The 144,179-nt window shown below is 43.4% G+C and overlaps 3 protein-coding genes and 1 pseudogene across 3 annotated transcripts; 1 reads left to right on the top strand and 3 right to left on the bottom strand.

Moving 5' to 3' along the window:
- Positions 1-51,373: 51,373 nt before the first annotated feature.
- LOC143155623 (tyrosine 3-monooxygenase-like) lies at positions 51,374-84,818 on the bottom strand. Its single transcript, XM_076328593.1, has 12 exons — positions 84,633-84,818; positions 83,538-83,712; positions 79,936-80,024; positions 76,600-76,667; positions 75,352-75,402; positions 71,471-71,616; positions 64,572-64,707; positions 63,857-63,926; positions 62,126-62,182; positions 58,918-59,013; positions 53,155-53,288; positions 51,374-51,533 (listed from the first exon to the last, which is right to left on the bottom strand). The coding sequence occupies exons 1-12, from the start codon at positions 84,816-84,818 to the stop codon at positions 51,374-51,376; spliced, it is 1,368 nt and encodes a 455-aa protein (XP_076184708.1).
- Positions 84,819-90,700: 5,882 nt separating this feature from the next.
- PAH (phenylalanine hydroxylase) lies at positions 90,701-130,586 on the bottom strand. The gene is made up of 13 exons (XM_076339595.1): positions 130,488-130,586; positions 126,182-126,289; positions 115,044-115,227; positions 106,441-106,529; positions 103,044-103,111; positions 100,055-100,251; positions 99,551-99,686; positions 98,174-98,243; positions 96,081-96,137; positions 94,959-95,054; positions 94,494-94,627; positions 91,385-91,500; positions 90,701-90,765 (listed from the first exon to the last, which is right to left on the bottom strand). Exons 1-13 carry the CDS (start codon positions 130,527-130,529, stop codon positions 90,722-90,724), a joined length of 1,341 nt encoding a protein of 446 aa, XP_076195710.1. The 5' UTR covers positions 130,530-130,586; the 3' UTR covers positions 90,701-90,721.
- Positions 130,587-134,263: 3,677 nt separating this feature from the next.
- LOC143155772 (elongation factor 1-beta pseudogene) lies at positions 134,264-134,943 on the bottom strand (annotated as a pseudogene).
- A 7,195-nt stretch (positions 134,944-142,138) lies between these two features.
- ASCL1 (achaete-scute family bHLH transcription factor 1) lies at positions 142,139-143,217 on the top strand. Its single transcript, XM_076328740.1, has 2 exons — positions 142,139-142,814; positions 143,043-143,217. The coding sequence occupies exon 1, from the start codon at positions 142,139-142,141 to the stop codon at positions 142,790-142,792; it is 654 nt and encodes a 217-aa protein (XP_076184855.1). The 3' UTR covers positions 142,793-142,814; positions 143,043-143,217.
- Positions 143,218-144,179: the final 962 nt, after the last annotated feature.

The following is a 144,179-nucleotide window of genomic DNA, read 5'->3' as shown; positions in this document are numbered from 1 at the left end:
ATTATAAAACCCTGCTTTGAAACTTGGACCATGAAAACTTTCTGTTACATGTTGTCAAGGTCATAATTAAATAGAAATTAAAAAGATTATGGCAGCAATTCTGTGGGATTAAAAAACTATTCCATATTGCTGTTTTTCAGCTGGAAGGAAAAGATGGCTTTCTTTTTTCTTTTGAAATGCAAAGGAGTTCAGTTATTCTATTCCTGGAGCATGTTTCTATTGATCTCTTATGATTTGTCTCTAGAAGAAGTCTCTGGATAAAACACTTCTAAATAAAAAATTTGTAGTTTTGGAAAAAATGTACAGTAATGGAGTTTTGAGAACTCCTGCAATGTTTTTGTAAGTGACAGTATTTTGACGAAGGCTAAGGTTCTGTGTTCTGGTCAATAATACAAAATTTTCCAACTCTTTATGGAATGCCAGTCCTGTTTGGGGCAAAGTCCTTCTAATGGGTTACCTGCCTGGGGGAGCACTCAGTAAGGGCTGCTGGAAGAAGTAGGCAAAGGTCTTTGCACCTCCCCTTAACAAGAAGGAAATAGAAAGATCACAACATGCTAGAATATCTGCATGCATTCCCATTCTCTGCTTTGTCTGAGCAAGAAAATGCCTCTTTTTTTGCTTCACTGCTTAACTAGTCTTTCTGAAAACATCTGAAGTTGCTTTTCAGCAGGCATGAGAGGAAGAAAGAACTCAGAGAGAATTGCTTCCTAAGCTCTTGTGCTAGTGGTGAAGGATTGCAGGAGGTGATGAAGGTGGACATGTTTGTGCACAAGTCAGAAGAAGTTAGGGAGATGCTGGCAACAGGATTGTGCAGCAATGACAGATATGGAGGTCAGAGAACTGTGGAGAGTCAAAGATCACAGAAATTTAGAGAAGCATGTGGGATAGAGAACAGCATCACTTTGGAAGCCAGGAGGGTAGGTTAATCACAGAGAGGGGAACAAGTGAATGTGAAGAATAAGATTTCTTGACCCAAGGGCCAAAATCCTGTTTAACCATGGGAGAAACATGAAAGGTGGTTGGCTAAATATTGAATGAATACTTGGAGAAGGTGAGCATATAATGTTGTGAGAGATGCCCTTGATCGGAGCAGAAATTGATGCCACGTGATTTCTGCCAGGTTTCTGGAACAGTCAGGGCAGAAATTGCTGGCAGATGTCCTTGCTCTTAGGTTCTCTACAGACAACTCTTTACAATCCCCAGACCTTTGTGAACCACCTTCAAGGACATCTCTGGCACTGGCCAGAATCCCGGAGAGGTATTAAGGGTGAGGGTAGAAGCACCTGCCGAACAGAGGAGAGAGACCTGGCCAAAGGACTGAAAGACCACTCTGAAGTTAATTGTTGGGGGTTTTTTTATGTATTTTGCATGTTAGAGCACAAGTAAGTGTTAGAGTTGGAGAAGCTTCTCTTTATTTTCTGTGTTTTTTCAAGGACAGTTAGCTGGGGACCCAGCAAGCCTAATTTTTAAGCTCCTTACTAGTTCCAGAGAATTCTCAGACAGACCAGGAAAAACAATTTCCCTGTATTAAGTGCCTGGTGTAATTTTCCTCTTTTTCAACATGGACTTTGTGTTCCTCATGCTGGTAAGCTCTGCTGCTTCTGGTCCAAATCTTTTGGTTGCCTCTAAGGAAAGGCTGGTTGAAGCCTAGACATATGGTAGGGAGTTGGCAGAGAGCACAGCAGATAGCAATGGCTCCAAGGTCTCAAAGGCAGCATGTAGTTGACATATTACACATAAGTATGGAGAAACAGTTCATTTTGGCTGATGTTGGCTAGCTACCACAGGTGTAGTCAAGCCACAGGGGAGAAGTAAAGAAGGCAGAGTGAAGAGGTATAAGGGCAGGTTTTCCTGCCACAGACAGCGATAAGCAAAGAAGCCCACTGATTTTGGTGCCACCTCTGTAGGACTAGGTAAAACCAGCAACACGTATTTGTGATCTGGTAGAAGACCAGACTAATAACAGCATTGTTGACCCCATTCCTGGACTGAACTTCGTTTGGAGGGCAGACTAAGTGTTAGGTTGTGCTTGTTGTCATAAATTATGAAGGAAGGGCTCAAGAAATGCCTTCGTTTGGAGCCTGTCAAAGTAAGTTTTGTGCGTTGCCCTCAGAGCTTACAGATGTACCTATCTTCCTCACAGAGCATGAGCATGAGCCTTGATGGCCAACTTGCTTTATCCACTGGAGACAGTTGCTATTTGATTAAAGCATCCTAAGTTGAGTCAAACTTTTGATATAGGGCAGAGTCGGAGGTTTTGCATGGTGAGGTGCAAATATATCAGAAAAAAAAGGCACTGTCAGTTGTGTAGCAAAGGTTTAGGAGTATCCCTAGGACTACCTGTCAGTGAAAACATGGACTAAACTTGGCTTCATTTAAGGTGCGCTAAAGGCCTGCACTGTGAGGACAGATGGGGCATTTCAGCCAAATACCATAACAAGAGCAGTGTTTGGGAAGACTCTGTTTTATCAGTGTGGATGTGACCAAAGGGTAATTCACGGTGACTGCCAGAATCCCAGTGCTTTCTAAAGGAGTGATTTTAGAGAGGGGAACAGTATATTATTGTGACAAAATACTTGTACTCCCTTATCCAACCGTCTTAGCTCACAATCTATGCACACAAGAGACAAAAATAGGAGGTGTTAGAAATAAAGTGTCTAGCATATGACAAAAAAAGATTGTAATGATTATGGGAAATAAAAGTGAAATATAACTTTATCTGGTTATGAAATTACACAGTGGAAGGTGGGTGACACTAGTAACCTACTGTGTTCAGTGAGCTGTTAATAATGGACAGTTACAGTCTTCTGGAAAAATTTAAGAGGCATGGCTGTAAATCTGGTTCAAGAGGAACACTGAAGATTGGCTAAATGTCACAGAGCCCTAATCTGGCTGGGGTGTTTGGGGATAAGTTGGAGCTAGACTGTGCACAGGTCCAGAAGCCTTGCAGACAAATAGAGATGGCCAGGTTGTCATGGCTAGGGTCTTGGCTCCGGGCACTGACAGGACCAAAACCTCTCTCTTTACTCTCTCTCACAAGTGACTGGGAAAGGGAGGGCTTGAAGTTACGGTTACCTCTCACCTTCCTGCTGCCAGAGTTGCCTGAATATGCTTGCAAAATTATATTGAGACCCAGTAAGACTGTAGCAACCTTCTACCTTCCTAGTGCTACTTCGGTACCGACTGGTCTCTGCTCTCTGTACCCACTCGTCCTTGCCCCCTGCTTGTCTAAGGGAAAGATACTAGTGCTGCATATAAAGTAACTGTATGTTCAAAATAAGAAACCATAGCCTTTTTTAATAATGTACTTTAGGAAGATGAAATACTCATAAAAAGACACACACATTTATTTAAAAATAATGTCTGCCAGGGTGACATTTGCCAGTTTGTGGTACGATGGGGTTATTTTTGAGCATGGAATTTTTCTCCCGGAAATTTAGAACTCTGGATGATTTTTTTGAGAATATTCCACAGATACTCCCAAATGTTGAAGTCTTCTGAAAGTCTGGTTTGGATGTGGGGTGAGAGTGGAGGACATGGGCTTTTCTAAAAAGTATACCCTAAATCAATGGTGAGGAATTATAATTTCCATTCACATCGAAGAAGTCCTTCCTATAACTCCAGTCTTACAGTAGGTTTTGAACAGGCTTATCCTTGCGGACTCTTTCTGATTTACTCTAATGGTAGAAAAACTAGAATGAGGAACAGGTCCTTTAATACGACAGGACACACTTTGCAAGGCCAGCTACAATTTCACATGTCCAAGGTAGGTAGGTAAAGGCCAAATAAATACCTGGAGTAATTACTCAGCAGGGAGGGGCTTGCAGGGAGTGGGGGAAAAATAATTCTGGCAGCAGTCTCAGGTAAGGAAGATACAGGCAACCAAGGCATGATTCTTTTAAGGATCACAGACTATTGCTTTGCAGAGAGGTCATAGTAAATCACTTCCTCCACCAATGCATATAGTGAGATATTAGGGGTAATAAAATTCATCTAAGAATTAAGAGAGTAGCTCAAAATGAGGCTCCAACAGTAGTCTAAAATGATGAACTGAGCCAGAACAAAGTCTAAAGATTGTGAAAATAAGAATTAGAAGGGAGAATCAAGCTGAATGGTCAGTATTTAAAAGCACAGATTCTAGAAAGTGACCTGTGACAAAAATTAAACTCAGGAAATATTTCACACTTCAAGAATGTAGAAGTACACAGCCTGATAAGGTAGGTTAGACTTGAGATTTCTGTAGGAAATTATTGTTTAGAATTATCTTTTCTCACCTCCCTTAAGATTCTGTGTTTGAGTTAATTATTCCTGGCACTTATTGGGAATCTAAGGTCTGGAAGTTCTTTGCTAAAGAGATTTTTCTGGGACAATATTTTGCTACATTGCTATCTTAGTTCCATTTTTGAATGTTCTGCCTGTCATTGTGGTGTTTAAATTCCATATACAAAGTAAAAAATCAATGCAAACGTACTTAGATCACATGGAACTAGTGAATATACATGGAAAATTATGCCTTTATGTAAGCAAAACTGTATTGAAAAAAAACAAACATAATAGTTAAAACGAAAACAAAAATAATACACCTGTAATTGCACTATTTTTTCATGTTGAAAACTTAAAACATTTTAGACATTGCACAGATATGTAGGAAAATACAGTCTTGATTTCACACTGCAATATCTGTAAATGTTTTTTCTCACATGAGTAACTATATTTCAATGTGTAAGACCCCAGTTCTGCAAACACTTCAGTATGCAACTTGGACCATTTTGTTTGGGAGGGGTATCAACCTAAATGAGTTACATATTTGGGGTCAAATTTCCAAAAAGGGGTACAAAAGTTAAAGCTACTCACATATATAATAGGTTCAGTGTAACTGCTCAGATATGGACAGATATTTATGAGTCTAAGAATTTGCAGAAGAGAGTTATTAGATCTGGATCTTATTTTAGATTCTGGTGCAGTTTATTACTTTGTCTGTCCAGAACTAAATGCATGTTTTAGATCTTAGGCCCTAATCTTGCAAATACTTAATGCATGTTTAATTTCACCATATTTGAAAAAGTTTTAAGGTATGTTAATATTAGCAGGATAAGGTTCTCCAGGCAAGGGTGAAAACCTGATTTTCTCATTGAATTCCCATTGGTATCAGCAGAGTCAGGATTTGCACTGGTATCCATGATATATGAGCTTCCATAAACCATAAGGAATACATATATGTTTTTAAGTTTTCTTTGGGGACTTCCAGACCACTTTCCTATAATCTTGTATTTTGCTTCAGACCTTGCTTTCTGGCATATTTCTACTCTAAAACCAAGATGCAAAAAGTTTATAGGAAGTAATAGCTATCTCATTTGTTGTCTGAATGATCATAATAATGGGTCAGTAATCAGAGGAATAGTACTGCATGCTTCTTGCTTTGTAAAGGGGATACATCTGTGAATAACATTTTAGTTGGCACATCCTAACAGACATCCAGATTGCTAATATCCCCAGCTGATTGCAATGCTAGGTCTGAATAAAGAAAATGAAGGCTAGCTATCTCAAGGTATGCTGGGAAGATGGAGCTTCCAGGAGATTTTTAGGAGGATTGTTGTGATTAAATTTGTGATTTTTCTCTAATCTCAGTAATGAAGGAGTTATAACTTTATCACATCTTGAAATGTAGACTCATGGAATAATTCAGGGTGGAAGGGGCTTCCTGCTCAAAGCAGGGCCAGCTCTGAGATCAGACCAGGTTGCTCAGAGCTTTATCCAGCCTGGTCTTGAAAACCTCCAACCTCCTTAGGTCACCTGGTCCATTGCTTGACTGTCCTAATATGGAACACTTCTGTGAGGAAGTAGGAACTGCTGAGCAGGGTTTATGTGCTTTCTTGGGGCATGCAGGGAACAAGAGAAAATGGCTTTCCCAGATGAAAGCTTCAAGAACCAGGGTGAGAAGCTCCCTGGGAGAGCACAGAGGAAAGAGAGGTGAGTCTCAATCTGTTTCTGTGCATCCTGTTTCTAAGGGTGGTGGCAGCTTGGGTGTGGAGCAGCTGTAGTGTGCAATGGATGTAATTATTCTCTGCTGTGGTATATCTGCTTTCTTCAAAATAGTGTTTTGTGATACCAACGGTGCCTGGAGAGTCAATTTCAAAATAGTGCAATTGAAATATCAAATAGTTAACAGAAAGGTCAGTGGCTACTTAGTATTAAAACTGCAAAACTATTCTTATGCAGCAAAGATAATAGGAGCCTGAGTGGCAAAAATCACACTAACATAGTAAAGCTAAATGGACATCACTCAGGTTTTAAAATAGTGGAAAAGAAAGTTGTATGCCATTCTGATAACCAGAAGGTGTTTAGCAGATCTACTGAATGGGACATAAATAGTCCTAAAAATGTGTGAGTAATTTAATGGTGAGAAATGTACTAAGGATGTAACACAATAACAGTACAGATCCCAGTTTTCTGCCAAAACATACATGCAGTGCAAACAATCCTTTCAGTGCCTTGTGGAAGAAAGTAAAAGGGTTAGCAGAATTAGAATGTGCTGAATGAAGTCAGATGCCAGCTGACTGAAGTGATGGTATGGCCACCATAAACATGTATGGAAGGAGGCAAAGCTATCAAGTTACCTCTTAGCCTGTGAGAAGAGCTGAGAAGGCCAAACCTAGATTTTGCTGTTGTTGTTGTTATTTTATTCTTTAACTTTTTTATTTTTCTCCAGCCTATGGTTTTGGCATCTTGAGTTAGAATCTTCTCCTTGGGCAGATAAGTCCAAGTGCTTTCATTGCAGGATTCCACTGATACGTAAGATGTACCAAAATCTCTTTGACTGGAAATAAAGATTGATGATGAGCTTATTTGGGACAGAAATTATTATATGTTATAAAAATCTATGTAATGCATGCCAAGCAAAAAAAGCCTTAAATTGAGTGAGAACTAATATCCAATTAGGATGAGTAAGACTGGTTATTTAGGAAACCTACTATGATTTGTGCGTCGTGACAAAGGAATTTGACGGAATGTGAGTAAGGTAATTGGACAAGTGGAAAGACTTCAAAAGAAAAAGGCCACCCAGAGATTCACAGACTCATTACTGTTTCTAAGCAAACCTATTCCCTGATTTATCATAAATATTCCACCTAACATATTGCTAGGGGACAATAGCGAATGCTGCTGAGGAGCTGAAACTAATTTTTCTCAGTTTAACGAAGAGTCCAAGTTGATACAAGTTTATGTGGATTAGAGACTACCCTTCTAAAAGAAGACAATCTGGGGGCATATCTTTTCAACACACAGATTTAACTGCAATAGAACTATACCCAGATTGGGAAATACAACTGCTGGTTATTGGATTGACTTATGAGTGGTTTCACGAATATGTTTGTAAATCACTTGAGGTAAAAACAGACCATGTACCACAGGAATCTATATGATAGAAACTACTCTACAAATAGCCCTTTTAGCCTCAGAAAGTGTCCATGAAATTGAAAAAAACCTTCAATTTGAAATCCTGGTTTGAAAAGGGCATGATTAGAATATCCATGATTAGGAGAGGAAACATGAAGTGGTCTATGAGGGCTCTTTTCAGGGAGATCCTTGCCTAAGAATAGATTTTTGCAAAGGTGTGGGAAGCGTAATGGAACATGCTGAGATCGGGAGGGCGTCACTAGGTAGTGTCAAAATGTCCCTGCGCTGACTGTTGGAGAAGTGCTAATGGAATTTTAAATAATCTTTTCTGCTCCTTAGGTCTCATAATGTGCAGCTTTCTTTACTCCAAGGACCTGAGTACATTATCAGGGTTTAAGCATTAACATGTTTCTAAGAAAAGGAATGCTGGAAAACAAACAAGAAGTCGAAACAATAGGAAGATCTTGCTCGCTTTTGTCTGAGTTTGATTCATAATTTGTATGTATTTATTTTATTTTTTAAATGAAAAAGGTCTTGTTTAAATTTAAATTGCTCTATGTTACATTTCATAAAGCAATTGTTTATAAATTTGTAGTATAACCCCCCCTTCCCCTGCATACAGGATTCCAAATGAATTAATAACTGATTTTGTTCTGCAGTCCATAAATTTCTACTCTTTTCAGCCAACCTCTTTTGAATATTTGCATGGGTTAGCAGAAATAGTTCAGTTATGAGAATATATTCTGGAGAGTTTAACAAATTTATTCACATGGAGCACTATTGCAAAACATATCATACATCTCACTGTACAAAGATGATGTTAGAGACTTAGGGGCAGAAGAACAAAAGTTTTAGTGCCAGAATGTAATGGGTTTCTTGACCCAAAGGTGGTTAACTGTGGTTAGCCAAAAGAACTATACATCAAGAATGACAAATAGGGCAGAAAACTTACTCCAAGAATGTACAATAGTTACCATTAGTGTGTCTGAGAATATTTCAAGCAAAGCATGGGACTTCTGTTGAGGGAATAAGTTGATGATCTTAACAATGCCCTTTCTTATAAGTACTCATAATGGTGAATGTTCTCAGAAGAGAACATCAGGAGTCACTGGCTTTCTGTTTCTTGAGAACAAATGTAAAGAAGCCAATGCAGCCATTAAAAATGGAAAGCCACAGGAACAGTAAGTATGAACCTCCAGCAGTGCTTCCACTTTCAGAGTTGGTTAGGCAGCCCTGTGAGCTTCAGCATGCATAGTGACACTGTGATGGTAAACCATGGAGGATCAGAGGTGATTATTGCTAACAGAGATCCAAAAGGCATCAGTACAGTCTGCTTATGGGTGTGGGGAATTCTGAGAGTTTATCCTGTCTTGTCTTCTATAGATATTGATTTGTGTTTTACTAATTGCTTGAATTCATCTGTGGCAGTTGTTGGGCTTGGTTGAAACATTTGCTTTTCTTATCTAATTTTCCAAGATTAAAAAATATCTGGAGGGCAAGGGGATATAATTTAGCTACTAAATCCAGTGATTGGGTCTTTTATGACCCAACCCATATCCTATGGCTAATGCCAGGAAATACCAGCACTCCTTTGTGTTACATTACAATGTCTAATATGCTGAAAGAATATTGCCTTTCATTAAATAAAACAATCTTTCAGCAGCTCCTCAAATAAGTCATATAACCAGTAATTTTTTGTTCCGCAGTAAAGGCTGAGATACTCACTTTGCAGTTCAGAATCGTCGCCCAGCTTCTAAGCCACAACAGTAGGGCTCTTTTAATGGGTAATCTATTGTTGCTCCAATATTACTGGTGCCCACTGGCAGAGGACTACCGGTGTCATGTAACCATAAGTATTCGTGTGAATGAACTCTAAGTTGTTAGTAGTTCCTCTGGCACATCACACCCCTTTTCAATGAAGCAATGTACCTATTTGGAAAAAAACCCACCAGTTTTAACTCTTCAGTGGTGTTCTGCCTGTGCCGCTCCTCAGATTCAAATAACTTTGCCTAGAAATATTTTCAAATATTGTTCAAGATATATTAGGACATAATTATGCTCATATCACGTATTCCTGCATTATTGATCAGTATTTTTAATGTTATGAGACAGCTGCAGACTTTTCCAATAAACTTGTTCTTTAAAGTGTATCTATGTGGTCTACTACAGAACACTGAACTTTCATTCTTTTTGCATGTGTATACGTTCATCCTTGCTGAAAACCTTTAATATTAAATAAAGTGTAAACCCAACATTCTAGTAAAGAACAATAGTAATTATATTCCTAGAAAATAAGAAAGTTCAGAAGGTATTTTCTGCCTGTAAATAAAAATGACAGAAGCAGTTTCTCCCTTGCAGACATGGGAAAGAAAAGTAATTTCAGGTCCTGATGGATTCAGAAAGATTTACGTGTAGTAATTTAACTTTATCAACGATGTAGCTGTATCTGTAACAACTGTAATGCTGAAAACAGTGTCTTTAACAGGGACAATAAACTTTCTGAGGGAAGGTTAATTTAGTTTTCAGATAAATGGGAAAACAGTATACTCTATAATTAAACTAAATTGTTGCATGCTACAGCAACATAGATTTCAGCCTTCAGTTACCAATGGAAATTTTCTTATCCCAGTTAAGAAATAAAGGTAAACCAAAACACTTCTTATTTGTCTGCCAATTCTGAGATTTTAGGAAAACAGTGAAAATTCTGCATGCAGTTTAAGAGATGAAGGATATAAGCTATTTTGGCAGCTGGTGAGATAAACCGGATGGACAGTATTTTGTAAGTACTGCTGTATCAGGTCAGACAAAATCTATCTGCCCCAGTCTTCTGTCTCTGCCTGATGGCACGTACTTAGGGAAAGAATATAAAAAGGTAGCCAACAGACAGATACTTCCACTGGTATAACTCCCTGAGATAGAAGCTTACAAGACCAGACACTGCATCTCTGTATTTAATGGCATTTGATTTATTTGTCTCTTATAAAAATATATCAAAACATTTTATGAGCTCATGTATGCAACTATTTTTTGCAAATCCTGCAGCAAGGAGTTCCATAGTTAAATTACACCTTTTTTAATTAAAATACTTTTTTTCATTTACTTCAGTTACTTAATGTTCTATTTTGATGACCCTCGCTTTTTTTATTATGAACAGTGACAATCGTGCCTTTATAGAAGGTCTTACATGTCTTTAGCTCTCATTTGTCTCTTTTTCAAGGCTGAAGAGCTCTAGACTGATTTCTCCTCAAACATAGGCTACCCCATGCTTTCGATCCTTCTTGTCATCCTTTTTTGTACTGTTTCTCGTTCTGGCACATTCTTTTTGAGAAGTCACTAGAACCACTTACGTGGTGGCTTCATGATGTTTTCTGTTTTGGTTTTGAGAGCAGATGCTTGGGGAAGTACATTAGAGAAGGTTATAATACAGAATCACTCTATTCTCCCAGTGCCTAGAGTTTAGTTAGTAGCAGAATAGCTCTTTTGTCAGTTAGAAATGTCTACAGCAAAGACTAACCCCAATTCTCTTACCTGGTTTACTGCGTGGGCCTGCATTTTTCAGGGCAAAAATGATTGGGTAGAGAAAGGAAGAAAGGATCAGGAACTCCTTAATTTAGAGAGAAGCAGCAGTGTGAAACTCTGGTTTAAGAAACACAGTCTGGATTAGAATTGTAGAAGTTGTTACTTTTTTTTTAAAAAAAAACCTAGTTACTTGGGGCTGGAGGGGGGAGGTTCAGTGGTTGAACCCAAAATAAATAAGTACTTGCGGTCAGCCCAAAATCAGTTTTTTCTGTGAATCGAAACAAATAGTCATTGCCAGTAGGAATGTTCAAACCCATATGGAGAAAATGCAGTTTCTAGGGTCTAATCTCAACAGCAGAGGTTCTCAACAAATATTCACCTTTTGCACCATATGCTTTCATGACCCATTGTAACCCCGCATCCTGTTGCTGTGAATAGGAATAAAGGCTTTCCTATACATGTTTTCATTTTTCCTGTTTCTGAAAGAAATGAGACGTTGTTTAACAGCAAATCTAATTTGGATGTGATTATTACTGTTGAGAGAATAAGTGCTGGCTGGCTGGGTAGGGAGCCAAGAAAGGTTTCTAGCCACAAGCAAAGAAAACAGCAAGATGGGACTGAGCAACTCCATGCCCTTGCCAAAAGGGTAACACCAAGTTTGAGGGAAGGTCTCTTTCACAGGCATAAAGAAAAGACCTTTGCATATTGGGTACTGGAGTATGCCACTGATTAATTACAGTCCCAAAAGACCTGTAAGCAAGTGGGAAGAGACCATAAGCATCTGGCATTTGTAATGAGAAGATAGTCGGGAAAGGCACAGGACTGTTGTTATTTCTTTAAACTTTTGTGTATCTGCAAAAGAAACAGGGGTTTGTAATTTTTTTTCTGAGGGAGAAGACTCGGATGCTTTGCTCCATTCACTAGTACCATCTTGGGTGTGGGTGTAACACAGTGGGAAGTAACTGGGAAGAAGGGCTGAGCCACTGTGTTTCCTCCACCCCCACTGGTATTACAACTCTATCCAACTCTGGGCAAAAATATCCTAGTATGGGAAAAGTAAATAACCATACAATAACTGTGTGTTGGGGGTGGGGGGAGGTGGTGGGGAAGAGAGTGAGGAAATCAGGATATATGTTTACCTTCCCCCCGCCCCATCCTGGTAGACGACCACATCTGCAAGAACAGCGAGCAAACTGTAAGATCTTAGGCCCTGATAAGCAAGATATTTAACTCCACCCTGAAATTCCTCAGATTGCACACAGTCCCCAAACTCCCAGGTTCCCTGGAAATTTTCTTTGGCAAAATTGTTAATGACAGGGGAGAACAAGTGCAAGACAAAGTGAATGTAACAGAAGACTGCCAAAAATCAGTGTCCAGTGTATGCAGTTAGAAGGTTGTATAACCTGGATGTTTCCAAAAGTTATGTTTCACTTTAAATACAGTGGGCTTGCTCTGAGTCAGTTATAATCTCTTCTGTATTGCTTACATCTCCATTGTATGCTTGTATCACTACAGTTGCAAAGAAACTACAGTTTGTGCTAAGCCAGTAGCTGTTGCTCTACACGCCTGGAGTAGTAGCATGACTGAGAACTATCCCCCAGTTAAGTTGAAATGGAGCGTGTTCAGTAGCTCACTACACTACCGTGTTACTTATGAAAATAGAAAGCATTACTTACAACAAAAATTGTGATTGCCTATACACATCCATTAACTTATAAAGGTTATGAAGAACTCGCCATTGAAATTATTTAAATAGTTCGGTTGGAAATATTTTTCCGTTAGAAAATTCAGCCAGAAGTGAAAACTGGATGTATTTTTTAATTTTTTTTTTTTAAAGAAAACACTAAAAAATCCCCCACAGAAAGCAAGTATCCTTGAAAAAGTTGTTGTTTTTTTCTTGCCAAATCCCCAATTTTCTATCGCATAGTTTCAACAAAAATTTTTCAGACAGCCCAAAAAGCAAGAAAGATCAAATGAAATCTGTGAAGTGCTCTTAAAATTGAGAGGAGGGGTAAAATCCTACAAAGAAAAAAATGTTAAGCTGTTTGGACCACAAAGGAATATTTGGGGAGTGTACTGAGACTTGTCTATGTCTTGTTGATTTGCCCTGAAACTGCTAAACAGCTAATGAAGCAAAAGTTCAACTCGAACAGTTTAATCTAGAGCTGACTGAAAAAATACTTGGAGCAAAACATTTCAATATAAAATGGCTTTTTTCCAAAACCAGAACTTTCAGGAAAAGCTTTCAGTTTCTTCTTAATTTCCATTTTTTGTTGGAACCAAATATTTTGGTCTTCTATTCCTCTCCTTTTTTTTTTTTCCTTCCTCCCTGCACCCTACTTTCTTTTGCCACTGAATACAATGTAAAGACTAATGTCTAGGGACTATTCACCCCCAAAATTTTCTTTAAGGCTTTTTTTTTTTCATTTGTGACCTTCCGAATCCTTCTCAACTTTGGAAATGTTGGGGGCTAACAAAAGGGGGAAAAATATATATTTATTTGTAACCCTGCAACTTTTTCAAAGTAGAGAAAGTTTTGAAAAGTTGCAGAACAGCAGATTTTCTGCTGAATAAAATTAATGATGTTCACAGAAAAAGAACGGGCTCAAAAACAGAAATTTAATTTAAAATTTGACAAAAACCTCATACTTCAAGCCACATATGAAATAGCAATATAAATATCTTCTGCAAAAATGTTTTTTCCAGAGGCATGGATTTCAGTGCCAGGAAGGACCATCAGATTATCCAGTTTTCCTGTAGATTGCAGGCCATAACATGTCACCAGTTATTCCTGTTTGAGCTTAGCAACTGTGCCCAATTAACATGAGATTTCTGGGATTGCTAGTGGACCTCAATTTTGTTCATAAGCTTTCCAAGGTTGGCAGGCACTGTTGACCACCACTCAAAACTTGCCTATAATCTTGCCATTGGCCAGCAAAGACTGGAGAGCTATAGGCATGCTATATATTTCCCTCAAATCTTACAATGCATTCACAGTAATGGCTGAATTTCAGTCTAGACGTGCCTGGGCTTCTTCAGAAACACCTAGCTTTGATACCAGGATTTGTGGCTGCAAAACAAATCCAAGGACCTGGATAAATGCTTAGGCATTTGGTCTGCACTGAACTCCAGCCTGCTGCTGATAAACTCCTGCCTGAGGCACCTCAGGTCTTTCTGTACTGCCGTTCTTACTGCTGCACAGAGATATCTTTAGACATGAGCTTAAATATTTTACTGACTCTAGGCCTTAGTTAATGTAAAATATCAGTCAAAGGAGTAATTGTGATTCTGGGAAAACAGTAAACTGGCATAATCTATTGTCTGAATGCAAATGAAACATGGATGCTAATAGCAAGGTCACACTGATTGAAACATCTGAAGTGGAACCCCAAAGAAGGACAGCAAATTACCCCTGGAGCTTCTTGAGTGAAAGTCAGGTGTCAGGCTGTGAATGTGCCAGGCTCTCACTGAAGTCTCACTACAAATTTCAAGGTTTGCCAAGTTTTCTGACCTGCCAGCTGGCAAGCAAAAACCGCATGGCACCATTGCCATGGTCCCACAACAATGAAACCCACTGACATTAATGAAAGTACTCTCTTCCGCTTCCCTTGGCTATGAACTACTTTGGTGTTCACCATTACTGTTGTTTTTATTTGAGAGTGGATAGTGGAAAGTCTGGGAGAAGAGTCAAGGGGCACAGAGACAACAGACAATGGAATAGGGCTATGGTCATGAAACAAACAGGAAAGATTTTTGCGGTATCCTGAATTTTAAAGAATGGGTGCAGGAAAAGTATGTCAAGAGAAGGCAACAAGTAACTGTAAGACTAGGAAGAAGTCCAAGAATGATTCTAGATTTTTAACAATATATGACCAAGATTAAAGGCTAAAGGAAGAAAACAATTCAAAGGAATAAGAGAGTCAAACAGAAGAGCTTTTTGTAGTTGTGAGGAAGGAGGAAAAATATGTAGGACAGGAGAATTCAAAGTAGAGAAACATAACATAGGAAAGAAAAGTAATGATTTCAGAAATGTGTGTCAAAGTTGATTCAGAAATAATAGCTTTGAGTAGGTGTGAAGGGAAGAAAAAAGATCACAGAGGAAGTGGCAGGGGATACAGAAAACACATGGGGATGAGAAGAGAGTCAGGAGCTCAGAGGAATATAACAAAGAATTGTGAGGAGGAATATTTTGGGGTAAAAGGCAGACTGATGTAGGCATGCAAAGAAGCCATTCTTTTTTTTTTTTTTTCCTCTCTTATTTTTTCTCTGCTGTTTGTTTATATCCCACTGAGGACAGTGGGATCTTTCTATCTCTGTCAATGCTGTTGAACCTCTAGCTTTGCTGGTTTGATAGCCATACCCATCACTGTGGGATTTGGTATGCAGAAACTAGAAGAATATGACTGTACACACTGTCAACCATGCGTGCTTAGCTAACAGCACAGGAATCAAGCCTAGACTGACTCTAGCAAATTAAGCAATGCCAGGGAATGTTCCTGAGAGCTGAAGACCACTTTTCCCTATTAAATTGTTAGCATGGATGCTGGCAACACTCTGACCCAGGTCAGATAGCACTCTTCTAGACAATTCCCAAGTATGGCTCGGGAGTTAGTACATGCCAAGGGCAGTTCCCAGTAGGCAGTTTGGATGCACTCGCCCCAGTTTGGCGGGTAAGGGAAGTGAATGGGATTGAGGCAGCCTGTTCTGTGCCAGATGTGCTGTGGGCCAGGGAACATTCCTTAGCACATTTAGTTTACTAGCATGGATGCAGCCAAAGAGTGCATTGTTTCCTCTCTTTGAAAGAGAGGATGCAGTTACTCCTTAGCTTAGAACAAGGTCAGCTTCCTTTAGATAGGAAAAGGTAAAGAGTTAGAAAGCTGCTGGAAGAACAGCCCCAAGTCTCTGAAGGGGAAAAGGCAAGATACATACAGAACAGCAGAAGCACCTCCAGGCAATGGAAGAATGGAGGACTGAAATTAGAAGTGCTTTATAAATCTTGGGGGTGGGGGAGTGGGGAACTAAACTGAAGACAGAGCTGTATCTAGATGTGCTGAAACCATTGCCTGCCATGCTGAAAAGTATTAGTGCTGCCTTTGTACAGGTGATAACATATGGGGTCTTGTCCATGCCCACGCTCATAAGCACTAGGGCAGAATATCATACATGGAAGTAGGCAGTGTTACTTGTTTAGCATCTTCTCTAATGGCTATGCTCATAAAAGTACATGTAGTGAATTGTGGTCCAGTAGGAAGGACGCGCAGTCTAGAAGCAACATGAATCTAGTACAAAATGTGCAAATGCTGAACCTGCAAATTGCCAGATGATCTCATGGAGAGACCTGGAGGTTAGGTACAGTTAGACCTGGAAGTAAGTACACAGCTTTCAGGTTTCTCTTCAACTCCTGTTAGCATTAGTTAATGTCCACGTGTTGAAGATGAAAGATGCTTTATAAACTTATAATTAATGCATTAAAAAATATTTTGTTTTACTGGCTTATGTCATTTGTGCCTTTGTGCCTAGATCCAACCAGTCAGCTGAAATAAAATATTGAGTACAAACAACTTTTAATGTGAATACTGTGTCAATGAATACAGCCTTCTGTTGTGCCAGAAGTGTTGCTCTTCTGTGTTAGCAAGCAGGTTATACAGGAAGATTCTGCACTTTTGCTGGACATTGGAGAGTTTAACAATGGAGCGCAGTGCTGTGATCTTGTCAAGTGAAATCCTCTGGAATTGTATTCTCCATCTGTTTCCATTCAGGTCAAGTGCACATGCTTCTCATTTATTAGTCTGTCATCCGCATGACAGGAACACCTAGAGGCCCCACCTGAGATCAGTTCCTGCCAATCCTAGATACTGTACAGAGACTCATGCTACGACACAGCCCTTAACTCAGAGAGTTTATATCCAAATGGCTATGACAAAAAAAAGGATGAAGTAAAATGGCTTCAGGTGGAAGATCAAGAGCTACAATGCAAGCAGATTAAGATGAAATCCTGTTTTGTCATTCATTTCCATGTGACCTGGATTTCTTCCCTGGCTGACTTGTCCAAAACTACAGGGGAAGTCTGCATCAGAGACAGGAATTGAACTCTGAGTCCCTGTCCAGTGACATCACCCTTCCTGCCAAAGGGGTAGGATGGTTTAGATGCGCTCCATGCATGGCACGCTCAACAAAATTAATGGAAGTTGTACACGTCGAGGGCCTACAGGCTTGGGCCATTCGTCCCTTGTACATCCTTCCCCTTCACTTCTTGGTAGAACCTCTGAGTTCTGACTGTGAGAGATGAGTAAACTCAGCAGGTTCGCAAAGAAGGCACATATGAACCTTTTGCAGCCTGAGTGTGAGCCTAGGGTTGGAGGGAATCCAAAACCTCAAAAGGAAATTCAGCTGAAATGACCAAGTTTTTGCCTGGTTTGGGGTCAAAACCTAGTGAAAACAACACTTCAGATGGTTTCTATATAAGAAAAAATATGAAGCCACCCAGGTTTATAGAAAACCACCTCAAATTTTCTTACTGTGCAGCCAGGTTCGGAAAGAAGGTATGGAAAATTGAGTAACACTGCTCAAGTTCCAGGTTGATGGCAAAGGTTCAAAATATTTTAAACCTGCTCCACTCCAGGTTCATTTCACTTCTAAAGCTTGGCATAAATCCAGCAGCTACCTAAAATGGTATAGTACCAAGATACTTACCAGACATTTGTAGTCTCCTCTACCAAACCATTTGCTAAGCTTTTTTTTTTTTTTTTTGGCATTTACATTTAAAACTCCTTCCTCAGGGACTAGCGTTGATCTTGTTAGAAAACTCATGACTTCCAGTGTTCCTTGGAATTTTATTCTCAAGGATTTTAATTCCAGACAGGTCCACCCCAGCAAAGGAGATAAAATACTAAGGTCTAAATTAAATGTAGTCCAAGAGTTCCCCTTAATGACAGGCCACCAGCCTGTGCCTGTAAAAAGACAAGGCTGTAGAAATGCAACAAACCAGTTATTTTGGTAGAGTTAAAGCTCATCAAGTCTTGTTCCTGCAACAGTTGACAGCTGCCAGCTTCAGCTTCAGTATTCTACAAGGCCCTTATTTTCTTGGTGAAATGTGAGACAATAATCCTTCCTGTGGACTAAAAATGTGTTTGCTGAAACTTCATGCTGTTAGATAAAGATCTGCAAACAATGATATATCGGCCATTTAAGCACAGCAACAGCCCTGGGAAAGAACAAACTTACCTCTTAAGAGAAAAGGGTCCTGGTTCCAATCTCACTGAGAATATGTGCATTACTTTCTTCATAGAATGTGAGCACTCTGCTTAAGGCCAAACTAGATAGTCACTAGCTTGTAATTAAGTCAAGTGAAAAAAATCGCTATGATTTCTATAAAGTCTTTCTTCTTGGGAAACTCTACTAACGGTGGCACTTTAAGGAAGCATTTGAAAAAGTAAGAATTTGAATTCACTAAATGTGATTAAAAGCTCTTTTCTGAATGAAAAGTTGCATGCACAGACATACTTGAAGAATTCTGGGTAGAAGTTCTAGTACCTCTGGTTCCTGTGCTGCCTGTTATCCATAACGAGCTAAGAAAAGCTACTTGTCATGACATTTGAGCAATGTTCTCATCACAAATGTGAATCAGGATAGTATCTTTAGTCCAGGAATAAAACACAAAAGCAGATAACACGGAGATGAAAAGTAACTTCTGCATAAGGCTACACATTAGTTACTCTGTGTGTGTATTTTTAGTAGTCTTCTGGTCTTTAGTCTTCTCTGAACAAAGAACAAGGTTTTCCTAGGAAAATCAACATTGTTTTTTCAGTTTTACTGAATTTTAAGCCTGCTGAAGTTAGCAGTAGTAGTCACATTATATGAATACCATTCCTTCTGCTAGTTTCTTTTATAATGATGGGAAACAAAATTAAGATGGAGGAGAAAGAAATGAGGAGGATATAAATTGCAAGTGAACTAGGTGACACCTAAACCATGAAAGAAGAGGGCCCATCTTAGATTGTTTTACTTACATTTGTATTGTGTTTGCTGTCAGATGATACAGTAGCTGGTAGGATACAGATGACCTAGGGAATTAGCTGCATGTAGATCCTACAAATATTACAAAGGAGGAATTTTGTCCAATCTATGAGAGTGATAAGTGCTTTGATAAGAAAACTTCTGATTTCATTTCAGTGCTACCATCTGGTGGGCAAAATGCAGACAGCAAAAATCCCATTGCTATAACACTGGAACATTCTGATACAGTGAGTTTTTGTTTTATTTTGTGAAGGAAACATAAGATATTATTAAAACAACTTGAACATCTGGTTTGGGGATAAAGTCATTTTGCAGTGTTGCTGCCAAGCCTCAGGGCCAAGCGCAAAGAGAACAACCTTCCCTTCCAGCCTCTCCATAATGCATAACACCAAACTGTAAAATTTCAAGTCCAACACAAATGAAGAACAAAATATACTGGAGCTATAGCTATACACATCTAGAGAAATTCACCTGATAGCTTGAAAGCCAGGGAACTGTATGAGACTAAAGCTGCAGAATTTTAAAAGCCAACAGCAGGGAAGGGGAATTATGTTTATTTTAGTATGGGTAAGTTAAAGACAAAGTTACATCAGGCATTCTGAGGAAAAGAAGTGGAAAGGAAAATCACTAGGAAATCTTTGTAATTAGTTATTGAAAGGCTCTGCTAAGATGCTGTAATGAAGAGCAGTGCTGTTTTCTTTGGTACACTTAGAACTTACAATGTGAAGGTGGAAACAAGGGTCAGATCCGATCTTCTCCAACTACTGCCTGAACTTTTGGGATCTGGAAGAAAAGGGACTAATTGTTCCAATTTTGTATTACTTACTTTCAAATGAATCTGGCCCCAAACCTCAAGCATTTATGCAAACTTCTTGCCTGTTAAAATGTACATAACTGTCATAACCACATGACCTTAAGTTTTACAAAACCTTGGGAGAGATTTTACTGAAAACAGTTCTTCAGAGTTGAAGTTCTGGTGTCATTAACCATAGTGTGGCCGAGATTTTACCCCTGGCTTTCTTCATCTTTCCTATACTGTCATTTTCTCAGATGTAAATAAGAACTAGCCACTGATGTTTCAAATGCTTCCAGTCCCTACTCGACTGCTCTCTTTGGCCATCTGCCTGCACCCAATAATGAACTGTCTTTTAAAATGTGATTGAAGTTGTATTATACCATCTGGGATCACTGTGACTTTTAACCTGGCATAAATCTATGAAATTGAAACCCAGCTTAGCAAAACTTAATCAATAATGTTTTTTTGGAGCAGGTGTGAATACACCATTACTGGTCTCCAAGACTGATACATTAAATCCTTTGATTTAACTCGTCAGACTTCATATAATAATCTTCTGTGTTTAAGTGCTGATATTGGTATTTCTTGAGTCTTGGGTAATGTAAATCTACTACTCCAGAAGGTCAGCCAGTAGGTGACTTAATGTCTCTAAGAACTTCCACTAATGAGTACAACAGTAATTCACGATAATTTCAACCTTGGTAATAAGGTTCACAGAGATCTGGTCAAGCATTCCAAAACTCCAGCTTCATCAGGAAATTTGTACTGTGGTTGAACGAGAATAAATAACCATTTTCTGAGATTTGTCTCATATATTGCTCTTCTGAGTTCCTGCCAGCCTGTCAACTAGGACAAATATCCATTCTTCCAGTATAGATTAAAGCAACTTCTATTTTTCCTACTACAATCTTGGCCCTTGACTTGCAAGTGATAGTGATCAGACGCAAGAAAGACTGAGATGAGTTACTGTGTTATACGTAAAGAAATGGAAACCATTTTTCGACTCTTGATAAAATATGTTCCTGAGGTTTCTGAGGTTTGAACCCCTCCACACATTTTATGTTGAAAAGGTGAACAAATATTAGAAATTCTCAGATTTTAATGCCAGAAGAGCAGAAAGAACAACTGCTGTTCATTTAATCTGATTTCCTACAGCAAGTATGTCAAGGGCATATGAAAGTTTGGGGTGTGTTTTGGTTTGCCTTTTTTTGGTTTGTTTTGTTTTTTCGTAATGCAAGTGTATTATCATTATTTGTGGAAAGATCTCTTTTTGCAGTACCCCAGAAATTCAGAGATTGCTCCTATTAAGACCTTCTATACATAGGAAATGACACATGCTGGCTTAGAGATGCTGCCTCTCCCATATACAGTGTTCTGTATTTTTTGAGAGGCAATACTGATTGGAACAACTTTTGCCAAATCCTGAGCTCGAAAGGACCTTGGCGTCTACCTGGGAGTTTGATACTGTGTGCTTTCCCTGGGCTTAAACGGTTAACTAGGCATCTCTTATCAGAGACAAGCTACTGGGCTAGACAGCTTATCTGAGCCTGTACAGGTGTTCTTGTGTTTCTTAGCATGCTTATGTGAGACCCAGTTACCTAGGAAGCAGTATTTTGCTTTCCTTTATGGCAAAAGCACTTCAAAACCCCTGAGCCCAAAAGAAGAGCTGATGCAATCCAGTATGTCATGGTCCTCCCACTGTGGGAAGCACGGCTGCCTGTCTCCCTGGACTGAGCCCTCAGAGGAATCTGGGGGTCGGGAGCAGCTGCCTCACGCCAGAGGCCGTATCCTGACTCCATGGTACTGGTTCTTGGTTCCAGCTGAATTCAAAGTTTACCACATGCCTTAACTCCCATAGGGATGGAGTCTTCTCTGTGTGAGAGGCAAATGATTTTGGCTCCCCCTTATACTATGAACTATGCTGAATTCATATCTTTCCCCCTTCATTTCAAGCCCTTCCTGTATAACACCAGCCATAAATTATTCCCTAGGAATTCCCTTATTTAACATATTTCTTCTTTTTGATTGCTATGGTATCTTTTAGAAGGAGATCCAGTTCTAATTTGAAGACTTGATCTGATAAATTTTTCTTCCCCTCCACAACATTCAGTGACCCTACTACATATGTGTGTATGCATTTATTTATTCCTTGGCTTTGAGCTAGGATAGTACGTGGCCAGAAGAAGAAGGGAGAAGCTGTAAATAACATGCCCAAAAGAAAAGGATGAAAAAAAACCTGTAAGGATTCCTTACTCAGGTTTTAGTGCCTTTTGAAGAAAAATTGGTTTTGACATTTTTCACAATTTTTGGCTTGCTCTTCGTGGTAGTTTACAATAACCGTTTTGAGGTAAGTATTCCTTATAGAGCAGGACTGGAAACAACATCTCTGTGTCAGGATAAGGTGCTGGTAGTACTGTAGGAACTATATTGCCTTGAGATGATCCAGGAGATCTGCTAGGTTTTCCCTTTCATCATGCCATTTTTTCTGATGACCCATACAGATGGATACATGAAAGTTGTCTTGGGCTCTGGTCTTCCATAGGCAGCATGATTGTCACCATTGGAATGACCAGCTATTCGACCTGATGATCATTTTCTTCGTCACAGACCACAGTAATATCAGTCTTGCTGCTAGTATCCGTGTCATTAAGCATACTCACAGATATTCCAAAAATAAGCAAATAAAGTTGCTTGCTTCCTCCACAGGGGGTCCAAGTTGATTTTTAAACCGAGACTAGCAAAGATGGAGTCCTGCAAAGACTGTATATTTTTTGATATATCTAGCAATACTAGATTTGAGAGAGGCAATTTCCTGTATTTAATGTTTTAGCATGCTGAATGGTGAAGTAATGACTATTTTCAATAACAGTGATTTTTTTTTTTCCAGTGGAAGCTCATTCCCTTTTCATACAGCAGCTGCTTCCTACAGGACGACTTTAAGGCTGCACACATTACAAAGAGGTATTAAAAGCAACAATGGCTGGATGTGCTTTAAGGATGTCAGAAGAGAACCCTACTGGTCCTCAAAGTGCCTGGGACGTGTGGCATGGGATCAGAAGGTGCAGAATGGTACTCTGATTGGATCCAAAGCTGCCAAAGTCCATGTACCCTGGGCTTTTGTTATTAATCTGTGCATTAGCAATACTTTCACATATATTCTTCTAATTCTCCAGGCTTGTCTGGTTGTCGGGTTCCTTCCGCCAGATTTTTCAGCCTGTCTTCTGGAGCCCTTCTCTGGGGGATCGCTCCCACCTCCTTTATGTCAGAACGGATATCAAGGCACTTACTTCAGTCAGCCAGCAGAGTTTATACAACGTTTCCCAGCAGGCTTCACTTTGGATAACAAGGCAGGTTGTCTCTGGCAAGGACTAGTGGCTTGTGATACAGTCCTTTTAAAAAAACTATGGTAAATTAGGGTTTACAGTGATACTGGCTATGGAGAATTTGATTTCTGTGGTGCTGTTAATAAGAGTTTTTTCTCCTTCAACTTTTTGTCTCTTAACAATAGTATCCATTTATTTTATGAACTTATGAATGCTCTTATGATCCTTTTGTGGCCAGCAATGATGTCTGGCACTAGAATATTTGATTATGGCCAGCAGAAAAGAAAGTGAAAATGTAACCTCCCTATAGAAATTGTAAAGATTTCAGGGGAGAAGCTGTATTGAATATACAGGTTACAGGAGAACCTTCCTGTGTAACTGGCTGGCTTCCCAGGCTTTTGCTATTGGTGCCGTATATAATAAATGGCACTATATCACCATTTACCTTCTTTATGCTGATTTTTTTGAACAGTACCACAGCATAATGAGTGAAATTCTTGGATTCCTGCACTAGCTTTTTCAAGACCCAGTAGACTCTAGTGAAATTCTTTCTTTTTTTTTTCTGTAGCATCAAGCTGTAGACACAAGCATTTCACCAGACCTATGGAACACATTCTAACAACTTTATTGAGTTTGCCATTACACTTCAACTCCATAGATGAGAGAAAAAGGGGCATTTTTTGAAGTACTGTGTCCACTAATCCCAGTCTTGAGGCAGAACTGGTTACAACTGTTGACATTTTCAAATGTGGGGTTCCCCAGAGTCTAAGAGTTGCTCCCTGTCCTGCTATCTGTGGTAGGATGAGGCAAACGTGAGAGTTTCATGCTCATTTCATTAGAACGTCATTCCCATGAGTCCAAAACTGTCACTGGTATACAGGATGAGTATATTCCTATGAAAGTAGGTGAATATGTTTGCATGTTGTCAGTAGGAACTAAACCATGACATTTTACACACTTCTAGCTAGATCTCCTTTTACAGTAAGAGAAAAAGCTCAAGTGTTTGATTCATGGGAAAGGTAACAGTCTGGGGCAAATCTTAAAAGAGTGCACTAAGATTAAGCTAATCCTGCACTTTGGGAGACTTAAAAGCTTATCTTCACTGATCAAATCTTCCTGATAATGATCCCATCTTTTCTAACTTATTTAGAAGATGCAGATAATTCCAGTGAAATCGGATGGTCTCCTTGCCTTCTTAACCATGTATGCAGGAACAGGGCCTTGTGCATTAAAATCCAGTTGAAACACAGAAGGTTACATTATGTAAAGGACTAAAGAAGAGCAAATGATATCATGCCCCCCCCGAAAAAAGTTATTTACATGGACCTCTCGAAAAAGTTTTCACTCAAGGATCCTGAGAGAGAACATTTCCATGTGTTGTATTAATACGGGCTTCTATTAAGACTAGTAATTACACAGAAACCTCCTGGCACTGTACTTGCAATTACACATACCCTTCCCTGTGCCTCTCTATTTTGAAACCAGTTAAAGTCTGAATCAGAGACAGAACCATTGACTTTCTTTAAATGTCAAGACAATAGTTTGATTATTTATTTTTCACTAGTAATTTATTCAGAATGGTGGAAATCTCATTTTTTCTTTGGAAGTTCCTAATCTGGAATAAAAAGAAGGAATTATGTAGTGTTATGTATGATCTTGTATATTTGGCAGAGTTTTTCCTCAGTTGCAGCACCATTCTTTGCTCCATAGGTAGTGTGTGGCCTAAATGAAGCCTTCAAATCAGAGCCCTTACAGAAGATGAACTTCTGATCTATGCTTCATGCCTCAGGCCAATCTCTTTTAGAAGGCTTAATTAAAAATAAATGGAGTGGCTAAAAGCTGCTTCTGACTTCACTGGACTTGGGATCAGGATGATGAGTATATAATATTTCCAGCGTAAATCCTTGTATATACCTATGTTTTAACTGTGTTTGTAGATATAGTGTCTTCGTTTGTAACATAGGAATACTCAACAAGTTGCAGACATCGGTAACACAGACAGTAGACAAAACTACAAGCAGGCAACTAAACTAAAAAAAAAGAACCATAGACAATACATTTCCATAAAGGCAAGATAAAGTTCAAAGAGAAAGCTAGACTCAGACATTCAGTTATAAGAGAGATTTATGACTGTACTGGAGAAATATTTAAATATGACAGTTCCCATGTTTATGAGCAAAATAGCAAGTTCCCATGCAGATAAATAAAATGCATTTCAATATTCTTACGCTAGTCTCTGTTTATATGAGTTTATGCCAGAATTCAGACTAACGATAAGGACTTGCTACTGCAAATAACTAAAGATTGATCCAGATGTTGGTGTTGGTTCTTAGGGGAGTAGAAAGCAGATGTATTGAAAGCAGTGAAGCTGCTGTTGATGGTTTCTTATCTTTAGTATTACATTTTGTAATGTGTGGTAGGGATGAAAGCAGTGCACAGAATGGATGAATGATATTTCAATAGTTGGTATAGAGCAGTTAGTAGAAAACAAACTTGTAGTGGATGGTGGATAATCTTAAAGCATACAACCTATCTTCAGTGCTTATGTAGGATTCTATATCTTTATTAAAAACCTGATTCTCCTTATGTCTTTTTTGTTCTTATAGGGGAAAACATAGTGGCTTTGCTGTTAAGACTTGCTTTTTTACCGTATCTGCCAAAAAAAAAATGTTGTTTTGCTTTGTAAACCTAAATGTCTTGTTACAGAATGGGATGGAATGTGTCCCATTTGACTCTACTATGGGTTACAGGATAGCGTAGGGCAAAAACTGTTCACTCCTAGTGCACAGAAGGACAGCTACTGTTCACAGAGTGTAATTTCCTGGGAACCATGGAAGCTGGGGGCACCATTCAGTCCGATAACCAGTTTGTGCTGCTGGATCAGATTTGCATGGGAGAAACAGCAATAGCATCTAGAGGAGACCATGAAGGACAGAGAGTAGGGAATGCAGGGAGAGGAGCACCAAAGCTCCACTCATTCTTCCAAAAGATTGAAACCTTCTAGTTTCCAGCCTAAATTTAGTCCTAGCCAATTTACAACCACTGACACTGTTATTGTCTTTTGATTTTCAAATTTCTTCTCTGCATCTACTTTTATATCTTCTCTTATGTCTGCTGAACTTACAATCATTGGGACATCCGGCAGCCTTTGTTTTGCTAGACTGAACAACCCATTGGTTTAGGTCCTCTTCTATGAGGCAGGCTCTGATCAGCTGTGTGGCCATTCTCTGTACCTGCTTCATTTTCAAGACATCTTTGTTGCACATGGGTGGTCAGAATTGTATTGTATTCATAATGGAGGCTTGCCAAAGCTTTTTGCAATGACATTAACATTTCTCTTTCTTTAGCAAGACATGCTAGAGTCGTAGATGTCATCTTCTTTGTGGCTGCATCTCATTAATGACTAATCATCAACCCTTTCCCTCTTCTCCTATCCTGTTAGAGCTGTCCTAATAAAATCTGTAGCTGTGCACTGTAACTAATAAGATGGATTTTGTTGCAAGGCTATGCTTGGATATTGCCATAAAAGTTTCAAATGAGAAGTTCCTTCTGTTTGCATTTTTCAGGCAGAATTCACTGCTCACTGACCTCAGTAGCCAAAAGATTATTTTAATAGGTGTGGTATTTATGGGTAAAGAGTCAAACAAGTGAGTTTGGTTTTGTGGTTGTTTTTTACCCCTTTTTCATCCTTTCCTGTGATTATGACAAAAGATCCAGGGAGTAAGATGAGTAGAGTCAGCCTATGCCAGATGGTCCCACTTCCACTTGATTTGGAGAGCAGAAAGGATTCACTGGCTGAGTAGCAGGACCACATTATGTAGGTGATCTACATCTTCCTCACAACCACTTGACTCAGTGACCAGCAAACTACAGAATGCTCTGGTGGCAGGTCCTCACCTAGTGCCATGGTGCCACTTAGCAACTATGCACATGGCCACAGCTGGTGCCTGCTCAGCCCTGCCTGCCTTCCCTCACACTTACCTGCAGGAGCTCCTGGGCCAGCAGCATTGTTTTTGAACAGGCATCAGTGCTGTTCTTAAGGAATACACAAAAACTCACAGGCATTGTGGAATAGAAAAGCAGAACTGCAGTAGGGGTCTCCTCATTCTCTCACTAGCACACACCTTGATGTCCCCTGCTATCCCAAATCACCATGTTCTCCCTAATGGACCCCAACGCCCATCTCTCAATTTTACAGCTCCAGAATGCCTATGCAACTGCAGAGATCATAGAATCATAGAATGGTTTGGATTGGAAGGGACCTTTAAAGGTCATCAAGTCCAACCCCCTGATGTGGACCATGTGTTTTTTCATGTCACCTCTGGGAAATACGTTTAAATCAGTCTGTTGTTCTGTATGTTGCAGTCATGATCATCAACGTAAGCCGGAGTTTGGGACATTTGAGTAATTGCTACAAACTTTTACTGATAGTTCCATTAAAATGGCTCCACCAGTATCTGGTTCCTGGTTGATATAATGCCCTGAGACTGTTTCCCTATATTTGCAGGGAAGAATATATAGAAGAATACAGTAGGCCAGAATATATAACAGTCCACTAAGCCAGCCCTGAGGATAGCAGAGGACCGGCAACAACAGCACTTACTTCCCCCTGCCTTTGCCTAACTTTTCACTGGTTAGAGGATTTTAAGAAGCCTGGATAATCCTCTGCCCCTACTTCCAGTGTTAGGAGCTTAAAATCCAGACAAAATAAGCCCTAGTTAATGTCCTCAGAATGGATTAGGTGGAATCCATTAGGAATTAATTAGGAATAGAGTTTATCTCTTCAGAGCCTATTGATATATTAATGCTGCTACTATTACTACTATAAACACCAATAATAAATATCACAGCTTATACAGTATCTGAAGGACACCTAAGGCTGATATAAAATATCATGTATATTTTGGATAACACAATTCAATATTTAATCTACTGCATGCCCACTTTCCTTGGGCTTTTGTTGTTGAGGTTGGTTATCTTGTCACTGTAGCCCAAGTTGTTCTTCAAGGCATGATTCTCTGCCTTCCTCTCAAGATTAATTTGTTTTGCTTCCCAGCCTTTTTTTCCTGTGGGTAGAAAATTCAGCCATCAGCAACAGCTGACTCTTTTGCGTTTAAGACATAGGACTCTCTTTTGTGGTAAGACCACTGTGTTTGTGCAAAAGTAGCTTTACTGCTATGCTCGCACCCCCATGATCCTAGAGCATTTGATCAAGTCCCTCAGTGGTTTCTCTGTCACCGGAAGGTCCCTGTATTACACTGCTTGTAGCCCCCAAAGGGCTGTTTCTCTAGCTGAGGAACAAGAGTATAAGGTCTTTCCAGCTACAGTGTCATTATCTCACTACCCTACCCAAGGCAGGGAGGTGAGCGGAGTGCTACAATATTCCCAAATTGCCATCCTCTATATTAGAGAAATCTTCCCAAAAGCTGTGAAACCAGGTGTGAGGCATGTTTATGTCACTGGCCTGCTGCACCGTAGTCTTGACGGAGTTGGCAGGCTGGCCTGGACCGTAAGTGTATTCTGAGAGGCAGGCAATTCAGAAACTCAGGAGCCACTTCTCTGTGTGCTGGCCACAATTCCTGCTTCCCCTGCCAATATGCTTATGGTTTGGCATTTGTAGACACACCACAGCTGTCCAGTTGATAAACTGACACACTCTGGGTGGCCTTCATCTCTTGAGATTTTACAACTGCTGTTTGCTCCACCAGACATGAATTGAAGTCTTCCAAACTCTCCCACAGAGACTTTCCTGGTACTCTGGTGTCAAGTTCAGAACAAGAATCCAGAGCAGACATTTTATTCCTAATAACACTTGTTTTCCTACGCTGCTGCTCTCCTTCAGCTAACTGGTGCCTGTGATGAACACACACTTCTGTTCACTAGTTCATCCTGCTCAGCAGTAGTCAGGAGTTATTTACAGTACCCTCCAATCCAGTAGCCCTCTTTCCCTGAAGGAAAAAGGACTGTGTATGCTCTACAGTCAAACTCAGGATTACAGATCAAATGTATTGCTGTGCATGTACATTTATATGATCCTTGGGTCTCTTCCTGGTGTTTCCTGCATGCTTGTTGTCCAGGTTAAAGAAACAACTATCACTCACTTATGTACAGTAAAACAACACTGAAAAATGCAATGTCCCTAGCAGAGATCTCAAGAAATACAACTGCTGGGCTGTCTGCATTTAAGGTAAATTCTGTAGTAGCTTATAGTGACTGGTATGTATCTCGGATCTCTCGTGCAATTCTTGCTTTACTCACACATTACTCCTGGAATATGTAGCTACTTCACCTAGTAGAAAAGGAGAAAAAAAAATTAACACCCATAGGAGGTGATGTTTCAAGCACAAGGAACTGAAACAGTTTCAGTTTTTAGTGGCCACCATCAAAATCTTGTCAGTATTGTTCTTTTCTAGCTCCCACATCACGGCATTCAGGTAACAGTGAAAATAGATTTACAGATAACTCTAATTTCATGCCAAATTGATGCCATAGTAAAGCAACGGTTGGATTGCAGACAGAAGAAGAGGTACTCATTTCCGTTTGCTTCTGCAGTAGATTCATTGAAATGTGTTAGCTCAGCTGTGTGCATATATGCTGATGTAATCAAGCCAGGTGCATGCACAGGATTTTCTAACAGGAGGTGGAGATGAGTCTGGATCGCGTAAAGAGGAGATGGAGAGCTGTGCAGGATGTTTAAAGGTCACAAGGATGCTTAACATTTTGTACCAGACACGTGAGGAGGGAAAATAGCACAGGGGCACAGAGTCGTTAATACATTGAATGGCAAGAAGGGTACGAGTTAGGCATTTAAAGGTCCAGAGTCCCACATCATGTATGGTGCAAGGGAGAGGGGAGGGGACTCTGCCCCTTTGTGAGTTTAGATAGAAAAGGTTAGGGAACCTGGGCTACTTATAGGAAAGGCAGGGAATGGAGTAAGGATTAGCTAGGGAACATTTTATAATGCCACTTGAACCCAACCAGGCTTTTTAGTAGGCAAATGTTTGCTTCCAGCAAAACAGACCCAGAAACAGCTCTCGTAAAAGGTATAAGGTTTTTTTCAGTCAGCCAAATATTGCATTCTAGTTCAGTCTGTCATTTTTCAAGGGAATGTGTTTTTCCTTTGCCTTCTCAGGAGCAGAGAGAGATATGGGACAAGGATGTACAGGAGGACACGCGGATAAACAAGGCTGAGCTTGTAGAGAAAGTTCTCCAGCTTGGTTCTTGCCACCAGAGACTTGTATACCATTAAATTTCCTAGATAGCCTCTCAGATCGTATAAGTGAAAAAGACATTACATAAACTGCCAGCATTTTTCTCTTTTTCACTTTGAGAACCACCCTTGTGGGACAGTTGTAAGGAATTTAGTAGGGTTGGCTCTAATAAATTTCTGCAGATAGTACTCTAAAAATACAGACAGAAGAGGAAGCAATGCTCTTTTTTTCTGGTTTTGTTTTTAAACAGTTATAGAATTCTACAAAAGGGATACAATTCTTTTAAAAGTTTTATAGGATACTGCGGGAAACCTTTCCATTTTCATTGCAGTCTATTACACTTTCAGGATAGAGGAGGTGCCGTTACGTATTTTCAGTGGAAGTGGGTATGTGCTTTCATACCACCAAAAACTAGTTGGATTATGTGCTTAATCCCCAAACTTCCTGTGACAGGCTGCTTCAGTTCTGCATTCTTAACAACAGTCCACCACTTTGACAGGGACTGTTATTCTACCCCTAAAAGAAATGACATATTGCTGCAGCCCCAGGAAGCCTGCTTGTCCAACTACAAGTTCACTGATAGAGTATTTGAACGAGGAAGTAAGTCGTGTGCCTCCATGCTGGTCATCAAGAGTGGCCATCACAAATGAATATCACCTTTGACCACCCCAAGCAATAACTCCCTATGTTCACCCTTTCTTCTAGATCACAGCTGCAGTGTCTTAATATTGATATCTCATGAATGGCTTCAGTTCGGATCCCAATGGCAATAGTCTGGGATAGAAGAAATCCTGTTTTTCTAGTTTCAGTAAAAGTTTCATGACTCATGAATACTTGCATGAAATCCAAATCCAGTTAATTTTGTTTCCAGGTTATATGGAGGTCTGAGATCAGTTTCTCCCAAAGAAGTGGAGTTTGACATACCAAGTAATGGTCATGAAAAGCACCACTCTCATTTGTTTCGACCTAGAACCTGCCACACTAGTGCCTGCCACTGACTTCTATGGAGGATGTGGGGCAATGCGTGGCCTCCCACAGAGCTCTGCCACCAGGTCATATAGGAAATCCCTATCTTATCTATCCCACATCAGCTCTCTCTCTTGTTCCCCCATGGGGTTGCTCAAAATCAACTGAATTATGCAATGAAAGCTGACCGAGGTCTCCATTGGTAAATCCAGTATTACAGGCCTTTGCATAATAATTCCAGGACCAGTCTTTCTCTCCATCTTCCAAGAAATTTGATAGCTAAAGATTATGACACCTTTGCAGAGTCACTTTTCCAGATCAGTGACCATTCCCTATGAAGGTTTCATCCGTCACAGAATGTTTACAGTAACTTCAGAAACAATTTCTTCTGTCCCTTTTTACCTACACCAGTTTGGTATTAGCAATGTTGCTTCCAAGGTCAAATCTATACCAGCATTCGCTTTCATGAGAATCACTACTAACCTCTTAAACAAATGCCCTCATAAATGACAATCTTTGTCAAAGGCATTTGGAGGAGAACAGTACCACAGACACATACACACACACTCTGCAGCTGGGAAAAAAAGGCTCTTCTCGGCACTCTTCTTCATGCATGTTTTTTGTAGCCAAAAACTAGAGTGGGAAAGGAGAAGATAACATCTGAGTTGGGATGACCAAAGTACATAGAGAGAACAATTTAGTCTCTTAAAACAATGCAAGAAGTTAGATTCCAGTAGTAATTCAAGTGAAGGCAGGGGGTTGGGCCACATCCAAACATCTATGCAGTCCCAGTGACCCAAGCTATCACATGCGATATACCTCACTTCTTTATTTGCTTGATTATTCTGAATGACTACAAGGGCACTTGATGTGATAAAATGTGGACAATGTCCTGAGTTCAGCTGGAGAGAGTTAGGGTATTATCTTTCTGGAGCTTCTCCCTGCAGTAATGATGATACCCGTTTTGGGGTTAATTTTCTGTTGAATAAGCATGTCAGGTTTTAAGGCATTGGTCCAGACTGTAAACAAGTCAGTCTCTTTGGAGCCTGCTTTGGCAGCTTAGCTGAGGTTACTATTTGTATTAAAATATTTGCTAACCTATTCTTCATAAAGCCAGGTATGTTTCTGTGAAAAGGAGAGGCAATGTTGACATCTGTCCTCTTGCCAGCAGCAGCAATCACGTTACCTTGTTATCTCAGCTAGCCCTCCCCCATGCTGATGCACTAAATAAGGGACTGCTGAAATTCTGGCCAGGGGCTGATTACATTTCTGCTCCACACACAACTCTGAGTATCTGTGCAAAAGGCAGAAGCAGCTCAGTCCCATCGTTCCAGTGGCACCGAGATCAGAAGAAACCTTACTGCTGAGAGAAATCAGTGACAGAAAGCTCTGGAATGTAAATTTTACATGAGGTAGAGATTTTTCACATGTGGCTGACTAGCAATTTAAAGCACTAAGGAGAGTTCAAGAGGGAGTTAAGTGGTCCACATAGATATACAGATACTAGAATAATTTGGATGCATTTAGGATGCAGGATAGACAAAGAATTCATCTCGTCCCCAAGCTGTTTGGAGCTGTGACTACATTTTGGTTCTCAGCTTGTACAGGGTTTTCTATAGCAAGACTAGCCCCAGCTATAATAGATCACTGTAATAGCTCTGTTCACATTACGAGGTTGGGGAGAGGAAAGCAAAAAATCTAAATAATGTGAGACCACCACAATGACTTCAATTGTTTTTATAGGTTACCCATAAAACTGTGGGCACTTTTCAGGCATAGAAAAAGGCATAGACTTGGACTTAGATCTTATAGCCCAAGGCTCTAGCTCAGCGCGTGCTCCTTGCACTTTCAAAACTCCCATTGACTGCAGTAGTAGATCTAGGATAAAATGCAGGAACTTCAGGGTTATTATTTATGCCCCAAGATTAAATGAGGTGTTTGCAAGAAGAAAAAGGACTGGCTTCTGGGGGACAGAAGGTTGCTGTCCCTTTTGTATAAATGTGCAATCTGAAGGCATAGGAGGTTTTATCTGGTTGGGGTTTTTTGCCTTTTGAGCCTTCCATTTGCCATTGGGTAGAGTAGTTAGTGATAACTTTACTTTGCTTAGACTTCCTGTTCTCCATTTCTTTGCATTTGATATACAGTTCGAAGTCTGATGAAGAAATATTAGAAATAATCAATGTTGTACCCACAAACAAGGAGTTAAATCAGGCACACTGTTGTCTGATTTTTAAATGATGGGACATTTACACCTATAAGGCAGAGAATTTTTTCTTTGAAATAGGTAAGAATTTTCAAAGCACCTGGGACTGGCCTCATCCTGCTCCCACCAAAGTAAAAGGTTAATGCTTCCACTCACTTCCATAGGAGCAAAGGTAGATAAATGATGAGCACATTTGGGAGCGTTCCCTGTCGAGCAATTAGAGCTAAGCAAGCTGCTGGCCAGATCCTGAAGTGATTTATCAACTAATGAAAATTGACATGCATTCACTTTACTCAGTGTAGCTGAATCAACTTATATCTGACCCCCTATTCTGGGAATTCCTAGTGACAGTATTGATATAGCTGTGATGGGCTAAGTATACAGGTAAAATCAGTTTTGTGGGAAGAGGTGATATGTTTGTCACTCCAGCCTATATTGTTGGAAAATCAGACAACCTTCAGGGCATATAAAACCCTTTTTCCATTTCATACCTGAATATTGGCCCATATTTCTGAAGGCATGCTTTTTTTTTTCGAAATGGTATTTGTTGGACTGATGGGAGATACTATCTTTCTCTGTAAACTTAGATAAGGAGATTTCTTCAAGACATGACTGCCTGTTGCAGCTCTTCCTCAGGTATCTGTCTAGCACAAGGCAGCCTCTTTTTTTTCACTCACTATTCCCTGCTGTTAATTTCTGCCCTTTTTCTTCTCTTCTTCCCACTTCTGCCCTTTCCCATCCATTATGGTTCCCTTCTTGTAATCATCATGCTGAACTCCTATTTAACTTTTTCCCTTATTTGGTGGTATGGATGGGCTTGCTCCACAAAAGACAAAGCAATCCACAGTATCTTTATTATTGTGTTTTGACATTTTTTGATTCTCATGTAATTATAGGCTGAGTTACTTTGATATGGACCTGATCCAACATCTGAGTATTTTATTGGTTTGCATACTGTCAGTGTTAAAAATTACTTTTTTCTTTTAAAGTGACAAACTTCCCTTATTTTTTCCATCTTGTTTTCATTAGCCTTTCTTGACGGTAGGTCAGGTTAGGTGCTTTGCCATCTCTGCTGCTTCTGTCATCTCCTAATGTCAAAACTGACTTTTACAGAGGCTGTTGTTCTTATCTTTGAGCTTTCAGAGCAATGTTTGTATGTGGGGTAGATTTTTTTTCTCTGTCTTCTCTGCTGTCTCTGCTTCTTGTCTTTTTGGTTTGTCTTTGGCTTTTGTCTTTCTGTTTTTTTGGCTCGGCTGTTCAGTAGCAGAGGCAAAGTTATTGTTAGCTCTGGCTGAGAGAAAATACAAGATGGAGAGATGCTTCTTTCTTCACAGTTTAGTTTGATGCAAGATCTTTCATTATGAGCCTGATTTTGAGTCCCACCCTGACTTTTTCAAGCTGAAATTAATCCACCTGAAATTGCACAGGCAAACTTCTATGTCAGACTACAATTTTTCAGGAAAACTTGACTGATATTAGGCAAAACATTTGGGAGATAGGAAGATACTTTTAAAAGTGGGGTGATCTCACTTTTTGGATAATATCCTAATGTTTATTTTAAAGAAATGTCATGACTCAAAACTATCTTGACCGAGAAACTCCAAATTTGGGTTACTTTGTTGTCCCTGGCAAGCATAGGTGCTTTGGACTCAGTTTGGAAGGTATAGGGGTGGGTTATAATTTAGATATTAGTAACAACAATGTCTACATACATTAGAAACACGTCGGTTTTCTGAATACCACATTGTTGCTTGTGCATTGTTTAGAAACCACATACCAACAGCCTTTGTGCTCTTTGAGCAGTATGCAGTACTATACACTCTTTAGGAAGCACATAGCCAAAGGCTACCAGATGCCTGAACAGTTGCTATTATATCCATCAAGCAGGATGTAAGAAGCACTCAGTTTGAAGCATCTTCTGATCTCCACAGGAGTTTCTACAGAGTCTGTCAACTTCATGGGCATTCTCAGGACTGTGCTGGCTGAGAAGACCCCTCAGTGCCTCTCTGGGCATATCCCAAAAGTGAAGTCTCTCACTCAATGCACCCTGCTCCTAGCCTACTGCTTGATTGTGAGTAGCTCCCTGCATTAACTATGGCTTTTAGGGAAGCATTTACATGTTTCTCTTAAGCTCAGAATGCTGAAATGTGGAAGTTCCCTAATCTAGAATTAAGTCCAAGGAAAAAGCAGTAGTTAAGAGGGCAGATGGGGATGTGGAAGTGCTTGTGGATAAAAGGGTAATCCTGAAATAATGTCATTACCTGAACTCCTCAGTTACTGGCAAATAAACATATGGAAAGTACAGAATTAGGGTAAACTGCTTCTAAACATCTTGATAGAGAAAATGACTTCGTTATGCCTGAATCTATATTCAAAGGCAGAACTTGGTCTGCCATGTAAGCTCTGCACAGCCTCTAAACATGCTGGTCCGTAATTCCTGGAGTCCTAACTGTTTTTGGGGGTGTTCTGCTCTTAATCAAAACTGATGTAGGTCAGGCAAGTGCTTTATTAACTGGTATTAATATGGCATATACCAGGACATCTTAAGAGTGAGCTTTGGGTGAGCTTTGATTCCACTGAAACATCAAGGCAGTAGACTTGGCCTCTGGCTGCAGATGAGTGCTGGCAGGGAGAGTCTGGTCATGGGAGTGGGGAATTCAGCAGAGGCTGCAAAACTCTCCCAAGATGGCCAAAGTAGCCCTTACTAAGCTCCTTGCTGGCACAGTGAGACAGCTACTAGTGCGGAAGCAAGGCAACTTAGGTTAGGTAAGTTTACATTACAAAACCATTCTGTCTGCCATGTAAAGAACTGCTGAAATATTTTGAAATTCTTCTAATTCTTTATTCACAATGAGTCTGGGATACCACCTAGTAAAACTATAGTCCAGACTTAGTCAGAGTTTAAATACTTACAGTAATTAAATCAAACTAGTGAAATCAAATCCACTTCCAAAAAAGGAGACCAACGCACCTCCAAGATACCACTTTGAATGCTTCTCTTTTGAACATCCCAGTTGTCATGGGGAAAGTAGTGAAACATGGATACGAAATGCTGTTTCTGAAATCCTCTGCAGAGCAGTGAACTGATGTGGAAAGTAAGTCGTCTTGTTGTGAAATGCATGTGTTTTGCTATTTTGGACCCAAGACCTCTGTTCCACTCTGGAGGAATGAGAAACAAATTTATTAGACTAATGAAATGGGCAATGGGTACCTCTTCAGTAGAGACCTTGTATACTCTGGTGATTAGATTTGGGATAAGTTGTCCAGGCAAAAGGTAAATGAAGCTAATAAATTTAAGTACATCTTCTGAGAAGCACTAACTACCTTTTACATTTGGGAGGGTGAATTTTTTGACAGGTTAGGATTTTCTAGAACACAGAATATATCCTTCCTCCAAAATCAGTCTCAACTGTGTTTACTGTCTCTTTCAAGCAACATCAGAAACACTTTGGGGATAAAGGATCATTTTCTAGAGAATACTTTGGTAAGACGAGGGGTCTCTAGCCAAATATGACAATAGTCAACATAGTTCCTTGTGTACTTCACAGCTAAGAAATCTTATTGGAAGTTCAAAGGATTGGATTAAATTCCTCTTGGATTTCCTGTGATAATCTCAGTTGGATCATCTGCTCTTACATGTTAGAGCTCAACAACGTCTGACTCTGTTAAGGAAAAATGACATTTATTAGACACAACTTTCCTTTACAAACCTCCCTCATCTGGCTTGGACAACACGTGTTAAAGGACTGTCTTGCAGCTAATGAGAATTTTGTATAGAGAACCAAAAAATAATATCAGATGGGAAAGAATGAACTGCATTAGCCCTTTACCTTAAAAAAAAACATGGTCATTTTGGACGTGGTTTCTCTCTCTCCATATGTTAGAGTCCATTTAATGTATACTGCAATTTCAGATTTTGTTACCAAAGGTTAAATTCATCCTGCTTTGCATTGCTGCAGGACCTGGTTTGAAACACTCATACATTATCCAAATTCTTTACCAACATGCTTAGGAGTAGTTGCACAGAATGATCATTTTCAGCACCTGTGTGCCAGTCTGAAGGTCCAAAAGGAGGCCCATGAAAAGTAATTTGGTGAAACTAAGGGTCAGAGTCCTTGGTATAGACTTGTATTTCAGGAGATGCGGTTTGTGGGTATTGAAAGATAGAATCAATCAAACCAATCAAATGGACCAATACTCCTTTTGGGCAGAGGAGTTATTCTTTGCATTTGCTCTTCATATCTTTATTGGCATCCCCCATTAGCTATTTTTTCAAGGGCATCTATACCTTGGGAAGGATGCTTTTACGTTTGTTGTGTGAAAATCTAAGTAGGCAAGTACTAAAAGTTTAGCTAATAGAGATCATCCTAGCCCCACTGATATTAAATTTACTCAGCTAAGCATCTGTTGTGGTCTATGTGAAGTCACTGGAAGTTTCGCTGTTGACTTTAGAGGACCAGATTTCACCCACTCTTTTAAATATTTAAACAACTATATTTAGGAATTGTGACCTTGGTGAGTGCTTTGAATACACCTGATAAAGGAAATAAGTTTGTAATGTGTTGTACTATGTGGTGAGAATGCATATATTGTTATTTTGTTTGGTTTAGTCTATTTTTATAGAGTACTTGAGGAGAAATCCATAAATTTGAGTAGTTTAGTCTACTAGTTAAGCAAGTATAGTGATCTCTTTTGGGCCAGAGCTTCTTGTTTCCTCTATTTCTAATGCAGAAGTTCTCCAGTAAAGATTTACCTATATGACAGAGGCAAGGTTGCTAATTCTGTCTATTAGCAGATGTGGATTTTGCTTGAGCAAGGTTAAGTGCCTGATAGTGATCTATCTTATAACTCAAACACAAGTATGGAAGAAAGTTTGTGCTGGCTTCCCTGAAAGAATGCCTTTGCTGATTTTTATAGGCTTCATCCAAAACCCAGTAAGAGAACTCTTCAGTGCCATTAGAGTCAGAAGCATTTCCAAGAAAAAGGAAAATTTGAAAATCTGCATTTTCAGCAGTGACTATTCCTTATTCCTCAGTTTCAAAGTTCACAAGCAGAGAATTCAAAGGAAAATTTGGAAAGAAATACAAATGAAAAGGGGCCCCAGTTTCAGGTTGTTGGTACTTTCTGCTTTTCAGACTCCTCTTTTGAAGTGTCTCCAGTCAGGCATTTGACTCGCTAGTCATTTTAGAACTCTCAGGCTCATTCTTTTCTTTTTTTCCTCATCTTTTTCTCTTTTTCTCTTCTCTTTTCTATTAAGGTCAAATCCTGCTTCTCCTGATGCCAATAATAAAACTCCCATTGATTTCAACATGAGCAGGAAATATGCAGTTTGCTATTTACCACAACCACCACAATGAATCTCTGGGAAGAATTCATTTATATTCATTCCAACGATGCCATGAAAAATGGGCTCTTGCTATTTTATCACATCCAAACTGTTGCTCTAACTCTAACATCCTAGCTGTTGCTAACAAGTCAGTGATGATTTGTAAACCAACAATTTATGGTAACCACATTCCATCCCCATTATGATGTGTGGTTTGGAAATGGAAAAGTAATCAAGACCTCCTGTTAAGAGACTTTATTTCAGTTGAATGTTTCTGTAAATAAAAGCATTTTGAAAGGATCATTGCTATATGTTTCTAACTCCAAATTGTTCATTTGATCTAGGCCCCATCTATGCCCCAAATTCCTGCCAGGCTCTGTCTGTCAGGAGCGTGAGATCCCCAACGGTGGCATGAGCATACTGGCAAAACTGCTTCCATCAATATAAGTGTTTTCACTCAACTGGATAGTTTAACTAGACTGGAACAGCAGTTCCATTTCTTGGAGACAGCTATGTCCATTCCTTGGAATACTTCATAATACTTTATCAGCACACTATAAGGGTACTCTGACATAAATAAAGGCCTCCTACTACAGTTACAGTAACAAATGAAGAATTATAGTCAGATCCATGGTATGTACTAATGCCCTTGGGAACTAAGAGCCTGAGTAGTTTGTGCAACACTTTGTCTTGTTTGTAAGGATTGTGGGCAGTCACTATGACACTAAGGAGGACTTTCCAGCACTTTGATGGGAGACCACCTAGAATTACTGGTGAATAGACTCAAACAAGGGAATTTTGTTCCAGCACTAGGTTCTGGTACCAACTACGTTGAAAACCTTCTTTTGATCTCTTTGACACTAATACATTCTGTCCTTTCAACCCTGTGTAAGAAGCCTAGCAGCCTGGGTTTGAGGTTAGAGCCACTTTGTTTGGTAACCTGCTAAAGGAGATATCAAATTATGCAGTCTAGAGAATGCCTTAGTTAATCAGCACTAACTATGATGTAATATGAAGATAGAGACCACACTAATTAGGAGATAAAGCTCTCTTCCTACCCCTTCCTCTCCAGCAAAAATCACTACTTGATTAGTTTACGTATCCCAGGATTGAGTACGAGTCACTGGGGGTAGGATGTCAGCTCAAAGGGTTTATATGAATGCTCTGATTTTCTGTTGAACAGAAGACTAACTACTAAAAATCACTCTCAAACTGACTTTTATTTTGTGACCTAAGAGTATGAAGAGGTTTTGAGCATGTATGAATCCTCATGAGGTGTTCATTAACTTGGCTATATTGTAATAACAGTATGAAAAATTAACAAATATTTCACTATTAAGTAACTTTCTAAGTAGTGATCTCCATAACATTAATGTGAAATACATATTTTAAAGGACATTTTACCTCACTTAGTACAACAGACTGAAAAATAAGACACAAATCCTGGCAAGAGAGCTAATTCACCATGGGGAACTACAGCCACAGGTCCATGATAAAAAGTGTTCATGGGCTTAACTCCAGTTTAATGTATTCCTTCACACTCCTGACCCTCTGCTGCAAGCACAATGTCTTCTCATTAGTGGCAGCACAACCATTCATGAGCCTGTGTTGTGACCTAGACCTCTGAAATTTGGTTGGAAAAAAGCAGTATGTGTAAGGGAAAGAATAATAATGTCGAAGTAGTTTCCTGATCTGTCATAGTCATGCTGTCAGGTGTGGCGGGCAGCAATGAGCAGTGGAAAGTGGGAGCAGGTTGTAGGTGGGACTGTCTGAAGCTAGCAGTCATGTTGCCAAAGGCAAAACTATAACCTAAACCGGCTTTAGAAAAGAGCCTAAATATTTCACTAAAGAGATGACCAACATATGGTCCTACAAGCTGCTAGATATGGGTTCTGGTGGGCCTTGAAAGGACAAGTTCTACCATGCTACAATTTGCAGCCAGAGAGCCTCTCAAGTGTGGGCTTAGGGGCTACTGCAGCCCAGCCATTTTCATCACCCTTGAGCAGCATTTGATAATATCTGGCCTCACCAGTTCTGGAAACAAGTTAAAATCTCAAAGCTGGGCTACATGGTTTTATCCCTACCACTCATTCTTTCCAAATAGCCCTTTTGGGCATGGAATAGATTTCTGTATCTCTTCTTTATTTTCACAAATATTTACTATCCCGGTGTATGTGTCTTTGGCCTAATATATCACGCTGTTCTTTAATTAGAAAGTTAACAAAAGGAAGAAGATTGTCAACATTCGTCCAGTAGTAGGAGTCTGTCAGGTTAACTGGGCAAAAGTTAAGCGAGCCACCATGTTTACATTAATGCTAATGCTGCGCTACCACCTTGTGGACAAAAGGTAAATAGCACTGAGCGGTTCGACACTCAGCTGTCCATATTGAAGTAAACACAGCACTGGTTGGGAAGGTGACTGTGGGTAGTCTAGCTGACAAGGACAATATAGTCCTAATCCTCCAGACTGAGCCAGTTCAGGATCTGGGCAGCCAACAGAAGCCAAACAGCTTGTGAAAATCTGCTGGAGCTCTGAAGTTTGATAGCAGGTGAAGGGTATCCTGCAAAGGGATATGACAGTCTGATTCTCCTCTAGGATGTAGAGAGAAGCAAGTAGGAATGAAATCATGTTCCTATGATACTAGAGTACCAATGCTTTTATATAGACAACTCCTCTGATCTGCCTGCTCTCAACCGCAATCCTCAGAGCTACTTGCAGCTTCCTTGTCTGTCTTCTACCTGCTAGCTCAACTGACAAGTCCTTTGGTAGTGTATTACCTTGGAGTCCCAACTCCTCCATGGTCTTCTCTCCACATGCTGGGATTACAGCAGCTCTCTTGCATTTCAATGCTGTGTTTTTGGGAAGAATAAAAATCAGAACACCACCTAAAAGTTCAGTTACTGAATATGTTATTAATAAGAATATTATTGGTAGCCTCTTCATCCCATTAGGATGAAGTGCTCTGTGGCACTTAACAGATTCCAAGAGAAAAAGGTGTATTCAAAACCTTATCTTCCTTTTCCCTAAAACTGAAAGAATCCCCCTGCAGGTCTGCATGATCAGGAGGAGGTGTACTGTCTGATGTGCCTTCTCACACATGAACTACAGAGGGATTTGAAAAACAACTGTTAATCAGACATCTTAGTTACATGCCAAAGATGATTGGCGTGGTCTGATTTGGGTCTTACATGGCTGAAGGCAAAAGCTTTTGGGAGGACTGAGCCTCCTGTTAGTCAATAGGCTAGAGATCCAGATTTATACTGATGCCAAATTCTCTCTGTGGTCTGATGTTACACAAAATCAAACTGAGGCTTTCCACATCCAGAGAACATGTCCAAAAAACCCAGTTTATTTGATATTACAGAACAAGCCTTCCTCAATTGCTCTTCTATTAGAGTAGTTTTCTTTGCGTGGTAAATTAGGTGTCCACTGGAGCAAGCACATGAAGTTGGGTCTCTAACATGACTACAGATTCCCGTAATGGTAGGCAGTAGAATTCTTTCTGCTTTCCTTCCGTCTCACCTCCCCCATTCTCTACATTTTCCTAAGACAATTTGAGCGTTTTTTCCAGGATCGCCTCTTTCAAGCTCAAGAATGGTCCATCCTGACATGCAGAAAGCCAAGGAAAGACAGCAGGAGGCCTGCATGGATGAAACAAGGAGCTCCAGACAAACCTCGAACATAAAAAAAAACCAAAACATGCAAGAGGTGGAATTAGTTTCAGATCTCCCATAAGGAATATAGACACATTATATCATGCAGGGATGAGGTTAGGAAAACCAAAGCCCAGCTGGAGTTGAATCTGGTGAGGGATGTAAAGGGCAACAGGAAAGGCTTCTACAAGTATATCTGCAGCAAAAAACTGGGGGAAATGTAGGCATGCTGCTGCATGGGGTCATCAAAAAGGCTGAGGAACTCACTGACTTCTTGCCTGGAGAAATAGGACAACAGGAATCTCAGGAAACTCAGCAAAGTGCAAAATCTTGCACCTGAGGATGATTAGCCCCATGCACCAGGGCAGGCTGAGGGGGATCCACAAGCTGAAAAGCAGCTTGGCAGAAAAGGCCTGCTGGCCTGGGGGTACTGGTGAACAACAAGTTGACTATAAGCCAAGAATCTGCCCTTGAGGCAAAGATGGCCAACAGCATCCTGGGCTGCATTAGGAAGACTGTTGCAGGTAAATGGAGGAAGGTGATCCTTCCTTTCTGCTCATCACTGGTGAAACCACATCTGGAGTGCTGCAGCCAGTGCTGGGCTCCCCAGTATAAGGACATGGACATATTGGGGCAAGTCTAATGAAGGACCATGAAGATGATTTACAGATTGGAGCATGTGACATACAGGGAGATGCTGAGAGAGCTGGGACTGTTCAGCATGGGAAAGAGAAGGCTCAGTGGGATCTTATCAATGTGTATAAATACCTGATGGGGAGAGTAAAGAAGGTAGAGACAGACCCTTCTCAGCAGTATCCTGTGAAAGGATAAGAGGCAATGGGCACAAATTCAAATACAGGAAATTCCATTTAAATATAAAAAGCCTTTTTTACTGTGAGAGTGGTCAAACACTAGAACAGGTTGCCCAGAGAGCTTGTGGAGTCTCTGTCCTTGGAGATGTTCAAAGCCTGACTGGACACAATACTGAGCAACCTGCTCTAGTTGATCCTGCTCTGAGCAGGGTGTTGGACTAGACAATTTCCAGAGGTCCCTTCCAGCCTCTGTGATTCTGTTCAGTAACATATTATTCCAGACACGGTTCTGACAGGAGCAATGCTCCTGTGTACAGCTTCTTGTTCCCTTTTTGGCAGAGAGAGGAAAAACATTTCTATCTTTTGATTCTGCTCTCAGGATAACATTCAGCCCACAGGTATTGTGGGACACGGGTAAGTCCTCGTACTCTCTTCAGCACTTTTCCCTGCCCTACTTCTCCTGTTGCCCAAAGAAACTTATTGAAGCATCACAGCTCCCTTCTGGCCCCAGCTTCTGTCTTACAAGGAGATGGGGAAAACCAAAGTATATATATTATTTTTTGGTGTGGCAGAAGCACAGGATAAGCTTAGGGCATGAGGGGCAGTAAATGCACTGCAGGTGCTCTTCCACTCCAGCTCTATAGAAGAGTGGTCCTTTAATTCAGGATTAGATCCTTCACCCCTTGCTCTGCCTCAAGCACAGCAAAATTGCTACACAGGACTATCATGAATCTAGGAATCTCTCCCGTTTATGCTCACCTGCTGTCCTTTTGCTCCTCTTTTCCACTGACCAATACTGTGAAATAGCAGACATGCCATGGAGAAATGGGTTGTGTACCAAAGACCTTAATCTTACAGACGTATTAATTTCATCTACCGAGATCTTGCTAGTGAAAGATTTTCATGTCATGCAGAAAATAACAACTTCTTTACTGAGGGTGGAAGTCTGGTAATGTGACAAATGCTGAATCTGTTTCTCTGGAGAGAAATTGCTAGCAGAAGACTGTGATGGTGTTGTAGGAGGAATTCGGAGCAAAACAGTTCTTGCTGGGTTTTGTTGGTGCCCTCGGCTATGAGAGTACATTCTTCTTCACTTCTCTGAATTGGGTTCCTTATGTAAAAAAATATTTCTTCTTGCTCCATGTTTCCTAAATTACATAATTTACCTTACTCTGTCTTGCACACAAATATAAACAGGATTCCATAATCTCAAAACTGATCTATTAGAAAGTACAAAACCTGAAATTCCTTTCCTGAATTCTCAGGCAACATAGTGGGCTATGTAGCATAGCCTAAGATAGCTCTTCTGAAACTGGTGGTGTAATACCATTTTACATCAGCTTAGGATGCAGAGCTAAGCCATCAGTGGGAATTATACTGTGCCCAACAGTCCTCTGTAATAACTTCAGTTTCTTCAGCTGTTAGTCAGCACCTAAAGGCTTTAGTAAACTGCTAGAATGCGAAGAACAATTTGCAGAAATTACTCAGGAAAGTTGTTGTACAGCCCATCTTTGCCATTTAAGTAGTAAGAGTGAGGTGTTCTCTAGTTTTCTGCATAATGACATCATTGTTTCTTTGCTTCATGTTTTCAGTCTGGTTCCTGGACAAATAGAGATGTCAAGGCAATAGGAAAGTCAATTTTCTGCACCCAAATTTCTTTTTTTATCTATCTTTAACTCCATTTAACCAAGTAAGATAGCAGTGCAGAAACTAATGATGTATCACAAAGTACTGAGAAAATGTGCTGGAATGTTTGGCCACAACCCAAACAGGCAATATCCTCATAAAGCCATTACCACATTAGTGATGGGGTGGAATTATTACCAAACTGTATGCACTTGATAGCACTATTGGATGATACATTTGTAATAGAAAGCCCATTCTGGTAACCTTTGACTTGTTTCCTGCCCAGGGATAAAAATTGGTAATTGGAAGAAAGTTACAACAAGCAACAGTGCCTAGCAAGTTTCATTTACGAAACTCCTTCCTCCTCAAGCTCCCTGCAGCTAACACAATGTTTCATAATGGGGGCTAAAATTCAGATTCGGTTACAAAGCCTGCCTTTGTAGGACATTAGAGACATAAGAATTGAGTGAAATAATTTTGTTTACTCAGATTTAAACAAAGAAATATGAACTAATGCAAGAGTCAGAACCAAATTGAAATGTCTGAAGTACAAGACTTAAACACTGTACAAAATTCATATCATCATCCAACACACATTCCATTTCTAACCCATCAGTTTTGGGATTCATTCAGGAAATACTTAAAAACAGGCCTTTTTTTCTTTTTTTACGGGTTCTATTGAGAATGTTTCTAACACTCTTTTACAAAACATAATGATGATCATCTGTGTCATCTTGTGAGATGTTTTTGAAAGACAGCATTTGTTAATTAACAAATTAATAGATATTTTCCTTCTATGAGTTCATTATAATTGTCTATTTATGTCAGAGTATTTGAAGTGTGCCAGTCTACCACTTCAAGGAATATTTCTATAATACTGATAGTTGGGGTTTTTTTTCTCTGTCAGTAAATATAAGAGGAAAGTACTAAATGCTGCACAGTGATATGACTGTAAATGGATCCTTTATTTTTACTTCCACATTTTAGCTATTAGCCTGCTCAACAGAAATTTTGCTGTTGGTTCAGAGTCTGTAAGTGGGATCAGTCAAACTGGCTTCACTAAAGTCAACAGTGTATCCTGCTTTATTGCACGCCATGCTCAAACTCCACAACTTCAGCGACAGCTGAAATAGGGCACATAATTGTAAATGGTATCCAAAATTGTTACAAAGCAGCCAGTTCAGATACTGAACTTCCAAACTGGAGGATTTTTCTAGTTACTGTACCTGACAGGTGTTATGTGCTATGTTTTATATTTAGTAGTTTATGTTTAACTCTATCATGGGTAATTTTGTGAAAGACGTACCTTGAAGACTAACACTACTGGTTGTGGATGGGGGTAGAGATTTGGTTTGGATACATCAAGCGGTAGCTGTCATCTCTTTTACCCAAATGTAACCATTTTGCCAGGTCTTAATTGCCTTCAGCAAGGGCCAGGTTTAAGTTTCAGAGAGTCCATTTGTTGCTCAAGTTCCACCCAAAACCCTGGGAAAACAATATTGAACTTCCTCATGTTCAGTGACCTAATTTTCCCCATTTGCAAACACAAGTCAAAAGGATCAATAAATAACATTTTAAATAAATGGAAAAAAGAAAACTCTTGACAAAATAGTTGAGCAGGGTAGAAGACAGCACCTAGCATGCAGCTATAGCAATAACAATTTTACAGTTTTCTGCTGGAGGGGCAGAGCTTGGCCAGCTGCTCGCTTTCCCCTCCTAAGGTAGCCTTCGCTCAAAATATAGGACTTTTGTGTCTTGCAGGGCAGCAAGACCAGGCCTTGGCCTGGTCAGCTTCAGCTTTCCCACGCCATGTAAAATCTCTTTCCCAAAGACCCCCTTTCTACTTTCTAACCTTTGTACCCCATGCTGAAAGTAAATGCCTTTATCTAAGGCTAACACTCCTCAGGCACAGTTAAAAAGTCTTAACTGACCGCGAGTCCTCTACACTTCTACAGGTACAAACTTTCCTCCTTCATGCTAAAAAGCTGCCTTTCAAACAGAAATGTTTCTCAAATATAATGAAACAGCATATGCAAAACAAATATGTTTTAGGCCTATCTACCGGTCCTTTCCATTCCTTGTCCCTTTGCTCTGCCAGTTGTCAGCCAGACTCCTTTTCTAGTCTGACTTTCTTTCCCCTGAGGAATTCTTGTGGTGGGAGAGAGTGCCAGAGATTTGCTTTCACTTTGGGCCTCAGCCACCAGCATTACCCAAAGTTAATGTATATTTAATACGATACAGCCAGTAACCCTTTCTGCCAACCTCTGATCATGCGCCAGCTGAAGAATGCTGCAAAGTAATGTCCTCTAACTAAATCTCAAAGCCCACGTATAAACTCCTGATTAGTGGTGGGTGAGATTACTAGGGATGTATGTATATACCCCTCTGTTTCTTTGCCAGCTGGAATTTCTCCATGCTGTAAGATATCTACAGAAGCAGGCTCTAGAGAACCTTCTGTTTTTGCAGTATGTGCATAAGGCAAAGCTACCGGAGGGTTTTTCCTGGTAGCTTCATTTCCTGCCTCAGGCAATCATGTAACATTTCTGTGTGTGGTTAATTGATGGTCATGATTTACTGGGTATGTTATGGCATTTCAGTGGTGGGTGTAAGGTGATCTTCATGTGTGTAGTTGTACATGGAACAATTTAATGTTTTAGGTTTCTTCAGTAATACACTATCATTTCCATGGAAGTTTGGGGTTTTTTTGTTTGCTTCTTCCTTCATGGATCAGGAGAGAGAAGGAGGACTGAGTGTAATGAAGTCTCCTTTCTTGGAAGGTCTTTTTTTTTTCCTTTTTTCTTTTTCCTTTCTTCTTTTTCCTTTCCTCTGGTATTTCTTTAATTGGTTAAGTAATGTTTACATTCACCAGGTAGTATAAAGGTTGAAATGTTAAGGGAATGAGAGGGAAGTGATTGAGAAGGCCTTTCTGAGAATGACAGCTCTGCCTTGTAATACAATACTATTTCTCATGGGAGTGGGTGGGAGGCCTGCCTAAATTTCCTCTTCCTGTCCTGCCAAATTCCCCAAATTGCATAACTCTCTATTCTCCTTACACAGTGGTACCCTTGGCATCCCTAGTAAATCTGCAGGGAAGCAGTGAAGCAGCTGGAGGCTTGAAGGTGGACCAAAATTGGTAGGGGACAGACTTGGTTAGCCAAAAAACAAAACAAACCCAAACCCACGAACTGAATTTACTAACTCTCCCATGTATAACAGAACAACACAATACAGATTTAATAACATATACTATTTTGTTCTAAATGCACTCCATCTAGGAAAAATAAGTTTATCGGGATAAGCAAAGGACCCATGGGGAGTTCATCAGTTCAGTTTCAAGTCACAAGATGTGTTTTACTTGGCTTTGGAGCCTTCTTGTGCAAGATTAATGTGAAACTGCTGAAATGCAAACTGACAAAAAGACATATTTTTACTGGTTGGTGCTTTTTCCTCTGTGCCGTTATTTTCATCAGGAGGCCCCATCACTGCCTTCCCCATCACCCCTGCCTTAGACTGACAGGAGTATGAGGTACTTCTTGGCTTCTGGAAATGAAAGAATGAATATTGGAAGAGCAGCATGACCAGTGTACCTTGTAAGGATGTAACCCTGAAGGCTTTTGCTTTGTCACTACACTGAATCAGAAGGGAAGAAATTGGACCTCCTTAGAGGGGAGTGTCAAACATGGCTATTCTGGGGTAGGTTTCGCCTGAGTAAGGAGGGAGAGATTTGCCTCCTTTGGAAAAATGTTTATGCTTCTTAAAAGTTCAAGTAGCCAAATTCATTACTTTTGAAGCTTTGCTAAGCTTCACTGGAGCCTACCCTAGCCGTGTATGCTGGCTGTCTGTCATTAAGACAATAAAAAAGCACTTACACCCGCAGAGGTTTTGATAATCCTGCTCTTATTGTCTATGTACAGCACCTTAAATAGGCTCAGTACTCTCGCTGGGATTGCTCGAGAGATCAGGTACTACTCAACGTGTGTAAGGGTGGGAGAATCTGGCTCCAAATGGTTTCTTTTTCTCTCCTTGCTACAGGAACTGGAAAAGACAAGGGTGTGTGGGCGGGCCTGGAGTCCCTCCAAGGAAAGTGTGAGGCCTTGGGCAAAACAAATCCATCAGGTCTCTCATTTCTTCCAAATATAGGTCTGTTCTGAGCAATAGCCAAACTCAAGTTTAAACTCCACATTCAACCGTTTCAGAGGGAATACATGAAAAAGACCCTATGGCCTACAGAGTCCATCTATAGAAAATATTTTGATAGCTCTTCCGCTCTGGCATTATCTTCCACTTAAAAAGAAAGAAAAAGAAAACACACAAAACTGGAGCACATGGTTCAATTTTCACTGTAAAACAACTGATTGATGAAAATAATACTTTTGAAAACAATCTGTTGTGAGCTATCAAGCATTTTTGCCTATGCACCAATTGGCAGGAAGTAGACAGATAAATTATTACAATATGTAACAAAGCAAATTGCTCTGAAGAGAAATGGTATTTGTGTGTGTGTGTATGAGCAGCATAAGTAGAATTAAATCCATAAAAGTATGCTGAAAGATCATCCTCCATCGCAGCAGAAATATACTGGAAGCAAAGGAACTCACTTCAGCTCTGTCCCGGTCTGAATCTCTAGCAAAACAGGGTTTATGATATGCAAGTGTTCTCCTGGAGTAGAATAGAAGAATCCTGGACTTAAATGAAAAAAAAGAAAGAACTTGGGATGTTCCTGCTGTTGAGAGGAAGGAGTCTCAGAGCCATTTTTGCCAAGATACTTCCAAATTTTTCAGGCATCACCACATTTTAATAAAATGGAGCAGTTGCAGCAGCTCCCCAGATCTTGAATACTCCATTACTGCCCATGGGAAAATTTTCTGAAGTGCTTATAGACATGAAGATTTAAGAGACAAAATCCCATTAACTTTCAATAAGACAGTTTCTTTAGAGCCTGGCACATGGACAAATTACAGTGAGATAAGCTCTGTATGAAGTAACAGCATGTGAATTGCTCTGTTGTGACTTTCTGTGTGCATGCTCGTATCCCACAGTGACCAGTTAAGGCAGAGATGATGACTCCTTTTCCATCAAGAGCCAAACCACCTCACATTTACCTCAGAGTTCAGACCATGTACACTGACAGTTACTGGATAGCAGTGGACAAGCTTGCTGTCTGCCACGTGCTAAATATACTTTTGAAAAAATAAGTAGAGCTTCTAAGCTGCGCAGGATAAATCTGCCTTGACATTTGTGGATCACTGTCACCCAGCTTGAGCCATGAGATCCACACTGCCCCTGCCTATGCCATACCTGTAACCTGCATCGACCCCGTCTGTTTGCACTGCTGCTAAGAGGAGAGGGAATCCTTCTAGGCATGACCCTCGTCTTCCTTTCCTGAACTAGTCTGTACTTGTGGATGGTAGAGGAAGGAAGGGGACACGAAGAGCATGAAAGTCTGGAAAAGGCAATTATGGGATTGATTCTGGGAAATGCGACCTGCAGACTGTAGATAAATTTCAGACACATCTCAGAGAGCAACTGGACAGGGAGGCAAGATGAGTTGGAGCACATATCTGATATTGTTTCCATAGCAAGGCTATATGGCTGCTAGTAGTTGATCTTAGGTTTTCCACTAGATGTTCCATAGATTTGGCCTTTTGGTTATTACTACAATCATTGTGACATCAATAAGAAACAAAGATTTTTGAAGGTCTCCAGGAGTATCCGAATCCCATGAAGAAACAATGGGATTCTATTTCTTAAAGGCTTCTTTGAAAATCCTTCCTTACACCCAAATTTCTATCCCAGAATCCAAATTTCCCTTTCAAATTAAGCATCTTTGTATGTGACAGAGCCAGAGTATCATGGGCCTATTGTTTTCTGCCTTTTTTTAGCCAAGGGACAAATATTCTGTGATCTCAAATATGACAGGAAATTATTTTGCCATATTTGGAGGCTACTGAATGAGATGAGTGTCTAAAAAATAAATAGTGAGCAGAAGTAAAGGGTTCCTCTTACAAACTCTTGCATTGCACATTGTAAGGGAACCATTCATAGTTTGTGAGCACAATAGCTGGTAGTAATTGCTAGCAGAAATGAGCTAGCTGCAAGGACTGCTAACTGTAGGCAGCTAGCCAACCTAAAAGATTGTGATCATGTCATTTAAGCAGCAAGTGAAAGACTGTGTGGCTGAAGAGTTACTGGGCTATTTTGTGACAGATAACCTGAAAAGGTGGCAGGTGAATAAAAAACTCGTAAGAGTCCGATAGTAACAGATAAATACACTCCAAACAGCTGTAGCTCATATCACCTACCAAAAATTGGAGTAATTTGGTCTTGTTTGTCATTGAAACATAGTCAATAGGAACTCCTTAATGTTACTAAGTCAGCAGCCTAAATTACAGTGAAAAGATTAGCTTGACAGAGCTGTTTTGTGGGTTAAAGATTTTGCATGCAACTACAACTTCATCACTAAATCTTCAAGTGCTGGAATCGTCTACAAGTATCTCAGTGCCAGGTGAGATGTACTGCTGTAGTTTTAAGAGAGGTTTTCAAGGGCCAAGCAGAGGTTTTTCAGTTCCTCTTTCATTTGATGGAGTGCCCTCTTGACTTTCTGAGGTGTGTTCATAACCTCTATGTTGCTGGTGAATGGGTCATAGTGCAGAGAAAAAGGCTTCTTGATCTTCATCGCGTAGTTTCTGTGGGGGAAGAAGACAGAGCTGCTATTTCAGAAGCCATTTCTCTAAGTGTAAAACCTACATACTGCATTTCTCAGTATGTAGGCATGGACTACTATTCCTCAGCATGTGGGCTATGGAGCAGAGGCTGCTGTGACACCTCCTCACTGTTACTCGTTAACGTTGTCTGGTGCAGTACATCCTCCCCACGGCTGAACTACTTGCAGCCCAAAAGATCTGCAGTGCCTGCTTTTCAGCATGGCTGGCTCAGACCCGTCTGTGCTCTTACAGCTCTACATTAACACAATTCAGAGTTATTACAACCACAAGCTGAGGAATGCAGGAACACAGCATGTCTGCCGCCTTCACTTCCAAGAAATAACCTGGAGTAGCTCTTTCTGAGTAAAATTCTAAAACCCTGTCGATACTAGGCATCCTGGGCTATTTTGCTGTCTCTATTAAAAGAAAAAACATGATTGCTTGCCATTTTCGACAATGTTTCCATTAAGTACATGCTGGTAGGAACCCCCTGTACTGATGTTGCCTTATGTTTTCCGTTCTGACAGATTCCTGTGCCTTTGGTTATTTTGAGCAGCTTTGGCTGTGCAACTATCTTGAAAAAATGTATGAAAAAGCTTCAAGTCTGAGAACGGTGTATTCCTTGTCCTTGTAAGTTCTTTTCAGGTTTGCCTGAGTCAAATGCTCTTGAAAGTCCTCTCTCTTCCACCAGTGAGTTCTCAGCCACGTTTTTACACGCATTAATAATTTAATGTGAACCTTCAAATTTAAAATGAGGGGCCTAATTTGCCATTGCTATAACCCCAGCAGACAGTGCTTCTGGGGAAGAGGTGGCAGGAGTAGGGAAAAAGTCTGGCCCAGGTTCTCTTCCTCTAATAAATTCCTCATTTCAGCTCCTACAAGTTCCCCAGTAGCTCCACAGCCAGCCTCCTGCCTCCAGCCAGAATTGGTCATGTTGTTCTAACTGTTGGAGATGAAGGCCAGAATTTAAACCCTGCTTACTTTAAAAAAAAAAATTGTTTAAAAATCCTTACTGCATTACATAACACAGTCAAAGAAATGCATTTAGAAACACCTCAAGCTAATTTGAAATAATGTTACTTAGGTTGCAGTCAGCTACTTTGTAGAAATTAGATTGCCTGTGAATGCTGATTCTGCATTCTTGTACAGATATAATCAGAAGAGAAAGGCAATCTTGTTTTTAAGCCCCCTGCTGATCCATGTTAATTCCTGAGTCTGTTATAAAATTTCCGTTTGACCTTGGGTAAATCAGTTCTTCACGACCTCCTATTTGTACGGACTAGCACATAGGCGCCCCAACTGTGGGATTGCGCTCTACTCTCATTATTCAGTTACAGCATTTACTTCAGAAGTTGCTAAAATGAGGCATTGCTAAGATGAAGCATGGGACAGGGCATAACAATATATAGTTATGATTTTCTATGAAGCTTTTCTGAGATAAACAATCTCATGTTTAAATTTGTTGTAAAAAAGCCACTGTGCAGATGAAGTGTGCAGTGAGATAGCCTGCCATGGTTATTGCAGTAGTGGTAGATGTATTTGAGATTAGGATTCAAGCCGGTGTGCCCCCCTCAATGAAAATACCCACAAACACTTTACTTACTGAAGCTTGGCCTTGGCATCTTCCAAATTTTCTACTATGAAATAGACAGGCTGGAAAGCTTGATCCTGATAGGGGTGAACTGCAGCCATTTCTGGATCAAAAGGCTTGTACTCTGGCTCGTTTGATAAAGCATACTTTGTAATGGGAACAACACAGGTTAGAGCAGGTGAATGAACATAGCAAGAATTAATGCCTACTGGGCTGTGAAATGCTCTTTGTGGAATAGTTAAAGGTAATATCAAGTTCTGTTCTTTCACAGGTGAAAGCTGCTTTTCATAATTAGCAGTTAATAAACCATAAATAATTTTTAAAAATAAGAAAAAAAAAAAGATCTATTTCCTGTATTACAGTGATGTACGATTGGGTACCATAACCACGTTCTCAGACAGGAAGGGGAAAGTTTATGCCACCCCCCAAAACCTGAATATCTAGAAGAAAAAATAATATCATGCTGCTTTTTTCAACTTGTATCATAGAAGATTCACGGTCCTGTGCAACACTACTTCAAAGTCCCCAGCCCATGTCAAAAATCTCACATTTCCTGCTGCACTGAAGAACAGACAGAATGCTCCTGGTATTTTCTGCACAGCTCCCATGCCAGTTAAGCAGCCTAAAAGCTTCCCTGAAACCCAAGATATAAATATGCACTATACTCTGTGTGTGCGTGTTTGTGTTTTGAGCCTGCAGAGGTTCTTCTGTATGTTCTTCTCAGGTTCTTCTACATTGTCCCCTCAGGCAGACAGGAGGATTATGAAAGCCACTTATGTCCACACTGCAGTCCATAGGCACATCTATCATTTGTTTACACATACTGGGGATACCTTTAAACCAGCCAACAGCAGAGCTGGTGACAGTGTGATTGCGTAGGTATTGGTGTTGGTTGTTTAGTACCTGCACAGGCTCCTGGGAAGGCAGCACAGCTCAGGCTTAAAGTGAGTTCCTGCACAGTTTGTCTGCCCCTGACACCCAAGTGAAACAGTTTAAAGCTAGCTCAGCTCCAGTGACATTTGAACTGCACCGTAGATGTGCCTAAAAGCTGGTTTGGCCTCCAATTGGCCACGTCGGTGAGTGCCGAGTTTCCTTGGTGAAGCGTCCTGAGTAAAAACAAAAAGGAAAAAGGCAACTCATCCCAGTCAATGTTGAGACCTTTCTTTCTACCTTCAGCCTGGACAGGGGGGCCCATCCACTGAGGGACCGTCTTTTAGTACCCACCCCTTCTTTGAGATCTGCCTGTTTGTCTTTCTCTCTTCTTCCCCAGTCTTCAGAGGCTCCCTTCACTATTTTATGATCCAAATGCCAACTCCCATGGTACTTGTAAATAACTGGTAAGAGTGGGTGACACTGCACAAGACTTTCAGCTCAATCTGCTGACTAGAAAAATTCAGACAGTTCCCTTAAGCACATTTTTAGATATTTCACTGAACTGAGCCTGAACTCTCCATCACTGGAGGCTTGCCTTAACCAGTAGGCCAATTTGCTGCAGAACTGGTGCAGAAATTAATACAGGGCTTTTTTGAAGGAGGGGAAAAAAAAAAGTACAAGAATATAAAATGCTAAAAGATGGTGTTTTTCCTGTTCTTCATTTGCAGTGTGTAATTGAAGAATAAACCTTGGAGAGCACTCATACAACCTAAGATGGATGGTATACATAAACATGAGGCTGCTCTTATAATCTTAGAAGCTCTGGGGACCAACGGGAAAAGATTTCAGAAACTCAAAACCTGACAGGGGTCCCGCTATGCTGTCAGTGTTGAAGCCGAACTGAAATCCCATTGATTTCAGTGGAAGTTCAGCTTGAAACCGGATGGCCTTAAAGGCCTCTACGAGTTAAGTACTTGTTGTGCTGCAAGAAAAGCATATGTAGCACTGAGTGCTGCCAGAAGTGTGGTATGAGCCATAAGATTTTACAGTATGTAGGACACAGTCCAGCTGAGTGTTAACAGGAGAAGCATTTTGGATAATGTAGAACAGCTGACAATATAGTGAAATAAACAGTGCAATACCGAGAGCTGTTGGGGAGGAATTCTTACAGTTCAGAGGAGGCAAGGTTGGCCAGCAGTCAGACCCATTACAACTGTTCAGTTTAGACTTGGGTATGGTTATCCTGTCCCTTCCGATACCTAGCTGCTGTCACTAAATGATTTGTTAGGTAACATGGATTCAAGTGCACATCTCATGCAGAGGGCGTCTAGCTCTACCTCTCATCCTCTGCCTTTCTCCCAAGTTATGCCCTGAGTTTGGGCAGGATCAGCTCACCCACAGAAAACAACTACCTGAAGCTGAGTTCAAACTGGTCAGAGTGGGTGCTGTGGAGAAGAGGAAAACATTTTGAAGATTTCATAGTCAGGATGTGGTTCCCTGGGTTACAGTCACACACCCACAGACAGTCAGTCCAGGCTGCAGTTCAGGGATGTTCCCAGGCTCCTTGTTGATGCTAAGTTCTCATATAACATTAGCTGGATGTACTATTGCTCACCCTCTCCAGCTGGTTAGATGTTATCTCCTTGTAGCCAACCACCTAGCCTTAGTAACTCATGCCTTTATTGCTTCCTCAGTGACCAAATCATCCTGCTATTCCTGATTAAGAAGCCTTCAGTGATGAGGAAACCCCTCCTTTGCGCAGGTTGCTGCAGCATGCCTCCTCCATCACATGAGCTGCAGTGAGTCTGCCTGTGCCAAATATGCTGATCAGTTAAATGATATGGAATTGAGTTTGGGGCCTCCATGCACACGCCCACGTCTGGGCCCATACTGAGAAGACTGGCAGATAATTATCGGGATAGACAATGGCTTTCTCCCAAGCAGTAGCAAAACTTATCTAGAGCTTTCTCAAGAGCCAGTCTAAGACTGCAAAATGAGTTTTGCAAGAAACTGAAGGCTGTCATGACCCTCACTATCTTCCAATCTTCATCTTCTCTAACGAAACTGCCTAGCCACTGCAGTATTTCTAGAAAAATCCCTTCTATGAAATAGATATTGCACTACACATATTTCCTCTCTTCAGCTGTAAAAGAAACAGTTGGTATACATTTTCAAGTTGCTAGCAGGTGCTTAGGCATAGGACCTCAGCACTTTACTCACACTGCCACTGTCTATACTGAAGTTAGACTCAGATGCTTATGCAGACTGGAATGATTAAATGGAAATGTTTCTGTGTTTCAGTTTTGTTCCAAATAAAAATCTGAGAGATTAATCCGTCAGCCATAAAAGGAAACTTCAGCACTTAAGGCCATGGATATAATTAATTTGTGTACAAGAAGTTTCAGATGCTCAAGGTGAAGTGCACAGAACCCACTAAGCTGCTGTCCCAAAAGCTGCATTGTGATGAACTTGCAGAGCTCACGTAGGGATTGTACAGGGCACATAGCAGCATGGCTGGTGAACTACTTGCCCATCTTCAGACTGTCTTAAGTGTTACATGCAAGATGGACACACTTTTGGAAGGAGGGTAATCTTTCTTCATTACCTATTGAATATAAATGCTTTCACATCTGCATGTAATTTCAGTAAAATGATGGATGAAGACCTAGGTGGACCCAGCTGTATTAAAAGTTTATCCAGCAACATTACCCCACAACTACTGATGATAAAAGTAATTACAAGAATCTACCATTTACCAACTCAAGGAAAGTTACTGCTTCCATTGTCAACCTTAGTGGTAGGGAATCTGAGATGCAGTTATATTTTTTTGTTATATAGCACAGTTTTGTGAACAAGCAGTTCTTGCCTACTACTTTAATCAAAAGCAGAAGAGCTTGTTGGTGTCTGGTGAAGAAAAGGGTAGAAAGAGAGGAAAGAGAGCACCAGTCTGGTTCACTCAACTCCAGCCACCAAAAGTGAGCATTTCTGATATGACTTTTACCTTCATCTGTGTCAAAATTAAACAGAAAAAGGAGGTAACATCAAATTAAACAGAAAAAGGAGGTAACATCAAATTAAACAGAAAAAGGAGGTAACATCATGCGATAGATTCTGTGGTGCATATTACTATGAAAGCTACGTAGGTATCGGAGACAAGATTACCCCTGCCCTTTAGTACCCTGTTTAACATGTAAATGCATTAGATTTAAAACTATAAAGTATTCAGGCAGGCAGAGTAGAATAACTGTTGCCTTGAACTGTGCTTTGACATTGGACCTTTTTGGTTTTACCAGGTAAATAAAAGCAAGCCTAGGTTTCCTGTGTGTTGGCTGTGAATATAGCAAGTACTGAAGGATTCCCAGAAAAACAGTAACTTCAGCCTTATCCTAGAACAGATAGACACATAAATAGACATGTAACCCAAAAGCATTGCACTGAAGCCTAATTTGTAGGGGAGCTCATTGATCTGCTGTTTCAAAACAATACGTTTCACTGTTCTACAGATGAGTGCTGCGATAGTGCTAGCACACTTCGGCTCATGTTCATGAGCAGTCAGGCACAAGATCAGGTTGTTATGTAGAAAGGAAGGCATGTTTATTTCTCTAGAGGGCTAATGAGCATGCAGATCTCTCAGCTTATCAAGAGAGAAAGCTCTGCAAATCATATACCACAGTTTGCTCACAAAAGCCTCCAAATTGCAAGTGTTGGGAGAAAACCAATGCTGAACTCAGCAGGTGGTAAAATGAAGGTTGATGTCTGGGAGGGTTCCCCTTTCTATATGTTAGCTCTGTTGGGACTCCTATTATAAATGGCTTGAGATATGTTAACATGTTGTTTCTTCCTTCTGTCAATTGACTGGGAAGTGGGCTGACCTGTATACCATTAGGAGAATTTTGTAATATGTTTATTGTCATAACAATCCAACTATCTCCAGTTATGGGAGTCCAAGCTGTGCTAATCCAGCCACGTTCTATGTGAATGTATCATGTAGCTGGCTGTTAGGCTGTTGTGTCTATGTGTTAAGCTTAAAATACATCTCCCATGAAGAAATTGATTTCTGGTTTATAAAAATGCTTGAAAAGAGTGCTTTTTATCTTCCTCTGCTTCTTACTCATTCCAAAACATCATGCATGGCCTGAAGCAATTGAGACCTACTGATACCAGTTTAGGGCTTTTACACTTAGAAACTGATTATCTGCTTCAGTGCTCTGTGAAAATGATGAGAAATTAATATCTCCCCTATCAACTGTTTGTCCAAAGGAGGGGAAACCCATAAGCTTTCTGTAAAGGTGTACAGTCCCTCTTTCCACAGTTAATCTGTCCAGGCAGGTCAGTATCAAACCTGTGTACACAGATTTTCATCTACATAAAACTCGAGCTGGGAGTAGTTTTGAAATGTATTTAGGAATGTAAAATACTAAAGCATTTTCTTTTTGTCAGTCTGTTTACAGTTTCTTCGCACTTTATTTGGTCCAGTCAGTCAGTGCCTTTCTGATTCATATGCACATGAATGTCAATGGCATGGACGAAGCAGCAGTTCGTAATAGGCATAATATTGCCCTCTAGTGAGTAATTCAGAAAGGTACATGAGTTTTCTGTTCATCAACCATATTACTAGTGGCCAGGAGCAGTAAGAAGCTAATACTTTATAGGATGGTTGATTTCGTTGCATTTCATCTCTTTAGGTGGAAGACAGGTACAATCCTACAGTAGTTTTTCCCCTACTCAGTAGCTTCTGGGAAGGGAGAATAAATTTCTTTGCAAAAGAAAAAACAGTATCTTAAATCATATTGTTTTATGTGAGGAACCAATATTTTGCTTTTACCAGAGAGTTCAGAAAGCTGGATTATAGAAATCTTTCAATACCATACATTTGACACATACCATACATTTGACACATACCATAAGCTCCCCATAAGACGAAAGCAGACCTGCCCCGTAAGCTTTGATCGATCCATTTTGCTTGCAGAGACCAAACTCCACAGTGAACCAATAAAGCTGGTAATAAGAACAGCTTGTGAAAAACAGTCTCAACAGGCAGTTCATTTTTAAGCTTTTCATTTTTCCTTAATTTCCTTTTATCCTTATTCCTTAATGTCTTTGTGTCTTCAAATTTTATAGTTGTATATTTTAAGAAATTTTTTTTGTCTCAACATATATAACACAAATTATAACATATATTTTTTCAAAATTTGCCATCCTTCCCATTCTCACTCCCCAAAAAATAGAAAAAAAAAATTGCTAATGATAATTACATGGGTAAATAAAGTCATAAAGTCCTATCCCCTTCTTTCTTTGGAAGATGTTACAAATTACCCCGCAACCCCTTAGCCCTGAGCTTCATTGTAGTCAGTGGAAGCTGACAGATTTCAACCCATGGTCCCCAGAAGGACAGGTAGACCCCCACAGAGGGTTCAAGACCCTAGGAAAGGTACTTGAAAGGACAGTTTCGCTCCTCCTTTGTCTGTGTGATAGCATTCAGAAGAATTGAAGAATGACTTATCCCTTAGCAGCAATGTACCCTTTACGATTATGCCAATTACATCTTTATCATGCTCCAGTAGAAAATAAAGAAACATCTGGGCTTTTCTTGCAATAAAGCATGCTTAGGACCCTACTTCCTTTACCTGCTGGACAATAGTGGGATAAAAGCAACTCTTGGCTCTGCCAACCTGTTAGCCCTTCCCTTATTATAGCATCTAAGGAAAAGGACAGTGGAGGACCAATTCTGGACACAGTCTGACCCCTGAGCAGCTGGATAGGTGTTGTGCAAAAGAAAAACATGGAAAACACGAGGCATTTCAAGAATATGGCTTTGTGTCACAAGTCTTCAAGGTTCCTTTAGGGACACATAGCTCTTTGCTGCCTCATACACAGGGCTGGACCTTGGCTTCAGTTTAGCCATAAGTATTGCACTCTCAGCACCCTTCTTAAAGAACTGCAGGCAGTTTGTAAAATAATGTGAAACCCTATGTTATTCTGTCTGTTCTGCCTCATTCTTTCTTTCTCTTTCTTTCTCCCACTCTCTTTCACATGTCTTATAATTTTGATGACTTGGTTTTAGCCTGCAAATTTACCACTAAAGAAACAGCATGCCAGGATCTTTCTTTCTGCAGAATCCTGAGCTGCTTTCTCTACAGTTCAGCTAATAATTCTGCATTCTTATTGTGTTAATAATCTTGATTCTTATTATTTCACAGTGAAAAGTCTTTCGAGTATCTCCTCATTTTGCAGAAGGTCTTTTTGACTGGAGAATGAGACATGGGAGGAGGAGGAATTCTTTTTCGTGTTTCCTTAGATATCCTGTATTTGGCTTTTAGTTAGTGAGGTTCTTTCGGCTCTCACTGTTTTAACAGGGTACAAGACACAGTAGTAATGGCACTCTGTGGACAACATGGACACTGGCAATTTCCCATCTCTTGTGCATGGATCTACCTGCTTAGAGCAGTCCAGGGACTGAATCAAACAATGGCATTTTAAAGTTTGTCTTACAAATGTTATAGATCATAGCAGCAAGCAAAGTTGAGATTCTTTAAATAAACTTTTAGTTAGCTTAAATGCTGTCATATCATCTAAGGTAGTTACCTACATTCTCTTTATAATGAACAGAGGATGGCAGGGGCTTCCAGGGAAAAAAAAGAATTTATGTTAGACATCTATGTCAGGATAGCGAATACATTACAGGTTCTTCTTTATCTTCGCTTTCTAGTGAAGGAACCCAAACAATAATCCTAGATTAGATGTCTAACTTTTAAACAGTTGAAGATCGAGTTGTTAATCCCAAATATGTTTACTGTTCAGAATACTTGAATGGTGCTTACAAAATTGTGTTCTCACAGATCCTGAACTGCAGGTAGCCCTTTCAAAAAGGTGACCTTATTCTACCTCCCCAAACCATAGATGATACTATGACAATTTCAGATATGAGACCCATCATTCTTCAAACCTTAACCCAATCTCTAATCTAGTCCTAGCCAGTCCAGGGTCAGGGAGGGGTGCTTGCAGAGGAATGCTATGTAAGCCACTGGCCTTCACCCAGTCACCAAGACCTGGGTAATGATGCAAAATGGCTCTCTGGGACCTATAATTCTTTTAACGCTAGCAAAGGCATGGATCTTAATCTTACTAGCCTCTAGACCCAGAGAGGGGAAATTGCAGAGGAAATGTGGACGTGTCACTGCCTCTTCCCACATAGTCCCCTCACATCACCAGCCCAGGACCTGGATGATGCTACAAAAAATTCAGCACTGGCACCTTTTGCTCTCCGAACTCTAAAAATACTGCTACTTACCTAGTCCTGACCCAAGGATGGATATGTGCAGATAGATTTTATTTAGGTGAGCCATAATCTCCTTCACACAGTGCCTCATTCCACTTCACCATGAGTGGGGCTATGGGCTGGGTGAGGAATTTCAGGAGTGACAGTCTCCTCCCATCCACCCCCTTTCCTGAATGAGCCTCACCCAGCTGGGTGAGGGTAAGGCTCCTCTCCTCCCCTGAAAAAATCATCAACACTGGGAAATGGCTGTCATTATCAGAAAAGAAATCATCTGGCCTCCAGTCCACTTTCAGAACAAGTTAAGATGGCAGCAAGGTGCTGCATGAGTTGTTCTGGCAGATGTATACAGCCTAGTGACTTAGAACTGAATGACAGTACCTGCTCTCAAATTGCTTTTAAGTGCTCACCTATTTTGTGAGATTGATGAATACAGGGTGAATCAAATTCTGATGATTCCCTACACCTTGTGTAGGAGAAAATGCAGGAATCACATTGGGTATCCAGTCTATTAGGCAAATCTGGAAAGCGAGTTGCAACCCTCCTGTGGCTGAAATTGTAGAAACTCTGCTTCAGCAATATAATCTTATAGAAGTAAACAGTATAAGCATTTCCTCAGGTGGAATCACATGCTTCTGGGCTCTCCCAGAGGGACTCCAGCCCCTGCTCCAGCACCTCCCTAACCTGTGGATGAGGAGAAGAGACAATCCTGCTAATGGTCCCATTTTTGTAGCTAATCTGAGACACTGGAGAAGAGCCTTCCCTGCACAGTAAGGGATATGCAGTGAATCGTTTGGGTTTTTCCTCCGATGTTAAACTGCCATCTGTACTTACTGTGGCCAGTTTCTCAATCTCCGCTTCAGATGATCCAAGAGAAGCCAGTCCAATATCCTAAAGCAAGTAAGCAAGCAGGCAGTGTTACACTAGTGTGATTATTCAGCCCAAGGGAGAGAAAGAGGGGAAGGGGGAGGACCGCATTATTTCTAGCATGAATAGCATGAACTATTCATTGTTTTTGTCACCCAAAATGACCTTCCACGGCTTCCAGGATGCCTACTTCTGCCTGGCCCCCAGCTACATACCACTGGGAGCCACATTAGATGAGTGTTTAATCCTCAGCATTCTCTGTGTAAAGTTAACTATCTCTTGCCTTAATGCTGGAGTATCCCTGGCAGAGATTTATAGGGAGGCATGAGAAGGAAGGACAGCAAGGTGGGTTTTATCTTTGCCATTACCTTTCTGTCTCTCTTTCTGACAGCCCTTATGAGTGGGTCAGATCCGTGCAGGGAGGATTCTGTTTACTCTCATCTGTGCTGCCTGTTAATTGTTATTCTCACAATAGGAATCTGTAGATGTCTCTTCTTAGTTATCCCAGGAGCCATATCATGCAGCAAACAAACAAAATTAGGGCATTTTCACCATTCATTGTCTCATGTTGAATGGAACAAAAAAGAATTTTCATGGGGTGAATTTCAAATGTGAAAATACTTTGTGAAAAAAAACAGTGAAATGCGAAAATTCATTTAAGGTGATCCCATGTTGTATAGTCTGTGTTATAGATGGGAAAAGAGGAAAGCTGAAAGTTTTGAAATGGCTATAATCTCACTATTTCTAATGTGTCTTCAGTTCTGGTATTGAACTGAACTGAAGAGTTTTCTTCCAGAATAAATTATAGACCACTAGGATATTTTAAGTACTACTCATCTGAATCTGATAATAACCGATATTTATGACCAAAATGGAAACTGGCATGTATCCAAGTCAATACAACTGGGAACCACATTATATGAGGTGAATTGGCTTTCTTTTTAAGATATTCTGACAGGGACCTACATCATGTAACCCCTCTGCTCTTATTGCCAGTTTCCACTCTGGCAGCTGATTGATAAGCCTAGAATACGAGTTGTCTTCTTTCCTCTGCTATGGTTTTGAGGCACATTCATAGTTCTGAAGTCTTTAATTATACGAGGTCATTGAGTTCGCTTGGTCTGACATTGACTGCTCATACTAAATAGCCCCTTATTGTACAAAGAAGCCCTGTTTGCTTTTTGGAGCCTCCTCACTAGTGTGAGCAATGCTGTCAGAATCTGGTGAGCTGTAAAAGGAAAAACAACTCCAATGAATGACATGGTGATGGACACAATTAAAGTATCATGTGAGATAAAAATGTACGTCCAGAGACAGAACCAGCCTGGGGGCTCGATGGCTGTTGCTGGTTAGGTTCATGTGGTGTAGGACAGGAAGACAGGGGAACAGCGTAGTCAGTACAACTCAAACACGCAGCACCGCAGAGGCTCCACTGGCATCCTTCTGCAGACTGACACGGCCCTCCCACAGACAAGTCCCACAAGCACTGCCTGCCCTTCCTTTTACACAATGTCCACAGGGAGTAGTGCTACCACTCCCTTGGAGTAAATGCTAGCCCACCACCCCTGGAGGTTGCGACTCAGGCACAATCAAGTCTTAAAATAGCGTTTCAAGCACAGTGAGCTACATGCCTTTGAGGCACGTCTGGCCTGCTATCCACAGCAGTTGGCTAAACAGCCAGCAGAACAAACTTCTTACCTGTGAGAACTGGGCAAACTCCTTGTCAGCTAGCATGGGAACATGACCCAACAACTCATGGCAGCAGTCTCTGGAAAACAAGTGACCTTCATGTTTAATAAAGGTTTCTTTTCCTACCCTACATGAACTTCCCATGAAGGACTTTAGCCGATAGACCCCCAAAGGGAGCTAGTGTGAGGGCTGCTCCGCAGTAGCTGCCTGCATACCTGGCCTGGCTCTGCAGGGAGCATGACAGAGCATTCCCTTCTGCCATGGGGAACCAGCTGCCCTGCACTACCTTGGCTATTGTCTCACTTGGGATGGCACGGGCATTAGTCTCCTATGTCACAACATCTTTGAAAGGCCCGTGTTTTGTCCCAGCATGCAACAAAAGTGTCTGTGTGAACTTGTAATTTCTCATGAAATGTAATTGCTGTTGTCTGGCCAGCACTTACTGGGAGAGTTTCACAGCAGGGAATCAAACCCCAGCAGATGGTAACTGAAGGCAGGATGAAAAGATTAAACCAGATATTCTCCATTCTTTTGCTTCCCCAGACAACTTTGCAAGAGAGACAGAGACCCACACCCTCTCATGCATGACTTCCCCTTCTAACTCTCCAGCTACCAGTTTCTCAAATTGTTTCATTCTGTGGACTACTGGATAGAGCTCCAGAGCCATTCCCAAGGGAATCATCCCCAACACATTCAGAAGGACAGGATTGTGCATCAAACTTACGGCTCTGGGGAATGCATAGGAGACGAGAAATGCCTTATATACTGTGTGCTCTGGAAGACACGAAATGCCAGGCTGGCAAGGAAGTCACGAGCAGACAGCAATCCTGCAGCTGGTCTCAACTGGAAACCTGTTCTTTCTGCAAAGGGAATTGAGACTGAATTTAGGAGTTTCTAGGGTTAACTACATGGCACACTTACTTCAGGTAAGCAGTTTCAGAGGGCCTTCGTGCTCTGCTGCAGTAGTTCCCTCCACCTAAGCATGGTAGAAACATCCTGACTTATCATTATCGATTTGTCCCTGTACTGTTATGGGTCCAATTACTGCAACATTAAATCACTTAATCATCCAACCCACATGTATTCACACAGCAATGATGTGAGTTACGGAAGTACTGCCTACCCCAGTTTACATTTTTAGCACATTTACACACATTTTTCTACTATGACCCACATGTCAGTGATGTATCTAAGGTCACGTATCATCCTTATGATCAAGCAGGAGACAGAACCTGCATTTTCAGTCCCGGCTAGTTTATTAATTCTTAGATTCACTCTCATTTCCTCTACAGTATATGTAAAAAACAAACAGGAGATTGACAAGGGACACACCCCATCCCTACTCTTGCCTGAGAGCACCTGACTCTTCCCTGCTGCTAGGTTACTGTTTAGCCTCCTTCTGCAGAGTTTCTTATTCCCTGCACTGAAACCCCTGGTAGCTTGCACTGTTGAAGACAGAATTAGGTGGACCGTGGGTCTGATCCAGTCTGGGCAATTCTTCTGTTCCTCAATGGGCCTAGTTCAACATACCCCAGAGGTAGAATTGGAGTATACTGTTCAACTTCATTTCCATTTGTCAGTGCATGCTCCACATATATAAAGTAGCTCAGCACTGGCAAAACTTGCTATCAATTTTACCTTTCTGCCTGGACTTCATTAGAATGGGAACACACAGGAGAAAGAGCAAACAGGTCCTAGTCAGAGATAAGGGTGCTGGAATTTGGCCCTTAACCATTTAACATCAGAGTTTCCATCAGTGCTCTCACCTATTTTTCCCCTCTGTTTTTTTTTTCACCATTATGTTTGTCTAGAACTAACTACACAGCCTCCCAGTGATGTGATCGTAGATGTTTTGCTTTGCATGTGTCCATAGAACAGGACAGAAGAATGCAATACTTTTGCGCTGTGACTTCAGCTTGTGCTATCAGTGTTACCGCAGGACACCCTGCGTTACTATGAAAGGTCTATGAGAGACAACTAACAAAATAACCAGTCCTATGGTCAGCAGACTACATAATCTGCATTTCCCTGGGAAACATGTTGGTGGTCTGCAAAGCTAAGAAAATTGAAAATTACTGCTTTAAAAGAGAGCCAACGATAATCTTTTTGAAGTCCTATATTCAAAATCTGTGTTGCATTCTCAGCTCCCATAAATGACATTTCATCTTCTTTAAAGCATAAAACTACATTTTTTAAAAAATCAGAAATGGTTTTATTCTCCCTTCTCTATCCATATTCTATTGTGTCATGAAGCCTGGAACCTAATTTATTTTATGTAAACAAACAAAAAAAATCCCACCCAGAAACCAAGCCATTTACAAGATTTGTTTTGGTTTGGTTTTTAATGTTTCTTCCAGCATTTCTTGTCTTGCTCTGTCTGGCTATTAGCACTTTTCTCATTAAAAAGAAAAAAAAAAAAGAGAGACAGGAAGAGAAGAAAAGGGAAAAAAAGGCTTCACTGGAAGAATTAGAAGTGACAAAGCATCTGAAGCTATACAGGACAAAAAAAGAGTGGACAGCTTCTACCTGACAGTGTGAGGGACTAGGTGGTTAGCATTTGCCATGGTTATCTTCTACTGCTCTGCTGAATTCAAAGGTAATAGGTACAGAACTGCCTAAAAGCTGAACAACAGCAAATAAACCAGCAAAAGCATCAGAGTTAACCAGGAAATTGGAAATGGTTGTAAAGCACTGTTCTCCCCACCCCCCAGTTAAGAAAGCAGGGTGTGTGGGGGAATAGACACACCATCAGCTATGTCTCCTTAGGCATTAGCCAGGAGCTGGCACAGAAGGGTACTCTCTTGCTGCTGATGCCATACTAAGCCAATCCAGAGGAATGTGAAAAGCTCAGAATCTCGTCATCTTTGGGCTAAATTCTGAGTCTGAGTGAAGTGAAAACTGCACCAGCTGAAAAATATATCAGACGAACACCAAGCCCTAAGTAACTCAGTTTTGGAAGGACTATGAAAAAGTCTGGGGAAATTTATATTGCTTTAGCATCCATGTTGAAGGAGCAGGAGGGAAAATGAAAATTACAGCTTATGTTCCCTGAGATGTCCTTTTAAATATAGGCCAGTGAATCAGACAGTCTGCTGATGAAACAGACTTGGCCAGTTGCCTTGAAAAGCCATAGGAAAAAGTTGTCTGCTGAAGGTAATATCTGCAAAATCTGAACTTCTATTTCATTACTGCACAATAAAACCAGCAATCAGTAGATAATTGGGGGTGTGGCTGATTGGACCTGCTGCCCAAATAGCTCTCAAATCAAAATGAGTTGAAGAGAAGGTCTTGAGCAGTTGACCTAAAGTGATCTGTAAGGCTTAATTCTTGGCCTAAAAAGCTCATGTATACAGGCCTGTGTGTTGTAGTGTGAGCTTGCTTGAGTTCACTGGCTGTAATTTCTTCCAGCTGTGGAGGACAATGAATGCCTAAATCCAAACATCTTTCCTAGAAAGAAAGACGTGCCTGGGTTTATCTAGTTAACCCTTTAGAAAAATGCCATGTTACATGGTCACATGGTTAACCATTTAAATTCCCTTTAAGTAATTATGAAATACTTATGATGTAGAGTTCATTTCTGTTCAAACCAGCCTCACTGGCAGACCAGGTAACACTAGACAGATCTTGGAGTTCAACTTGTATTGAAGTCAAAAGGAATTGCTTGCTTGAGTTCACAGATACTGCTGACTAAAAGAGAAGATGGAAGTTTATCTGGCTGTGTGGGCTGGTTAAAACATGATCACTTTCTCTCCAGGATATCCCTCTCTCTCTCTGCATCCCTATAGTTTATTATATTCAAAGCTGCCCCAGGGGAGGTTTAGACTGGAAGCTTTTCTTTACCAAGAGTGTGGTCAAACACTGGAACAGGCTTCCTTGAGAGGTGGTTGATGCCCCAAGCCTGTCAGAGTTTAAGAGGCATTTGGACAATGCCCTTAACAACATGTTTTAACTTTTGGTCAGACCTGAATTGGTCGGACAGTTGGACTAGATGATCGTTGTAGGTCCCTTCCAACTGAAATAGTTCTATTCTATCCTATCCTATCCTAACCTTCTACATAACGTCTTATCATCACATATGCTGAAGAATGGTCCAGTCCTTAGAGGCAGTATTTAGCAAAGATATATGCTGGGATTTATGTCCTAAATGGGAGAGTGGGACAGTTCAGGGCTCACCCAGAGCTAACCAGTGACAGGAGGAACTGCACTATGCATCTCCACATAGACTGTAGTTGAAATACATCCACTGTATGCCAAGGAATTTTGGGAGACACATCACAGCCTACAGTTTGGTTAAGGTTTGGTTGGTTGAGCACTGCACGCCTGTAACACAGGAAAGAGCCTAAGCACACAGTTGATTGACGAGTTGTAAGGAGCAAAAATTCTGGCCTTGCTGACGCTGGTGGTAAAAGCCACCCAAATTAGTAATCATAGAATCATAGAATCATAGAATCATTGAGGTTGGAAAAGACCTCTAAGATCATCGAGTCCAACCGTCGACCCAACACCACCATGTCCACTAAACCATGTCCCTAAGTGCCTCATCTACTCGTCTTTTAAATACTTCCAGGGATGGGGACTCCACCACTTCCCTGGGCAGCCTGTTCCAATGTTTCACCACTCTTCCAGTAAAGAAATTTTTCCTTACATCCAATCTAAACCTCCCCTGGCGCAACTTGAGGCCATTTCCTCTCGTCCTGTCACTAGTTACTTGGGAGAAGAGACCAACACCCACCTCGCTACAACCTCCTTTCAGGTAGTTGTAGAGAGCGATGAGGTCTCCCCTCAGCCTCCTTTTCTCCAGGCTAAACAACCCCAGTTCCCTCAGCCCCTCCTCATAAGACTTGTTCTCCAGACCCCTCACCAGCCTCGTTGCCCTTCTCTGGACACGCTCCAGCACCTCAACGTCCTTCTTGTAGTGAGGGGCCCAAAACTGAACACAGTATTCGAGGTGCGGCCTCACCAGTGCCAAGTACAGGGGCACGATCACTTCCCTACTCCTGCTGGCCACACTATTTCTGATCCAGGCCAGGATGCCATTGGCCTTCTTGGCCGCCTGGGCACACTGCCGGCTCATGGTCAGCCAGCTGTCGACCAGCACCCCCAGGTCCTTTTCTGCTGGGCAGCTTTCCAGCCACTCTTCCCCAAGCCTGTAGCGCTGCATGGGGTTGTTGTGGCCGAAGTGCAGGACCCGGCACTTGACCTTGTTGAACCTCATACAATTGGCCTCAGCCCATCGATCCAGCCTGTCCAGGTCCCTCTGCAGAGCCTTCCTACCCTCGAGCAGGTCAACGCTCCCACCCAACTTGGTGTCGTCTGCAAACTTACTGAGGGTGCACTCAATCTCCTCATCCAGATCATTGATAAAGATATTAAACAAGACCGGCCCCAAAACTGAGCCCTGGGGAACACCGCTCATGACCGGCCGCCAACTGGATTTGACTCCATTCACCAAAAATGGTGAATGGAAAAATCAGAACTCCTTATAAATCATACCCCTCACCCAGTGGCTGCTTGGCATGAGGCTGTCTTTAACACAGATTTTACAGACCTTGCAGATGCTTCTGACTTAGACTGAGTTCATTACAAAGGGACCTTGCAATAATGTCACTTATGCTGTTCTAGAAAGTATTCTGCATAGTGAAATGACCTTATTAGAGGGAATCATTGAGATAAGTAAGATATCAGTCCAAAGCCCCATATAATGGGACTAAAATAGCTTACTCACTCTTAATTGTGTCTAGCTGTAAACACAGTTCTTTTGAACAAACTTTGTTTCATCTATGCATAATCTTTTACAAAGCCTGTAGACTAAACTACTTCAGGTTTTATCTACAGTTTAAGGAGGGTAGGACCAGTGCTCCCGAGAGCCATTCTTTTCATTTTCCTTAGACACCCATTCCAGGATGGAATAAAACACCTCTGAAGTGCCTGATTCTCATTCCCAGTCAGAACAGTTTGGACAATCAGCTTACACTAGACACCCCGTGTTTATAGTAGGTGAGTTGAAACTCACTGTGAACATCTTCCCAACCGTTACTAGCAGAATTTTCAGAATGACTATTTTTACTGCATTTTTTTTTTACTTAGGACAATTTGTACGGCATAGAGAAAATTTAGAATCAGAGCCTACAAAAGAAGTGAGTAGGCCTGGACTCCAGGCAATCAAATCCTGTCAACCAACATGAGCAATGCAAATAGTATTATGACAAGATATTCTTACATTATCCCAAATTCTCCCACTTTGAAATCACCTGATTCGCTTAAAGAATATTCATATCTGTGGTAATCAAATCAGCATCACATGATTTCTGGAGCTCCCTGCTGTCAGATAGTGGAAATGAGATGAGTTCAACTACTTCATGAGAAAAAATATTTATCAGCCCAGTTACTGTAGGAGGGAAGTGAGATGAATAGTTGAATAGAAGGGAAAATATATGAGAAAATACATAATGCATACACAGAAATTTCCTACAGCTGGATGTGATGGTGCTGGTATGCTCATGAGGGATGCTTTTCATATGCCAACCTTCCATTCCCTTACACTAAAGGTGCAATAAAAACTTTGTCATCGAACAGCTTAATCTTCCCTAAAAATGGCAATGTCTTGAAAACCTCTTCAGCAACAGAAAGCTCATTCAAGCTTACTGACATCACCTACTGATATGTGGAGTAGGTCACTTGATTCCCTGAATATTGTATTTAAATTGAATTTATTTAAAGCTAAGCCATACTTTTTATTATTTATTTCAGCATAGTGATCAGCTGTCCTCCACTCTTTAGCACATCTTCTTGTCACTGAGAAGGAGCAAGGAAGCTTTAAAGGCTGCCTTTCTTTAGTCATTCTTGATAATGGTAGAAAATCAGCTGGTTGACACAAAGCACCTGGCCTTGGGAATCTATGCAGCCTGTGGCCTCAAAAATAATGCAGGCTCCCTTCCTCTCCTGCCCTTTGCTAGTCAACCCCCAGCTAACAGCAGGTAGGTCAGCCTAGCAATTTTATGTGTCCTTCCGAGGCCACAGCTTCATGCATTTACAGACTAACACCACAGCCTTTCTGCTCTGTCAGCCACGTGGTAGGTACCAAAGAGTTTAGTGTGGCAAGTGGGGCCACGGAGACAGAAAGAAGCAGTGTTGTTACAAGGCAGCTGCTGACAGACTAGCAGGACCTCCTGGAAATCCTCTCTTCTAGCACACGTTGCCATCTTGTCTCATGCATCAGAAAAAAGTGGACTTCAGAGGTATGTACCTGTACTTGTGTTTGGGTCTTAATAGCAGCATAGCTATAGAAGCATAAAATACAGCCAAACACATAGAAAGCCTGTGTGTGGAAGTCATGCTGAGCAGTGTGCTGCTATGGTTGTACTGCTGTTAGTACTGGAATTAGCTGGTTAGTGCTACACCAACTGCAGCCATTCACAGAGCAAACACAAACTTACTTACAGCTTGGTCCCTAGATATGCCTGGTATTAATGTCCTGTGCTACAGCTCATCTTGCATGAGGGAACTCTACAGCTAATCAGCTCTGGTCGCCAGCTTGGGTCCTACGAGATGGTTTGTGTGTGTATGTGGTGTACATATGTATCCAGGAAAACCTAGAATAAACCATGGTTCATAATGACTGGCCTTTTAAAAATCTGGAGACGTCCTGAAGTTGAGGTATGTTATCCTCTTGGTAGCCACAGTATTTCTCCAGCTGCTGGAAAGCATCCAGGTACTGTGTACAGGCATGAGTAGGGTAAAGGCTGCTCAGTTTCCTGTAGACTTCTCTCCTGAAAAGCAAAAGCCATATAGCATGACCCACCTCAATAAAGCAGTACTTCTCTGCCCTATCTACAGATCCACAGAGAGGCATAAACCCCCAGCATATGCAATGGTCTAAAAATCTGAACTTGGGACACTTGGTGCTTGGAAGCTGATGCCTGGGTGGATGTAGCAAAGCATAAGGGTTTTTTGTTTCACTTTTCCTTCAGAAGGTGGGTTCTGTTCAGCAAATCTGTTTTATCCCTTCCTACACCCTCCTTTAATGTAACAGGACTTAATTCTGATTCAAAAGTGCTTCTTGCTTAGGTATAAGGGTGTTGGAAGTTCCAGGGAAATCCCAGGGAGAAAGCTGAGGCTGTGGCCCTCTCTATGCTATGCAGTTTAGGGATGGAATGAATCAGGTATTCCCTCCCTCTCTATGTGGGGGTACAACTTGAAAAGCCGGTCCCTCCATCTCCATGCTGAAGCCCAGCCTATATTTGACTTTCACAAACCTCTTCCTAAAAAAGCACATTTTCTGATACTGAAGAGTAACATCTGGACAGGCAAAGAGGTTCATACTTTTGCAGTTCAAAATCCCTGGCATGGGCTATGTATTTGAAAGACATGCCAACTTCTTGAAGCATTTAGCCCATTATACAAAAAGAGACCAGCTGAAGAAAAATATATATAACCAGATTTGGGCACAGGCTTCAAGCTTCTCCCAAACTTGATGGTGCTTGGATTTAGAGCTGTGGTTTGGAATATATTTAGCTGTTGCAAAATAAACAAGTAGTAATAGGATGGCAAAGAACCTTATAGAAATGGTTATTTTTGTTCAGACATGGCCCTAGGGTGTTAACAATTTTATAAACATTGTTTTATGAAAATTGAGATCATTCTTGGAAATGCTGGCTACGGAAAATGACCTTTTGTTGTTTTTGTATTGTATTTTTTTTGTGATGCTATTGTTGCTATGGAGGTGATAGCCAGTCCCTGGTAATGGCTCTCTTCATTTGTACGAATGTCTTACACAGTGTGGGAGTAATGAACCAGGATGACGGGGGTGGAGGAAAACCTTAGGAGGAAAAAAAATTAGAAGAACAGAGGGAAACAGTGGCTGCTGTCACTATTGCAAAAGCCGCAGGAGACTGGGCCATTTCCATAGAAGAATTAGGAAAAAATGAGGAGGACTAGAGTTCAAGTGTTGCCCTGGCTTATTTCCCCACAGAATACTACTGACTTCAGTGGGATTGCATAGGATCTGAACCAGTACACAGTTCATCCCCAGACTGGAGTCTAGAGAGGTCAGGCTTGTTTACAGTTCTGCACATATGGTCTCTTTTACCAAAGCATCATTCTACTGTGTGTCCAAACATTGACTACCACAGAAACACAGGCAGTCTCAGAGACTAGTGATGAATTATCCAAAGCTAAGTGTCCTCCTCTTTAAGTACCTCTAAAGCAATCATCTAAGTTCACTCCAAAGTCAATAAAGTAACAGATACTTCCAGACAACAGTTTAGCTTGCCCTAATGTAGTGTCTCAAATAGGTGTAACACCTCACCGTATGGAGGTGCTATCACTCAAAGGACCATTAAGGTGCTACTTGATGGTACTTCAGTCCAGAGATGAAAAGAGAAACTGCTGAAAGTGTGGGCTATGAAATACTCTAGAAAGGAGCCTCATAACGAAGGATGAAGCCAGCCACTTGAAAGACTTTAAAGACAATGACCTTATTTTACATAAATTTCCTTATTCTTTTAGGAAGAAGTGGCACTATTCAGCTTTATTATGAAGATGTGACAGGTGCATCACATAATTTTGTCCTAGATTCTCCCTTTTTCTTGTATAGCTTTTACCCATAAGACGTCTTTTATGACTACTTAGTTTCAGGGCCTTCCAAGAAGCCTGCTTGAAAACAGAAATTCAGATCATCTGTACCCTCTGTTTTCTGAATGTCATATTTCTTCACTTGATTAGTTTTCATTTTTATAATCATGTTGCTACAAACTGAAGGCATCCAACAACTCTTCAGAGTGAACACCAAGGGAATTTATTCTGTGCTACAAATTTCCCGTTCAATTGCAATGTGCTCAATTAAGTTGTGCTGTAATGTAGCTGATCTCAAGGCACAGCCCAGGGAGCTGTGATAACCATTGGGAAGTCTAATTTTGGAAACAGATTTACATAACAAGACAACCTGGGTTGCTGGGGCTGGCTGCTGTTTGGGGAAATAGGCAGATACTACTTTAAAGGCCTATTCCGTTACCACAGTGGGACTAATTCTAGGTGGAGAAGGGCTGGAATGACGGAGGTTGGCAACAAAAGGGAAAAACAGGAAAGAACACAAAATTAAATTTTCTTAAATATGACGTTCCCACACACCATCCCATGCCAAGATTGTTGGCTGGTGGTAGCAATCATGAGCATGACACCGACCATCAATCTTCGACAACTGAAAGATGTTGTAAAAACCTATTTGAGCTTAATAAAAATGTGACCGCCTGGATGAGTTGGATGCAAGGTTTCTATGTGATTGTGGGCAACACCCCTCAAGCTTTCTATGGCACAGTAGATTTTATTTAAAATAAAATAATCACTGAAAAAGATGGGATGGCCCTGTGGTTGAGGTTCTGGCATGAGACATCTAGTGTATGGATTTAATTCCTGGCATTGACATAAACTTTGTGTATAATTTTTGGCAAATCACTTAAGCTCTAGCTTTTTTCAGTTCCAGTTATAAAATGTGGTCATCATTCTTCCTTTCTCCCACCTTTAGGCTGCCTTTCAATTTAAATTGTAATTTTTTCTGAACAAAGACTCTCTTTTATTATGTGCACTTGTGGCACCTTGCACAATCCTGGGACTCTGCTCTTAGTTGGGACATTTGGACATATTCATGTTTGTATTATCACACAAATGTGTAATTATTGCTGCTTACTGAGATTTGTTAAAGTTAGTGGGAGAAAGTGGAAACAGGTATATGAAATAAGAACTCTGTTGTCTTTCAAATCTGCAACATACTTCACATAACATCTGCAAACATACTTTGAATTGAATTAATTTTGGTTGGTTGGTTGGTTTGGTTGGTTTTTTGGTTGTTGTTTTTTGAGTGGCAAATCTTCAGGAGAAACAAAGCCCCAGTGAAGAAATTCTGCACCCATGTAAAAGTAACTTGCCATCATTTCATATGACATCAAAGGCCTTTTTACAGTGTAAATAATGTATCCTGGAAGGGCACTCCAAAATTTCTTTTACCTTCAGTTCGAGAGAATGATACCTATTCATGTTAACAGCAATGAATGCTTGCAGGAGAGCACACAAGGCTGGTCTGTCCTATGAACATTGGATTAGCCACATCCTTTGAGTGAATTTGCATCCTGCGAGTGGGCATTTTCTCCCGGCAACAGATTCGGAAAGGAGATATTTCTGTCACCACCATAGCTATGGTTAATTAGAGTTCAGTTAGAAGAAATTATACTATAGGCTCCAGGTGTTTTCTGGCTTCTGATATCTTGATGTGATTGGCAGGCAGGGAGATGGTCAGGGAAATGCATTTTGCTCTAGAAAGTGAATAGTTAAGGCCAGCCCTGAGAATGGGTTTCTGCAAAACAAATGGCCAAAAGGCGACACTTAACCAAGGAATAAAATTTGAGATGGATAAATATGGTTTTAAAATGTGATAAATGTCTCACATTGCCAGTCTTTCCTGGGACTGCAGTGGCATGGCCCAGAAGTCGGAGTATAAGTAATGAACTCACCAAGTTGCAGTCTCCTGCGCTGTGTACTCAATGAGAGGCAAAGGGTCTCCTCTGTAATGAAGAGAGGAAACAATGCATGCGTCTAAAGCATGTTTCAAGTTCAGTTTCCAAGTATTATTTTCTTTGCCTGCACCATGAATATTTGCTGTAATGAAGATAGAAATGGCAAAATAGTATATAATTAACAACTTCCTTGTCTTGGTAGGATCTAATGTGTGCATTTTCTGTCTGTTCCGGTGTGGGGAGGAAACAGAGGGATATGGTGAGAAAGGGAGCCATGTTCTGCTTCATAGAAGAAAAAAGAGGCCTTCAGGCTTACCCTTACCTCTGCTGAAGGCAATCTAGCAACCGAAATGCAGTGTGTGCCTGCAGGGTCCATCCCTGGAGGATGTGATTAGCACAGTATCATCAGAGAAGAGGATTCATGAACTCACCAGCAGAGAGCTGCTCAGGCATACACTGTGTAGCTATCACTAACTTCTCTGATGGGCGGTCTTCTCTCCTCTTCCTCGCTCTCACTTCTTCAGTAGCTCTGAGTCAGTTCAGTGTGTGCTTTTATGCCATTTTGTGCTGCACTAGCTGTGATATATGGTGGTGGTGAGAAAACTGCACTCAAATGGAAGTGTCTCAAGACGTGGGAGATTTCACCAGTTCTTGGATACCATGAGGCTGATAGTCCACAACCAGTTCTACCTATACATCTGATTGACTCTGTCAGACAGCAGTGTGATTCTGGTGAAGTTTTACACGTAAAGGCAGAAATATTTTCCATCACCCACACACGACCTGAGAGGTTTTTAGGTAGCTAATGTACATAGCTAGAGACATTTTATCAAACAAATAACAAAAATTGTAAATTGCTTTTCTTTGTCAAAAATATGTTCCTAAACACTGTTCCTTATAGTTCCTTGAAAAAGATTAGCCTCAGCTCAGGAGCTAGTCCTAAAAGGAACTGCAAAATTGAAATGAAAGAGTCATATTGAGAAATCACCTCTGCTAAGGCAAAATACAGCGCTGAAGGAGATGTGAATGCAATCCTAAGATTTTTGTATTAAGGTATATTTGCTGTGTTGTGGGAAAAGTCTATTTCATACGGAGTGAAAGCTTCTGTGGCTGAATTCTGTCTTCTAAAACATAGCCCCATTGATACATTGACAAAAGATTAAGTCTCTAGTATTTCTTGCACACGAAGATGTCTGAAAGCGCATGTGGACTGCTGAAGTCTCTCTTCAGCAGCCTTGTACTTACGCTCTGTAATTAAAGGCAAGGTCAGCAAAGAATGCCCTCCGCTTCTTATACTCCAGGTCGGTGTATCCCTGAGTTGGAAAATAATTCAGGAAAAAAGTTTTACATTAAGAGAGGTTTGTGGGCGTAAATAAATTTGCTAACAGAAGCATTCAGAAAATCTAGGCCTCAAATAGGTTGTTTTCATTGAGGCAATGAACCTTGAGCCTTATGAACAGGGTAAGCCAAAGTCTGCAATCAATTACATCCGTGACATTTTGATGAAAATTTGGGGCCTGTGACCAGAAAAGAAGGTAACATGGCTTGGTGGGAAGGTTTTGGAGTTGTTCATAAACACTACATCACAGACCATTACACTTACAGTCAAATTTAAATGCAAATCACATTAAAAATGGAATTGAAATAGGGGTATCACTTCTGTTGGGGAAGAGCCGAATCGCCAAATCATTTCTTTCCTGTACTAAGCACGAAGGTTGCAATATAGGACTGTGATGGACATGATGGTACCAAGCCTACTACCACCTTGCCAGAGAAAGTACACTGCACCTGCACAATACCCTGCACTTTGGGCGAAGAAGGGGTCCTCACTGGCTAGAAATCATTAGAGCTGCCACTGAATCTGTAGAAAGTACAGCCTTTCAGCTCAGTCCCCCCTTGCCCGTTTATTACCATGTTATGATAAAGGCAGATTCAGTGGTATCTGTTTAAAGGGGCAGTTTACATATTAAATACTGGAGTTTTCTTTTTGCCCCTCTGGCGTTTACTAGAAGTTGAGCTTCAAGCAGGCTTCTCCAGCTATTAAATACGAATAGAGATGTGGAATCAAATTCCTTTGAATTTTACATCATTCATAATAGGAATAAAATCTGAAATCTGGCACTGTGTTACTAATATAACTCATAAAGCAGCGTTGATCAGCATCACTGTACAAATATTTATTATTCTAAAATATTCATAATTTACTGGAACCACTTTGCATATTACAAGCCAAATTTCTCCCTTAGGTTTATTCACATAATTTTCAGTGTAGCAATAATACCAGTAATACTGCAGTTAATGAGTATTGTGTGCGTGAATCTGAGGAAAGAACTGGATCTCGAGAGCATGTCTATTTTTATCATGTGTCATGGATAATATGTTCATTCAGATGCCACCCTTGCTTGTCAGTAGCTGTAACAATTCCATGCAAAACACGTGGAGAAGCCATCAGGCCAGATGGCTAGCATTGATGCTGTGACCTCTCAGCTTTGTCCCTGCTGATCCCAGGGCTCTGTACCCATTCTCTGAGCAGCAGGAGCCCCCCTGGGGGACCGCTACAGACAGTTTCAGGGTGCCCCAGAGATTGGTGTCACAGTGTCATCAGTTTGCTTTTCTAGCCATTAAAGAAAACAGTAAAGAACAAAGTGAAGCTGTTGAGATGGACAGCCCAAATTGCCTATTTGGTAGTAAATGTATATGCAAAATCTCTGCTGAGCCACCTGTACATCAGCATATTTGGTACTTTCCTCCAACCTGTCCATTTTTGAGCCATGCTTAGCAGCACAGTAAATGAGCCCACATTGTGCTCCCTCCTGCCACAGACAAATGATTTTCAGTGCCTGAGCTAACTTGTTTCAAGCTAGTTTAGGTATTTCTACATTGCACTGCATTCTGCAGTGTAGATTTATCCCCACTCAATACTTCTGTAACTCTGCACTGTTGGTGCTTTCTCTCATACCTCCTATTTGGCAAAGTAGGAGGGGAGCTTGGTCCAATTGAAAGAATTCCCAATGTGCATTCATTTATCTCATGAGAAACAGCCTCAGAACTAGTTCAGGAAAATGACAAATACTTGGATTGTTTCTATCAGAAAGATGTGAGGAAGAATGAAAGATGTCCTGGTTAAGGAGGATATGAAGCTCTCCTAAAGCATTATAGTTTAATAAGTGATTCTCAAAAATAGAAGATAGACTCGGAAGGGTTTTTTTGTAGCACACAGAAGTGTACATAGCTAACAACATTACCATTGTGTAGGTTAATAAAAGGGTCTAAATAGAATTCAGACATTTAGAAAAGGGAATGACAATATCTTGTAGATTCTGTTGACATCCATCTAAATCTTCCTTGCATTTTTCAGGGCAAAGTTTGTACTTTTTTTCCTCTTCATGCATCACTTCTATGTGATGTTTGGCAGAACACTTCACAACAAGTCTGTGACCTACCTTGTCAATCAGCAAATGGCCCTTTGGAGTCCCTTATTTGTCTGTACCTAACTCATATCTCATTTGTACTAAAGTTGGAAAACTTTGATGAGAAACAAGTGTTTGTTTGTTCCCAGTAGTTTGCTTTACTATTATCATCTCTAGAGCGGGACTCTACAGTGCATTTTCTTCTTCTTTCTCTTAGAGTTTCTGCTTATGGCTAAGAGTACACACACAAACTGTTATGAGTAAAGCCCTTTTTGCAGCCCACTCATAACCAAGACCTACTGCCTGAATCCAAGGGAAAGCCCGTCACAAACATTCTAACAATATTTTGCAGAGTAGCATCAATAAGTACTGCCAAAATCCTGGCTCCAAAGACCTTGTGAAAAGTCAGATGTAAATTAGGATTATAATCTTCCAACTTGCTTCCTCCTTAAACTTTAGATGCTTACCTCAGCTGAAATCACTAGACCTTTTGAGCTCCTCCAGTCACATTTAAATCTCCGTTCAGGTATTACATCCATTAATCAATGCTGCCATGTATTTATCTTATTTTCTGTCTAGGCGATTTTTGCAAGTTTAAGCATAATACTCCCCTCTGTGGGATCTGAGGATCTGGTATTTATTAGTGACTAGCTCTTTGCTGCTTGTCCTCATTACCATCCTCTGTACATCTGCACTTGAACGAGATTCCTGGCATATGCAAAATTAAAAATGCAGATATGGACTATCTGAAAGGTCAAAACATAGAAAACACAAAAAGCAGAAGGCTGGGGAACTTGACTGTTACGTGGACCAGCTAGTACAAAGTGGACATGCTTCAAATATATCAGGGGTGAAATAATCAACAAGAGGTTTTTTTAAACTAAACAATGAAATGTAAACTCATGCTAAAGAATATGTTGAATAGAAATTACTTCGGCATGTGTCTGATGTTAATCATATGTACCTTGATTAATCAGGACCCATAAGCTTTTCTCATTATTAAGTTATTCATTCTGTACTCCTTACTTCCACTGAAGATCAGCCTTTATCTGATCCTTCATTTTTTCTGTCCTTTCATGAGTATTTCTTTACTCCTGAAATTTTCCTTACAAAAAATTCACTACAGAGAGTTTCTTTTTTAAAATTGAAATAACAGTGAGGTCAAACTTACAGGGTGACCATGGTCCAAACTGGGATCATACTTAGTGATCAGATGGTGACACTTGTCCAGATCTTGGATTTTTCTAGGGAACCAGGGCACTGGAGAGAAAGCAGCAAGAATTAAATGAGATAGGATCAAATAATTTTTAAAAGACACAGAAAATAAAAGTTGTGCTGAAGATTACAAGCTTTCTTTTCATCAATATCTAAGAATATTCATATCTACGTGTCACCATATGTCAGTAGTTGAATTGACCAAACTGGCAGACTGGATGAAAAATGATCTGAAACTAACTTGCAATGATAATCTCTCAGTTGTAATTAGTAGAAATAATTTTTAAAGGCAAAATCATTTCCTTTTAGGCCAAATGAGATGTTCTGTTTGACAAAGCACAACAAATTTATTTCTACAGTTTGGATTTAAGAAAATATTTTGAACATGTCTAAAAAGTAGTCTTAAATTTTCATACCTTTAAAAGTGAAAACAACATTTTAAAAGGAAAACATGAAATTTCTAGAAACAAAACAGGCCAAGAAGTATCTTGACTTCAAGTTTTTTCCTTCTGGCTCTTTTTTTTTTTTTTTTCAGCAAAATTATTCTAGCATTAGCTGAATTTCCAAACAGTTTCCTTCCCCTGAAGTGGGGAATTTTTCTAGTGACTAAAATAAAACTAAAGTATGCTCATTTTAATTTAAGTGCTAGCATTTATAACCAATGAATTTTAAAAATACTGAAATAAGACAATGCTGATACTGCTTTCCGAGGTCAGACTGATGCTGTTATCAGACTTAGTGTGTTACAGCTCAGAAAAGGTCCGTTTGGGGTCACCTTAATCTCATACTTGACGAGAGACCAGGCATCTCTTTACTGAATTGTAAATTTAGCTTTAGCCCTGTTATATTATATCCAGGCACAGCCAGTTCACAAAGGTACAAGGCTACAAATACACACCAACGTTGGGAAATTCCAGTTCTTTCATGCAGTTATGGCCAATCCTGTGACAAAAAGGAAGAAACACTAGTCTCACAGATGTCTTACATCACCCCAGAATTTTTTTGCTGAGCCTTTGTCTTTGGCTGTACCAATGGTTCTGCATGCAAGATGCCTGTCCTGCCGTCTGTGGCCATATCTCCTCAAAACCTGTACCTGATCATAAGTCCTCCAGTGTATGTCCGCATACACATCTTGCCTACCCCTTGCTGAGTCCTGGGAGAGAGCAAGACAGGCTAAAGGAGAGGGGAAAAAGGACCATGGTAGAACCCTTGGCCTGGTCACCGAAATGGATGCAGCCAGTAAAACAGGGATAGTGCTGATGGATGCCAGTTTGGCTGCATCTGTCTCTGCTTCATGGAAGCAGAGATAACCACTGCTTTTCTCAACTGAGTACCAAATTAATTTGGGTTAAAGCCACTATGGGCAGAACATTGTCTCACCACTGTCCTTCAGCAAACTGCCTGGGAAGACCTGTCTGGCTCACCTAAAAACTACGAAGACAATAATAAAAAGTCCATGTGGGAAAAAAAAATAGATTAATCCAGGAGCTGGAACCTCAGGCGATGGGGGTAGCCAGAACGTACATATTTGTATCTTCCCAGTAAAATAATTGCTGACCAGTAAGCATGCTTATACAACTTAGATATCTCCTAGTTACCAATATGCTCTCACAGGCATCTGCAAACCCCACTAGAAAGTGAAGCTGCAGCTAGCCTCTTTCAATAAGATGCACCGCCACTTTCAATAAGATAATATTGAAAAACAGTAACAATAAAAAACAATATCAGTAAAATGAGCCACTAGCCAATCTTAGACCTAGGGGCTAGCTGAGCTGAAAGTCCTCTGACACATTAGCACCCCTGAATTCACCTCAATAGGACCAAAAACACAAAGAGCTTTAAGGTCAAAACCTCAAAATCCCCAGTTCTTGCTGGTGCCCACACCTAAGGTGTCTCTGTGGGCCACAAATACCAACTCTCTGACCCTTTCATGTTGAAATCAAATTAACTGCTTAGGGCACTACTGAATTCTGGGGTCTGAAACACCCAGAAAAGACTCTACAAACTAAGGAGTGCTGTGTGTAAGTCTGAGGTAACTTAGAAACAGAAAGACTCTGGCCATTTGCATGCCAAGTATATTAATTCTAGCATCATTTCATCCAAAATAAGCCTGATTACTTTTATGATTGCTGTTCAAAACCATAAGAAAAAGGAAACTGTAAAGAAAATTATGTCCCTAATATTCCTCTGCTTTAACCATAAACACACCCTCTTTTTAACAGTCCCTTGTTTTTATTGTAGATCCTAGTCCCAGCACACCTGAAACTAACTGCTACTTCTGAGCACAAAGCTCTCAACTCCCAAGGGAATCCTAAAGAAATGCTTCTTCAGCTCCAAAACTCTCTTTGGCGCTCCAGTTTCCCTGATGACAGTGATACCCTTTTGGTATCCCCTCAGTCCCTGAGAACAGCTCGGTATGGACTGCCTCTCATCACTAGCCTGAAGGTGAATTGCAAGCAACACCCAAAGGTGCCCAAACAGGACTGTATTAGCTAAAAGGGCCCTGGAGATTTCTGCCTGGCCTTGTCAAGGGTGGGAAAACTCATGGCAATTCTGTATTCAGAGAACTCAACTTATGAGCTGGACCTTCAGCCTTCTCATCTATCGGGGCACCTCTGGCATCCTCAGGATTGTATTAAAGGTCTCTAACAGCTTGTTGTACTCACCAATCTCCTACCTGCCTGTAAACAGGAAAAATACTGGTCTACCTCTGGCAAACTCACTTTCCGTCCTAATGACTGGTAGACACGGTGACTCAAATACAGCACAGGCAGTGGAGTAGCCACTTGCAGCACTTTGCCAGGTGAAATACTGTTCCTAAAGTGCAACCTCTGAAGCTGCACAACCTCCAAACAAGCTTTTCAGGTGCCTGGGAAAATGCCTGATGCTCTGTTACTCCATATTTGGCTGTGGGTCTGTTCTCTACAAAAAGCTCATCCCCTGGTTCCCCCAGCCTGCCCTGCAGGCTTTCTGCTGACCCTCTCTCCCTCTTGCACTCTGGAAGCTTCTTCGAGCTAGTTGCATTTAGCTCTTTTCAGTGAAGGAGCAATCAACCTACAGACAATACTACTGGACCCAGACGGCAGTGGACACCATAAACAGACAGCTGCGGCTTCTTTTAACAAAACTGACAGAATAAACTACAAGCAAATGAAACATTCAGACCCTCTGTCATATCATTGCGTTCCCATCAAGTGTCTGTGCTCACCTCGGAGCAGTCAGTTCTCCACACAGCTCTCAGGTCTCAGCCCACGATGTTCCTATCATTAAGGAGTTTCCAGTTTCTCCTCAGCTTCTTGTTTTGCTGTTCTATCCTTCTCATCTCCCTTTTTGCTGGAACACTTTTCTCACCTCAGTTCCACTGGCTATGACAAAGTGCCTCCCTTTCCACACCAATGAGAATGGTCCCAATTCAGGGAAAACAGTCATGCAGTGAAGAAAAATGAATGCATGCTTAGCTGCTTTCCAGACTAATCAAATTACTATTATGAAGCTAATGCTAAAAAAGTTACTCCAAAAAGAAACAAAACAGCACTAACAGATGCATATGTTTCTTACCTTTGTCTTCTCTGCTAGTTTTCACATCCTCTGCTACTCTCTTTAAGGAGGTGATAAGGATACTAACATCAGCACTGTGAACTTCACATTCAACAAAAATGTCAAGATCATCAGCAGAGTTCTTGGGCTTTTTGGCTCGTCTGGTTTCAAAGTGATGGATCTGAGTTTCAAACATCTGCAAGAGCCAGAGTTCATATGATGAAGCTTCTCCAAAGACTGAAAATCCAGGTAAGTCTAGATACACTTCTACAACGTCTTTAAAAGGTGACTAAAACAGGTCTTAACAAGAAGTGCGTGTTAAGCAATGAATCCTAATAATGCCCAGTTTAACAGGAGCTAAAATACAGGCAGAGCTAAAGATTAAACACTGTAGAATTAGGTAGAGAGAGATGGAGATGAAAGATGAGATACTGTTGAATGTAGCATTTCATCTGTGCAGATATAACAAATGAGTGGCTGGGTAACTCTTAAGACCCTGGGAGAATGAAAGCAGATCTATTGATGTATAATAACAACATAATCATTAAATAATTACAAACGATTAAAAATAAGTAACAAATATAATACTTTTCTTTTGAGTTATTCATTTTCACAGATGAGAGTGAGCACCTGGTAGGGATACTTCAAGTGCCCAGAATATATAATGCCTGTATGGTTTACAGCTCTTGTATTCTCTGTAACTCCTGCCAAATATGCAGAGAAAATTCATTGGCTTCTAACATCCCCACAATCTGAGTGCTTGAAATGCTAGCCTGTTGTTTAGTCATGGCTAGCCACCACAACTGCTAGAAAGAAATAATAGACTGGTATCTGCTCTAAACAGCCTTTACATAAAATAGTGATTCCTCTAAATGACTGTGTCCAGCTGCTCCCTCCCTGCAGAACACTCTCCTCCTTGACCTGGAGAGACCAGCCAACCTTTCTGAGCAGCTGCAGCAAAACAGGGACAATGACAAAGGGGGAAGGTAGGTGGAGGCATAAGTCAGGCAGGGAGCAGGAGAAGGGTGAGACAGGGGAGATGCAAAGTGGGAGAGGTGAAGGCAATAGGGACAGAAGAGAGTGCTCAGTGGAGGAAAGGAATGGTGAGGTCTGTACCTCAAAGACTTTGGCTGCCTTAGGGAGCTCAGTCTTCCTCAGGTTGCAGAGGGTGAGGGTCAGGATGAGAGTGGCTCTGCCATCCTCCCTGTTGGAGTCCAGGCTGCCTTGCCTGTTCAATGACTCTATGCCACGCATCTCCTTCTCCTTGCTGGCCTCTTCCTTTTGGCCTGAGATCCCCACCATGTCAGTCTTCATTGGGAGACAGGGGAGTGGATTGCAGTTGCCAGATGTTGAGTGGAAACTGCCTGAGGATGTGAGTGCTTCTACCAGAGCAATGGCCAGGAGATGCGGTGGGACTGGAGATGCAGTGCGTATATGTGGGTGGTGAGATCAGAGCTGCCAGACAGCAGCGAAGCAAGCTGGTTGCTACTATGTTAGGTGTAGGGACATTTATATTGGCCATGCCAGACACATCAAGGGAAACCACCTGCGTAGGATATGCGCAAGAGCCCAAAATAGCCCTCCTCCTCTGGGTAACTTCAAAGCGCAACCCTCCTGCTCTGTTTGAAGGTGTCTGCAAGCCATTCAACCCTGGAGATGGGCTCCTTTGTGGAGAGGCAATTAGCCTGAGCCCCATTTTACATCTCCCACTCTGGACTGACCTGCACAATGTCTCAGACTGCCCTTCCTCCCCACCCTCTCTTACCTCACTGAGGCCCTCTCTGAATTGACCATGACCCTGGGGAACCAAAGGGGCTCTTCCCCCAAACCCTAGCCCAATCCAAGTGGTGTCCCCTCTGCACAGACACAACTGTGGGAGTGCCAGAGAGACCTGAGCCAGAGCCAAAGTTCATTGCCTACTTCTGAGCTTTTCCTGCCCACAAGATCTGACCTGTTCTACCCTAGCCCTACAAGAGCTGAGTGTTGCCTCCAGGCTAAGTTCCTCTGTTGGAACTTGTTTCTGTCATTATTTTATCTCCAGCAAAGTAGACTCTCAAAAAGCCCAGGGTCACATCTTTCTCACAGGTGGCAGGGCAAGCTGGGGAGGGATTCAGCTCTGCTCCTGCCAGAGCATGGCATCCCTTGACATCCACAAGCATGTTTCTGGGTATGAGCACCCATATCTTCATACCCCAAGTTACAGTGTGCTGGAACCCCTGTGAAAGCCATCTTGCAGGCCCACAGAGAAGACCACCTCTCTGTCCTCCCTTTGCAGATGCAGCCATTTCTGATGTGCCCCTTAGCTGATCCTGGCTGAGTCACACACCCCGGTGCTGTATTGCTCTTGCCTCCTCCCTGGCCAAGGAAGATAAAGACAGTGCAACCTGATTTTGTTCTCCAGAGACCATGACAGCACCGTGTTTCCCCTCGGCCCAAGACAGAGCACTGGGAAGGTCTCGATTTCCCCATCTATTGCCTGGCTGAAGCAGAAAACCCAAGGTGAATTTTGGAGCACCATGCCCAGGAGGCAGGTCTCAGCGTCCTGAGGAACATCGGCCCATCCAGACCTCGGGCAGTGCGGGCTTTGCAGAGTGTGGCAAGTGCCAGCCCGGGAAGAGGTGTCTCCCCCGGCCGTGCCCCGCCCGGGCCCGGGCCCGGGCGCCGCGGGACCCGGCGCCGCCCGCGGGCAGGGCAGGCCAGGCCGCTGTCCGCGGTGCTGAAGCCGGCCCGGCTCCGGGCTGCGGCACCCTCTCTCTCCGCGGGCTGCCCCGGGCCCCCCACCCCCGGCCCGGCTCATGTCCCAGGGGGCTCCGGGAGGGCAAGGGGGCACTTCAGAGGCGGCTGAATTGCAGCTGCAAACTGAACGGGGCGGAGGGAGAAGAAGTGGGCTTTAAAGGGGAAAAAGCCTCTTCGCACTCCCGCGTTCTCCCAGCAGTGGTGGCAAGGCTGGGCACAGGAGAACAAGCTGACTGTCTGAGTCCAAACTGGGCCTTCCCCATGAAGGGTGGGTGCATGCATCCCCACATCCAGGCCATAGGCATGGCACGAACAACAAATGGCACAAGGTCTTCTACTCCAGCTACATGTGGACATGTAGGTGAAAGCCCTAGGGCTCAAGATGCATGTTTAGGGCACTGGTCACAAATACTGGCAGAGCAAGAACATCAGGCTCCTATGGCTGTCTTTGTGCTCTAGTATCAGAGTCCCATCTCTATATGTTTGTACAGCACTAATCGTGGTTCTGCGTATGAATTGAGGTTTCTCTATAGAGCCAGACTGGACTCATCAGCCAGTGTGACAGTTGAAGCAGCATAGGCAAAGCTTACAGCACAGCTTTGCAGCCCACTGAAAAACCAGTACAGAGAGCCCTGGCTCTCCAGGTGGTGAAATGTCCTTGCCCAGCCAGTGGACACTCCAATACCACCTTGAATCCATGCTTGGGGCAGGCCTAGGAAGGCCTCACCCATGGTGTCATGGTGTAAGTTAGTTCTGCTGAGACATCCCAGAGTCCTACTTTCAGCACTTTTGGGCACCTCTAGGAGCACAGGAGGAGAGGTCTCAGACTGGGTGCTGCAGTTTAAAGGGCTATGCAAGGGCTGGAGCACAGTGTGTCGTCCTTTCCTACGGGGACAGGCAGCTTCTCCCTGCAGAAGGTGGGGATCTCCCACCCCAAGAGTAGGCTCACCCCCTCTCATGCAGCCCCTGAGGTGGGTGCTTTAAAAGACCATGGCTGATCGCCACAAACAACCTGCCCATTTTTGATCTGTTCCCATTGCAAATATCTCCACCCTGTATGAGCACAGTGCTATTCATTTGAGACGGATGTGGCATTAATATTTCTGTTTATTTAGGTTAGTTTAAATGGTTACATTTGAGCATGAAAAAAGTCTTCTTTGCCAACTGCCAGAAAGGTTTGAAACAGTGAAGAGACAGGCTTTAAAAGAATGCACTTCTGTGGGGTCCTCTTGTGCTTAATCCCTCTTTCAATAATTTCTGGATCCTTTGGGGAATAAAACATCCCAACTCCAAGGCTGCTGTCAATCTAGGCATCTTAAGACACCCAGAGGAGACCACCTCTCTGTGCAACCTCTGCTGACAACTCCCCCCTCCATCACCATCACTGACCTTGGCCAAGGTGACTGCAAAGGAAGAAGGCCTCATGAGAGGAGCTGCTTTGGTCACCTGAAACAGAGCTGGAGATGGGGACACCAAAAAATGTGATCATAGTGGGATAGAAAAGAGGAAGGTTACTTAAAAGAGTAGCTTGGGATAGGTTAGTCAGAGTAGCATACAAAGATGTACAGAGTATGCAAAGGTAGAGCAATCAAGGCTTTCCTGTACATTTGCAGGTAATTACACACATCAAGAGATTATTTTTTTTAATATCAGTTTCATGATCTTGTCCGGGTGAGTGATACTCAACCAGTGCAAGACAGCCTTTTTTGAGTTGGAACCCACTTCAAATGGGCATTCCTCCCTACCTTGGTATTTAATTCTGATCGACCTGCGTGGTTACCTTACAAAGAGGAGTTACACTGGCCAGATAACTGGCCAGTTTGTTACACAACTTTAATTTTCTTTAGCATGAAAATAAGAAGCCACCCATTAAGAAGTACTATTTAAAATACAACTTATTTGTATTATTTAAAGCACATATCCAAAAGCTAATTTGTTCTGCAAAAAAATCTACTTTCAGTATATTTCCTCTGCTTTTAAAATACCAAGCATTTAACTTTTTCTCTTCTCTCAGTCTTGCTGAACAGGTATGTTATGCTGCCTTGGCTGGAGTTATTGCTCAATTAAACCTGCATTAAGGGACACAGAATCAGACGTGTGGCATCAATATTCTTTAACCATTCCACTCGCACATAAAAGACAACCATGAATCCTGGGTTCTCAATATCACTATAGATTCACTGCTGCTGTCTCTCATAACAACAGCCAGAAGCAGAGGAGCTTGGAAAGCTGTCTGAGGATTAGTTTGAAAGACTTCACCCTTGAGATGAAATTGTCTCTTCATGGTACACAGTTACCTCCTGAGTTCTATTATATTAAGAGAGAAAAATATGGGCTACTTTCACACTGAAAATACATGCCAAGCGGGACTGAAAGATCTACACAGACATTGTCATGAGAAAAAAAGGCAGAAAAAAGATACAGAGATAAAAAAGCTTACTTCAAAGCACCAAAATGATACCATTTTGCATAAGTATATGTCTATTGAAAAGGGTTCCAGCTGGTATGCTTAGATTAATGTTATTACCCACCATAAATATAATGGAAACAGCTGTACTTTCTATCTTCCTAAAGGATGATGCCTACATTAAAGCTCCATTGATTTTCAAACTATAAATACAAGAGTAGTACAATAGTAGGTATGAGACTTGTGGACTTTCAAATCCCTCTCCATCTTTGGATCTTCTAACAGAAATGTGACTCCTGAATCATGTTAGTATCATGATGCAGAATTGTTTCACGCTTGAAATACTGTTCTGCTTTGCTTTGCTCCATTCTGTTCCAATATACAAGGGCTGATCTTCCTCCTTCAACTAGGGAGCAACAGGCAGGCATTATACAATGTGGACCAGTCCAGGAGGGCATTTAGCTGCTTTGCGTGAAAGTTATTGGAAAAAATACAGAAACAGCTTTCTGAACAGCCAAGCTCTTCTCTCTCCATGGCTCAGCCATTGAGTTAAGCTGGATTCACCCTTGCTTCCATTTGCTGCCTCAGTCGAGCTATACTCCAGGAAGAATAAAACTGCTTTAACCAAAAAAGGGAGATTAAAGCTCAAGTGGGAGAAGGAATGAGACTCCAAAAAGTATCATGACTTAGGAGTTGTCTTGAAAGATATCATGTTTGGGTTTGAATGCACTCAGACTGGGACACAGCTAACTCAGGTCTTCCATAGCTTTGGTGGGGCCTCTAGCCACAGATACAGTGAGTTAGGAGTTGGAAGGCTCTGATGTCTTCAACAGCATTGTAAGAACCACTTCTCCTCCATTTCCAAGGTGCTGGTATCCACCTCCTGGACTGTGAGTCCAGAAAGTTAGGAGACACCTTGTAGCAGCGCTCAATAAAGCACTCTCAGAGAAGGACGCACACAACACAAGGTAGCCTTCACATGTCAGCCTTCCACAGTGAGTAGCTGATTATGTCTATTAAGAGAGGTCTCCCCTTTCTCTAAGCTGGCTGGTCATAAATCAGCTCTGAATCCATGATGTTACACAACATTATAGCCAGCACAGCTCTGAGACTGGACTAATAAGGCCTTGATGCCCTGTTAAAACATCTGCATGGTTTCTTGCTTGCACGAAGTATTGACAAGCTGACCTCACATCCAACTGCAAAAAGCCATGCAGACTTGCCTTTAGGTAACTGTGCTCTGAAGGGGCTTTTTCATGGGTACTGTATTGAGGCACAGACTCCATGCTCTGGATAGGCAGTCTCAGTGCCTTGCCTAGGGACTCCACTCTGCAAACCAATGACACATCACAGCATACAGCGTTCTTGGCTTACACAAACCTTTTTGGGATCGGTGCTTATGCAAATACAGTATGTTTATACATGGTGATAAATCTTTGTTAATGAGGCTGCAGCATGCTTGCTGTTTTTTCTGCTAGCATCTGTGCTTTGGATCAATGGCAACATCACATTTTTAGGAAAAAAAAAATATTTCAGAATAGAGGTGCTTGTGTGTAAAAGTAGAGGTACAGAGGGCCAAGCAGTATATGTATACCCCCTGAAAAGTGTACAGTTTGGGACTCCATGGGAACCTTGCACAAATGTGAGGGACTGAGGGGAGAATGTGAGAGAAAGCAAGGTGGATTAGTCTGTTAGTCATTACGACCCTGTCTCTGGGCCCAGGGTGGTAATGCAACCTCACAGCTGCAGCAGACTATAGCTCTGCATGGTGGAGATCTCCTTCTGCTAACCTTTGGCACAAGAGATACGAAAGCTTTTCTCAGATTCCCAAAACTAAGGTGATTTTTTGCATTAGTGAGAAAAAATGGATTAGTGTCTGAAGGCCAAAAGAGTCAAGGGTCACCTGTAGGTGTCTCTCCGCTAATCTATAGTAATTAAGATATATAACATAAGCATTCATGCAATACACAGGAAGATAATAGACTGAGACTAGATGAAGACTGGTATTTGCACATGGCAGCTTCTAGTCAGTAGCCAGCGATTAGCAAGTTACAGCGAATCTTTATTTTATCTTCTGGAGGGCATTGCAAAGGATCCCCATCTCACCTGCAAAGGAAAGAATCAGAGCAGTTAATCCTACAACTAGCCCATTTCTAACACTCCTGTGTATGTTTATCCTTTATATCCATTCCCTGAAAGAATAAGGCAAAAAAAAAAAGCTGCATTGGACATATTTATTGGGGTCTTACTGGAGTAAGGTTTGCAGAGTCAGCCCTTTGCCTTCATCAGCCATATAAGGATGGCTCACAGTATCAGGGGTGCTGGCTTTTAGCAGGCTAGCCAATGTTAGGGGGAAAACGTATCAGGAAAAAGGCTAGAATGGCAAAAGGAAATGTGATTAAAGCCAAGCTTTTCCTTTTCTTCCTTAGTGAGAACAGCTAGAGCCACACATCAGAATCCATCACAAGGCCCTCTGGCCTTTCCTAGCAGGTGCTACCTCCACTAAAACTGGATATTTCAGATGTAACAAACGACAGTCAAGTGGAAATGCTATTTTGAAGCTTGAAGAGTTAGGAAGCAATTTTTGCACCAGAAAGGAGATATGTGCTGCTTGAACTTGGTCAGGCTCAGAGCATTAAATGCAACCAGATGAAATCTGCTTTGTGGTTGCTATTTCTGATCCAAGTTTTGAGGAATTCAAGGTAACAAATCTGTAGTTCCTTACTATTGATAGTGTCGGCTAAGTTCTTCAGCTGCTTTGCATTGTCCAAGACTTCAATCCTCTGGGTGTAGGGATTGTACCGGACAGAGAAAGGACGAGGGATCGTTTGAGCAAATTTCCTGAGGCAAAAATACAAAAACACACATACAAACTTGAAAAGCTCCTTTTTTCAGTAACTCACTCTTTTCTTAGTGTGTGCATTTGATGAGGGGAATAAGAAAATCTGTGAGAGGAAATAACTGAAATTCCTGCCGAGTGATCTGAGACCTACAGTATTCTGTAACACGCTTGAATCTGCATTTGTCCTTACCACCTTTGCTTTTTTCCAAACAGGACTAACTATGCTATCTGCATGACAACACTGCTCCTGGTATAGGCCAACTATGTAGCTATCAGGATTTGCCAAACTTGAAAACCTCATTTTCCTTTCAGTAATGCAAAATATAGGAATCCTGATCCAAGTCTGCAATTTCAGGGAAAGTAAGGTCAAGTAGTATGCCACCCTGGCATACTTAGGAGCAAGCAGAGTGCTAACTTCTGGCATGGTCGGTAATGGCTTCCAGGTCATTGCAAAGATAGGAGATAGTCAATGGAGTGAAGCAGGATTCTTGCCACCCCTTATTTGCAGCCTTCCCTTCTGCAAAATATGGCAGAAACATTAAGATTTTGGTATCTTGGGAGAACATTAATTTGCATAACCACAGAACTGTGGAAAGGAGGACTCTGAATCGGATGAGATGGTCAGAGCTATTGTTCCAGGCTCCTTGTAGACCCCAGCAGGATACTGGCTTATATATCTGCTTCTGATTACTGAAGTTATTGCTGAAAGAGGAAGGAAAGCATGCAGGAGTTGATTATGGAGCCCCACTAGACAGACTGTGACTCAGCATGGTAAATCCCATATGCCCAGAACAGTGGAATATGCTAGATGCCACCTCCACACTGCTCCTTCAGTTTAGTCCTACTTATTATCAGCTAAGGTCATTGTCTCAAATAGAGTTCAGTGTGAGCAGGCCACAAGGTATGACAGTGGAAAAAAATTGTGTTGGTTAGGATGAAAGTGTTTAGTGGCATCAGTCCATTTTTTCTAAGGGGAGAGATCCACATTAGAAGACAGTCTTCCTAAATCTCAGCTGAAGGTAAGATACTAATTAGAAGATGAATGCTTTGAGCTGCAATATTTTAGGTTAGCCTCAGAATACTTTTTCAAGGAGGCTTTCTATTACACCCAAACACACATGTCCAGGTGCAAGCCACCAACACAGGCACTGGACCAACCCCCAGACCTCTATTTCAATTTAAGCAGTTTTCCAATTTGGTCACTGAAATAATTAAAAGAAGCTCCCAGATGGTTTTTATAGAGTAAGGCAGCATCTTCCATTTTCTCAAGGAACTTGCTACTGAGTTAGAGAAGCATACAGAGAAGATAGGAATGTGTGCAGGATATTAATAGCACAAACCAGAATAGAAGGCCATCTTTCTCAGGTATTACCCCAGAGAAAAGGGCAGAAGGAGAGGCTTCAGGCTTGTGATGGCTGAGGAAGCAGCAGGGGAGGTAGCTAGGAAGACTTTGGAGCTGGGGAGCCTGGGGCAGCAAAGTATCTTGCATCTAGGTATGTGTTTATCTGTGAATGGGAGAGAGAGAGAAAGAGAGAAGACACTGCAGGTCTGGGACAAGTCCCTGTGTGGCATCTCCAAGTGAAAAATTTGTTGACTGTGAGCCAAGGCTATCCCCCAGTGGCTTGACTGACATCCAGAAATATGGTGGTGGTTTTTTTAAACAGAAATAGAAATATTGCTGTGAGGTGGAACCCGAGCTGAACACCAAACACAGTCTGAGCGTTCCTGTTTCAAGAACCAGAACTGAACCTGGACTATTATTTCAAAGTCTTGTTGAACTGGAACTGAATCTCTATTTCAGTCACAGATGACTGAAAGATTTACTGTGTAGCCCTGTAGTCTTGTAAACACACTGCTGGTAACAAGCTGGAGGCTCTATATTAAGCTTACCACACAGGCCTCAGGATTGGGTTTATTAGGCTCGCTTGCAGTTTTGTTTAGCTGTAACAGCAATTGTCTAATGACCTTACAGCTATTACCTAATTTGTTTTAGTCTTGCTTAATTCTGAATAACTGTGTGCTACAATGTCTATCATTAATAATTTTTATATAGGCAGGAATAGCAAGTAGTTATGCTGTAGAGAGTGAACTAAGTCTGACCCTAAAGTAATGATGCAGCATAAAGGAGTACCAGCATGGGCTGATAACAGAGGCTTTAAAGGTGCGAGCATAGAATGATGCTGGTTGTCCCTGGGCTATCAACAACTCCCCACTGGTCAGTTATTCATAGTAAAGCAAACTTAGGAGCTGAGGAAAAAAAAACAGTTTTAGAGGAAACAAAAGGGACCAAGAAAAAAACATTTAACAAATTTTAAAGTCAGAAGTAACATAGATTTGCAGACCAATGTACAAAGAGCAAGATGTAAAGCATGTTAGAAAACATAAAAATGGCCCTGAGGAAACCTTGGGCTGAGGAGGAAGAAAAGCAGCATTAACGCCATCCACCTCCTCACAAAAGAGAGGAAGAAGCTCCATTCATTAACATCACAGCCCTGCTCTGAAGACCTCAAGATGCTGATTACTTGACAACTCCACCCCCCACCACCAGACTGAAACTGTTGACTTAAGACATAAAAGAATGTGTAAGGGTGAGCATAACTTCAGAGGAAAAGGAGTAGATACTAGGTGATTTTTTGTACAAAAACTTATAACTATAGTATTGTTAAAGAGACTTGTTTTGTATTAATTAGCTAGCTTTGTCCCTAAGTATTAGTATCATTGCAGTTGGACTAATAATAATTTTTTGTTGCATTTTGGTTATACAGATGAAACTCTTAATTAGACTAAACACAAATTCCTGGCTTCATGTATAAGGTATGTTCCCCTTGACAAGATTTTGAGTGTAACAACTGCTTAGTCTCTTTAAGCATTGCACAACTTTTTCTAATGCCTCTGAAAACATTACTGTCAACCCAAGACTTGTTATGGCAATGGGATCCATCGTATTGGCAGTGGACAAGAAAATGGATCTTATACGGAATGACTGCATTACCTTAGCTTTTCTTTTGCATCTTGAAAACTTTCAGCAACGTAGTAGACAGGCTGGAACTCAGTAACAGGGTACTTCTGCACAGCAGTCTTCTCCAGGAGAAGAGGCTGAATCTCAGGCTTACTTGATAAACAATACTATGAGCAAAAGGATAAGAAATTTATTTCAGTTAAAAAGTGCTTGAATTTGCTGTGAAAGAAAGATAGAGCTACTGAATGCCACCCAGTTTCAGACAGGAAAGAGTTGCTCCTGTGGAATACAATGACAATGTCACTTACTAGGAAAGAAGCAGGTATGAGTCCCCTGTGTATGTATACACTGACACATTTATTAGAGCTCTTCAATGAAGTAGATATTTCGTGCTACTTCTGTGCACAAAGTATGAAGCAAAATAAGGATCTGAAGACATTCAGAAGAGAAATTTGAGCGATTATAAACATCTTCGAAATGTTGTTTTATAGAACGCACCTGCAGCTCCCCAAATGAAGACAGCAGCCCTGCGCCATATGCCTTGAGTGAATCGCCTTCCTTACATAGTCCAAACTCCACTGTAAACCAATAAACCTAGCAAGAAAATTAGACAGAAACATATGATTCCTTGATCAAAAAGAGCAGGCACACATCATTGATTTGAATACAATTGGAGTTTACATTTCTATTTAAAATGTTGCCATGTGTCAAATATCAACTGTATAAATACAGTAAATGTCCCCACAAACTGAAATTCTTCACCTGGAAAGGGCACAGTGCTAGACTCAATGTGCCTCCGAATCAGCTCAGTTCCCTGACACACACAGTTGTCTTTTACTACGTTTACATTTGTCAGCAGAGCAGAGACAATGAAACTATAGCAATAAAATTTCATTTTGCCCGGCCAACTCAGTTAAAGTTTGAACTTTAGTTGATAGAAGTTTGTGTCCTGTTTCATATAGAGGGCTGCATCTAGCTGCAGCAGCAAAAGAGGGAATGGGCTGTTAGTGCAATATTGAAGGAAGATGATGTGTGGCCTAGCTTGACTTCTTGGTCTGTCATTTTGAAGGGATACCTGCTCTGGCTCAGAAGAACTACCTCATCTATCAGAAACAGCAAAGATGGTGCAATGCTTTGCCCAGGTGAGTTGGCACTGGGGACACTAATCTCACAGGCATATCCTTTTTTTTATTTGAAGTTTGCAATTCTGGGTCTCAGTAGTCTCAGAGTAGGATTCAGGTGAGCCACACTGACTGCAGAGGACATTATCTGCCTGGCAGGATGGAAGAGAAGGGACACTCACAGGTAGAACAACTACTGAAGCTGCCTCCTGAAATTTCCTGTGGGGATGTAGTAACACATAATGTCTTCTTGCCCAATATGTTTGTGCTGGAGGAAATCTTGTCTGGGCTTCTGTGTTTAATCACAACTGTCACTTTGAATAAGGGGTGCCAAAGTTATTTTCCTTTAATGCAACTGTTTCAGGGTGGGGTTTTCCAATCATGGACTTCACTCTGTTCCCATTCAACTCTATGGGAGTTCTATCAGTGACTTCAGTGGCAGCAGAATTAAGACAACACAGTATGCTTTGGAAAACTGAGCCCTCATTTATTAAATTACCGTAGCAAGTTTCTCGATGAAATCATCCGGAGCTCCCAGAGATGCCAGTCCAATTTCCTGTAACAATAAACCATTATTCTTCAAGCTGTTTATTGCAAACATTCTTCCTGTCTCGTCTTATGTAATTTCTCACATTTGAAATGTTACCATTGCTTACTACCACACACAAATGTTTACAGGACATGTTCCTATCATGAAACATCAGTTTTAAACCAGAAATCTCTCCAGAAATGAACAAAGGGTCCTGTCCAAATGTCATTTACAAGGCATGATCCTTTGTGCCTGGTACAAAGCCCACTGAGGTCAAATAAAATTTTCCTCTTGCTTTGACAGGCTTTTGATCAATCTACAATGCACACCTAAGAGAATGATACGGTCAAAAGGAGATAAATCAGTCACACCCACACACCTTAAATATTTCTCTTTGTTTTGATGGGCCCTGATTGCAGTTTTCCTGGAGCCTTGAATGACTGATTTTTTCTGAATGGCAGGGCACAATTTGGAAGAGCTTATTTGTACCTTAGGAGCTAATGGAGACTTTCCTGGGAGGCATGCAATAGCTGGATCCAGAAGACAGCCACACAAGATGGTATATAACCAGGTACCTTTCTTGGTTTGCTCCAGTGAGGACTGCGCAATGCAAAATCAGAACCCCACACACCCACACACCAAAAGCATGGGAGCAGCCATCACCATGTCAAATCCTAATAAGCCAAGGTGCAGTAGAGCTTATCTTGAAGGAAACCCCAGTTCTGGGAAAGAGCGGAGCATGAGGGCAATACTAAGTGCTTACTAACAACATCAAGTCGACTTTTGTCTTGTGAGCAGGATGTTACATCAAGTCCATTTTCCCCTCCTTCCTTCCTTCCTTCCACCCTTCCACCCTTCCACCCTTCTGTCTTCTGTCCTTCTCTCCATCCTTCTTTGTCTCTTTTTTTCTCTTCTTGTCTTTCCTTTTCCTTCCTTCCTTCCTTCCTTCCTTCCTTCCTTCCTTCCTTTCCTCCCTTCCACCCTTCCACCCTTCCACCCTTCCACCCTTCTTTCTTTCTTTCCTTCCTTCCACCCTTCTACCCTTCCACCCTTCCACCCTTCCACCCTTCTTTCTTTCTTTTTTCTCTTTCCTTCTCTTTCCTTCTTTCTTTCTTTTTTCTCTTTCCTTCTCTTTCTTTCTTTCTCTTTCTTTCTTTCTTTCTTTCTTTTTCTTTCTTTCTTTCTTTCTTTCTTTCTCTTTCTTTCTTTCTCTTTCTTTCTTTCTCTTTCTTTCTTTCTTTCTTTCTCTTTCTTTCTTTCTTTTTCTCTTTTCTTTATTTCTTTATTTCTTTATTTCTTTATTTCTATTTATTTATTTATTTATTTATCTTTCTTTCTCTCTTTCTCTCTTTCTCTCTTTCTCTCTTTCTTTCTCCTTTCCTTCCTTCCTTCCTTCCTTCCTTCCTTCCTTCCTTCCTTCCTCCATCCCTCCCTCCCTCCCTCCCTCCCTCCCTTCCTTCCTTCCTTCCTTCCTTCCTTCCTTCCTTCCTCTCTCTGTCTGACATTCTCTCTTCCTGTCTTTTCATGTTTTCTGGTAAGATGCAGCCAAAAGTTTACTCCTTCACTGAGGTTTGGCTTCTTTTCCAGAGACATTAACACTACCAAAGAGAAAGCTCCTCTCCTGCCTTCTCCCATGCTTGCAGCTGGGACAGTTCCCCACTTCACTCAGCCTCCTCTGTGGCTTCAATAGAAAACAAACAAAAAAAATCTTCACTTTCCCTAACATTTGGACTGCAGGGTGGGGCAATAATTCATCTGACTCATGAGCCATTTAACTTTGCTCAGAAGGATCAACAGCTACAAAAAGGTTTTGGATGATGGCTTCGCAAAGGGTTTGCCTGTAAAAAAGCAACTCACACAGGACAGACGTTTGGAGTTTGGGTGTATGAGTTCACCTAAGTGATTTGTGTCAAGATTTCAAGCAATAAATAAATCAGCCTTGGCCACTCTTAAACAATATGCTAATAAACACCCCACCCCTCATAGCTCTTGGTTCATCCTCTGAATTACCTAATCTCTGGTGTGTTCAATTATAAAAATAGTAAAACCACTGAGCAACTTACCTGGGAAAACTGAGCAAAACTGGGATCAGCAAAAAGAGGCACATGTCCTAGCAGCTCATGGCAAATATCACTGCAGGAAAACATGACATCTGAATAACTTTAATTTAGGAAAAGCCCATCATTGCTGGATGAATGCCCTAGAGTCAGCACATAGTCAGGAGTGCCATGCATTTGATCCTACCAGCAAATAATGCTCAAGACTCACGGGAAAACATTTTGCTCTAAAATTATTCTTGTGGTGGAAAGGCTTGCACACTCCAGGGTTTTCAGTGCTTTTATCATCATACATCCTCAGAGGAAGGATGACACATTCGTTTTTCCTTATGGAAGAAAACCATCCATTCAACTGCTCACCCAGCTCAGGAAAGCCCAGAAAGAAATCACCCCACCAAAGGGAACACGGACTTTTCAGTCTCGAGGACAAGAAACCTCTTTAGATGAAGCTCAGGCTACTAAGACAATTCACCATGGTGTCAATATGCACCTCAAGAGCTCAACTCCAGTCCATGTTCAGGCCCACAGCCTCCCACTGAGAGGTGAAAGCTCACCCTTCCTCAGGTAGGACTATTTTCATCACAAGTTGAAGTTGACAGCTGGACAGTCATGTTTGGGGAAGAACTCACCTAGAGACTGCTAGATTTTTCAAAGACAGAGAAGTCATTTGGTGAGATGGAAAGGGGAGAGGGATAAGATGGTCCCAGGAGGGCAAGGTCTGTGGAAGATATTTCAGCCTGGCTTTGTACACAATGAGAATGGGGTGAGGAGAAGCAGGGAGGAAATCAGAAGAATGAGGGATAGAAAAATGGAAGGGAAAAGGAAGCTGTGTGAAGAAGTAGGAAGCAAAGAAACAGTAAGGGAGAGGAGTAAGAATTGCAACAATATGAAGCGGAGGAAGAAAACTGTTTTGAAAACAGCAAGTGGAAAAGGACAATGGACAGGAACAGAGAGAAATATTACAACATAAAACTGAAAAAGAGAAGGGATCAATGATCTGGGCTTCCTCTATTTTGCTGCCAGAAGCTTGCTTGCAACATGTTGAGTCATTCCTGCACTAGATTTCACACCACTGTTTGGGTGCTAATAGCTAAGCTAAATGCCTTTGTACACTGCTCTCTTGCCTCCCAGCCACCACACAAGTATGCCTTCAGTAGCAAAACTGTCTGATCAGTCCCATAAGAACTTGCAGAAGAGGATGCAGCTTGTTAAAAAGACTAGAAATCTTCCAAAAATGTTTTCAGAAGAGAGTAGTCACTTGGCCACTCTCCCTTAGCTCTGTTCCCAGGAGTGCCCCAGAGTCCCACATGGTTATTATCAGTTGGGCTGACCCCGCTGTTAGTCTGCTGCAACTTCACACACTTTCTGTGCCAAAGTACTTACGGCTCTGGTGTGTACATGGGTTTGGACGCATGGCGAATATACTGTGTAGAGTGAAATACTCGGAACGCCAGCCCAGCCAAGAAATCCCGAGAGGAGAGCAACCCTGCAACAGGACGCAGGCGAAATCCAGTGCAGGCTGAAGGGACAAAATATGGCATCTTAAAAACAGCCAGTGTGCTTGATTTATCCTTATCCAGACTCCTCACAGTGGAAAAAGTTTGTTAATTGTTTTCTTTGCTCTCCTTATGTTAAACAGAGTTTAGTTGTGAAAGAGCAGGGGATTTTCTACCCATGTGTACCACCATCACAGTATCTGAGCATCTGTACCATCGTACCCCTGGAAGTTTTAGAGAGGGACCTGGGACACAGGCTAAGTGATGTGCCCAAGCACCACAGGGAGCCTGTGATAAAGCAGGGACTGCTTTTCCATCTCTGGAAGCACCACCCCCACTGACAGCTGTGGCCTTTCATTTGATTTGGTTCTTTTATATGCTTCAAACTTACTCTGCAAGAATTTTGAAATATCTTCAAGCTGGGGAATGTTGTCCTCCCGGTAGCCACAGTACTTCTCCAGCAGTGGGAACACATGGTTGTGTTCATAACAAGCATGAGTTGGATAGAGACTCTTCAACTCCCTGAAGACAGTGCCCCATGTTTTCTTTTCTTCTTCCGTGTAGGTGACTCGAGGAATAGGTTGGCCACTGGAAAGAAAATGGATACCCTCCATAGGAGCGACAGAGAAAATGTCCTATGTCACCAGCATCATACTCAGGAGCTTTACATGGACTGGCCAGGAGCTGCTGGTGCAGGAGGGGAGATGCCTTTGGTCTGACATGTAGGTGCAAAAGGAGCCTCACCTGCCGCTAGGCACAGACTAGGAAGGAGTCTACTGACCTCAGCTGAGACACTGGCCTTTAGACAACTCCTTGCACTATTGTGGTAAAAATAAATTAGTGTTTATTTGTCTTATCAAGATGTTCTCCTAAAAATATTTGCTGGTTGTTAGTTTCAATTTATTTGCATTTCTAGATATGGAGCAGCTGTTGTATTTCTTGCTCTAACACACATTACATTAATTGTTTTGGTTACAACAGGAAAATCATCAGCTCCAGAAAACTCTCTTTCTTGGAGGGGCAGAGAAATTCTGATCTGTGCTTTATGCTGTAACAGATGCAGACTCTAGCCAGTTTGACTTTTTGTAATTGTAATGAGTAATTTTGAGTCAAATCCCACCCTCAGGCCTGTTGAAGCTAGCACGAATTAGACAATCACAAGCAATGTAGTTTGGCCTCCTGTGAATAGTCAATTCCTTCAAAATAATGATAGGGCCATAGGTGAATCCAGCAGCTTTGAAAAATCAAAGGGTTTTAAGTAACTTAATAGGGTTAACATCACTGCTGGAATAATGCTGGAGCTTTCCAAGCCCCAGAGACCCATTGTTAAACTCTTGATGACATCCCACCATCTCCCACTCCCTCATTTTTTCCTTGAGCCTCAGGGCAGCTCCTCTGGAGCACCATCATTTTCTGTCTCTCTGTATCAGCCCTCCTTGATCTGTGGAGCTTTAAACATCATGTTGAATTATGAGGATTGCTGGGGAATTGTTGTTCCTACAGCACTCCTAAGTAATCCTCAGTCACCTTCCAGGGCTATAGGGGGAAGCTATGGCTTTAAAACCTTTCAAATTTCAATTAAAAAGTTTCAGGCATCAACAGGGCCAGAAGCAAAGGAAGGCAGAGGGAAAAGGCAAGCTAAAAGCAAAGAAAAGAGAAGTCAGGGAGATTAAGCATTCAACAAAAATGACCGGTAAATGTATCGAGAGAGAAGGCAAAAGAGCAAAGGCAAAGGAGAGAGGCAAACAACAGGAGGAAAGAGAACAAAACAGGTGCAAGAGAAGGGACACAGAAGAGGATGAAATTGATAGCAGGAAGAAGAGTACAAGACAAACAACCATAGACCCACCTCACCTTTGTAGCTGACTTCACAAACTAAGCACATTTGCCTTTTCAGATACTTCCCATGAAGACTGATAACTTTGGTTGTCCCTCTCCTCCTGCCCAGTTCTCTGCATCTCTGTCCCGCTATGCTGGAGACACCCCTTCAACCTCTCCTCCCCACTGTAGACCCTGAAAGGCACGTTTGCCAGGTGTAGCACCCAGAGCAAGGGCATCACAGATCCATCTGGGCCTTCCTGAATCAATGCCCAAAGTCACAAAAATCACGTGCCTTCTTTCCACAAGCCCCAGAAGCCCAGACGTGGGCTTTCACAACCTGCTTATTGCTCTGTTTGTGAAAGACCTTATTGGAAAGTCCAAGAACTTCACATAGAAGGTGCTTTTGGGACATAGCTCCAGGTCTGTATAGGCTCTGTTTCCGATGTGTCTGAGGATCTGGATAAAAGACTAAATATTAGTTAATTACATTTTGGGATATAATGGTTTCATCTTTCTAAGATGGTTTCAGTTTGAGTCTTGGGGGTAGGGGGTGGTTAACATGTTCTTTGTTTTATTTTTATGTAGGATTTGATGAAAGCCTGCAAACTAGAGACCAGAATTTGCTATCCATTATCCAGGAAAGGTAAATCTTCTGTGGGATACCTATAAATGGGCATTAGATCCATCCACATCTGGCCACAAAGTCTTATCCAAATTTTCTAGCTATAAACTGGGGTCCTGACTTTTTTCACTTTCCATCAATCAGTCCAATTTTGTCTCTCATTTTGTGATTAGATTATTAGCTCTTTGGCTCAGGGACTATCTTTTCATTGCAGTCCTGTGCAAAGTGGAGCCCTAAATGTACAACATATGTTACTTTATCCTTTGCAATCACAATTTTTACCAGTCTCAGCAAGAATCAGGCCCAGTAGTACTGATGTAAATGTGTGAGTGGCTCTGGGAATTGAATTTTATCTCCTCCAGATTTGATCACTGAAAGCAATCAAGCAAGCCTGTTCTAACTGAATTTATCATCTCTATTCATTTATTTTTCTTGGGAAATGAGAGCCCAAATTGCTGATTGCAGCTGGGTCAGACATGATAAAAGTAGAGTATCAGGCGCTGGATTAGCATCAGAACCATAAGTTATTCATTATTTTAATAGTGTATGCAGCTCCTGCTTTAATGTAAATGATAGGCACTCCTCCCCCAGCCCTGGTTTAATGGGGAGAATACCAGAAGCGGCTTTATTCAATGCTCAGGTCTTTGTAGTAGCAATGGAGTCTGCTGCTCAATTAGACAACAAAGCCGGGGAAGAGGGGTGTTGTGGGGAAAGAAGGGAGGCGACATTCTCTTCTGAACATGTGCCTGGAACAATTTACTTTTGTTTTACTGCGATCTGGGGATAAATGCACGAACAGGAAGATTTAAACACATAGCAGAGAAAAGCCAACAGCAGCAGGACGCTTGTGGAAAAACAGGGATTGCCAGCAGGGTGAGAGCCCTAGGAGAGGGCAGGAGATGTGGGCTTGCTTTCTGCCCATGCACTGAGCACTCACTGTCTGTAGTTGTAGGCGATATCCGCAAACTCCTTCCTCCGGGCCCGGTACACAGGATCTTTGAACCCCTAAAGAGAAAGAGCAATGGTCAGTCCTCGCGTAAGTGCAGGCGGTGAACAGCCTTCCTCTCACCGAGCACCTTTGGGCACAGCTGGTGCAGTCCAAGAAGTGCAGAAGCTGTCTTCATCCTGCCTGGCTCCGCTGCACCCTGCTGGCACAGGGCACTGCTCCTTCCCCGTCTGCAGGGCCACCAGAGCAACCATTCAGCCACACCCTCCCAGCACCTCTCGCCCCCCAAATCCTTTCATTTTCTCATTTCCACTTGCTACAAAAAAGGGAAACATGCTCCTTTACAGTGCCAGTAAGGTGCTCCCACAAGAGCAATACACCTCATTAACGGCACTCAGATAACTATGTCTTTCTGGTTTCTCAGGAAGCTTGTTGCAGTTCTTAGCAGAGCTGGGCTGGTCTAGAGGAGCAGAGTTAAACTGCATTAGAAACACACTCATCAACTCAGTCAGACTTTTTAGGCAGATTTTCAGCATGAACCACATATAAAGGTGCTCATTTTCAAACTGTTAGAAGAACAGTAGGCACTTAGCAGGCAAAAAAGCCCTATTTGCACTACAAATTCAACCATTTGAAGGGATTTAATTACTACAGAGAATGTCTAATAGACCTTGTGGCTTGGAGCTTGACTTTTGCAGCTAATTACCAATAAAACCAGGGATAAGAAACATCATAGAATCATAGAATAGTTTGGGTTGGAAGGGACCTCTAAAGGTCATCTAGTCCAACCCTCCTGCCGTGGACAGGGACATCTTCAACTAGATCAGGTTGCTCAGAGCCCCGTCCAGCCTGACCTTGAATGTTTCCAGGGAGGGGGCAGCCACCACCTCTCTGGGCAACCTGTGCCAGTGCTTCACCACCCTCAGCGTAAAAAATTTCTTCCTTATAGCTAGTCTAAATCTACCCCCTTTAGTTTAAAGCCATTCCCCCTTGTCCTGTCACAACAAGCCCTGCTAAAAAGTTGGCCGCCATCTTTTTTATAAGCCCCCTTTAAGTACTGATAGGCTGCAAGAAGGTCTCCCTGAAGCCTTCTCTTCTCTAGGCTGAACAACCCCAACTCTCTCAGCCTTTCTTCATAGGAGAGGTGTTCCATCCCCCTGAGCATTTTCATAGCCCTCCTCTGGACCCACTCCAACAGGCCCGTGTCTTTCTTATGCTGAGGGCTCCAGAGCTGGACACAGTCCTCCAGGTGGGGTCTCACCAGAGCAGAGCAGAGAGGCAGAATCACCTCCCTCAACCTGCTGGCCACGCTTCTTTGGATGCAGCCCAGGATACGATTGGCCTTCTGGGCTGCGAGCGCACATTGCTGGCTCGTGTCCAGCTTTTCATCCACCAGTACCCCCAAGTCCTTCTCGGCAGGGCTGCTCTCAATCCCTTCATCCTCCAGCCTGTACTGGTACTGGGGGTTGCCCCGACCCAGGCGCAGGACCTTGCACTTGGCCTTGTTAAACCTCATGAGGTTCACACGGGCCCACTTCTGGAGCTTGTCCAGGTCCCTCTGGATGGCATCACGTCCCTCAGGCGTGTCAACCGCACCACTCAGCTTGGTGTCATCTGCAAACTTGCTGAGGGTGTACTCGATCCCGCTGTCTATGTCATTGATGAAGATATTAAACAGTACTGGTCCCAATACGGACCCCTGTGGGACACCACTCATCGCCAGTCTCCATCTGGACATTGAGCCATTGACCACTACCCTCTGGATGCGACCATCTAACCAATTCCTCACCCACTGGACAGTCCACCCATCAAATCCATACCTCCCCAGTTTAGGGAGAAGGATGTTGTGGGGGACCGTGTCCAAGGCCTTACAGAGGTCCAGATAGATGACATCTGTAGCTATAATCTCTAAATCTTCATCTAGGATAACCATTCTCCTATCCCAGCGTGCCTGCTATTTAGACTAAAAGTTCCTCAGGGCTAGGAGTGTCTTCACCACCTAAAGTGGAGAAATGTCCGTCCAAGCTAGGACATAGTTCTGCAGGGCAAATAGCAACAACTCACTGGGCGCTGTGTCAGTTCATGACTGCATCTCTTAGTGGTGCATGGCACAGCTGGACTGAGGGGCCACGAAACACAACCAAGTACAGGAGAGAGCTGAAGTGGAGTGCAGATCTAAGAGTGTGAGTAAAAAAGAAGCAGCCAATGGCCTAAAAAATGCGCTGTCCAAGATTAACCACCTGGCATAGAGGTATTTGTGATTAAATCCCATATCACTTAACTACTAAAAACACAGGCTCCTTTAATTTCTCTTTTTCTGCACTCTATGTACTGTCACACCTATTTATCCCAGCAGCTGGGTTTTCTTTTTAAGGCATAAACTGCTCACTAATTCTAGGAAATGGAGCAGAGATGCTTCATTCCTTTTAATATCTTTTTTTTTTTGGTTTCCTTTTTCAAATACAGTCTTGGTCTATTCCCGCATGACACACAAGGGGGCCATTGACTCAGTATCTCCTTTCATTCTGCCTTTCATATGACCACACTGAACATCATGAATCATTGTACATGATACATAACACATCTCGAATTAAGCAATAGGTAGTGAATGACTAATCACCCCATCTCAATTAAACTAATAGCAGCAATTTTTGTTGCGCTGCGTGTAATTTATTTATAATCACCCTATCTCAATTAAACTAATAGCAGCAATTTCTGTTGCACTGCATGGAACTCAGTGTGTTTTGACAAATAAGTTGTTGTTTGCTTGGAAAGGGAATAGAAGCAGAAAGCATTCTTGTATCTGGAAGAGGTGAAAAACCGCTGAATACAATTTTTTTTATCAGCTAAGCCAATGAACAAAACTTTCTGACTCTACCATTTAAACGACAAACTTTTTGAAACAGTGACTTTTGTTCTGTCTCACCATACAAGAATCATGTCAGATTTAACAACCACATAACAAGGTACTAAGCTCAATTGTGTGTATCTGATCAAGGATGAAAAAAACCAGTCTTCTTATCTCTGGGCTATGACATGCTGCTTCTGAAGTTTTTGTTGCTAGTGATTCACAAAATGAGTCTGAAGTCACCATATGAGAGCCACCTGGGAAAACCAGAGGTGTCCCTGTGGTGGCTCTGTGCTCTGATGACCTCTATGACTTTTAAGGTCTCCTGGTATTTGCTCAAATTAAAGCAACCTTTGGTCTGATTTATTTCATACTAGGGACTGGGCTGATTCTAACACTAGAAATGTCGTACCTTTCTTGTCCTAAACCATGTGAGACTTAGTCTACTAGATTTGTCTTAAGGCAGAGCAAATGTAAATGAGAGAAACACCTGTCCCAATAACTAGAAACATGTTAAAAAAATAAAGCTCTTTTTCTTACAGGATGGTCGGCATCCAATTCTGCTCCATAGCTTAGGATCTGATTGGCAAACCTGTCCAGCTCCTGGATACTTCTTGGGAACCATGGCACTGCAAAACAGAAAAGAAATAGAGACTGCTATGATCCTTTGTTACTTGGTTTGGGGCCTTCTTTTGGTCTTTCCATCTTTTCATCATAAATATAAAGAAACATACGCAAGGGGCTAAATTCTTTGGGCAGCAATGGTCTTTCCCTGTAGTAGGAGGCAAGAGCAAACCCTGCAAGTTGTCTTGAATTTGTGGCTGGTTTACACTGTTGGAAGAATACAGAGCATCAGGAATGTCTAGCCCTTGGCGCAGAGCTGGCTTGTAATGTTTATGATTTTCTGTTTATTATTCTGTTTCTTGGCTTACCAAAATGTAGGAATTTTTCCAGAGTATCCTTACTATCACAGGAGCTAGAACCAGCCATTTCAAAGGAACAGCAAGAAACCCCACAGCAAGAAGGATACCCTCTGAAGGATTTGACCCTCTGAAAATCTCTTTATAAGACCTACCTGGTGGCCTCACTTAAGCTAGGATGCTGAAATAAAATGATAAATGGCACCCTAATACCTCAGACTAGCATTGCATTACTGCAGTCATTATACAATAATGCATTCATCTAATTAACATTCTGGGCCTTGTTCTCTATTGCCTTGTAACTCACATACTATACACACTGCCTGTGGCGCAGCCAGGGTATGAAATGGGACCACACTGACTACACAGCATGTAATGCCCATGTGGCCCTCCCTTTACAGAAGGACATAAGGTGCAGGGCAAGGAAGAATCACAGGGCTTTCCAGGTGCAATGTGTTCAGACAGGGGAAAGCAGAAGGCAAGGGTCTTCATGGCAATTGCACTATGAGGAGAGGCTCCCTGCAGCTCATGAGGTACATGGAGCAGTCACCCCAGGTCAGACCTACTTCCTGGTGCCTACTTCCCACTGCCAGTGATCCAGGCAGTCCCCTGCCACGTGTCCCCTCGCCAGCAAGAGGTCTGGCACACACGTGCAAAGGCTGTACCAGGCTGCAGCCCCCTCTTCCATCACCTCCAGAAGGATCTGGCTGCATACCAAGCAAGGGACCTCCTTGCCAGCCACCACTGGGCCTGGCCATCCCAGCCCTCTGAAACATTGAGACAGGGAAGCTCAATGGAGGGATTGCAGGGATTGTGGGCCCATTCCTCTCCCTTGTCCTGTCATCATTTCGGGAAGCACATCTGTAGGTACCACCACTAGGTACCACTGGCAGCTGGGCACATCCTGGGAGCTGCCAGTGCTGCTGGGTTCGGCTTGTTTGGCTTTCCCTTCTGTTGCCCCATTCTTACATTTTTGGCCCTTTGACCCTAGCTGCCTGCCTCTTTTCTTTTTCCCTTCCCTTCTGCCTGAGTCAGAGGCTACAGCCATGCCTGAATTTGAAAGCCTGTGATGAACTTCTCACAAATACAACTAATTGCTCTTTGAACCCATGTACACATCTGTCTCCAGGAAATTCTTCAGCACTGAGCTCTATCATTTCTTTACATGTGATATGAAAAATTACTTGCTTTTGTTTTAAACTTGATTATTTCATTTGATGTTAATTAGTTCCTGCATACAAACATCATTTGTCATTATTCACCTTCTCCAGACCGCCTAGGATTTTATAGCTCCCTGTCAGATCCTCCATCTACCATCTGTCATCCTGGCTGAGACTTTGCCTGTGTATTTCAGGCACAGAAACCATGGGCTATCTTCGAGCACTCACATCACTTCTCTCTGCACCACTTCCAGTTCTACCATGTTTTTTCTGAGGAAAGTGCACAAGACCTCCATCTAAGGATGTACCCCATGCTCAGGCCCTGCAATCATGTCCTATATGCTCCCCACACTGAGTACAAGTCAGCTCCATGGACTCCAAGGCTAGTATCACCCAAAAGTCTGCTGGTCCAAGCCCAGGGCCTCTGACCAGTCTCTCTATCAATAAAATGTTGCAGTTCATTTAGTGACTTTCTTGCACGAATGGGTGTCCCTTGCTCAGTCAGTGCTTGTAAAACAGCTCATTCCCCTGTGTGGCTCTCTGCTCAGCTGGGAGCACTGCCACTCAGCCATACCTCCCCATTTGATTTTGGGTTTTGTGCCAAGTGAACCTGATCCCCAGCCGGCAGCTGCTGCATGAGCTCCCTGCAGTGCCTCGCTGATGGGGTTCATCCCAGACCTGGATGGACCACCGAGGGGATAAGAGGATCACTCTGTTTCCAGGACTATTCAGCCTTGCTTTCTGCTGAGCCTAACAACATGGAGGGCACTTGTGGGACTGGGTTTCTGCGAGGCACCTGCGCAGAGGGGCCAGTGCAACAACAGCAGATTTACAGGGCACACTTTGGGTGACCGCGGCTCAGCCCCATGCAGAGTGCTCGCTCCCCCTGACCTGCTGTCCCACGACCAGCCTGGCTCCATCCAACGCTCCCGCTGGGAGCCCTCAGATTTGTTTCAGGCAGGCCAGGGAAAGCAGGCAGCTGGTGGCTGCCAGCCGGAGGACGTCCCAGGCTGCCCGGGCTCCCCGGGCTGCAGAGACCCGGCCCGGCGGCTCCACGGTGCTCCCGGCTGTGCCTCCCCTTCTCCTGCCCAGCAGAAGTGGGTTTTGGTCCCCCGCTTTCCGAGCTGCACACCCTTCTGCTTTGCCCTAAAAAACAGACCTGAACAAGTCACTAGATGGCAGCAGCAGTCCCAGGAAGATCTTCCCAAAATGACTTTATTTGCTGGGTGTACCGCTAGCTCTCTAGTTTCTCCAGAAACACTCTCTCACCTTGCTGTTAGCAACCTTCCTGCGCCTCCAGCCCCTTGAGTTAAACCGGTCAGAGAGGGTGAGTAGAAAAAGGTGTGTTTGAGTCCTAGAGAGGAGTCACTACTCACACCGTGTGAAGGGTGAGCACACCCAGCCATCCCTCCCCTATTCTCTATGTGGGCAGCCGGGCACCAGGTTTATCTCCTAGCTCTGCCACTGAGCTTTGTGTGATGGTGGGGGAATCGCTCCACCGTTTTGTGTTTCAGACTCCCCACTATCAGGCTGAGGTGAGGCACACTAATAAACGTTTTGGGATTAGGCACTGGAAAAAAAGCTGTCCGGCAGCCCCACAGCAAAGAATTTGTCAGTGTTAGAGTGAATAACCGCTATTCTCAGGGACTCACCATGACCTGAAAGGTCCGGGCTGTGCAGACAGACTGGTGGGGGCTGAAGTCTGCAGTGGATTTCAGCAGCGATGTCTGTAGGGTTTTGCTGCCCTGAATCAGAAAGGTCTAGGTGGGCAGGGTTTGAATCATTGCAACTCCAAGAAGGGATAAAATGGATACCGAATAGTGACTTACTTTCATTAAACACATTTTATTCTCAAGATCCCCTACTTTTTGCAGAGCTCATGATAAACTCTGGGACAGACTGACCCCCGGGCTGATGCAGTGTCAGTCCCAGGCATGGAGATGTGTGGCTTGTTTTTCCCCTACACAGGAGCAGCACCTTATCTTATAGGCATGCAGCCCCTATAGGTACCTGACCTATTTTCAGCAGGTCTCTGCCCTCCACCCAGGTCCCCCCAGACACCAGCGGTAGCTAAGAGAGAGCAGCTCTGAGCTCGCAGGGCTGGATGAAAGGGGCAGGTTGTGAAAGGGAAATCCTGAGGATGCTTAGTGCTATTTGCACCAGCATAGCTGTGTTAAGTCAGGTCCTGGGAAGTCCTGAGCCTTCTCAGCTCTCGTGGAAACAAGAGTCAAAGGTGCTGAGCACAGCCCCAGGGCAGGCACTGCACCAATTACAGCCCTTGCATCAGGGACCAGGGTGCAAAAGGGCTACTGGGTCTTCTGCCTAGCTGTGATGTGCCAGGAGGCTGTCCCGAGCCCTCCCAGCAACTATTTAAAAGATCAAATCAAATTACCCCCTGGCTGAATCTATCCCATATTTTGTTTGTGACATCCTCCTCCAGCCCCGTTCGCCAGACTCGCTGTCTGTCTGCACGGCTATTAACAAATTGCCAGGGCAAGCTGTTGCAACACTGGGCCTCTGTGAAGGTTTGAGGAGCAAACGTGGGCTGATCAGTAATAAATATTGATTTGTCTGTAAGTGAAACAACAGCATTTATGGGATCATGCTGGACACCCAAGTGGTGACCAAATTACCATGGGGTCAAATGCTTAGCAGAATGCTAATAAGCCATTTATATGAGGGGCAGCAAACCAGGGGCAGTGAGGACTTCTGCAGAACTCCTCCATTTGGACCATTATGAGGAGGGTCAAAGACAGGTCTATGCAATTTATAGCAGTTCGAGGCCCAGGTTTAGCCCTTTTTTAAACGGTCCCAAATGCTTTGGCCAGCCTCAGGGTTTAACAAACAAGGCCCCTACAGAACTTCAGCCTCCAGCCTGTCTCAGAAATGCAATAAATTGTCTGCATTTCCCTAATGCTGCAACAGAATAATATTTAATTCTTTTTATTCATGGGCTCCGAGTGGTCTGCAGATACCCAGCTTGTTTCCAAAAAGAGCCATGAAGAGACGCACTGTGTTTTCACAACAAATCTTTCCATCTCTACAAAGGGCTTTTGGCCCAGTGACTGCTAGCCTATCTCGTCTGAAACTCTAAAACTACCTTTGGATTTAGAGCATTTTGCTGGCCTGCTCTCAGCTAAAATTACACTGCTGGTCCAAACCTGGTATTTGTAACTATTTTGGTGTGTGCATGGGAAACCAAAATTACATTTTGCGTTTAAGAGAGGAAAGACCCTAAAAACAGTTAGAGTGCTCAGACAAAAAAAAAGCGCTGTTCATTTATACCTTGCCCAATAAAGCATATACACATGTGTTTAATGTTGAACTATACAGAAGGGGCAAGGCAAGAAATTTTTTCTCACTGTCCACAGAGCACTGTCCCAAGAATGGCACTGTGTGCTTCCTACAGGAAACTGAGTAAAATAGGGATTTTTTGCTCAAATCATGAACATAAAACAAAGTGAAGCCTTAGCAAAGAAGGGCTGAGAGCATCTTCAGGCAGCGATGAAAGAATCAGTCCCATGGAAGCTTGGACTGCCTTCAGGAGAAAACCTTCCCAGCCTTTACCTGCCAACTGAGAAGAGCGTGACAATGTCTCCATAACCATATTCTTGAGATTTTGCTCCCTGGAGGCATATTGCTGTTGTTCTGTGTTTTAGGAATAAAATATCACAAAATCACATCTGTGGATTACGACCAGATTTGCCATGGCTCTGCCCTTGTAGCTGCCTCAGCCCAGAATTTGCCACCCACAGTTCGTACCCTAAGCAGGGATTGTTTGACCTTTCAAAATATGGCTCTTTGGGGATTTCAGTTTGACTGGACCCTTATTACTCATGAGAGAAGTTGAAATTGAAAACAAAAAAGAGAAGAAAAAGGGAAAGGGCAAAAAGAAATATCAATCTTCCTCTCTTTCCTTGGCAATAAATTGCTCCCACTTTATACTATTTCTGAATTACTGAAACTAACAAACAAACACAAGTTATCCTCTCAGACAGAAGGGGATCAAGTCCCTTTCTGCAGCACTGACAGGATAATCTAGCTCAAAAAATCCTTTGATCAACACAGTAACATGCAATGAAATCCTAATCCTACAGCTGACCACAGGAGTTTTGACATCTATGAGGTCAGAATTTCACTCACAAGCCTTTCCTGGCTCATATTTAGAGCCGTATCTCTATCCGACTCTGGCCTATGCTTATACACAACTTTATTCTTTAATAAAGTTTATTCTTTAATAAAGTTTATTACTAACTTCTTAATAATAGTTAGAAAAACAAAAGTAATGGCAAGCCCTGCTAGGCCCTGTAGCTTTCTTCTGCAACTAAAAAAGCCCCCAAAAGAGAACATCTTTGATTTGACATGATCATAAATCACCTAATCAGCCTTTTGTCCCTCCATCTCATGAATGGAGAGAACTGACTCCAAAGAGTATCTGCCTTCTTCTTTTTCATCTTCAAATGTAATGTCATGGGTAGGACACAAAGGAAACGGTAAAAGGATTACTAGCACTGATCTCAAGAAGGTATTAATGTCCTTTCATGTTGTTCCTAGGAAGGAAGAGGCAGATCCAGACCTAAAGCATTTAAAGTCTGAAATCCTATTAAAATCACATCTGTTATCTGAAGAGGCATTTACGTATGTCTCAGACTGGATGCTGGGCAGCCATCACTGTACTGAGCAGCCTCAACTCCAGCAAAAATCTCTGAGAATTAGGAGCACGGACAACTCACAAAATCTTTCCTTATTTCCCTCTGAAGGCAGAATTACGACTAACCTGCCTGGGATTTCTTCCAGGAGCAGAGAGTTATTCCTGCTCCCACCAAAGTGGGTGGCAGAGCCTCCCCATTTTCAATAGCAGGAGTGAGGGGCATCCACAAGCCCAAAAAGTGGAGAGGCGGATGGATGGTGTTGGACTTACATGTACCTGTGTGAGGGACAGCAGGGAGCAGGGGTAATGGTCACCCCAGGAGACTTTTCCTCCCCTCCTTTCACCTCAGCCCAGAGGTGCAAGAGTCCCGCAAGGATGGGGCTGAAGCAGCCAGCAGCCAGGGTCCACGAGACCAAATTCAGAAAGCAAATCCAAGTGTTCAAAAGGGCATACCAGCCTAGGAGCACAGGAGGGCAATTCCTCCTCCTGCCCCATGATGATGCCACTGCATCATGCCAGGCTCTTGGCACGTCCACCACACCACAAGGTTTGTGCCAAGGTTGATCTGTGAGGTCCCAGAGATATTTGGTAAGGGGGAAGGCACTGCAACAGTACTTCACTGTCACTTTTTGTTTTGTTATGCTGCCCTTTACCAGCAGTTCCTACCTGAATAAGGAGAATCTGGAAGGCAGCTGGACTTTGTGTGAAGGAACCATTGAATAAACAGTTTATAAGGAGTCAGCAAATGAGAAACAACTGGTTTAATAAATAGTTAAGTAATTGCTCACCAGAGCAATAGAATCCTTATAGCCCATAGTTACACCTAGGTTTTATCTAATCTACTGGAGACACTCCAGAAAAGAGCAACAAGACTGGCCACAAGCCCAGAAACCAGGTGCCCTGAGAAGAGAAGGCTGAGGTTGGGCAGGATACATCACCAGACACCAAAAAGGCTGGTCTAAAGAGGAAGAGTATCTTCTGTTCCCAGTGTCAAAGGCAGGCAGGAGGAGAAGTCATCAGCTCTCGGTGCAGCAAGTGAGGCTGGGTCAGAGCACGGCAGCCCCGCAGCGCAGAGCCATGGAGCCCAGGAAATCTCCACCGCTCAGGACAGACGGTGGTTTAGCTAGTCCTGCCTTTTGCCAGGGGACAGACCACATAACCCCTTACAGGACTTTTGCTCCCGTCTTCTGATTTAAAATTTTACATCTATTTTTAAGATGCCTTATCATAATTGTAACGTACTCATCTGTCAGTGCTGGCTCTGTATGGACTGACTCTGAATGGACTCACTGTACAAGACAGCAAAGTCTGACTGGGTTCACAGGGTCTGTGTGTCACTTAAAAGTTAAAAAACAGCTTCTTTTCACCTGAGTGCCCTCTGGGAGAAGTGTTCAAGATAGGGCAGTCCCCCAGCTGGGACACACAATGCACAGGCATTGTAGATGTCTCCAGGACACACTCTTGGTGACCTCCCTTGGGACTCCAGGGAGCCATCCTTCCTTAGGAAGGCAAAAGGCAGTCTTCAATAGGTGACATTTTTCCATAAAACGGCACTGTAGAGGGTTGACTCCGCTGGGTACTGAACAGGCACCGATTTATTATGGGGATGGGGTGGGAGGGAAAAGGAGGCAGATCAAGGCCTGGATTTCTCAGGGGAATTGATCTACCATCTGCAAGCCAAGTCCATACGTGCACCTGCAGATTTTGCTGGAACTGTTTGCCCTTTTAAATTGTGATTGAGTTTATGTGGGGTTTTTGACTCAGGGCAGACAGTAACTAGACAGATGTAGTGCATCCCATATGGAGATCCTTGTTGTCTCTCGTATTCTAAGTTCTCATGTGGGCAGAGAACATAGGAAAAGGCTAAAAGTGTACAGGCTCTGCAGTGGCTTTCAGTGCTCAGTCATCCAAAAGCTATGGGATGGTAGTCAGGGATTCAGGAGATATGCCATTGGGCTTGATAAGCTAACGTATCTGCGTTAAACACGGCAGTTTGGGTCCCACCTGCACCCGTGTTATTCCTTCACGTTACAGGTGTGTGTCAAGAGCAAAAGTTGCCACCCTGCATGACTTACCAAAAGCTGTGTATATAAATGCTGCCTGTTTTAAAACAGGGCAGAGACTGGGAGCAGAAAATAGATGTACCTACAACTTCCTGCACCATTGCCTAGGGCATAACACCAGTTCCCAGGACACCCAGTCAGAAGCATGGCAAAAGATGGAGCATGGCAGTTTACACTGAGAGAAAATCTTTGTATGAAAAAGCTTACAATATCAGCAAAATAGGCAGAGGGAGGGAAATGCAGCCATACAGATCCAAGAGGAACTCCTTTGCTACAGGAAAAAGAAGTCATTTAAGTATATGACATTGTCAATTCCATGTCAATATTATCCTTGTCAGTGTATGCTTACCAGTGTCCTTCTTCTTTGTTCGTGAAAGCTCGTGGACTGTTGCTCCGATATCATTTCTCAAGGACTTGATGATCTTGTCCAGCGCTGGGACATTCTTGCCTTCCAAGTTAATGAAGAATTCGTACTCATCTTTGTTGAGACGGGAAGGTCGAGACTCAATGTGGGTCAGGTTTATACCTTTTTCCTATGAGAAAGAGAGATTTTAGTCACACAGGGTTTGGGGGAACAAATATGACAAAGACTAGCTAAAATTCACGTGTTAGTCAACAACCCATACTATACAATCCAAATAACTCAGAAGTAGAGACTTGCCTCTGGTGGCCACTGGACTGAGGACTTTCACAACAAGGAGAGAGACAAAAAGGAAGAATGAGAAGGATGTGGGGTTCACCCTTGTGCAGAGCACCAACATAAAGACTATGCACTACATAAATCTTTGAAAAAGGTAGAAGCAGGATGCAAGTTGTAAACAGGCTTTGTATTGTAAATAGCGACTCCAGTACCGCAAGTACATAATGGGAGCTTGTCTGGGTGGACAAGAACATTTCCCCAGGATCAACACGGGAAGTAGGCATTCTACCTGTAGAGAACCCTCTCATGAGAAAGTGAATGCTGTATTTATGAGCATCTTGAAAGGAGGTTGGAAAAGCAAGCAGTTGGGCACCCTGTGAGATAAGCTTCTGCCAAGCCACTGCACAGTCACCTGCAAAGCCACCTGCACAGTTTCCAGGGCTGTGAGCAGGTGTTGGGCAGAGATCCAATGGGAAACATGTATCTGCACCAAAAAGGTAGCCCAGGTTTGTGCAAATAAAAACATGGGTGTTTTAAATCACAGAATCACAAAATCACAGAACTGCGGAGTCACTGAGGTTGGATGGGGCCTCTGGATATCATCTAGTCCAACTCAGTCCTGCTCAAGCAGGGTCCGCTAGAGCAGATTGCTCAGGACTGTGTCCAGTCGCATTTTGAGTATGTCCACAGATGCAGACTCCACAACCTCTCCGGGCAACCTGCTGCAGAGTCTGATCACTCTCACAGCAAGTAAGTCTTTTCTTTAGCACAGAAATTCAAATTCTATCTCCTCAAATATCTTCACTGACCAGCAGCAGTGCCTCCTAGCTTTGAAGAAAGGGATCATTTGCAACTATAGTCTTGATGACTATGGCCAGTGGGTACCTGACCTCAAGCATGCCATCATGTCAACGTGTAAAGCAACAAGTAGCTAAAAATCCTATTTTTCCAGTCACTTAAGCACAAGTCCAGGAAAATCTACCTCAGTTCAGCTGAACTCAAATGTTTTCCTGAGCACTGTAATTTGAATATGAAAGTATTACTTACTTTTTTTTTTTTTTTAAGAAAAACCTTTTAAACAGATTTCAATTGGTGCTGACTTTACCACCTGACCTTCCCGTCAGGCTCGCACTGGAGCTGCAGCCGCGGCACACCAAGGCCAGGTCTGGGCTTCTGTCCCCTGTGAGAAATAGACCAACCCCTGGAGGAAATTTGAGCCTGAAGAACAACCACAGAAGAGTCAGAGGAGCTGACACACGGCGCTCAGCAGCCCTGGAGAAGCTGCTGGTTTGCTGCTTTCAGGCATAAGAAGACCCCAAACTACATGGGGTGAAATGATGGCCCCGCTGGTGTCAGTGTCAAACCCTCTGCTGCAGTAGGGTCAGGATTTCATCCATGAAGAAACGCTGTGAGGATCTACTTGTGATCTACAGGGATGAAAAAGGGAAGCTTTTTTTCCTGTACCTCCCTCTAGTTTGAGCTTCTCAAGCCCTTTAAGGTTTTCTTTGCTCCTCTCAGTGCTTGCACAGCACAAGGGGACATCTGGCCATCAGTGGCAAAGGCCTCATTCACTCCACCACAAAAGGCAGTTTATTACTTTGTAGGAAAAAACATGCATGTCATTCCTCTGTTTCCCGAGTGTCACACGCTACAGATGAACTTAAATTGTTTGGCTAGATACCAATACAATAAGTTGAAAAGGTCAAAAGCGCATTTGCCAACCGCTGCTCTTGAGAGATGCTGTCCTCGCGGGGCCGTCTGGGGGAGAGAATGGCCGCCACTGTCCTGGGCCCTGAGGACAATTTGTTTTAGGCCTCCAAAGCCCCGTTTCACAAACAGACCGCACATTGTACCCTGTACTTGGTGAGGTGCTGGGAGGTGGGGCAGCCCAGAGCTGGAAGTTCAGATGACTCGGGGCTCAAAGCTTTTGACAGAGAGCAGGTGCAGGGGGCTGCCAGCCTTTTTGCCGCGGCTGCACCATGGAGAGCGGTGTGGCAATGTGGGGCTGGCATTCGGAGCCCTGGGCCGTTTGGCTGTTCTGCATAGGTGGAGAGCAGGTGTAAATCCTCCCCCTGTCAAAGGCTCTGCTCAGGCACACTGTGGTGCTGCTTTACTTTCACCTTGCACTGATGTGTCGGGGTGTTATATTCTGTCTCTGTGTAGATTCACGGGGAATGGGGTCCTGGGCCCTGACTGGGCTTTCTACATCTTGCAGAGGCTGTGATAACATGGACCTCTCTTCGGTGGCTGTTATCCCCCACTTCCCTCCCCCACCCAAAAATGTTCATCCCTGCCTCAGCATCCCTCCCCTGGAGATAGCAGAGGTGTTTGAGAGATCACACGGCTACCTCAACTATATCCTTTTTTTTTTGGCCAGGTGACTTTTCCGTTGTACCAGCTCTCCAACCTGGCTCAGTGAGCAGCTGCACAAACAGTGGTGCCCACAAAATGGCGGGAATGATGCAGGGGTTGGGAATGAAGAGACAAGCTGCAGGGTGGGCACAAGGCATGCTTAAGTCAGCAGGAGCATCAATGCCTCCCAAAGTATCGCCACAACCTAAAAGAGTGGGAAAAAGGAAAAAAAAAAAAAGAAGACAGAGAGGAAGGAGCTCATGGAAAGAGTCACCTCCTTTCTTACACCTGAGATAAGCAGAACAGCTTCCCGCAGAATGTGAAGCTGGTTTGCTGTTTATTTGAGGGGTGCCTGCAGCTCAGCAATGTGCAGAGCCAACCCATTACCTCTTTGTGCTGAGGCTTCAGGACCTCACAGCAGAGAAGCTGAAGGGAGAACTCTTCTGGTGACTGTTTTCAAAGCAAGAATTCAGCAGCATAAGTCTAACTCCCTGAACTGGTGCTCCTGGAGAAACATGCTCTCATATGCTGTGCCTTGCTACTAAGCCCCTGATTTCAAAATATTTACAGTGGCTCTGTTACTAGAGTTGCTTTACAAATCTCAATTTCATTCTAGTCCAACTACTCCATCTAGTGTTTAATCTTCATAGTTTCACACTGTTCAAAACTTTTTTGTATCCTCAGTATTGCCAAATCTTGCAATTGCATCAGGTTTCTCACAGTAGTTGATGCTTCATTTAAACCTCCAACTTCTGGAGACAAATGGTTACCTGAGAAAGGAGAATAGGGGCATTTTTTGGTTTAGTTGTTTATTTTGAGCAGTTTTCAATCTCTCTGTGTTTTTTAATAGAGCTTGAAATGTTGACAATGTATGCCCTCAAAAGGCAGCTAATAAAAATTCTGTATTTATTTTATGTGACTTCATGATTTCTCAGCTATTTTTTGTTGATGGAACCTAACTCCTAACCTAACTGTTTTTGGAAGATCTGGGCTGTCACACATTTGAGGCTGTATTCACACCTGAACTATTAACACTGGTCTCTTCTGCCTTTCCTATTTTAGAGTTGGTAGGAATCAGATGAGCCCATGACTTGAGATTAAATGTGCCTCTGCTGAATTCACCCCATCATCCATCGCAACTGCAAAGAACTTGCAGCAGGTTGGTGTTTCCCTACTTCTCCTCAGGTTTATGACCAGCATAGAGGTTGAGTCTCTCCTACATGGACACATCCTATCATACAACCACATACCTGCTGGAGTGCTTCTCTGTTGGTAGAGGAGGGGTAGCTGTTCACCTTGCATTTATTTCAAAACAATGTACTAGGCCATTTCTAACATACTTTTTAGCGACTATTAACAATTCAGAACAGATTTTGCCTTGAGGACGGAGGGTAGCATTAGGTGTAGCACCTAATGGAGATCACAGGGGTACAGTATTGCCAGATCCCTTGAAGTTAGCAGAAGTCACTCCAAATTTCTTGCTTTTTTTCTTAATACCTCCACTCCTGGTGGTGAAAGATCTCAGCTTTCATTATTTGAATATCCAAGTTAACTGTATCTCTATCACTCCCCATTAGAGAAAGAAGTCTCAAGACATGTTCTCAGAGCTCAAAAATCAAGTTAGAACTAAGTCCATTTTGTGTAAGTCATGATTTCTGAATGACAGGGGTTAGTGATACAGATATCAATTTACAACAGAGGCAATGGTGGATGCAGGGGGAGATTACCCGTCTCCCTGCCTGCCTTACCCAGCAGTGCTGGACCTCAGCCTTGGCTCCCTCTCAGAGACCATGAAGCAGCTCCAGCCCCTTCCCCAGTTTATTCCAGCTATCCCATCCCGACCGAGTGTCTCCCACCCTGCAGCTGCCCCACACTGGCGGGGTCAAACCGGCCTGGTGTTACACTACGTCAGCAGTCTTGCAGAGGTCACTGCCAAGAGAATTTGATCCCACGCTCAGAGAGTTTAATGGCCTGATCATTGGAAAAGAAAAGTTGTGTTTTCACAGCTACATGGGGAAGCTTTCAGTGGGGATGGATCCTTTCTGGGAATGTTATAGACTACTGCTTCTCATGGCATTCGTATGTCCTTCTGTTTACGCATTACTAAGTGCTCCTGTATATGGTTGCTAAAACTAAGTACAGCTGTGAAATCCATCTGCAGCTCGTTTTCATGACTGTTGTCATTAAGCAAGTTTGGCTTCATCAGGAGACCCCACATTGTTACCAGATGAAGAACCATCAACAGCTCTACGGTGCCGCTAATCAACATTCAGTGAGAACTTGGGTGAACTCTCCCAAAACAAGGATTTACTTGCAGTTTCCTGATACCAAAAAAAGTGACGTGTCCTTTTAACCCTTGCCATGGGCTAGTTCTGGGTTTCCTGAAGGAGGACACTTTCAGAAGCACAAGTAGAAACCCAGTGCCTAATTTTCACAGACTGGGGGAGTTGGAAGTTACAGCGATGCCTTCAGCCATGGTTTCCCAAAGTGAAGGCAAAGGCAGCCGTCTGGTTTAGCCGCCTTCTCAGCTGAAGACAGTGCTTCCCCATCTTCTCCCCCACATCTGCCAGGATATTCCTTGCATGACAAGCTCCCAGAAGCAAAGGGACCCAGAGGTGACCCCTGCCAGCAAACAGCTCCAGAGGGCAGCGGGCCCTGGAGCAGTCCCTGGTGCCCATCACTCAGCACTTCTGCTCCAGCCCTGAAGTTTGGTATGAGGCATTCAGCACAATCTAGCCACAAAACATGAAGAGTAGGACAAACCAAAAAGCAGACACGAGAGCATGTGGCACTGCACAAGCACCTAGCAAGAGGGCACTCCTCTCTTAAAACTCATGTTATTTTACTAGATCAAGGAGCCCTGCTCTCCCAGCCCTGGAAAGAGGAGAGCTCAGACTGAGGACACGGATTTGGAGCACTGAGTTCAGGTGCAATAAAATGATTGTAGCTGTGCATATGCATACTGTGATGAAAAAACAAGTCTCTTGGGAGAGGCATGCCTGGCCTGTTCACCTATCACTGCAGATACCTCCAACACACCCCCTGGCCAAAGTGACCGCTTGCTTCTCCTGATTTGGAAACAACCCAAAAAACACTGCAGAGCCAATAGCTTCCCAAGGGACAAAGAGATAACAGTCACTTTGGACTTTCTGTTGAATACAGTAAGCTCCTAAACAGAAAAAGAGCGCAGTCATCTTTGCTGGCTCTGAAAGTTCAGGGTCTCATTCAGTGCAGCCCATTACTCTCATCCAGTCCTCCCATGGAGCAGTAACTTACTCCGGGAGCAGGAGTACTACTCAGTCCAAATCAATGGGGCTGCTTTTGAGCTAGAGGCCTACCCACTGTAAATAACACCACTCACAGCTGGACCTTGTACTGAAGTCCTGCTCTGTATTTGGGAAGGTCACGTCAGTGAAAAGAAGATGGAAGGCTCCTCTCCGAGAATGGGTTGAGCAAACTTGTAATATATTCCAACCCAATGTTTGCCACATACCACAGCTGACATGTCTTCTACTACTTGTAAATCCATCAGGAAAAGAACTTTGGAGGAGATGAATGCATTCACAAATTCATGTGGAAATATTTCAATTAAAACTGAGGGCAATCCTTTTTGCATATTGAAATGTTTAGTTCTGATATTTTTTAATGATTAATTTAACTTTGGAAATGCCAATCTTTGAGGGGGGACAACTTTTTTTTTTCACTTTTTTTCTTTCAGAATGGACTTTGTTGTTTAAAAAAGTGATCTCAATTTCAATAGGCTTTTAGCACTACAGAGAAAAATAAACATTCCCATCAAGTGTAACATTTGATTTAACCCAAAATGCTCCGCTTTGCTTTTTCAGTTTTGATAAGAGACCTGGAAGATTTCTGTCTTTTTCTGACCTGGACTTATATGCTGTAACTTTTTGATTTGTCCAGTGAATCAAAAAAGAAACTTAACTCCACAATAACTATTCTGTCTTCCTGATTTTAAGCATGATATTTTGCTTGTGTGTGATGTTCTCTTTCAGACTAACGTAGTTATCTGAGTTTTGGCTTCCTAGCTATCATCTTCTGTAATAGCATGAGACAAATAAAGAGCATATGGCTGCACCAAGCAGTGCCTTAGTGTACAGTGGGTCCTAATAAAATGAAGTTGGTGTAAAGACTCTGCTGGTGGGTTTATGCTGTCTGTACAGCCACCCTCAAGACTGCAATGAGGACAGAGGTGTTGCCCAAGCAGAACCCATAAGGAAGCTGTATGCGCACTAGGACAGATAAAGATTATGGACAAATAGGCTTTTCAAGTGCAAAATAATTGGGTTTGATAAGCAGAAAGCGAATCTTTACCACATCCCAATATACACACAGAGCAGCTAGTATGGAAGCAAAGTGGATTCAGTTTTAACAATCTGCTTATTGCTGGGCATGACTGAGCTGCTATTACATTACAGCACATGTCAGAGGGTAAGTCTGGCCCTGCAGACATTGCTTCTCCACAGGGACGGTGGAGAAGGGACTGCAGGGACTCTACTGTCAACAGTGGCATAGGGCACCCTGGGTACAGAGCAGCCCAGGAGGAGCAGACTCATGCAGCCAGGCAAGGATTTGCAAAACAGAGGGGAGACAAGAGCCAAGGGTCAGAAGAGCTTAGAAGCCTGCTGAGGTCTGGTGTTTGGGGGGTCTTCCTGAGTGCTGCTTATTTTTGTGTGTGAGACTGAGAAAGGATTCTCCTCCCACCCAAAGCGGATGTTGAACCCTTCCGTAGACGTGGTCCAGGTTTGCTTTTAAAGACAGAAATGCTTCCAGTCTTTCTTTAAATATGTGCCTGCCCTTCTGAGGGTCCAGCCCTACTTCCATACAGACTGCTTGCTCTTTTTCGACATTGTGCATTGGCCTAGCACTGAAATGCATTAGAGAGAATACGAATCAAGAGTAAACATAAGAAGAAAGTGGATATAATCAAGTACATTTTGGACATAAAGACAGCAGACTTAAGGAGCTGAGTACATAGAGGAGATTCCTCAGAAAAAAAGCCTTCAAGCTACATAGGAAAAACAACAGTTGTCACTGTAGCCACATACTTGTGTGCAACTGGGATCTGAACAGAAAATAAGAGTTTGGGTCTTTGAACAAAAAAACAAATGTGAGAGCATGCAGCACTGTCAACTGCATGAGCAACACCGAGGGATGTTTGAGTAGGACAAACATTAATCTTTCCCCAAAACACATTGAAATTCTCTTAAACTTAGTGTCTCAGTTACAGGATGCAATTCTCTCCTGTGAGCGCTCTCTCTGTAGCCACTGGCCTTGTGCCTTCACCTACCTGGATACGAGGCTCCCCTACCTTCAGTCCATCCTGGCCCACAATGGGGGTTTACCGAGTTCATCTGGGCTGTGTTTGGACACTACTTCCTTCCCTGGGAGGTTTACCTCCTGAGCGAGTACAGATTACGTCCGGACTGGGGGGCAGCCGTGGTGCTTGATTTGCCGTCAGTCCTGGACCTCCTGTTATCCAAGTGCAGGGCCAGGCTGGAGCACAGCGCAGCTCCTTTTGGGCTCTTGCTCCCCGTGGAGATCAAGCTGTGGTGGGGGCTAATGCCTGGCCAAGTTTTACCCCAGCACAGAAGTAGGACATGGGCAGGATGTGAACCTGGGAGTGAGGAGTTGCTCCTGCATCCCGGGCAGGGACACAAGAGTGACTGAACAACCCTCGCAGAGTAACAGAAATTTTTGCTCCAGCTCTTAAATCAAGGAGAGGATGAACCTCCCCAGGTCCACACAGACACCTCCTTTACAGAAAGGCAGCCTGGCTGCTGATGGCACCATGAGATCTCTCCTTTCTTTAGGTATCCCCTCAATTCCCTGTGTCTCAGTCTGGATCTTGCTTCCACGTTTTCTTCCCTGTCTTGAGAGAGGATTTATTTTCAAGACTTTCATATTTACAGCTCTCTTAATCCTCCTCCTCCCCTCTTCGTGTCCCAGAGTAGTTTTATAGATTGTCTAGAGAAAAGGCAAAATCCTCAAAGCCAGTGCTGGAGGCACCATCCCTTAATCACTCCCAAGTGTGAGCTGGGAGGAGGAGAGGGTTGAGCTGTGCTCTCCGCCTGCGTTCCTATGTGCGAGTGCCCAGAGAGATCCCAGAAGCCTGGGCAAACCCCAGCCTCAGCAAGGATCAGAGGGGCTCCGAACGCACCACACAGGGCCATCAGCACGCACGAGTGGCCATGCAAGGTCTGGCCCTCTGTGGGGGCCAGCGGCTGCAGCGCCATGTCCACTCCGGGGAAGAGTCTGATCATATTTTGTGGCTTTTTTGTTTTCCTTTTTCCTACTTCATGTGGTTGTGTGAGGCAGTGACAGCCAAAGCAGCCGATCCCACATCTCCTCCCTGTGCCACCCCTCTGAGACAAACCCACTGTGTTTCCCCAGGCCAGCACCGAGCTGGAGACAGAGACCCTGGTGACAAGGCGAGGGGTCTCCCTGCCCAGAGGAGCCCACCAACAGAGGGTCTGGACCAACTCCTATAGCTAACCTGCACCTCACAGTTGATTTTATCAAGCAGGGAAGGGGTACAAGAGGAAAAAACCCTCTCGAGGTCTTCCTCCTTGTCCCCACCCTTCACCTGTATATCACCACCTTCCCCATCTCTGCTGCAGATGTCACTGAGAACAAAGGTTGTGTCTCTGAGATACCATGGTTATGGCCTGGGTGAGAAAGGGTGGGGGTTGTCTCAGCTGTGCATGTCCATGAGTCTTACACAGCTGTACACAGAGCAAGGTCCTTTACGTTCAGTTAGAACAGCCCAAGGGCTGCTCTAGTTTACGCACCCCAGCACTCATGAATTCGTTAATGACAGCCCTGAGGAGCGGAAGCTGCAGGTCAGGCTTGTACCATTAAATTCCTTCCCTCCAGCCCTACTACATTGCCAACAGCACACAAAACTGGCTTAAGAGTTCCTATGCCCGGTCTCTTGTCAAACCTTGGTGCTGGGAGAGACTGCAAGTTTGCACAGAAAGCATTGGCCTCATTGGGTTGGGAAACCACCACAGTGCAGACATCTTTCAGTTTTTGTCAGGGTCACTTGGGAAAACCATGATTCAGCTGGTCTGGTTTAGGTACCTGCTTTGGGGCAAGAAGAATCATATGCAAGGAGTGGCTATTTCCCTCCTTCCTATACTAACTCCCCTGCAGATTTTCCTTTAAGGCTGATAGCAATTTGGTTGGTAGACAGCAATGCATTTAACAAGGGAATATCAACAGGCCTCCTTAGTTCACCTACAGACATGCACGCTGCCAACATATGGACATTTTGCAGGACTGTATTGCAATGGTCAATTCACAGATTTAGACTAGCTCTGCTGTTGTTAGTATGAATTTCCCTTCATCTTAATGAATCAAATATGTCCTATAACTCATAATTATTTTTCATTTGTACTAATACCACACAAACCTTTCATCCCCTAGTCAATTCAGTTTACAAATGGAAAGTATGCAGGCCACAACTTTTTACAGTGTTCTATAGAAGAAGCTGCTTTCAGGCACAACTATTACATGTTGATATTCTTTAAAAAAAAGAGTCACAAAACCAATATAACAGAGTGTATTGGCTTGGGAACACAGAGAACACAGCTGTGTGTGTTGCAACACAGCCATCCTGAATTGCAAGGATTTTGTGCTTTTTAAACAGCATCCATGACATCTGGGAAATATTTCTGGAAGAATAAATAGGCACACAATGTCCTGAAAGGTAAATGGCTCCTTGTTTCTCCAAAAGTTTTCCAAATCAGTCAGTACAAGCTGCTGAGTTCCTTTGGAGTGAACAAAGTGCAAAATACTGCCATTTTTATGCTGTTTTGTAGTTATCATCTACCCTCTCTGTAGAGGTACCAACAGTGGGAGATGGTGGGCTTATTTATATCAGATTTACTGAGGTAAACAAGGGCTAAGAGGACAATAGCTGCCCCCAGTAGAAATGCTTCATGCAACATGTGCACTATGAGTCACACAGCTCACATTCAGGTGATATTTGCCTTTCTATACATATAAATAATATAAATATAAATATAAATATAAATATAAATATAAATATAAATATAAATATAAATATAAATATAAATATAAATATAAATATAAATATAAATATAAATACACATACACATACACATACTCAGACGTCAATCTCAGGTTACAGCCCAATTCACTTCTACCTCTTACTCAAGCAGTTACAGTGGAATACCTCCTGCTTAAATCGAGAAAATGCATTTTTTCCACCCTCATATCAGTTAAAAGTAGAGGCTTTGATTTAAAAGTTTGAAGTCAAATTTTAACTTAAAAAGGCCATTTGTGCTCCAGGACTTCAAGTCATTTTAACCCCAGAAAAGAAACGCATGCTGGTTTCCCCCATTATGGCAATGAAATGGAATTACAAACATGACCACAAATACCCTGAGCAAATGTTGCTGCAATGCAAAAATGTAAAGACCTGGTCAGGTCTCCTGAAGGAAAATATTTACCTCAAATGTGCGCAGAACTTTAGCCAGTGCCCCAACTTCTTCTTTCAGAGAGAAAATCAAAGAAATCACACCATTTTTATTTGAGGACTCTTCAATGTACATAGATTCCTGAAAGAAAAGAAAACAAACAAAAACATACATTCACCCTAGAAGTCAATTTTGCTTTGCTCCATTTCCCTTTTGCATGGCATCAGCAATGTAAAGAGGGTATAAAGTTGCTTTAAGTGGGAATCAAGGCCACTGTTGCTGCCAGAAATAGAGCAGCTCTGGGGCTGCTCTGATTTATGATGGTACAGACACAAATCCCTTCTCTCAAACCAGGGCCCATGTTGGAGCGAGGTAGTCAAAAAGGACATGAAAATAGCCTAATATCATCTCTGTCTTGCTTCACCTCTCAGGCGTATCAAGCTCAGGGATGACTGGAAACATTATTGCACTTTGGTTTCAGCTACAGTGCAAAGACCTTCCCTCAGGCTTTCTTTTCATTAACACTCAGGATTAAGCAGAGCAATGTAGATGAGCTCTGTGCAAAGATGCAGGCCATGATCTATGTTTCCCTTCAGTTCTGCTTGTACCTGCCAGGTAGCTCCAGGAGAGGTGGTATTCACAAGAGGGATATGGAAGTTGCTTTAAAAACAAAATAACAACAACAAACAACAAAAAAAAAGGAAAAATGTTGGAGCAAACATTTAGATCTTCCCTAAATCCCACAGTGAGTAAAGACTCAGTTAGGGCAAGGCGTGTTTTCATTTATGTTTGTTCTCTTTCTCTTACTGATTTTCTGCTCTGCAAATTCCGAAAGGCAATTTCCAGTATTCCCAAGCAAGGAGAATGTTTATTTTAATTATTTTCATGGTTCTCATTACCAGAATGTCTTAGTATGTCTCAGTACATGTGTTTCTTTTCACAAAACCCCTGTTAAGTAACGAAGAGCTATTTCACCACTTCAGAAACAGGAAACTGAGTCCTGGAGTGGGGCCAGATTTTCAAAACTATCTGGGTACCTGACACAGCAGGTAAGTGCCTGCTGAGATTTCCAGAATAGCTTAATTTTTCTGATGTCCGAGTAAATTTGATTCACAACCATCACAAACTTTTGGAAGTCACATTAATGTCTTATTTATTGGGTTTTTTTAACATCTACTGGCCTTGGGCAAATTGCCCCTGGTTCGTATTTCAAAGATCACACCAGATACCTGCAACACAAACGGATATTGGTGTTAACAAGTCCTGGGCCAAAACTTGACTCAAGGTATCCATTCAATTTTTCTTTATGAAGGTCTGTATTTTCAGTCAGAGCCTGTCCTCGTTGTAGCTGTTGCTTAATTTAACATATAAGTTAGAGTGTAAAGAGTGTCAGTTCCCAAATATTGTCCTTAGAAAAGACAGTCTTTATAGCAGACAAATTAATAATCAGCTCCAGCTGCCCTGAAGCCATAAAGCTCTTGGTGGGACTACATTTTCTGAGGCAGTGTTATAAGGAACTGCCTTCTTTTTTAAAGTAAATAATTGCTGATTCTTCAGGCTGTCTCTGAGCCTGCTGCTAACTTGAGAATTCATTGCCAGAGACTGGCAACAGATTTTTCTATCTGGCTTTATTTCCAGAGGTTGCAAAGGTTATGCAAATGTTTTCCACCTTTATGGGGAACCTCTAGGGGGAACTGTAGTAGAAATACTGGTTTTATGCACCAGAGGGAAGATTGTCACGTGTTCAACTGTGACACTTCCCACAGTATCTCTTGTGTATCTCTTGTGTCTCCTGGGTCCTCACCCAGCCAGGGAGACAGCCCGGCTTTTACATGGTGGGGACGAAAAGGAAAAGCACTCGGGAGTGATGTGGCAGCTGGCTAATGAAACCCATTTACACCTGAAGCAACCACGAGGGAAAACAATGACAGGAGTCTGTCAAAAGGCAAACCAAACGTCAGTAGTCTGGAGATTTTATGAAAGTTAGTGTAACCAAAGCCATCATCTGAAATACTGTCTATACATTGCTTTGCCCTTGTTTTCCCCCACCACAACTGAAACTGATCTTAAGGACAGAACTGTGCTACACCAGTGTCTGCCCAATGGACCAAGAATTCAGTGTTCATGGTCTGCACTGGAACTGTTACGTGCAGTTACGTATTTAAAATACTCTTGCCAAGGCATGCTGCGAGGACCAACTTCTATGGCAGGTTGACTTGAATCTGTGTGACAAAGGAAGAATTTGTGGTTTGGACACCTGCAGGGGATATAATGCAAGGTTCAAGTTCTGCAAGGTAATTCTGATATTAATTGATCTCTTTATACCATGAGATCACCCAAAAATGCCTTAAAAACATCCTTTCCAACCCAGATAGATTCTCATTGGTCATTAGCCTTGATGTGTTGTGATCAGCCACTTTCAATTTATCCTCACTCATTTTCCCACTCTTGTAAATTGATTTATGTTGGTACTTAAAAGTAAGACACATTGCAGTAGGGAGTAGGCACTAATCCTGCAAAGAGAGTGATATTTGCTTAACTTCTTGCACATCTGCATATGCACTCAGTTCACTGGAAGATCTTTGTACAAACGTTAACTCATGCCCAAGTCTGTCCACAGAGATGACAGCTTTCGTTGCAAGGGGAAAGAAGAGTAACATGATTGTTTTCCTGTACCCAGTTCTTATCAATATATATGGAGGCAATATATATCAATACACACTGGAGACAATATACATCAACATATACACAGGCACATTTATTGCTGAGCTTTTTGTAGTACCTATGCATAATTTTAACTGTTGATCACAGTTTATCCATTCTCAATTCTAATTCTAATTTCTTGTTTTTCAGCCTGTTATATAGACAGGAATTGCAACTTTGGGGTAGTTCTACTGTTCTGTTACTACTGTGGTTATGATTAAGAATTGAACAAATTGTTTCATTGTCATTGAAATATTGCCTATATGGCATGTATATGTGATTTATAAATGTAGTGTGGGATAAATTAAGCTCTAATTTTCTTCCAGCTCCTTTTTTTTTTCAAGAAGTAAAATAAGAACCAGTTGACAAAATGAACATCCATTCCTGGACCTACTACAATCTCAAAGATAGGTGATGTGTAGATGCAAGGAGGGGTTTACCTGAGTGCAATGCAAACCTGCATTTTTAGTTAACTACTCCGCACAGAGATTGATATTGCCTTCCTGACACATGTGGCAGTATTGCAGATGAGTAACACAGACCTGTCAGCCTTCTAATCCATTTCTGAGCAGGTTAGATAAAGCCCTTCACAGTGAATTCCAACACTGTTAAAACCAGGGGAAGTTTGGCTTGCAGTTTCAGTGAGAGAAAAATTTCACCTCTGTGTCACAAATTCCAGACTTACTAGATACACAGAATAGTAGGGGAAAATTCAGGAAAAAAAATATTTTAAAGGAAATAAGATTCCTAAGTTACTTCTGAAGATGGAACTAGTTTCCGAGTCAGATTTCTTAAGGCATTTAGATGCTCAGCTCCCACAGATCTCATTGGGACCAAGCAATTACACAACTTGGAAAAGTAGCAAGGTGAGATCCTGGAGAATTATTGTGAGAGTTCAGCCTCATACACAAAGTAGTAGGAAACCAGGCTTCCTTGGCTGCTCTGCTCTTAAAACGGCTTGTAGAAACTGAAGCCCTTTTTTTTTTTTCCCCCCCTGCATCTTCCACAGCTCGTCTCTGGCTTCAGCAGTATTGCATAGGACACATACATGCAGAATTTGGTCCTAATGATTAACCATGCTGGCCTCAAGTTATGTTGCTTGCCCCTGCAGTAACTATAGTGCCTGTACTCGAAAGGCACGGGCTTCAGGACTTTCCTGTATTTTTGAAAACAAAGGGTTCAAAGTAAGTCAGTAAACCTTAAAAAAAGGGGATGTCAGAGTCCCAGAATTTAGCAAATAGCTCCAGCAGAAGAGCACGTTAACTTCAGCTGCTTTCCTTTAACAGAAGAAGACAACTTTCTTTTCATCACACAGGTTTAAAATCTCTAATTAGCTGCTGGTCTTTTCTGCTTCTTCTATTTGCCATATATGCAAGGATACTGTCGCAATGTTCATTTTCGTTCTCACTGCACTTTTGTGAGCACAATTAACAACAGACAAGTATGCCAGCTGCCAAAAGAGAGAACGGTGGCAACCAGGCACCGCAAAGCATCAAGACAGGCATGTTGTTTCCTCTCATCTTGGGTCACACTGCCTCTCAGAAAGCAGGGAACAAGATTTGCAAGCATGGGGGGGCAGGAGGGAGGCAGCCACAGCCCCCCCACAAAAAGCGGGCACACAGACCCCATCACTTACCTGGAAAGGGTCGCCATTCATTTTGCAGTGCTGTGCATCCATGTTGCAGAGGCAGCAATGCCCACGCAGGGAGGCCCCTTTGCCGCTGCAGGTGAAGCCTTCTGACCTTACTACAGTGGCCAGAGCTCTGTGCAAAGGTATTTAAAGTGGAGCAAGTGAAGAAAAGCCATCCCCTTCCTCCCCTTTCCCAGCTCCCTCCCCTGGACACCGTGCCAAGGGGGCGTTCTCCCTACACGCCCCCCCACCCACCCACCCCTGGCACATGGACAAGCCGCTCCATGCTGGCCAGCCCCTGCGAGTCCCACCCCAGCACGTAGCAGCTCTCCAGCATATTGCTTCTATCTGCACCCAACATGGATGAGCGGCATGCTTTGAATTAACAGCCTTCCTCCTCCTGATCAACATCAGCCGCTGCTTTCATTTTTGCACGTCAGCACTTGGTCTTCAGTTCAGCCTCCTCCCGTCCATTCCCACCGCTGCATGCATGTTCAGCCTCAGGTGGGTTTCCTACAGGGGCTTGCTCCATGTGACCAGAGATCAGATGTTCTCCAGGATCCGCTCTTTGGATGCCAGACACAAGCCAGGGAGGTCTGTGACACAGCACAGCAGCTGAGGGATTTGTCCTTTAGTAGGACCCTTTGGGCTTCAGCCAAGAGGTCAGAGAGCAGGAGACATCGCTCCACACACCAGACATTGGAGAGACCCAGTGTAAAGGAAGCATGAGACAGGAGTTAGCTTCATGGACCTCACACTGGGATATGAGTCTGGACATGGAGAAAGGGAAGAAGGTAAAGGAAGAAAAAGAGCAGGGAAGAGTAGGTCAGAGCTAAAGGGCCGGAGATGCAGAAGGACTGCAGAAGATGTATGTGTGCTTGCATATAGTGTCAGCCATGGAGAACTACAAGGGGAATGGGGTGGGGGGGCATGAAAGATTTCAGAAAAGGTTGGTAAAGTTTTGATATAAAAAAGCCCAGATTTCGTTTAGAAAGAGTCACCAAAGGGGTCGAGGTAATAATGGAAAGCTGTAGCCCAATACCAGAGGGCAGGTGAAAAAAAAAACCCAAACAACTTGCCGAGTATCTATCTTGCTATTTGGAAAGATGAAGCCTGTACCGAGACAAGCTATGTCAAGGCAGGTAATCTTGCTATATTTTTGTGATGAAGATAAATTCTGTGGAATAGAGAAATCAACTCTTTATGGTTATTTTAGCCTTGAGGGAAGCTCTACTGCATGCACCAGTGCAAACTCAGATTGGTGAATACTAACAAAGACTTACTGTGAATTATTGGTACTTAAAAATCCAATAGCTGCTAAATCTGATCGGCCTTACAGTAGGGAAACTGAGTGGACCCACTTTCAGGGATCTCAGTCCGAACCCATGTTGAACCCCATGACCGTGAAGTCAGAATCCAGCCCACTGAAATTATTGACTGTGTAATGTGCATCTGAAGTAACTCAGTGCTTTGGGCTTGAATACATACCTCTTGCAGAAGAACTGCTTCTTTGTGCATCCTGCGGCTGCACACAGGGGTAGAAAGTTACTTTCTGAAGTGCCCAGCAAGCCTGTGATATGGGCTGGCAGCTCAAGGTGGGCAGTCAAATGCGATACACACATAACACACTGGGCCCTGCTGACACCGTGGCAGCAGGTTGGGGCACGGAGAGATGGGGCAGCAGGAGAAAGGGAGGTTAACCTTGGTAATTGCCAGCAGTATAAAAACTACTGGTTTTTAACTGCTCAGCCAATAAGTTCACTACGGGAGGCAATATTTTGTGTCCTGTGTGCAGCAACCGGCACAGTCCTATCCATGACAGGGACATTGAAGGCCACCTTGCAAAAAAAAAGCAGTGAGATGAGGATGGTGCCAACACTGACTGTAGCAGTCCCTGTGCAGGGCAGAACAGCCTCCAGCAACTGGTCTTATTTACTTTCCCCACACACCATGCCTCACTACCTGGTATATTTTTCAACTAGATTTTAAAAAACTTAAATGCATGTCCTAAGGCTGGCCAGAATAACTGTGGCATCCACAGTAATAAACTGTTTTTTTCTGTCATTTGTTTGTGCCTTCCTTTTTCTTTCTTTTTTCCTTCTCTTTTCACTAGCCTTTGATCAATTTTTTTTCCTTCTCTGTGGCTTTTACATGCATGTAGTCTTTTTTTCCATTCTTCCATCCTTTTTCTTATGTTTTGCACCCTCTGTTCACTCTACCCTGACAGTAATGGCAAGGCAAAGTGAAATATTGGGTATACAAAATACTGCTCAAGCCAAATCCTCGTAATTATCTATTTTGAACCCTCCTACCCCCTGCTTTTTCTATTTATATTGCAAGCTTATCTCTTATTGCTACATAATCATAACAATATCATAGAATCATAGAATAGTTTGGGTTGGAAGGGACCTCTGAAGGTCATCTAGTCCAACCCTCCTGCCGTGGGCAGGGACATCTTCAACTCGATCAGGTTGCTCAGAGCTCCATCCAACCTGACCTTGAATGTTTCCAGGGAGGGGGCATCCACCACCTCTCTGGGCAACCTGTGCCAGCGTTTCACCACCCTCAGCATCAAAAATTTCTTCCTTATAGCTAGTCTAAATCTACCCCCTTTAGTTTAAAGCCATTCCCCCTTGTCCTGTCACAACAGGCCCTGCTAAAGAGGTTGCCACCATCTTTTTTATAAGCCCCCTTTAAGTACTGATAGGCTGCAAGAAGGTCTCCCTGAAGCCTTCTCTTCTCTAGGCTGAACAACCCCAATTCTCTCAGCCTTTCCTCATAGGAGAGGTGTTCCATCCCCCTGAGCATTTTCATAGCCCTCCTCTGGACCCGCTCCAACAGGTCCGTGTCTTTTTTATGCTGAGGGCTCCAGAGCTGGACGCAGTCCTCCAGGTGGGGTCTCACCAGAGCAGAGCAGAGGGGCAGAATCACCTCCCTCGACCTGCTGGCCATGCTTCTTTGGATGCAGCCCAGGATACGATTGGCCTTCTGGGCTGCGAATGCCCATTGCTGGCTCGTGTCCAGCTTTTCATCCACCAGTACCCCCAAGTCCTTCTCGGCAGGGCTGCTCTCAATCCCTTCATCCCCCAGCCTGTACTGGTACTGGGGGTTGCCCCGACCCAGGTGCAGGACCTTGCACTTGGCCTTGTTAAACCTCATGAGGTTCACACGGGCCCACTTCTGGAGCTTGTCCAGGTCCCTCTGGATGGCATCCCATCCCCCTGGCGTGTCGACCGCACCACTCAGCTTGGTGTCATCTGCAAACTTGCTGAGGGTGTACTTGATCCCACTGTCTATGTCATTGATGAAGATATTAAACAGTACCGGTCCCAATACGGACCCCTGCGGGACACCACTCGTCACCAGTCTCCATCTGGACATTGAGCCATTGACCACTACCCTCTGGATGCGACCATCTAACCAATTCCTCACCCAGCGGACAGTCCACCCATCAAATCCATACCTCCCCAGTTTAGGGAGAAGGATGTTGTGGGGGACCGTGTCCAAGGCCTTACAGAGGTCCAGATAGACGACATCTGTAGCCCTTCCCGTGTCCACTGATGTGGTCACTCCATCATAGAAGGCCACTAGGTTAGTCAGGCAGGACTTGCCCTTGGTGAAGCCATGCTGGCTGTCTTGAATCACCTCCCTGACCTTCACGTGCCTTAGCATAGCTTCCAGGAGGATCTGTTCCATGATCTTCCCAGGCACAGACATGAGACTGACTGGCCTGGTTTTAGAAGAAAAAATAAATTCTTTGCAATTACATTTGTTCTAGATATATCAAGACTTAAATCTTATTGAAAGCAGCTACATCCATTGATTGTACATAATCTTCAAAAGCTGTTATTCTCTCTTCCAGCATATCTGTTCCAACTTTATCATCAACAACACACTGGATCTGAAGCTTTTTGATACCATAGCCGACCAGTACCAGCTTGGAAGATCCCCAGACCAAGCCATCTGCCTGAATGCTTCAAACACACTCCTCTAGTTTGGCCACGTCTGTCTCATCATCCCAAGGTTTTACATCAAGCAAGGTTGATGATTTGGCAACAACAGCTGGTTTTTTGGACTTCTTTGATTCATATTGGGCCAGATGTTCTTCCTTCAGTTTCTTTGCTGCTTCACTTTCCTCCTTGTCGTCAGATCCAAAAAGATCAATGTCATCATCATCTTTGCTATCTGTGGCTGCACCTGTTGTGTCCTCAACATCAGCAGGGCCGTATTTCCCCAAAGCCTTCTTTACTCCTGGCAAGCTTGCCTTTTGCTTTTTGTACGACTTGATATGATTGTACCACCGAAGAGCATGAAACAAGTCTGCAGAAGGTGGGGCAGCGATTGCTTCAAAGACTGCTATATCAGCCTGAGAAGGGACATACCCCTCAATATAGCTCCTGTCAGCCGGAAAGTCATTGAGGAACCGGAGGCCAGCGGCGGACTTAAGGTCCCCGAAACCCATGACGGCAACAGTGTGGCACACACGCTCCCACCCGCACCCTGAGCCTGACCGCCATGCAAAGAGTACGTATCACCAGTGTACTACCACCAGTTCACTGTTTAATCAGCCTGGACTGTCAGAGGTTGCCTGGTAGCAAAAGGCACTGGCTGGGGGAAGCAAAGCTCCTTCTTTCCAGCAGGAATTCCCAAATTGTCTTGTTCTGGAGCAAAGGGGGGTGGGGGGGTGGGGGTGGGGTGTCCAGTGCCATTACAGTATAAACACACAGTTGCATCAGTACTAGTTACCTTGGACCATTTCAGAGTCCAAATTGCCTGAGCTTCCCTGTCCTCTTTGAAGCACTAGTTCAGCATACGGGTTCATCCCCCTGCAGTGACATTGCTAGCTGAGATTTCCCACTCAGGTTTCAAGTTGGCCCATGTGTCTGGTTCCCCGTACTCTGGGTGGGCACCTGAGTTTTGGGTCCACTAGTTCTGCTCTGGCTCTTGCTGCAGCACTGTGCAGATATGCACTGATGTCCCACATTGCCTCCATCTAAAAACACCTTTTCGCCCTCAGAAACACACACCTTCTTGGGACACACATGCACCACACACATCCACTCCTGGCTGTGCTGCTCAGCCACAACTAAGAGGGCTCTTTGCACGGAAAGTTGGCAGCTTCCCCTGGCTGGCATAATGCAAGTTCAAAGGGCCACGGACTTTGGCTGCTTTTCAGGCTGCTTTTTCCCGCCTCTGCCTTTAGCCAGTATTTGCAGAGCGGCGGCTTCCCTGTAGCTGTGTGTTTTCAGGTTTGGGCAAGGATGTCCCTTCCTGTGCAAGGACACTGGGACTATCCTTGGCCTGCAGCTCCCTGCCTGCCCTGCTGCTTCAGGACGTCCCAGTCGATTTGAGGGAGCAGTAAGCAATGGAGAGAGGCTTTTCTAGTAAAACCAGAAGCTCCTGAAAAATTTCCAAACAAGGATTCAGTGAGCATCTCAGGGGGTTTGTGTGTGTGCGTGTGTGTGTGTGTGTGTGTGTGTGTGGCGGGGGGAGTCCCCCTTACCGATTTTGTGTATGCATTTACCAGAGGTCTCCGGATGCTGCAGCTCCCCATTACGTGCCAGCCAGGCTGCGTTTCCTCACACCCCGGTCTACATCGTGGTTGCAAAACCGTCCAGCCACATCCCCCCCTCCTTGCAGAGCCGGGCTCCCCGACATCTCCTGCAGCCCGCTGCTAAATGCTTTTTGGCCGCACCCCATCTCCTCCCCAGCCGTTTCCCCGTCCTCTTCCCTCCGGAGCGCGGCGTGGCCGGGAGGTGGCACTGTGTCTTCACGGCAGCGGCCGCCGAGGCCGGGAGGGTGGGCGGGGGACACCCGGCTGTCCCCGCCGCCTGCCCCCGGGGCTGGGGGGGGGGGGGGTGTCTGCCTCCCAGGCTGCGGCAGGCATCACCCAAACCCCCCTCCCAGCCCTCCTGCCAGGGGACTGCCACCGCGGAGGCGCCGGGAAGAACGCTCCCCAGCCTCCAAAATTTAGCTCTCCAAAAAGTGACGATGGGGCGAGGCGGGGGGGCAGCCCGGTGTGATTTATCCCCCGGGGCTGTGATGGACGCGGGACGCGTGGCCGCACAATGGGGCCACCCGGCAGGGCCGGCGGGCGAAGGGCCCCGCTCCGCAGGCGCGGAGGGCCGGGGGCGCCGCGCACCCCGGCGCCGGCGGGCGGCAGCGCCCGGCGGGACCCGCGGGAGCGGCGGAGGGGCGAGCGGGCCGGGGCTGGGGCTGGGGCCGGGGCTGGGGCCGGGGGGGGCGACTACCGCGGCTGCTGCTGGTTTGGTTTTTTTTTCTTTTTTTTTTGCAGCCCTATATGCAAACTGTCACTTCAGGTTAGCACAGGACCTGATGTAGCTCATTAGCATGAGCTGTATCTAATATGCTTAAAACCTCTAATTATTTATTATGCCCTAATTGGCAGCCCGAGAAATGTCTGCAAAGTGATGAGTGTTCATCCCAAAACGCCTTTCGAGAAGAATTCAGGAGTGTCCCTGGTCATTTTTAATTCTTCATTGGGGCACAGACTTTATTCCTCTTGTAGCCGATACAACGCTAAGAAAACTCGTACAGCTTGCTATCCCGAGGACTAGCCTCCCTCCACCCTGGGAAGGATGGGCAACAATTACTCACGAACACGGTTTAATGCTCAAAGTCCTTCTTGCTGTAAAGGGACGCTTAGGAAGAGACGTTAAAGTTTATCAAGTATGCAAAAGTGTAGGCAGATGCTCCTTGAAAATGATTTACCCGAAGGAACAGCCGTCAGGGAAAAATCGCTTTCCTGCCTTCTGAAAGTAGCAAAGTTTTGAAAATTATATTCACATAGAAACTGTTTCAAAATAAGTTTACCTCTCTGGGGTCGCCCCTCCCCCCCGCCGCCAATCGCCTTTTTTTTCCCCCTTCCAAGTCTGTATTATGTTTCTTCGGGTTGTGCCAACTATTTATTTACCTTTATTCTTCCTCTCTTTCTTTTCATTCATTATTCTCTCTCCCTCCTTTTTTTTTTTTTCCCCTTCCTTGTGTGTGTGGCTTCTCGGTCTGATCTGTAGCTTGTTACCACCCACTGCACGCTCTCTCCTGCAGCCGAGGTGTTTCTATACAAACTTCAGCGTCCAGTTGTCATATTAATTATTACACTGAGTAATGACTGAAATAGTCAAAATAAGGGGAGACTCAAGAGAGCTTTTTCTTGCTGCTCAAAGATTCAGCAAAGAAGCCTTGCAACAAAGCACTAATTGGTCCCCAGAAATACTCTGACAAGGCATGGAAGATAGGTTTCATAAAGCCCAGCAATTGTGAAGGGGGAAAAGATCCTTGAATAGACCCCACGCTTCTTTTCTAAACTCTCTTGCTGAGCAAAAAATGGACTGCTTCTTGAATACTGGACTGATCTTGAATGCTATACCCAGCAGAGAAAAAAATGCACCATTTATTGTAAGTTTTTTTTCCAGCTATTCATGTGTTCTATGTGGAGAATAAGCTGGTTTTGTTTACCATGAAAGACCTTTTACTTTATTTTCACTCTTGGGGGGGAAGCTGGAAAGGGGAGGGGGAGGGCGAGGGGAGGGAGAGAAACACATGTGCCCAAATCCAGACGAGCTGCCTACTGTAACAAAATGGAGTGTAACAAATCCTACAGAAGTCCCGAATGTATCGATTCTTTGAAGATCTATATAGATTAACGACTTTCGTTCTGCTTTTCCAAGACGGCATTTAATCATAACGTAAATGGCCTTTAAAAAAGAAAAGGGGGAGGAAGGCATACCAAAGTTTAAAAAAAAAAAAAAAAAGGCAAGGACTTCAAAAGACCTCATGAGTGTGGCTACAATTTAGGCACACAAAAAAGCCACTATAAAATAATGACAGTTCAAGATTAAAAAAAAAAAAAAGAAAGAAAAAAGAAGGGGGAAAAAAGCCCAATGAAAAGGGCAAGGGCTATTTATCATTATGTTAGAATTAAGAATTTCAAAGTGCAGGTGCAGCACTGTGCATACGAGTGGGTGGAGGCGGGGGACCTTGGAACAATATTTATTATCTATAAATCTGGTGGCCCCAGCCCCCTGACCCTGCACAGTGAGCAGACAGGGAAGCTGGCAAGATTGGCATTACTTTGGACAACGCGAGGGGTGAGTTTGTTCCCCGGCGGCGGCGGATGGCGAGGGACGTGCTGGGCGAAGGGAGGAAAAGGCTCTGCCCTCACCCCTCACCCCCCCGGGCCCCGGAGCCGGGGGATCCAAGCGGAGACAGAGCCACGAAGGCAAAATTACATGCGAGTTACACTCGGTGACCTCTGGGACTCGCGTCTTTTGCCTTTTTAAGAGCCCTTTGGGACTCGAGAAGGAGGGACCCAGAAACCCCAGTCTCATTCTGCCATTTCGGGGAAAAAGGGCAGGAATTTCCCCACGTGGTGTTCCCAGGCCAGTTCTGGTAGTGGGCTGCTCCAGCAGAACTACTCTGTTTAAATACGTATATAGTTTACAGGGCTGCAATTATTTTGATATTTCCGTTGCCGCTTCCCAAAGCACTGGGATGCGAATCGCAGGGCTGGTTCATTACTGTTCTCTCACTCCTGCGATGTCACAATGCGGAGCTGATGATGCAACAACTGTTTCCAGTGCAGAGAATTCTGATGTCAGACAAGGGATGTTGAACAAACCATCCAGAAGACTTGGAACTGAAGAGGGAGAGCTCCCTATACAGAAAATAAAAACGAATGTTTTATCCTGTTTAGGTCTGGCTGTCCTGCCCAAGACAGATTAAAATAATTTAATATGTTTCACATGCAATGAGACAGTAGGCTAAGAATCAGAAAGAAACTCCGTGACCAGCAAAGAGGGCCCTGAAATAAGTGTGATAGAGGTTAGACCAGACAGAACTACTTCACCTTTTTCATCATACATGTGCATTAAAATCTGCCACGTTAAAAATTACTAAAAGACTAGTTAGCAGGTGCACATTAGGGTTCTGCCATACAACGTTGCTGCTTATCACTGTTTAAACTCACATGCCCAGCCAGGGTCAGGGGTCCGGTGGCAGATGAGAAGAGATCTCTACAGCTCCAGGCTGCCATAGTTGAGGCCAGCAGCACAGCAGGGTTTATTTTTGCACTCATTTCCACTGAAACCTGAACAGGGACTGTGCAGGTCCCCTCCTTCCATGCTTTAGGGCCGGTGTGAGCACCAGGGATGAAAGCCACTCGCCAGGGACTTCCTAGAGCCATAATCTCACCCATGGCAAGACTGTCATACCATGGCTCTGCTTTATTTAGGAGGTTAGAGAGCACACCCCTCTGAGTTTTCAAAGTGAAGAGGTGCAGAGAGAGGTGGAGACGAGACAGAGATGAAGGTAGAAAATGTGTTAAAGTTTGCACAGATATGTGGATATGTGAAAGGCAAGGAAAGGCAAAGGGAGAGAAGGCCATGCTGGGGTCCTCACTGCTGCTCATGCCAAGAGCAGGGCCACCAGCATGCCCCGGTGCTGAGCCTGGCCATGTCTCCCAGGCTGCCCACCCCCCCGTAGCCCCAAGGGACGTTGTGACCACCAAGTCACGCCAGCCTCAAGCTCTCAGCACCTCAGCGCTGCTTTTCCACATTTGGCCCCAAGCCACAAGCGAGACTTCACCTGGCAGCAGGGATAATTTCCCCTGGATAGGCCAGGTCCATCCTGACTCCCCAGTTACAAGCAAATGCCATCGTCCACTTGGAAAGGTGGTGACCCGCTCCCACTTTGCAGGGTGCCACGGGAGGCAGCAGGGGCTCCGAGAGTTCCCCGGGACCAGCAAGCAGACAGCGCGACCTGGGAAATGAGCTCTGGCAGCGAAGGGAGAGCTGTCTCCACATCTGCTTGCTCTGCTCAGCACACCCAGACTTTACACTGCCCTCTGAGACAAACCTCCTCCCCCCGTGCTGGTGGCAGTACCGTGGCGCTCAGACCTTCCAGGTGCCGTCCACTCTGGATGCACACACGGGGGTTTTATTCTTTCCCTCCAGACAGGCTCGCCCCTTGGCACTCAGCGTTTCAAAGGGGTAACTCAGGGTGACTTCTCCCGAGGCTATGCACGCTGCTGCTCTGAGCAGCGCTCCTCGTAACACCCGCACCGGTTCACCCGCCGCTGTCGCAAGCTAATAGAGCCATCACGCCGCCCGCGGAGCGTGTGCGATGCTGAGCACACGCGGCTCCGGCCGCTCCGAGGGGAGCAGCCCGCGGGACACTCACGGAACTCAGGCTCGCAGCACCTGGCGAGCGAAGGAAGCGGTACCGGGCATGCCGGTGCTCCCCAGGGACAAGGACAAAACGGCCCTTTCGCGGTCCCGCACACGGAGAAGTTTCCCTTCCCGGCTGCCTGCGCCCGTGCACGCGCCGCTTACCGGCGCTGGCAAGGGCGCTTCTCCCGCGGGCCTGCACCGGCCTGCCTGTCCACGCCACGGGACGCCTCCGTGCCAGCACTTTCCGCACCGCGGCTCCCCCCTCCAAACCCTGGCAGGTGCCACGGAGGTCGCCCCCAGCCCGCGAGCGCCCCGGCGGCAGCCGGAGCAGAGGATGCCCCGCACCTCCCGGGCCTGCCCGCACCTGCCTGCACCCCGGCTCCCCCGGGAGCCACCCCCTCCCTCGCCCTCATCCCGCCACAGCAGCGCCCCGGCGCGCACCCCACCTCCGCGGGGAGCGGGAGGACACGGCAGCAAACGGCGCTCGGCCACCCCCCCTCCCCGGGCAGGGCTCCCCCCTTTCCCTTTCGCCTGCACCCCACTCCCGGAGCCGCGACTCCCGCCCCCCCCCCCCCGAGTCCCCTCCCCGCGGCGGCCCACGCGCGCCGCCTCCCGCCCCGTCGGGCCGCGCCCGCCGCCGCCGCCGCCCCGCGCGGCGCCCCGGCGCGGGTGTTTGCTCAGGGCCGGGAGCGCGGCACGCGCCGGGCGCACGCACTTGCAACAACAAACCCGCGAGGGGTGGGGGCGGCGGGGCGGGGGCGGGGGAGCGGGCAACGGGGGGGCGGCGGAGGGGGGCGGGGGGAGGCGGGGCCGCGCGGTGGCCAGCGCGTGTGCGCCGGGGGCGGCGGGGGTGTGCGTGCGTGTGCGTGTGTGTGTGTGTGTGTGTGCGCGCCCCCCCCTCCCCCCCCCCGCGCTGAAAAGGCGGCGGCGCTCCGCGGCCCGCGGCCGCTTGCGGCAAAGCCGGGGAGCGTGGAAAGCGCAAGGTGCAGAGTGTGCGTGTGCGTGTGTGTGTGTGTGTGAGCGAGCGAGCGCGGGGGGGCGGCGGGGGGGGAGTGCGTGCGTGTGTGTGTGTGTGTGTGTGTAGGAGAGGAGGGGGGGACGAGCCCCGTCCGCCCCTTATAAGAGACACAATCCCCAGCCACTTTTTTGCAAAAGGGGCTTTGCAAAGCAGCCTGCGCACACGCGAGCGCCACGAGCCTCCCCGCGGCCGCCGCACGGAGGGCGAGAGGGAGGGGGGCGGGCAGAGCCGCCCGACATCCCCGGCCGCCCGCCCGGCCGGCTCCGCCGCCCGCTCCCTTTGGTCGCCGCTGCCCCTTTCCCCCTGCCCTCCGTCGCCTATCTCATTTTTTTAAGCGAACGCCGCAAATTATTTTTTTTTTTCCTCTTTTAAATTTTTTTTTTGGTGGTGGGGGGACGGGGACCGGCCGCCGCCCGGCCGCCGCCGCCTCGCAGGACGCCCCCGAGCCCATGGCCAGCGGCAGCCCCGCCAGGATGGCCAGCGGCGCCGGGCAGCCGCCCTTCCTGCAGCCGGCGTGCTTCTTCGCCGCGGCGGTGGCCGCCGCCGCCGCCGCCCCGCCGGGGCCGCCGCCGGGGGCGCCGCCGCCGCAGCTGAGCCCGGCGGGCGGGCAGCCCTCGCCGGGCGGCAAGCCCTCGGCGCCGCGGGCCGCCAAGCGGCAGCGCTCGGCCTCGCCGGAGCTGATGCGCTGCAAGCGGCGGCTCAACTTCAGCGGCTTCGGGTACAGCCTGCCGCAGCAGCAGCCGGCGGCCGTGGCGCGGCGCAACGAGCGGGAGCGCAACCGGGTGAAGCTGGTGAACCTGGGCTTCGCCACGCTGCGGGAGCACGTCCCCAACGGCGCCGCCAACAAGAAGATGAGCAAAGTGGAGACGCTCCGCTCCGCCGTCGAGTACATCCGCGCCCTGCAGCAGCTGCTCGACGAGCACGACGCCGTCAGCGCCGCCTTCCAGGCCGGCGTCCTCTCGCCCACCATCTCGCCCAGCTACTCCCACGACATGAACTCCATGGCGGGCTCCCCCGTCTCCTCCTACTCCTCCGACGAGGGCTCCTACGACCCGCTCAGCCCCGAGGAGCAGGAGCTGCTCGACTTCACCAGCTGGTTCTGAACGCCGGCGGCCCCCGCGGCAGGTGGGTACGCGCCCGCGGAGGGCCGGGGCGCCGCGGGGCGGGGGAGGCCGGGGCGGGGGGGGGACGCGGGGCGGCGGGGAGCGCAGCCGCCGGGGGAGGGGGCGCGCAGCCGGGGTGTCCCCGCAGGCGGGCGCCGCGCGTCCCGCCGTACCGACGAGCGGCCCCGGCAGCCCGGCGCCGCGCTGGTCCCGGCGCGGCTCTGATCTCCTCTCTCTTTTATTGTTACAGGACAGTTGCAAAAGGGGAAAAAAAACCACAAAAATATATCGCACGCAGAAAGACAGACAAAAATCCACCCAGGAAAAGAACCTGTTGCGTTTCCCTCTCCCCCGCCGTCGGAGGGCGGTGCGGGCACGTCTCTCGGCGGGCGGGCACAGCGCTGCGCGCCGCGGGGGCGGTCGGGGCGGCCGCCCCCAGCCCCGGAGCCCGGCCGGCTTTCGCACTCCGTCGCGCCGCCGCGGACTGCGCCCCGGCGGAGCGGGTGTCCCGCGGGAGAGCCGCGGCGGCCCCGGCCGGGCCGCCCCCGCCCCGGGCCGCGGGGAAGGGCGCTGCGCTCCTCGGCCTGCGGAGGATCTCTGCCTTCTCCCCAGCAGAAGGGCACCCGCCGCCGCCGCGGCCCTTCAGAGACTGGCGTTCATCGCTCTGTGGACAAAGTTAGTTCCCCGATGCTTGTGGAGGTGTTGAAATTAAGCTATGCTGTACTCAAAGAAGCCCCTGGAGCCCCGTCTCCCCCCCTCCCCGCGCCTCTCCCTCCCCTCGCTCCGAGCTTGTCCTCTCGTTTCCATCATAGAATGCTTCCAATCTTTTTTGTGAATTTTTTTATTATAAGAAAATCTATTTGTATCTATCCTAACCAGTTTGGGGATATATTAAGCTATTTTTGTACATAAGAGAGAGAGAGATTTATAGAGGTTTTGTACAAATGGTTTAAAATGTGTATATCTTGATACTTTTTTTAATATGTAATGCTTATTACCTCTTCATGTTTAGACGTGTAGTCGACGTTACCTTACAACTGCCATTTTTGTACGTGGTTTTGTAAAGGACCTGGATTTCCTCCAGATGTACTTTAGCACCAACGTGTCTTACTTTATAGAAACTTTGTTAATGTATTAATAATGTTATTAAACAATGTTCAAAGTGAACAAAGTTTATGCAGCTATTGTCCAAACGCAAAATGGTAGCCATTTGTTTTTATATGCTGCCTTTTGGAAAAAAAAAATACACAAGCAAACAAACAAACAGACAAACCCCTTTGCCACTGCCTTTTCTTACTGTTTTATTACAAACTTACAAAGGTCCTGTATAACCCTGTTTTATACAAACTAGTTTCGTAATAAAACTTTTTTTAATTAAAATGATCGG

Source organism: Aptenodytes patagonicus, chromosome 1, assembly GCF_965638725.1.
Source record: "Aptenodytes patagonicus chromosome 1, bAptPat1.pri.cur, whole genome shotgun sequence".
Classification (NCBI taxonomy): Eukaryota; Metazoa; Chordata; class Aves; order Sphenisciformes; family Spheniscidae; genus Aptenodytes; species Aptenodytes patagonicus.
This window is presented reverse-complemented; position numbering and strand designations above follow the sequence as displayed.

Excerpts from the sequence above, each read along its gene's own strand:
- LOC143155623 (XM_076328593.1), bottom strand. The coding sequence starts at position 84,818 with ATGGTGGGGATCTCAGGCCAAAAGGAAGAGGCCAGCAAGGAGAAGGAG. Across the intron at positions 71,617-75,351 it reads GCGCAGGAGACTGCAACTTG|GAGAGAAGTCTACAGGAAAC; the intron begins GTGAGTTCATTA and ends TTTGCTTTTCAG. Across the intron at positions 51,534-53,154 it reads GATGCCAAGGCCAAGCTTCA|AAACTACGCGATGAAGATCA; the intron begins GTAAGTAAAGTG and ends CTTCCCCCACAG.
- PAH (XM_076339595.1), bottom strand. The coding sequence starts at position 130,529 with ATGGATGCACAGCACTGCAAAATGAATGGCGACCCTTTCCAG. Across the intron at positions 126,290-130,487 it reads TGAATGGCGACCCTTTCCAG|GAATCTATGTACATTGAAGA; the intron begins GTAAGTGATGGG and ends CTTTTCTTTCAG. Across the intron at positions 90,766-91,384 it reads CTTAGCCGACACTATCAATA|GTGAGATGGGGATCCTTTGC; the intron begins GTAAGGAACTAC and ends TTTCCTTTGCAG.
- ASCL1 (XM_076328740.1), top strand. The coding sequence starts at position 142,139 with ATGGCCAGCGGCAGCCCCGCCAGGATGGCCAGCGGCGCCGGGCAGCCG.